The following is a 144,179-nucleotide window of genomic DNA, read 5'->3' as shown; positions in this document are numbered from 1 at the left end:
CCAATTCTTTAAATCAGATTAGGGTCAGTCCTAATTGTTTCCAGCTCAAAGATGCGTGGTGTTTATTTGCTGGGTGCCTTCTTCTCTGACTGATTAGCTTTCTGAAGATTAGCTGCCAGTCATTTCTTAATGGCTAATGGGAGGTAATTAGCTCACAGCGTGCTGCAGTTTGCACGGCCCAGAGAGCTTCCTTGGTTCAGCTGAGAGACGTGTTACAGAAGACATTACAAAGAAGCAGAAAATCAGCAGAGTTCCTCAAAACAAGTTCCTCCAAGAATTTAGATCTTTTCAAAATATACTTTACAAATAGAATACGAAGAAGATCGGTGTGGCCTGAACTGTGCCAGAAAATACTACAGAACATAGTACCAAGTGGCTGCAGAAGGGTTTCCTTAAAAATAGCGTGGCATCTCCCACAATTTTCATTCTCTGCAGTATTATCTTTAGTCTTTTTATTATATTAATAGAGAACAAACGGTGATGCAGCCAATAAGAAAACTGCACTTTTAAGGGTATCTTACAGTATTATTTATAAAAGTTTCTTCTGAAAGCAGCCTTGAGATAAAAGCAGCCTGGAGACAGCAATATGCGAACCAGATTCTAATCAGAAAGCCATAATAACAACAAGTGGAAGAAATCATCATTTCCCACAGAACTACACGCCTGATTCCCGGTTTCAGGAGATAAGCGGGAAGTGAACCGGAGCCCAGAGGAAGAAGCAGGACTTGTCATTTGAGGCTAACGGAAAGACCAGCTCCTCGAGGTAGGTCCAACTGCCCCTTAGACAACAGCAGCAATGAAAATCCCTTATACATTCTTCAAGGCGGGCGACTACTGGAGGAGCTAAAGCGCCTGAGCAGTCATCAGAAAAATCAGCCGTGCCTCCTCAAGCCAATAATGACATTTGCGAGGTTACAAGTGCTGTTAATAACATATTTCTCATTTTATTTCTCTATGTGTGTTCTATTACCTAAAGCAAAGGATTTTCAATAGCTCTCCCAAGTGAAGCTGGGGGTTGGGTTACCCTTAGAACGGGGGTGCTCATGGCCTTGCACATACCATGAAAACTCAAGGCACTCAAAACTTTTTAGGGTGCTCATTCCTTGGGAACGGTTGAGACAGGTATTTGTACCAAAGCAATATTTCCTATTAAAAAAGCTCCCCCATCATCCAGCAGGACAAGGAGCTGGGTGAAGACGAGAAGCGCACAAGAGGCTCTGCCACGCGCCCTGCACAATGCGCCCCAGCGTGTCAGAGAGCTGCCGCGGAAAGGCACAACCTCTGACTTGAACGGACTTACCAATTATTGAATTCAACCACAGGAGTTAAGCACCTACCATCTTCACCCAGCTCGTACTCTATTTGCTTTTTCCCTAGAGCTACCTATTGTTAGTGTTGGGTAAATATATACAAGAATAGCTTAGAGGAGCCCATTTAAACACAGCAAGTCAAATATACTCACCACCGTTGTGAGGAACCAAGTTTTAGCTGTGGTTCTCTTGTTCCAGCATGCCTCGGTCATCGTATTAAACTAGAGTGGAAGCCTGCTAATATGATTTGAGAGAAAACTTCTTCCATAAATTTAATCTCAATCCCTATTTTATTATGCACAAAACTTCTGGTACTTCTTACATAAAACCCATCACACAATACGTGTCAACATCCAGTGACTCAGTTAGTGGGTAGGTGGGAATATGTGACAGGTAAAATTTGTTAACGGAAAGCTTAATGAGAGTATCAAACAAAATACCTATTATCATTAGGAAGGACTGAAATATTTTTTAAATGATTACTAAAAAAACAAGCAACATATTCAAATGTGAGATGACGAGTGAAAAGGAGAGTATTAAAAGTTACTTCACCATAGAAACATATGATGTCATCGATACACAAGAATATTGTGGTTGCCTTAAGCTATACCCAGCTACAAGTCTTCGGGCTGCTATAAATAAGGTTTCTTAAAGTTCTTGGATTGGAAGATAAAATGAACAGAGTTTTTAATCTCAGGAGAAACCACGGTTAAACATTATAATTACTGAGACCAGCTATTTTAATATTGTGTTAATTTTAATGACCTTCTTCATCAAAAGACTTATGAAAAGGATGACTAAACCCTAAATGGGGAGAGTAAAATGTATTCTGCTTAAACAACAAAGGATTTCAGGGATTCATGGCTCATGTTTAAAACTCAACACGCAAAGTGATCTGACTCATAACTCTCTTCTCTGCAATGTTAGAAATCTAGGGAGATACTAAAAATTGTTAGGCAATGGTAGGGAGAGCAAAGGATTTAATTAAACCAGAGTGTAATCCTTTTAAGGAATTTCAAAACTAGATCAGCAGCACTATACAGAGTAATCTGATCAGCTTCCTTTACTACCTCTCTTCAAGTCGTAATATCACTACATTAAATATTAATCACCTTAAATATCCACATGCCAAATTCTTGTCGAGAATTTCATTATCTCATGTCTCGAATATTGCAATATCTTCTTTCTCTGGCCTCCTCCCACCCATTCAGATTAGTGCTGCAAAAACAGGTCGCTTACCAGTAATTAGACTACAAGCATCCATAATGGATGGGAAAAGGAAAAAAGGCAAAAAAAGGCATTTCTCGTTGTGAATATACCCTTCCTCTTGGAAGATGAGCTTGAGGATGTCACCCCATATCTGCCATTTGTCGTCGACCTGCTCGACAAAGCTGAGCAAGCAGTGCAAGGAGGCGTCCTGGACATCCGACCACAGACAGACGCACAGCAGGTGAAACACCCGCTTCAGAGCTTCCCGACAGGGCGACAGACGCACCAGGGAGTGTCCGACGGCTGAGTGATCACAGCGGTTCACGGCTGCACGGGAACTGTGATCTTCCCAAGCGGGTAAGACAAGTGGGGCTGCGCGTCACAGGGGTGAGTGTGTGTTAAAAAAGCATAACTTAAAATGTAGAGCGTTCAGTCACTTCTTCTCTTCTGCAACTACGAAAGGAGAGAAAGTGAAAGAACAAAATACTCTCAAGGAAAAGAAAAAAGTACTGAAAATACTGAAGAGACAAACTGAGCACCAGAAGCATCAGTGCCAACCTATAATACAGTGGAAAGAAATTAACACTGCTAAATTTTCGCCATCACTTCCATTAGTTTTCTTTTCTCTGTTCTGCAGTTTTTAGGGTCATTCACAGCCTCTTATCAGTATCAGTCTGTACTGACAGATCATCAACCACGATGCTCACCCTACAAACCTCACTAATTGTATTTTCAAACAAAGTACTCGTGTTTCTCTGAAATCATCTTCACATTTAGGATAATTCTCTTCATGAAGACCTACAGTCACGATACTCCGCTAAACTACTCAAAACTCTCCTTCCCATGGTACTACCAAAGAACTTGGATGTAGTTACGCTTCTTACAGCTGGAGGAACTCTTGCCTATCAAAATGAGTGTTACTGATGACATCTCCGTGGCGTTCTGAAGGCAGAGGTGCCCAACCTCTGCCCATGCTGTGCGATGAGCACAAGCCAGCCCCAGTCAGCTGCCAATGGCCACGTTACCAAGGGGCTGAGCATCTCCGCAGGACTATTTAGTCTGGGCTTACACCAACAGACGTGGCCATGGTTTGGAGCCGGCACGCAGGCGGCTGGGCTGGGCCTGGAGGAGACCACAGGCACACAACGCGCCTTCTTCCCGTGATCAAGCAGAAATAGTTACATTTAAAGTTACACTTGAAATATATGGGTAAGAACAAAAACGAAACTCTCCTGAGTTACATTTCCTCACTGAAATAGAAATACACAAAATCAATATTTTATAATATTGATGTATAAAATACTAACTCCTGTCATTCAAATGCTGAGCAAAAGATTCTATTCTGATCTATGCTAATATTTTAGGTTTCTTGTTTCCAATGCAGATGTTACAGGTCTGCACATGGTCTACAAGGAACATTCATGCTGGTATTAATGGTGTTTACACTTGTGGTCAAGAGAAGAATACAATTGGTAGAGAAGACCTTTTTCCTTTTAATCCTGGAGATGCTAAAAGCCACTGTTATTTTAAATACAGATACTACTACAGCTGCTCATAAAACAACCACAGAAATATTTCTTCACCTTCTCACAGTGCAGTAGGGTAGGTGAGTTTTAATTAGCTTTTCATGTTGATCTTCTCTGTGTTCTCTACAACTTAATTCCCTGTTGCAGCTTTAGAAGCTGCATCCACGCTGCCACATGCAGATCCGCGCTCGGCCGACACCAAGGGCTCCAGCTACCGGGTGGTGGCCGTGTCCCTGCAGCCCTGTCACAGCGCGAGACCCCAGCCAACGCAGATCCCGCACAGCCGTGACAAAGCCTGACAAAGGGACTTTCTGCCCCCAGAATCCAGGGCAAGTTTTATGACAATTAGTGGAAATGTGGAGGGAGAGAGATGAGAAAATAAACGGAGAGCTCTCGCTTTTCCTGTAATTGTTGCACTGGATCATGAAATTAAAGTCAGCAAGCAGGAAGGACCCTGTACGGATTTCCAGAGATACTGCTGTTGTGGCTAATTGTGTCAGCCTGGAGTAGCTGATTAGCATAATTAATCTAGGCTTCTGATTACCCAAAGGAAAGAGATGTTCCTGGATGCACAGGTGAAATATAATGATTGCGGCTTCAAGAAGCAAATATACAGCAGCTGGGAAGCCAGAGCAGTTCAGAGTCCTGCTGGCTCGTCTCTCGCTGTCTCTGAAAGCGCCTGAGGAGAGCAGGAGGGTCAAGCCCAGCTCTGCGCTGCCGGCTGCTGGAGTGGGACTTGTTAGTGACACAGGAGCCGTGCCAGTCACCGGTACCTCAGGACTGCCATGTTATTATGAACGGTCTGTAGTACAACACTTGGTGGTCTCAAATCAAAGGTGGGTCCCTGCAATGCCCAGAAATCACAGGAAAGTCCTAGCAGAGGCTTGAAGATGAAAAAGCCAGGAAATGAGAAAAGGGAGGTTAAAAACCTGAGCTTTTGCCACCATAGTCATCAGAGAACTGCAGCTGGACTCCAAAACACGTGTGACCCAAGAAGTCAGTCTTTTCTGTAGCTACACATCACAAGAGCCCCCGCGTTACATTTTGAAAAGAAAATGTCCCTAATTTCACTAACTGATTTATACTGTTATTCTCCATCTGGCCTCAGATCTAACCTAGTCCTATCCTAAGTGAAGGCAACTGAAGGCACAGACTATAAGTATCTGGAAAAGCAACTTCACTCTCCAATGAGACGATCCAGTAATGGTGATGATGCTCCAGTTGTATTCTGTCAAGTCACAGAAAGAATATTTTAAAAGCTCCAGATAAGCAGTTAAAGGATACATTTAGATTTTTTCATTGACTCTCATGTTTGTCCTCAACTAGAGATAAGGAAAGCTTCAGCAACTGCAACAGCTGAAAATTCAACTCAATCCTTTTACTATTTTCTATTATCTCAGGAAGCGATGGACAGTTACATAGGTCAGAATGACAATATAAAGCATTTTTTTATGATTACACATGAAAGATTTCTTAAGAAAACATCGTAACAAATTTTAATTGAATGAAAGCTGTGTTACTGGAACCCCGTTTGTTCTCAGTCTGGGCACCGATGATGAGACATTGCCTGTTCCCATCACTGCCCTTCATCTCTCACCAGCAGAGAATAAGTGTGATACTTTCACTCCAAACTCTCTGCTAGTTCAGTGCTTTGCTCTCTGTTGATAGTGCCAGCAAACAGGAGCCTCATCAACTGCACACGGGACTGGAATTGCACTTGTGTTGCTATATAAGCCACCATGCAGTCAAGGCCAAGGAACCCCAACACGTTATACTCCATTAGGAGTCCAGATCATGGAGGAAAAGCTGGATTTGAGCTATTTTCAAATACAGCAGGTACCTTTACAAGGGCCTCATGCCTTAGCTCCCGCAGTCCTTTTAAACACAGGCTTATCAGCCAAATAGAGTTGCATCTTTTTTGCCATCTTTAAAAGCCTTTTGAAAAGCTTATAAAATTCTGTCTTTGGGCATGAACTTTTAGATAACAGAAATGAGGTTTCATTCCACAGGAATGAACACAAAGGAAGAAGATAAATGAGACTGCAGGAGTGGATTTACCATCGAGCAGCAAGTTCTCTCACCTCCAGTACAAGGAGCTGCCGTAACACGCACTGCTCCAACACATAAAATAGTCTCATCACCCGAACGTTTGCTGACGGCTCGTCCTGTTCCGGTGCAGACCAGGGCATCGTCCCATCCTGAGGACAAGCTGCAAACACACGCCGTCAAACACTCAACTACAAGTATTTCATCAAACGTGCACAAGAGCTGCACAGGTGAGCAGAAGCCCCTGCGGCAGCACCGGCTGCAACACCACACGCTCGTCCCTCCAACCCGGCTGCTCCCAGCAGGGGAAGGTACCGGAGCACCAGCAAACACGTCACTCTGCGACAAAAACCGCCGACACATTTGAGAAGTTCATTAAGATGCAGAAATGTTTTCCTAAAACCTTTGTGACTTCTTCAGTGAATGAACTAACAGCTTGTTCTAAAATTTGGCAGAACAATAAAGCAACTTACAAATGTAATATACTTTACCGTCTAATGTCCAGGGGGTCAGCAGTCACAGATGGTTCATTAATACCAGATTCACTGCCAGCCCGCACTGTACCTGCTGCTACTCAGGATGCTACTGAAGTCTCTAAACCTTAACTCTACGGATAAATAAATGCATGCCTTACAACAGCCCTTTGCGGTACCCTTGACCAGAGAAGACGCTGTCCTTTCAGGCGCAAAGCTCCCTGCTCCGGAGAGGACAGCGCATTTTGATCCCCAGGAGCGCCATTTCCAGGAGGGGTCCTGCAATTGCTGCACAGCACACCGCGGTTCTGCAGCAATCGGATCAGAGCAAGGAATATAGTTTGAGAAACAAGTGAAATCAAGTGGCATGGGATTTCCAAAAGGGCTTCCCCTTTGCTCTGGGGAGACAAAGCATCCTGCTGCTCAGGACATGGCTTGCAAAGTGTTCTGAGATAGTTGTCTTGTCCTAAAGCAGGCAGGTTTGCATGCTTTCAGACACCTGCTTAATTAACTCCTTGCGCACAGTTTATTTAGTTATTCTGTGCTGGCCAGGATCTGCTTGACTTTCTGAGTATCGTGCCGAATGAAAGGGAGACGTGCAGGAAGGAGAAGAGGCTTGTGCTGGCATGTGCTGCCAGGGGTGGTTCAGCTTTGAAAGGCTCACAACACTGCACCATTTTCCATGTTAAATGGAGCTGCCTTATTTTAGACCCTCAGAAGAGCTTAAATCAGAAGAGGACATTTCTCTAGGCTAATGTACTAACCTTCAAAGTATTAGCTTTCTGAAGTCGAGCACGAGCTGCTGTCCTGCGGCTGGAAGGAGCGTGCCTTTGGGTTCACCCAGAGCTGGCTGTCCGATGAATTAGCTCCCGTCCGTCAAGCCCGCGCCACACGCAGCCCGTGGCTTCCCCAGGAAAGAAACTCTCCTGCAGCTCCAAGAGAACCCAGGAGGCCAAGCCCCGATCACACGAGGGTCTGCTCGCCACAGGGATGCCCGTGCTGGGCTCCCCGTGCCCCCAGCAGCGCCGCTCCCCTCACCCCTGCCCGGCCCTCGCTGAGCTCAGGGCCGGGAGGGAGGCAATCAGCACCATTTCCTAAACATACAACTACTTTTCTCAGGGCTTATTTTCAATGAAGGCAACTATTCATATGCTGATGGTTTAGCTGGTCCACAGAAAGATCTGGATGGACAACAGATCTGCTAAGATTAGGCAGCACAGCAGTAACAGAATAATTGTGCTGTTCATATGAATTTTAGTTAATTTTTCAGGGAACAGTTCACCTTTCTCTTTGCTGTGCTGATGAGACACCAGAGTATTATAGGAAATAGCACGTTCCACGCCAGAAAAGCAATTCCATTTTCAAAAGCTAGAACACTTGGGCTAATTAGAGTGGTTCAGATACTTTGATCAGAGATAAATTAAGGCTTTGTATGCGATCCTGCTCTTAGTTAACTTCTTTTACTAAATTCCCTCCCTAATGCTTTCTAATTTCACGTGGGGTGGAAGCGGGAGGGAAGATGAAAGGAAATTTTTTAATCAACTTGTTGTAAATTTCAGAATAGTTTGCTAAGTGTTTGTTTGGCTTTATAAGAATATATTATGATTTTGTTTTATTAACACCTTGCTCTATCATCGCATGGTATCTAGAGCAGTAGAACCACAATGCGTTGGGTATTTTCTGCCCCGTTCCACACGAGTTGTTATTCTTTCGCTGCAGCGGTGAGGCGGGGCCCACGGCTCTCTCGCAAGCATGACAAGTACCAGGCATCACTGTAACAGTCAATACTACATTTCACATGTGAGTAAGTCTATCATATTTAGTGGGACAATTTTGCACCTAAGGAAGCCTTCTAGCCGTATAAGTTTTTAGGCATCTTCAGTTTTCCCATGCCCTGCGTTTCAATGTGCTTGCTTGTTTTCCCAAGCCTTTTTCACTACTTGTACTGTCCAGATGTAAATCCAGGGCTTACATGAGAAACAATTTGAGAAGGACTGAGGAATTTCATGGCAGTGAGAGAAATAATTCCACCTTACTCCAAAACCGCCTTGGGTCATATTTATATAGTGGCATCTTTTGTGATAACGAAAAAAACACAGGAAGATACATGTGCTTGGTTATAAATCTAGCAAAAATTAACAACTGTAAGTTCAAACACTCCTTTTTCCCATCCGCATGCTTAGCCGGTTGTGAGTCTATCAGAGCACCTGGGCTCACATTTCTGCCATTCCCTTGTTCACACCAGTCAATTCTCACTGAACACCAAGGAAAACACTATCTTAACTAAAATGATATAGTACTGCTGTTTTCAAAATTAGAACTTGAGGTCTAGTAAAAGCTGCAAATATCCACAGAAACACATAAAGGCTCCAAGAGCTCCCCACAGCAAACCTGCTCCTCAGAGATCTCACATGTGGCTCTTCATGGACTCAGTCCCTGCTGGCAGAGGACAGAGCTCCAGTATTTCTGAACATCATGTTCCCTTTATAGTCAAGTGCCCCCTAACAGTCTGAATCCTTCAGCCATAGAATGAAATTGGGGCTGATGGGACACAAATCCCAGTTACTGCCAAAGGCAGAGCCCTCCAAGAAATCTGGGTGCACTCAGAACACATGCAACAGTCCCAATGACAAATTTCAGGCCCCTGAACAACCACAGTAAGAAAAATATAACATTAATAATGTTGTTGTTGATTTGTTTGCTTGTTTGTTTAATATACAAATGCCATTTGTAATTGTTCAGAAAAAGGAGCTTTTCCATCTGGAATTTTAGGCTCTGACACTTGTTGGACGTAATGGCAGAGGCAGCTCTACGGATCTGATGCTAATGCAGTGGGTACCAGCACAATAGATGCTTAGATACAGAAGACAGACAATATGTAAAGAAAAAATTTAGCTGTGTGTTTTCATACCCATAAGATTGTGGCTGAAGAGGCGCAGGCAGCGCACAAGCAGCGATCGCAGCAGGCGGCTGCAGAGAGGCCGGAGCAGGAGGAGCAGCAGGGACCAGCTCCCGTCTCAGCAGATGGTTCAGCTCTGCCGGGAATCCTGATCCACTTTCCGCACTGTGTCTAGCAGGCTGCAGTTACTCCCATGATGCAAAATCTGCTATTCCCATGCTGTAAAATCTGCAATGTGTTTTTCCTCACACTTCCTATTTCTTCACTTCCATGTCAGAGCCATGAGGTATCTCTTTTTTCCCCCCCTCCTTTCCTTCCAGCACTGGGATTCCTGTATTTTCTTGGCCCAGCACATTAAGGAAGGACCAGCTTTTTCCATTGGGGAGGAAGGTTTATTGCACCGTGACACATCGTACATATTACTGCACAGCTGAGCAGGGAGGCTACGCAGCAGGAGGCAACAATTCAGAAAAATTCACTGTGTTGTAAGTAAATCAGTCACCAACACGCCCGTCTATCATGTCACTGGATTTAATAAAGTAGCTTGCTATAATTTTCATTGTCATGCCTTTAGCACCGAGTAGTTTTCCTTGTCTAAACTGGGCACAAAGCTGTTCTCCGGGGTTAAGAACTACAGAACGACAGAATCACAGACTGGCTGAGCTTGGCAGGGACCTCTGGAAACTCATCTGGTCCCACTCAAGCAGGGCCACCTAGAGCCAGTTGCCCAGAACCATGTCCAGATGGCTTTTGAATATCTCCAAGGAGGACTCCACACCTGCCTGGGCAACCTGGGCCGGTCCTCAGTCACCCTCACAGGCAACAGGTGTTTCCTGATGTTGATCCACAAAGGTCCCTTCCAACCCCAAACACTTTATGATGTTCAGATAGAACGTGCTGCGTTCCAGTTTGTGCCCATCACCTCCGGCCCTGCCACTGGGCGCCACTAAGAAGAGCCTGGCTCCATCAAGACAAGTAAGTTAAACAGTATTCCCTGAAAATAAAACAAACAGTTTCAGAACAAATATGAGGCCTTGGTACTTATTTTAAAAATGTTCTTTAAGCTTCAATGATTGTTTGCTGCTACCCTTATCTACAGTCACGCTGACTAAAGCTATAGCTAAATGAAAAGTTAAATGTATTCACGAGGTGTTAACGTCTACATCTGCACCTTCCCTTCAGGTGCTTTGATACACCGCTAGATCCCTCTGAGCCTTTTCTTCAGCTGAGCAGCCCCAGCTGTCCCAGCCCCATCTCACGGGAGATGCTCCAGCCCATCAGCACCACCAGGGCCCTTTGCTGGACTGTCCCCAGCAGTTCCGTGTCTCTGGTGCTCCAGGTGTGGGCTGGGTCAGGAAGGCCATCTACAGGCATATGCAATTTCCCAGCAAATAACAATAGTAGCTCATGGCAGGGCTCCTAAAGAACTGTGGAAATACCGCCTGGCTGCTGGCTCCACCAGGGCACATCTGGGTTTGTGTTTGAGCTCCCCAGACGCAGAGCTGTCCAGGGGCAGCACTGCGATATCTAATTCACACAAACACTGTTTTCCACACCCTCAGACCTGCTTTCCCCAACTTTCGGCACGGTGACTCCTCACTGAGGACCACACTGTCTGTTAGCCCGCGTTCACAGACCTCGCAGACTCTGAGCAGCAGTGATTCAATTAAAATTCACCATGTTCAGTATGGCTTGTAGCACTAGAGATTTCAAGTCCTGAGCACTTGCTGTTCAGCTGTAGTTAAGCACACTTGACAGGCTGTAGCACGGCCGCGGTTTCTGGCAGCGCTCAGCAATGCAAAAAGCTGATGCAAAAGTCATTTTCCTCCATTCTGTCAGGCACACTAATCGTCTCCTTCCAGTTGTGCTGCCGTGCCACGGGCGGCTGCTTTTCAAAGCCCGCGCTGACACAACGGCAACGAGACACCTCGTCCCCAGGTCCCCGAGCCCCGCGACTCCCCGCTCCCCCGGCTGAGAAAAGCTGCACGACGGACCAAGTAGGACACTCTGTGTCAACTCAGATGATGCAGACTCCGGTCATGCCCAGAATACAGCAACGTTTATTCACCAAAATGACTTCTTCCCCAGTTATAAGGAAAACATAAGCATGAAGTGGTACTAAATCCTTCAGGTTATAAAGTTATTGCGCATATATCTAATATCCACATATTATAAAGCGCATGTGCACATAAAGAGGTATGTCTATTTAATGAACAACTTCAGGTTCAGTCGAGCACATTATACACAGTGTCTGTCACTGGCATTTGTTTGCAATCCATGACAGGTTACAGTCTAAACCCAGAGCCAGAACGAACGCTGTCATACGCATCACGCGAGTGGGAGCACCTCAGATTGTGCTGATCTCCCCGGGGATTGACACTGTGATCATCTGAGAAAACCTGGAGCTATACGACAGAACATTTCGAGCTTTAAGGACTCTCATGCATAAGATCCTTGCCATGTTAGGAGATGTGCGTTGCTATCATCCACAGCACGTTCGCAACCCCGTCCTTAGAGAGAACTGAAATTTGTAAAAAGACAAATGCACAAACCAGGAAGAAAACCCCTTTTACTGAGGTTTCTGAAACACATCTGTTGTTCTCTGTGCACTCACTGATGCCATACTAGGTCAGATGACCCAATACATTCTGTATATGGGAATAAAACCCACATGCAATATGCTGAAATAACAAAGAATTCTTCACCATACAATTATGTTACAACTGAGAGCAAATGTTTTTTGCTTTCTTTTTTTCCTTAGACAAGAAGGCATCCTTCAGCTTGCCCATAGCAACAATAAGCAAATGCCCAGCAATGTCATTAAGAAAAAGACGACAAGAAGAAGAAAGCTATATTTCAGTGAAAACCGACATTTTTTTGTTCCCAACACTCATTTCCCAAGCGCAAATGTGTTCACGTCCTTCCTGCTCCATCTGGAGTTAAAATGAACGCAGGAGTCGATTCTCAAGAACAAAAAAGAAACAGATATTAGTCTGCTTACACAGCCCATAATATTTTTGGCTTTCCCTGGAGATCACATTGGAAAACACCTCGTCTGTTAAGCGCAGAGCCCCTTTTTATCGCAGGCAGCGCTGCCACGCACTGTCCATCACCAGTTCATTGTGGGCAACTCTGGAATTGCCGTGATTGCGTCTCCCCTTTCCCCACCCGCCTTTCGCAGAGCAACGCGCCCATCACAGCCAGAAACGTCTCATCATTTCTACTTAGCATTTATTTATAACCAGTGCGTTACAATTTGCATTTGTGTTATCTTTTAGCTCAAATCCACCTTTTCACTCGCTGGTATTTAATTTCTTGGTATATTTAGAGACAGCAATGCATTACAGGCCATACTTTTACAGTTTTATGTTAGACTGGCTTTTCATTCACAGTTAACCCAGCAGATTTTTCTTGCAGCCACTGCCCAGGATGGTTTCAAGTACCCAAGATTCCATCCACAAGTGTCTTTTACAAAAGCATTAATTTCTGCTGTAAAACTCCAACAGCTCCTACATCGCATGCACATTTTTGCATTTTTATAGCACGCAGCAGCTAATAGTTTCCTTCTGATCAGCACGAAGCCTTCGCACAGTGGTGGGTTTCTGACTCTTGATTATAATTGCTGAGTCTCCAACTTGAGCGGATTTCTCTGTTCTCACGTGCTCTATTTCATCCTATTTCTATCATTACAACCCTCAATCCCATCCATCCCATCTTTCCTCTTTAATATTCTACTACTTCTCCAAATTGATGTCATCTTCAAGTCTGAGTTATAAGCAAATTAATTAGCACATTTGCACTTGTTATGCCAAGATCACAAGAAAAGTTTCCTGGGAATTCTAAATGCATCAGTTGGGTACTTTCTCCTTTGCTGCCACTGACCTTTGAATGTTTGCACACAGGCGTGCACAGACCCTCAGTTCTGCACTCGAATTCATCATTTTCTATTTGGCATTATGTTTCTGAAATCCAGACTGCTTAAACTCTTTCTCAGTTATCTTCTCAAAAATATACCTTAAGATCACCTGATTCATCACTGGTAAAGGAACAGCATCTCATATTCCACTTCACATTAACGTTGTTATTTATTTACCCTTTTTGCTAAAAAACATTCTTCAGACTTACATTTTGTGGCGAGTGGAGCGCGGAGCTCACCCCACCTGCCTCACTTTCCTCCTCCACTGATTTCTTCAGAGCTCCAGCTTTTGGAACACAAAATCTACCCTTCTTATATTTCAGTTTAAGGTAAGCAAATTTTAACTAGTAGTTTCCTGGTCTATCGTATCTTATACAAAAGCAATTCTATAATATCCTCATTAATAATAAAGAGCACAGCTAAAATAGAAAGTTTCTCAGAGATTCAGCGATTGCTTTGTGAAGAAATGTGTCACCTATCCCACTCCAGAATATCTAGACACGGCCAAATTTATTCTTCAATCTACGTTTAGGAAATCAGAGTTTTCCATAAAGGACACAAAACCCAGTAGTATAAGTCAATATTTGATTTGTCACCCCATCACATTACAATGCACTAAAAATACAATGGGATTAATGCTATTAAAACATTATGTCACTGAAGAGAAAACGATCAGAAATACAGAAGGAAATGTCCCAGAATCCTGTTCTAGGAACAATGAATTTTTAATCACGGCCTATTCTCACAAGGAGTGAGTGTTTCACCAGCTCTGTTAGGCTGTGTCATAGGCTGAGAGCTTGATACCAGCTCTATAAACCCTGCTACCATGAACACAGATTGCAGTTACGACCACAGGTGTTCATATGTGCATATGACAATAAAGACTGAATGCTGGTTTCAAATAAAACTGCCCCTAAAATCCACCTTTTCGTTTTCCTGGAGAATTTAAATGTTTTTAGATAAATAAACAGAAGAAGAATATACAAATAATGACAAGAATAGGTAAATAGGTTGAACATCATTGTTGGGAGTAGGTGGGATCCTATAAAACAGCCCCGTAATTCATGTTATTTCATCCAGCATCACTCATGGCATTCAGCTCTGTGTGACTGGGGAGGTTCTCAGCTGTCCAGAGCAGTTTCCTTCTCTTTGGGAAGCCACCCTAGTTCTGTTGAGGAAATCAAATCGTTCCAAGACCGAAGCTACTACAGATCCTCCACAATCCTCTCAGAAAGCTGCTAACACGCACTGCCCAGAGATTTTACCTTTGAACTGTGGTTTTCCTGAAAATCAAGGCTTTTTGCAAGCACAGAAACGCCACTTCAGAAACCTGAATTTCTGAGCAGCTGAGTCTCACTAAGGACTGGTCTAAGTACTCCTCTGTGATCCAGAATGGAAACAGAAACAGGATTGAGAGCTTAAGGCAAACAGCTATTCCCTATAGCTCAGGGGAATATAATGAAAAGCAGTAATCAGGAATTTTCCTTTAGGAGGAGTTTTCTTCAAAAGATTTTTTTACTTTTTTAGGAACCGCAAATTATTCAACATTTCTTTACAACTACAATGAGATACAAGTTTGCACGCTGGTTTTGTTCCTCTTTAGGTACGTACTATTGTTGAACTATCCGGAACTTTATCTCCTGAGTCCATCCAGTGCTAAATGAACTTCCCCAGCTGTGGCTCACTGGGAATACTGATATTAAAAGTTCACCATTTCAAATGTAAATATTGATGTCCCAAGATAGCCATCAAGATTTGCAAAAGTTGTAGAGACTAATAATTGGTGTGATTGCTGAATATACATCGTAAGTCATTAAAATCTACTCTTCTCCAGGTTTACTGGTAGGGATTTGGCTAAAGAAATTCTGATTTCCAAAAGGCTTTAACTGAACTGACCAGACTCTCTTCTTCAGCTCCTGCAAAGGAAACTACTGGAAGATTTATGGGGGAAAAAAAAACATGGGGCAAAGACTGGACAGGAATTAGGGCGCTATTTTGGAATAAGCTCAGCAGGATCCCAGCCAGGACCCTTGGGGCATCACCAGCCTGGTCCAGGGAATCCACCCAGGATTGCTGCTATTTTAAAAGCACTAAACACACCTTTTGAAAAAAACAATCCTAAATACTAGTGCTTAAGGACAGAGAACTGGGATTGAAGTCAAGCTTTAGCACTTCTCTGTACATTGTTCTTTAATGAACACGCTGAGCCGCTTCAGATTTGTGTGTTCGGATTCTTGTAGGTTTTTTTTCTTCTCTTAGTTAATCTCAAGGCACAGGGAAAAATTCTGGCCACACATGAGAAAGTGCCATGGATTTTTCTACTAAAGAGGTTATGAGCAATAACACAAGTGTAACGGGAAAACCCCAGCCGAAGGACTCACAGCACCGCTTGTCTCCTCTCCGGTGTCTTTCACACTCTGTTCTATGCCAGAAAGGCCATGGGGGAAACGAGGTCCTGAATAGGGCAAGAAGTTACAGAAGACGGACAATGAATCAAAGCAATCAAAAGAATTAATCACATTAGAGCACAAGCACAAAGGCTTTCTTGTTTTGAACCGGAGTTTCCTATGCTGTAAAGCAACTGCCTTCACCTAAGTGGAGTGTTTCTCTTTAAAGAAAATCTCTTCTTCTGCCTTTCAAAACTTGAAGTTTTGATCAAAGTACAAAGTACATGACCTGTAACATCAGATGAGAAAGCAAATTTGTCTTGTCCCGGGGGAATTCTGGAGAGCTGACTCTGTCTCTGAACCCCGACCACAACTCCGCACACCGTTGGCCCTCTGGAGAGATTAGAGATGTAAGCACACAAGACAAATGGAAATCACTGCTCAACGTGCTACCCCAAGGTGCTAAGATACTACGATAATGAAGACTTAGGAGACATGAATAGAATTTGCTCCTGCAAATTCCTGACCTGCTATCAAGTAGCACTTGAGAAACTGGAAAAGAGGGAAAGCAAAAAAAAAAAAAAAATATATATATATATATAGGGTAGTAAAATGTAGTTTTAAGGCTCCATCTATAAGGTTCCCACTAGGTTGTACTAAGAATGAGACCAAGTCTTCAGAATAAAACTGAAAAAGGCCAGGCAAACAGCATGTGGATGTCACAGTTTCTATCAGCCTCCAGCATTTAAACTCGTTTAGCATCATTCACAGGCTTTGTATATGTCCTGCTCTCAGCAGCACGACCCAACACACGCCCTTTCTGTTGCTATACTGCAAACCACAAAAATAAACGGAACAGAAAGGTACATTGACAGGAAGATTGGAATGTTTAACTGCTGGAGGGCAGGTATGTATCTTTTACAGTAATACCACTAAACACAGTCTACTCTGCCTTCTGAACGGTAATGAAAAAAAGGCATTTGTAGTTTCAGGTGCCCTTAAAAATATCGGCTTTATATGTCTCCTGCAATAACACTGCCAAAATATACCACAAAGCTTTCAAAAGTTTAACTTCTGGCATCAGAGAACTTCTTACGTAAGTCCTTTTGCATCCAGCACCACCAGCCCGTTTATACTCCACAACCTTCGGGGTTTGCTACACAAACTCTGAGCTGCTGTCATTACAACCAGCTTCGGCTCTGAAAAACACAACGAGTGTCAAATATCTCTTTATTTTCACTCTCAGACATCTCCTACAATGAGAACGGGAGTCAAGTTTTCTTTATATTGTAGGGATCATATTTCTGACATGGTGCACTTGAAGCAAGGAACTGTATTATGTTTTTCTGCATAAATCAAAGCATGTCGCTAGATCAGGAATATAGGAACTAATCAGCAAGATGCAACTCCTTTTATATCATCAGAAAGTCTAATTAACAACCGTAGAGTATGTACAGCACTTCAACCACGCATCGGGCAAGGGGAACGGAAGAAGGGAAGGAAGGGCGTAGAGCAGGGAAATATCTCTATTTCTTTATAGTGAAGAAGGACTCTTCAGGAGAGAAAAATAAGATAGTTTCCTGCCAAAATAGCTCTGTTCCAAAGCCTTGAAACCTTCCGAATGGAAACATGAAATCAGCGCTGCTGGGGAGCGGGTTCAGTCAGCACCACGCGTGCCCCGTGTCCTCGGGGGAGGCAGAGCGCAGGTGGGGCCGCGGGGCTGCGCTCCAGGGCTCCGCTCTGCGGGTGTCACGGAAACCGGGGCTGCCCTGCACCCCAGCACAGCCACAGCCCCAGATCCCAGCACCGCATGATCCCTCCATGGGATGTGTGAGCAGCTGCTTGGCCTGAGCTCTCTTTCCCGTATCCAGCTGTGGAACCAGACACCCCCTGCCCAGCAGGGTGGGCTCAGTCTCCAGCCTAAATTTGCTTCTCTGCAGCATCACGGCCAAGACAGAAGCCGAGATGCCGCCGGCCGTGCGGAGCAGGGGACCCTGCCCCCCGATTCCCGAGCCCCCCGCCTCGCTGGGTCTGTCCTCTGGATCCACAGGAGCTGAGTTGTCTCTTCCAGCCCAGGAGGAACGTTGAGGGTGGATGGACCATCACCCAGCTAACGACAGTGCGGAGAACATTCCTGAAAAAACCCTGTTCTCTGGGTGGGGTTTAGACCTGGAACCAGAGCTCCACCAGACCAGCTCCTGCGGTGCTGCTGTGATCGGCTGTGGGGAAACCCTGTTTGTACCATCCATTTAACCTCATTATCAAGCACACTGTCTTACAGAGACACCACTTATTCAACTTAGACTCAAAAGCTACCACTTTAAAAAGCTACAGGAAGCTCTTTAATAGTTATCAATTCTGGGTAGAACTTCATTCAAGTAACAATATCTTTTATTTCAGACTAATCTATTTTTTTTTTTTAATAACAACAAAAGTTACAAATAAATATTTGCAAGCTTTCATCTGAACTGAATTTTACACCCTCTACTTTGGGGTTTGCAATCCAGTTTATTCACTTGAAACAAAAGCTTTTGCAAGTGAAAATAACTAAACCTGAAAGGGCACATGGGGCAGTAGATAAAGCAGTGTTTGCACTTGAAGTATTTGAGAGGCTGTCTTAAAATCTCTCAAGCTTAACAAGGTTTATGCATCAGAAAATATACAGGATGATTTGGGAAATAAATCACACAACACTAATCGGGTGAAATTTATCCCTATTGCCTAAGACCATATGGAAACCACCAAAATAGAATGTGGATTTAACTAGTGCAGAGGGTTCTTCTGCCAAGGTCTAAGTCCAAGATTAATTATCACTAGTAAATTAAAAAGGTAGATATTAAGTGCAGGAGCAATGATCAATTCTTAGTCTAAAAAAGATCTTAACAATTTCTCAAGCACTCTTGAGCAAAATAATAAATTATTTAAATTAAAAATAAAGAAGCAGCAGCCGCCTGAAGCCCATTGAAGTATAACTTGGAGGCAGAAAAAAAGGCAGATTGGCATTGCCAAGAGCAGGGCTGGGAAGCATGGAGCCCCGGGCACTTCTGCTCCCGGAACCGCACTTTGCTCCGCCAGACCTGCCCTTCGCATTTCCCCTGCTCCGAAATCCAGCTGCCAATGGGAACATCCAGATCAAGGGGAGCGCTGGGGAGGATGAGCTCCCTGGAGAAGGGGGCGGCCTCTGCACCCCTCAGGTACCTGAGCATCCTTTTCCTGAGGAGAAGGGCTGTGATACAGCGAATCGCGCCGATGGGAACCGCAGGTTCCCGTAGCAGCAGCCACAGTTAGCCCAGTTAGCCAAGATCTCTTGTTCAAGATCGTTTTAACAAAAATCAGCCGTTTTCAACACCAACCCGTCATCAAAACAGACAATTTCCAAACTCCTGCTCCCTAGTTTCCTGCCTTCCTTGTTCCTCTCTCTCCGGCTGTTCAGTGGTTTTTTGGCCGGTTGGGGGTTTTTTGTTGTTTGTTTGGGTTTTGGTGGTTGTGTTTTGGTTTGTTTTTTTTAGGAGAGCGGGATATTATTCCTTGCTTTTATACATATGTAATATATGATATATGATATATTATATATGACTTTATATAATATATATTTGATATAATACAATATACAATACATAATATATTTTTATATATAATATATTATATATAACATTATAGATTACATATTAATTATATTATATTATATTATATTATATTATATTATATTATATTATATTAGGAATATATTGCATATTATATATTATATAAAGCATATAATATATAATATATTAAAATATATTAAAATAGATATTAAAATATATGAAATATATATTTTTATATATTTTTTAAAAAATCTTTTAAATTTTTAAAATAATCTTCAAGTCTGTGTAATGTTTGGAGGTCTAAAATGAAAAAGCACCACAACAAACAAACCCACCAACTACACCAAACCAGCCGAACCAAACCCAAACACTCCCCAGCTGTGTCCGTGTTCCCTCCTCGCAAACCTCCACCATAGAAAACCTGTCAAAGCACTGAAAAAAGTCAATTGCATTATATCGCGTTCACCTCAAAAATGGGAAGAAACACGAGAAAAATGGAAAAGTTCCTGTCAAAAATGTATATTCTAGTATTCCCGTATATTAATATTCATTCAAATATTCAAAATATTTCTTTTAAATTCCTATTAATATTTGGGGGGGACAAACAAACAAAACACAAAGCAGAAAAGCTTGTGAAGGAGAAGACCCGTGAGAACACGGGCCCAGCTCTGGATGGCACGTCAGTCCCACCATGGCCCTTCCTAAGGGCCTTCGCAGCAAACACACAGTGCGGCACGCCAGACTATTGAAACGGTGGAGCTAACGCAGCGCTGGTGTATTCACACAGTGCTACGTGTGGAGAGACTCCTTTGTGTCACCATCTCCAGGCTTGCTTTTATGTTCTTATAATCTTACGATAAATGCTGGTTTAGTTCTGGAAAGCTGGGTTTCTGGCCCACAATCCAGGACGGAGGTTCAGAACCACCAGATTCAGTGTAGGATCCTCAGGGGTCTCTGTGTTGCTCATTGGAGATGTTACACACATTTTTGATTTTAAATCTAGAGTTGCCTTCTCTACGAAAGCTCCTCAAAGGACGCTTGGCCCAGCTACACAAAGCACTGTAAAATACTGACTTGACTGACAGCTTTTAGAGGGAGTTCACAGGTTCAACAGAACTTGGAGAACAGTCTTGAGTTCTCCAGCTGAGCAAATACTCAATAATTCATACATTCTCTTGAATCCTTTACCTTGAAGATTCTCCTGAATCAATCCCATTTGAAAAGCTGCAGGTCTTTTTGTTTTTCTTGAGACGAACTAATTTCTTCATCTCCTTTTTCTGCCCTTTTTTTTTCCCACAAAACCCTACATTTCCCACAAACATTCTCTCTTTCATCTGTTTCCAGTGTGTTAGCAATGGCGCTTTCCCCAAAATATATATAAAGTTAAATTTGAGGGGGCAAACCTTCAAAAGCAATCTGAAATTACATAAAACCCCCATGAAATCTGCAGATCTAACTTCTCGATGAGTTTGCATTTTTGCCTTCTCAGAAGTGGTGAAGACCCCTCCACTTTTCTTGTAACACAGAATAACTGCACCATGTCATTACTGGAACTGCAATACGTATGTGCTGTCGATTCTTCAGAAAACACCTAATGACTAACCATAAACCCTACACCACGCTGAAGGAATGTTACGTATCCGGCCGTTTAGCAGCAGTAACAATCCATCTGTTGTGCATTATCACTTCCATGAATCATAAACTTAAGTTTAAATTAGGTGATTAAATAGTGCCAGAATTCACTTAGATGTTAAAGGGATAATATTTTGTTTGTGGCTTCAACTGTTCACCTGAAATTCCATGAGCTGAAGCTTGGGACACAACTCTGTGAAAGTCACTTCATGTCTGGAAATGAGCACCAGGTTTTGTGTTTAGAAGTCAGAAGAGTAACAGAGTTTTGGAGATACTAACCTTGAGGAAATGAGGGTAAGCTGACACCATCCCAAGTGATGTCTAAGCACACTTTTGAGTGGTAAAGTATAAAAAGATGATGATTGCTTTTCCCATTGTGTTTCTACTAGCAAAGCACACTGGTCTTTCCCTTGTACCCCAATATTGGTATGGGTGTCATAGGTCTGAGTGGTGGGATGGTAACACCACCTTACCAAAAAATGTTGAAACTGTTCAATTTCCAACATGTAGGGTTTTTCCAGATCCTACAAAATTCTCCCTTTCACCTTTTAGTAATTAAACCACAGATTTTCTATTGACTTAATGCAAGCAGAAACAAAAACACATGCTTTTTCAAATAAAAGCCGGAAACAGTGCTTATGAAGCACTCTGAGAGATTCAACCTTTTTCCACTGATTGCACTGCAGTGTCGCTGGCGGCGGCATGCCATGAAACAGGATGAACTCCAAACACCCGTTACCTGTTGGTTCCACTGATACCGTCTGCGTTTGTTCACCACAGCCCTGCTCTCAGCGACTTGCATTTGACAGCGCTGTGAGAGGAGGGGACTGTCCCTGCAAACCACAGCTCCTGCCACCCAGACTGGTCCGTATTTGAGCCCGGAGCATCGCTGCTCTCACTAATAAGGACACTGATGGCCTGCAGCCGGACCTGCACCCACCTGCCTGCCTGAAGTTCCCAGGACGTACAGAGCTCATTTGGGCTTTGAATTCCTGTCACCTGCAGTGTTATGGGATCTTCTGACAGCTCATCTACAGCACATCAAAAGCTTTGGGGCTTGATGGAATTTCTGATGAAAAAGTCCTGTAGGATGCAAGAGAAATGTAAACAAATATAGGTCATATGTTTTAAATGTCAACCAGCTTCATAGTGTAACAAGCCTTTTTAGTACTGCAGCAGTTGGACGTGACGTTTTTGTACCAGGCTCTAAACCTACAATAAACAAGCTCTGTCCTGCGGAAGGTGGGAGGAGCGCGGAGGAGAGGGGACCTGTGCTGGCTGCCCAGATCAGCGCGGACACAGAACACGGAGTGCTGAGCTCTCTTTACTTCTGGGTGCTGCAGTGGCAGGAGAAAATTCATGTTCTAGCTCAAAGTATTAAACAATAAACAATAATTAACTTAAACCTCTCTAAGGCTATCAGCAAGTGAAATCAATGTTTGTGTCACTTGTCTTAGCTCATCTAGTGCATGATGCTTCTTCCTAACTTTAAATATCAACACACATGTGCAGCCAAAGCCTAGTTCAAAAGCTAAGAAGTCAACAGGAGTCTTCTCATTGCCCTCAGCAGGCTTCAGGATACGTCAGCAACATGTAGCTGCACGAGAAGAGGGCAAGGATTCACCAGTACTTTGTTCCAAAACATGACTTAAAAATAAATACTAAGAAGAAGCTGAAGAATGGGAACACGTAACATTTGGCTAGATCAATTAATTGCAGATTGTAAATGGTGTCTACTCACAGTGCAGAAAACCTGCGCTTTCAGAAGAATGAGGAGGAAAGAAGAAGAATCAGGCGTAGAGTCTGCTCAACTGCAGAGAGTTGGAAGGGTGCCTGTTCCTTAGCACTTAGTACGATTCTGTGCCTGTTACATAATCTGCTGCTTAATAAATTTACCCTGACAAGGGAAGTATAATCTTCCCTGAGATAGATAGTGTGGTTATTATCTTCCCAGGATGATGAATCTGCTTTCTTCTCTGTGGGAGAGGCGGAACAGAAAGCAAGCCCCAGCTAACCAGCGGCTGGTGCCAGAGCTCCAGCCTTTTTGAAGTAAGCGTTACAGATTTTATTATAAGGACCTCACAATGTTGTCTTTGAGCTTCTCTTTACTACTCCCTGGATTTGCAAATTTTATTTGCTGCTAGAAAACAGCAGTTCTCATTGCGTTTGCTGTAGGCAATGTCAGAACGTCCCCGTCCAAATGGCTCATCAGCCTCGTGCCCATCGCTGTCGGTCGCACCACGGGCACATCACTAAGGCAAGACATCCCGGAACGCTCTTACAGCTGCGTAACTGCCCCAGAGTGACGTGCGGCTGCCTGCAGCACCCCATAAATTCACAGTCTACTCGCTGTCCAGTGTGCACTGTGCTGTAATAAAATGCTATTGGCAGGTGTAGATACAAGGGGTGAACAAGGCTCTGCCCTTTGAATTGCTTGTCTTTTAATAACTGTGCTGGGAACGCAGAAGTAACCGGTACTATAGAACTTTAATGAAATTTAGAGTGAAACGCCACTAATGTGCATAGATCCGGGCTCTGACAAGTCCTGTAGAATGGGCTATTCAGGCCAAGGCAATGACTGGACAGTATAGGTTTGGTACCTATGGATTACAGCTGCACTGAAGGAAACGCTGTCACATACCAGCACGGAGCAGGCGCCTGTGATTACTTTGCCAGACAACGCTTTGATTTGCATACATTGTAGTCTCATTAACTGCATATTTTAACTCTACGTGACTACAATAGTTTGCCATAAAAATAAGCTTTATGAAGCTGAAGTACACACCAGCACAAGGCAAAACGAGACAGGAAACCCAAAGCTGAGAGGCTCATTCATTCTTGAAATCTTTCCATCATAAAAGCAGAGGAGATTGTCAGTCTTGAGCTCAGTCCAATAGATAATAATTTAGAGAGAAGTGTAGCACCCTGAACTTCAAACCAGAAGATTGTACATGAGATGGACAGCAAGAAGAGCCTGCAAGCCCTAATGCCAGCAAAATCTATTTTCAAGGATGTGGCCTTAGCAATAGGGGACAGAGAAATACCGCGAAACTTATCAAAAGTGCAACACTTGTCTGTAGAATTGCCACTGTTATCTCATGAAATCTCAAAAAAGCCCCAGTTGTATAGAGCTGATTGAAGGCTGGGTATGCTTTTCAGAATTTGGTCAAATTAGCCCTTCTATCAGCTCATCTGAGCATTGCTGTACCATGTTGCTCAATAAAAAGGACATACCAGATCCAGCTCTGAATTCTCCGTTCACACAAATCTCCCTGTGCTTTCCTGACTGATATGGTGTCATTAGCAACTACCTCTAATGGCCAAAAAAATGTACTAAACCATAAAGAGAATATCTGTGCCAAAAATATTGTGGGTAATTTGATAGGAAAAATGATAAATGGGTATTTGAAGAATACTGTAAACTCCTCGTCAGAAGTCAGAGCAGGGAACCTTCTCTCCTGCGTGGGACTGTTCCAAGAACCAAGAGTGATAAGGAGGAGGCAGAAGACGGAATATATTTTAGATCTTGAGCTGTAACTGAACTGTATAAATAAATAATACCAAGCTACATTGCAAATAGATGCATCTTCTGTGCCCTAGATCCTGTGCGTATAATGCAGATGATTAGAACCAAATAGAGCAGGAACTGTCTCTTACCCAAAGGTCCATTCAAACGCGAGCGCCGATGCTCTGAGCAGCACAGCGGCCCAGCCGCTGCCATTGAGGAGGTGCAGACCCTTCAGTACCTGGTTCTGGCAGATGCACGACAGTTTTAGCAGAGATTCCTGAGAACCTGCCCAGCTTTCCTCTGCTGTTCTAACAAGATGCTACCAGCTGCACAACCTTTTTTATTTCTGATAACACACAGATAAATTTCTGCCAAGACAGAAAACACAGAGAACCAGGTGATTCACTGAAAAAAATGCAATAAAATGATGGCACAGACAATCCGCCTCTCAGTCTTGTCACAATCTGCCAGGTACGGAAGTCAAGACACACACCTCATTTCCCACCCCAGGTTCAAACTCTGGGCTCTAAATAGCTTTTTATTTCATTGTAGATTAAGGGCGAAGAGCCACTTCCAGTTTTGAAAATTAACGCCTTTCTCCTTTTAAAAAATTCAAAGTTTATTCTTGAGACAAAATGGAAACAATCAAGGAAAAACTCCTACAAGCGAGTTTCCTACTTACCCTTTGTGTTCTAAAGATAAGGAAAACACAGACATCTCCCTTTCCCATAGTTCTATCCCAAACAACTCTGCTCACAAAGCTCAGAGAGAAAAGTGCAGCTGTGTGTATTCTGCTCTTTCAGGGCAGCAAATCCGCAGGCCCCAGTTCTCACAGCTGATCTACATTTGCTTTTCCTCTGCAAACAGTCATTTGGAGACGAACTGGCAAAAGGTAATAGTCACTACAAATAATATCATCTTAAAATACTCTCATAGGAAAAATGAGTAGTTATTTTTACTCAAAACATTTTAATATAACACGAATTTTCAAGATAATAAAGACAAACTCGGACAAAGGTGATAAATCCCTACCTACAGCAACATTAATACAACAGATAAACAGGCACCTTACCAGAAAAAAATTAGATGTTATAGTTTAAGTTGACTTCGTGTACCTCAGCATTAGTACACATAGACAGAAATACAAACTGTTGTAAACATGACATCATCTGCAGTTTGTTTTCCTGGAAAAGTCTGAAGAAAACAATGAAAGCTTCTTGCTAATGCCATCTGTATCCTAAAAGAACTGGAGAATTTACACTATACCTATGTGTAAACTCCAGTGCTGGAGACTATAACATTCACACAAAGATATTGCACAAAGTTCTTTTTGAAATACTGTGTGCATCTGAGCCACAATCTGATTTTTGAAACCACAGTTTTGATTTTCCTTCCATTCTGTCTCTTCCTTTGTAAACCCAGGCACAGCTAGAAGCTGCACAAGCAGTAAAGCTGTCCTTGGCTCTGGCTGCTTTATTTTATTACATGATATCCCATTCCTCACTTACTAAAAGCCACTGAAACAGGACCATCTTTTGACAGAGCTGCCACCTGGTGAGCTTGCTTGCTGCTTTGTTTTCCTGCCCGTTCTGGAACCAAACGACCCTCATCATCAGTGCAGCATCGCAGGTTACATTGGTTATTTCATTTATTCAGGCCAGGTTGAGTACAATCTGCAAGGAAATGTTTTACCCTCACTCTTATCAACGAGGGCTGCTCCACATAAACCTGTCAGGTTCCCCAGGCTCAGGGAAATTCACTGCTCAGATCAAGGGTGGCGAAAATGAGGTCTGGACAGAAATCCCCAGCGTTTGCTGTGCAGAGCAGCTCGGTGAGGAGCTCCACAGAGTCTGCATGTCTCCGTTCCCACAGAACTGGCCTCGTCCCTCTGCCACCGCTGGTTTGCTGTGTCAGGGTGGACAGTGCTGCCTGGTGGCAAAGAGAAGGCAACAAGGCAGCATAACACAGCAGAGAACTTTAAAATGACAAATGGCATTAATTGATAGATGCCTTTAGCAGCTCCTGCACCTCTTAATGCCAATGACACCAAGTCTCCCAATGCAGGAAACAGAGACGAGGTGCTGTCGCTATGTAGTTATATCAATAGAGGACCTCCGCTGTAGATATTGAGCAGAGTGACTTTGTCAGTAGATTTAAGTTACTGTTTCAAGCATTATAAAGGAGTACAACTAAGAGTGTAGACTCCTCTCCTGTCCAGAGGCCCCGCGAGCTGTGCCCAGGCCACCACAGCCAAACACATCATGGGGATTAGACACCGAACAGGAGCAAACATTAATTTGCTCATACGAACACACAGAGCTGACTTGAACAGTAACACGAATTATGAACTTCCCAGACTCTGCTGTTAATATTGATGAATCTTCAGTAATGAACCATCCAGGACTTGCAGCCTCTTTGTGCAGTTTTGAGCTTCTCCCATCTCTTCAGCAGCACCGCACAATGGACACACAGAGCACGGTGTGACGGACACACACAGCACTGTCAGATGGACACACAGAGCACGGTGTGATGCACACACACAGAATCACAGAATCCCAGAGTGTCAGGGATGGGAAGGGACCTGGGAAGCTCATCCAGTGCAATCCCCCCCTGGAGCAGGAACACCCAGATGAGGTTACACAGGAAGGTGTCCAGGCGGGTTGCAATGTCTGCACAGAAGGAGACTCCACAACCCCCCTGGGCAGCCTGGGCCAGGCTCTGCCACCCTCACCGGGAACAAGTTTCTTCTCAAATTTAAGCAGAATCACCTGTGTTCCAGTTTGCACCCATTGCCCCTTGTCCTGTCACTGGTTGTCACCAGAAGAGCCTGGCTCCATCCTCCTGACACTCCCCCTTTCCATATTGATCCCCATGAATGAGTCCCCCCTCAGTCTCCTCTTGTCCAGCTCCAGAGCCCCAGCTCCCTCAGCCTTTCCTCACACGGGAGATGCTCCACTCCCTTCAGCATCTTGGTGGCTGCGCTGGACTCTCTCCAGCAGTTCCCTGTCCTGCTGGAACTGAGGGGCCACAACTGGACACAAGATTCCAGGTGTGGTCTCCCCAGGGCAGAGTAGAGGGGCAGGAGAACCTCTCTGACCTACTGACCACCCCCTTCTAATCCACCCCAGGTACCATTGGCTTCCTGGCCACAAGGGCCCAGTGCTGGCTCATGGTCACCCTGCTGTCCCCAGGGCCCCCAGGTCCCTTTCCCCTACGCTGCTCTATAAGAGGTCATTCCCCAACTTATACAGCACAATGTGATGGACACACACAGCACGGTGTGATGGACACACACAGCAGCACACACCCCAAAGGGCACTGCTGAGCTTCAGAATACCGAAATCCAGCACCAGACAGTGGTTCTACCAGACGAGGGTGTTCCTGGCCACCCTGTTACTGCCACTCGAATTCTCCATACACCAGCCTGTTAGGTCATGGGAAGTGCTATTTTATGTACCGTGATTCCAAAAATCATGGTTCTCATCCTCTTCATATTATGATTATCTCATCTCTGCACTTGGTCTTTCATCTCACTTCTCAACTCAGAGTTAGCTTTGGTATAATTAATGAAGACCTGGAAAGGAGTCTCAGTACTTCAGTTTGACTTTGAAATCCCTCAGAAGAACACCAGGTCATACCATGAGGAAAAACTATACTGCAACAATGGTGAAATATTTTTACCATGGAATACAGAACACTACTCATTTAAACAAGTAAATACATATGGGAGCATGAGTTAATGAGAAAAAAAAATCTCAGTAAAGAAAAGCAATGGAAGTGTGGTTTCCCTACACTTAAAGACATTCTGCTGCCCCCAAAGAAGGTGAGGTGCTGGTGCTGGTTTGGGATTTTTTACGTTTCTAGAGAGGTGCAGAAGGTATTTACAAACTTAATTTAAACCCGAGTTGGTATGAGTTGAAAATACACTGTGCTCAACTCACCATTCATGCCTAAGCCATTTCTGTGATAATGAAAAGCAAAGGTACCTACCACAGCAATATTAGCTGGTCTTGAGTTTCTTTATCATCAAATACTTGCCAACTCTTGCTGTCTTGAGCCTTCTGTATGTAAAGTACATCAGTACAGCTACTACGGCCCTGTGGTACCGATTATATGCATAGGCAATGTATCTTTATTCGCTCAGACTCAAAACACCAGCTGACGTGCTTCTGAGCTCTGAGAATACCACAGCACTTACTGCCTGCTTCTCAGCCCGCACAGGTTAATCGAATTGTTCTTCTGAGGAGACAGAACGACTTCACTTTGGACATGAAACAGTAAACAGCCTTTTCCAAAGTCATCCACATATCCAATTCTTTGAATCAATGATAATGATAAAAGCTATCACTTCTGAAAAGAGTTATGGCTCTTTCATAATGGGTGTTGTTACCAAAGAACTTGTTTGGCAAACCATCTGACACAATTTAAAGGAGAATAAATTTAGTTTTTAGGATAAATGCAGATTATTTCCCATTCTAATGTTGTTTGTTCATTTTGGCTTTCCATTTATACTGCATACTGCAGTATATATACTGCATCTCTTAAGAACATTCACTTTTCAGTCAAACACTGGCCTCTCTGTTTTTCATCTCTATTCTGGGGGCTCTACCTTGCCGCTTCTTATCATAATCTCAATTCAATAAATTTTTGATGCACTGTCACTGAAATCTTAAGCTCATGAGAAACAGAGACTCCCCATTACAAATAATCATCTTCCTGGAGGCAAACCTTGCACACTGATGTTTCAGAACACGTGTTTAACTGTATTTATATATTTTCAAATGTTACTGGGTTTAATTTCAACTAAATCATTCACTGTGATTGACAGATGTTAACCCCCAGTACCCCAGCAAATTGCCACGTAAAACAGCAAATCATGCGTTTCATCCTTCTAATTTCTACTACAGGCTTTAGGTCTTCACAAATTTGATGTATCAGCAATAGTTTCCTCATCTGATCACAGTAGCTCTGTCCTTCCTTGGGTATTTAAACTCCAGCAGAAAGGTAGAAAATGCCCACGTTGGATGGATGTTTCTGCCACACACAGTCCTGCAGCCCTGGACTCTCACACTGGGCCCAGCCCAGCTCCAGCCCAGCCCACTTCCAGCGCAGCCCCAGGCCCAGCTCAGCCCAGCTCCAGCCCCAGGCCCAGCCCAGCCCAGCTCCAGCCCAGCCCAGCCCCAGCCCAGCCCAGCTCCAGCCCCAGGCCCAGCCCCAGCCCAGCCAAGCTCCAGCTCCAGCTCCAGCCCCAGGCCCAGCTCCAGGCCCAGCCCAGCTCCAGCTCCAGGCCCAGCCCAGCTCCAGCTCCAGCCCCAGGCCCAGCCCAGCTCCAGCTCCAGGCCCAGCCCCAGCCCACTTCCAGCGCAGCCCCAGGCCCAGTCCAGCCCAGCTCCAGCTCCAGCTCCAGCTCCAGCTCCAGCCCCAGGCCCAGCCCAGCCCAGCCCAGCTCCAGGCCCAGCCCCAGCTCCAGCTCCAGCTCCAGCTCCAGCTCCAGCTCCAGCCCCAGGCCCAGCCCAGCCCAGCTCCAGGCCCAGCCCCAGCTCCAGCTCCAGCTCCAGCTCCAGCTCCAGCCCCAGGCCCAGCCCAGCCCAGCTCCAGGCCCAGCTCCAGCTCCAGCTCCAGCTCCAGCCCCAGGCCCAGCCCAGCCCCAGCTCCAGCTCCAGCTCCAGCTCCAGCTCCAGGCCCAGCCCCAGCTCCAGCTCCAGCCCCAGCTCCAGCTCCAGCTCCAGCTCCAGCCCCAGGCCCAGCCCAGCCCAGCTCCAGCTCCAGCTCCAGCTCCAGCTCCAGCTCCAGCTCCAGCCCCAGCTCCAGCTCCAGCCCCAGCTCCAGCTCCAGCTCCAGCTCCAGCTCCAGCTCCAGCCCCAGGCCCAGCCCAGCCCAGCTCCAGGCCCAGCTCCAGCTCCAGCTCCAGCTCCAGCTCCAGCCCCAGCTCCAGCTCCAGCCCCAGCTCCAGCCCCAGGCCCAGCCCTTCAGTGAGGGACCCAGCCCACAGCTGGCTCAGGCCTGGCCTGCGCTCTGGCACCTTCCATAAGAGATATTCTCCTTCCTGCTTCTCAATTTTCTACCACTGAGTGCTTCCACATTACCACGTGAATTCACGTGTGTTTAAAAACTGAAATGTTTGACTTCAGAAATGTTTTAGTTAACTAAACATAAGACGGCTAGTGCACATTCACCCTGAAAGAAAAGTACTGACCTAGGCACAAGGAGAAAATCAGGAATAACCAACCTTGGATGTGTCTAAAGGGTTCACAAGGCCTACAGCTAGATGTTACTTGAAGCTTTTTATTCCCTTCCACAGCAATTATAACCATTTAGGAGTCTGATTAGAATTTTCTTCTAGAGGCTCATTTTATAACTAGGCCCAATTTGATTCATGTCCTCCACCCGGAGACTAGAAATCAGCCATCATTATCATCTCACTTCCATTTAGAGACAAAGAAAAAGTCATCAATAATATTCCTTACAAATTGCCAAATCATGGCCTTCATTAGAGCCCACTTGCTGTTCCCATAAAGGCATTAGAACCCACACCAAAAAATGCCCTTGCTGTGCCTGGTATTCGAAACCTTCATCATCAGTGAGCTCTGGGGTTATTTTAACCCTTATTTCTCTGGTTGCCCCTCACATCTGCCAAGAGAAGTTTCAAGAAAATGTTTACAGAAGTAACTTTCTAAAATGTTCTATTCTATATATACATGAATAAGAAAAGCAAACCTAAAAATAAGGGTAGCATACTATGACTAGTTGGTTTTGTTCTGCTGTACTCAGAATTTAATATTCCTAGGCATAAACCCATGGTTTTGCATGATACCATATACGTATTTCAGGACAGGAGTGTTAACATTTGGGGAAGAAAAAACAGCAGGGGGGGTTGGAATTAGATCATCTTTAAGGTCCCTTCCAACCCAAACCATTCTATGATTCTATAATACGCAATCATCTGGGTTTCAGAATGAGGAACTTGGTAAAAGATAGAGGAATGAGAAATTTAGTTTTCAATTCATTTTCAAATCAGTAAAATCGTAGTATCATCAAGATCCTACAGATATTCAGCATCTTACAGGACATAAGTAAAGGCATGAAGTGGTCAGAAAAAGATGGATACCTAATCCACAGAATAAATATAACCAAGCACAACTGGCTTTCTGATGTAGACTGAATGGAAAGCAAAAGCTTATTTAAGGTTAAACCAGAGGTGTCATCCAGCGTTTACAGGCCTGTAAAGCTCACAGCCTCTCCCTCTCCCGGCTCATTTTCCTGGATCCTGCCTTCTTACAAAAAGCTCTCCAAGGATACATTTATTTCTCCCAATTCCCTTTACTTTTTCCCAGTCACTCTACTCTCCAAAACACAAGCTGAACCACTTGACACTTCCATTTCTAGCACTCTCTTACTCTTTCTGTATATATTCCTACTGACTTAAGTGACGTTAGGTGTTTTACTATAGCCGTGCTGTAGCTGCATCCAAGGGGCACATCCAGCCCAGCTCCGCGGGCTCCAAGGAAGCTCCCTGGAGCCCACGAAGCTGCGGCAGGACTGAAGGGCATCCCAGCACATCTGCGCTGCTGCGGCTGCCCAACTCGGGGTACCGCTGGAATGGAGGCCAAGGGCACCGGAGACCGCAGCGAGGACAGAGCTCTGTGTTCTCCAGGGTCCCACCGTTTGCCTCCCAGACCCTTCGGTGCTCTGCCATCTTTGGCATTTTGGCATTGAACTTGTACTCGTACAGGAGAAAACAAACAAACAAACAAAAACTATTACAAGCCTTCCATGAACTTAAAAAAAAAAAGGAGGATGCCTGACATGAGACCAACTGAACTGGATGCCCAAACAACTGAATTTTCAGAGAGAATTGTATATGTTCTACCTGTTTCAGCTCGCACCTTGCCACTTGGCTGGCGCCCGCCAGATCCCGGCCATCCCAGGGTCTGGTGCTGTCTCCTTGGAAAGGCATTTGGTTTGTGGCACAGCTTTCCAAACGGAGCTCTGGAGCAAGCCAAGCATCCTCAATGCCTGTGCTGCGCTTAGATGGAGGAATCTCTATCATTTTGGATTCAAACTCGTTCAAACTTTGCCATGGAGATGAAGATTTAGAATTACTTTTGCTCCAGAGAGCTCAGGTCAGTTTAGTAGCTGGTGCAAATTTGAAGCTGGAGTAATCGAACACGGAAGGGCCAAGACTATGCAAGGAAATCCTGCTCCCGAAGTCAAAGCTCTAACTGAGAGAACAAGTAGACAAGCATGTGAGAAAACACGTGTTTGCTTTGCAATTGTTATTCTTCCAGGTGGTTGTCGTGGAATGCAACCCCCCTCTTTCCCCTTCCCCCCCTTTCTCTTTGGAAGGAGTAGGCACATCTCCCTTTTTCTCCGCTACTTGAGGCTAACAGCTTCTTTTGTGTGGCCCAGAGCACACCACCCAGGGCCATTAGGAGAAGGGAGTGCCGAGGTGCCACTGAGCTGCTGGGTGCCTGTGGCCAGTGTGGGGGATGTTTTGGAGGCTTCAGGGGCATCCCACAAACAGTGTGGGGGTGCAGAGAAGCTTCTAGAGTGCCTACACGTCATAATCTGATCAGCCAGTATAAAAAATGGGACTCTCGTCGGCGACTCGGCCCATTGTGCGGGTCCCTCGGAGCACGAGCTTGGCCCCTGCCGCCGGGAGCCACGGGCCCCCCCCGCTCCCCGGGATGGAGACTGCGCTTGCCCTGCCACCACGTGTGTAAGTAAAACTTCTCGCAGGATTGCGAGTACATTTATACTTTTCGTGCACATTTGCACATATATTTTCCGTGCACATTTGCACATATATTTTCCGTGCACATTTGCACGGGTACTTTAAATTAATCCTCGCACAGTCGCGAGTGGCCGCTGAGAGCCCCTCGCACAACCGCGAGTGTATTTTCCTCCCGTGCTTTCACATAAGCACGTGTAGGATTCCGTGCACACTGGCACGGGTAAGTAAATTATTTCCTCGCACAATTGCGAGTGTATTATAAATTTACCCTCGCGGAATCGCGAGTGCACACTTCTCGTACTCACTACGAGTACGTGCATCTCTTTTGCACCGTGTTTGGCAAGTGTGTGCTTCTCCGGGACCCAAGGCTGGCTCCGGCATTGTTTTGGTGCAGCCACGTGTATGCACACTGTGGACCGCTGTTGTATTAGTTGCTGCCCCTTCAAATTATTTCCTCAACTGATATCCGAACCTGTACTTAAGTCACTTGTGGAGTGCAAGAACCCTGTTTCTCACTGCTTTAATAAAAGTTGTTGTGGACTCTGTTGTCCCTTAAATTAACCTCGGGGTGCCTCCGTGTAATATTTCGTGACAGTGGTTGCTGTCACCTCGCCTGTGCAGCCCCCAGCACGCAGGGCAAGGAGCCCCTTCTGCTCTCTGATGGCCGCACACTGCTGGGAGCTGGAAATGCCATTAAAAGGAATGTTTTCCCTTCTACGACTAAAAAAATGCCCTTCTCTCTTGTCTGCCTCAGTGTTTAAGCCACTCAAAGCAAAGAAAAATGGGCTTGAAATTGCCCATTTCAATCTATGATTATAAAGTAGTATATCTAAGGCTACGTCTACATGACATTATAACCAGTTTAACTGATTTCATGGAGAATTAGTCCATACTCCAGAGGATGTTGGAGAGGATTAGGCAAGAAAAAGAAAACCAACACGAACAGCCCTTTGGTCTTTACAGCATCTACTCTCAACCCGTCTGTTTTAATCGGTGATCTCTATTAATATTTGCAGGAATAAATAAATAAGAAGCAATGGTAGCTGGCAGTGATAGAGTTTTCTCCTTTGCCTCTCAAGACATCAGCAAGTTGCAGAGAGGAGCAGGAGCCCGGTGAGGCGCAGAGCTGGCTGTGGGCAGCACACTGACGCTGCTGTCCAGAGACCAAAACCTCACCACGCTCAGTACGTCCAGCTCGCAACAGCCGCCCGGTCCTGGCCCCGCGCTGAACCCCTCCTGCCAAGAGCAACGATTCTTTCCCATCTCTGCACCTGCGGGCAGCCTACACTGGAAACTGGAAGTGGATTGAATGCCTCCTAAGAACAAGTTATGATGAAATTCAATGTCTGGATAGAACAAGAAAATTACTCAAGGTTTGAGTGCCATTGAGTTCAGTTTGAGAATGTCTGAGGACTAACCTAACTCCATCTGTTGTAATGCACTACAAACCACGCAAATTTTATGCTACGTAAGTTTGACTTTGCTCTATCCCACTAATATCTATTCTAGCCCATTAATATCAACTCTAATAAGCATGATGACTGCAGAGAACTTCCAAAGACTTCAAGTTTGGAGTTACAAAGCATTTCCATTTGCTCAAAACAGACAGTACTTGCAAGTCTTTCTGGCCACAATGTAAATGATGAGTTTGACAGACATGGATAGAACTACACTCAAAAAGACATTTCTTGTCAAAACATGAACATTCCTTCAATGTCTTGATTTGCTGGTGGTAAATTATGTTCATTGATAATGCAATTGTATACTAGTTGTTAGTACTAGCATTGCTAATGGTTCACCATTACTTTGAAATTAATCACTGTTATCTTGTTGTCACAAGAACTTCCTGGCATTTTATTTTCCTTAGGCAAACCACTAAAAGCGGTTTATTCAAATGGAAGACAGTAACATACCATGAGATCCGTGCTCCTAATCAATCTGGCTGACAGTTTCGCATTTTGAATACTAGATGTTAGGAATGGAAGCAAGCTGGAATTACCCAGTAATTCTGTGGGTAGGAAGTAAAGCACATATACAACAGTCATACAAGAAGGTAGAGATGATGGCATCAATGACACGTTCTCTAAAATAGATATCACAGAAAGATATGTAGCGGATATGACACAAACATTCTGTGTTCCCTACAAACATACCATACTTGTCTCGATATTTTGCATCTTTTTATATAAAGCTTAGTGGTTTGGGTTTGCTTGTTTGTTGTTGGTTTTGTTTGTTTGTTTTTAAATCCAAGTTCAATACAAAAATCAGAGACGGTTGGGGTTGGAAGGGACCTCTGGAGATCATGCAGTCCAAGCCCTGCTAGCGCAGGGTCACCGGAGCAGATCACACAACACAGAACCATGGAATCATAGAATCATTTCAGTTGGAAGAGACCCTCAGGATCATCCAGTCCAACCATAACCTGACTCCAGCACTAACCCGTTTCCCCAAGATCCTCGTCTAAATGCCTTCTCAACCCCTCCAGGGCTGGTGACTCCAGCACTGCCCTGGGCAGCCTGTTCAATGCCCCACAGCCCTTTGGGGAAGAAATTGTTCCCCAGACCCAACCTCAACCTCCCCTGGTGCAACTTGAGGCCATTTTCTCTTGTCCTATCACTTATTACTTGGGAGAAGAAATCAGAGTGTTTTATCATGGAAGTATAGAAGTCATGTATTTTGATGTGAATTCTCAGTATTTTCTAAACCCAATGTTGACAATTTAATGTAGAATTCGATAAAAGTTATCTGCACTGAAAACTACTTTGCTTTAAAAGTTGCAGTCTGCTCATACTACCAAACTAAGGATTCTGATTTCCGTGGAATTTTGTGTATAATAATCTAAGGTTTGAATTTATTACTTCAGAACTCAGGTTCACTCTCGTGAGTACCCAAGAGCACGAAGGTGAAGCTGCTGCCGCGCTGCCCGGCAGCCGGAGCAGACCCAGCAGCTCCGGGAGCCCTGGAGTCAGTGCACGATCACCAGGGCGCTGTACGTGTACAGCAGCGCTTCCGGAGCCTTCCCTCTGTGTCAAAATACACCATTAACAACTGTTTTGCAGATTGATGCCAGGCTGTTGAAGTGTTTGCCGACTCCGTGCTCTGCGTTTCATATCTAAGTGTGTCTCAGAGACAACTCGTGCAGAGCATCCAACACAAACAGGTTGTAATGACAGATCAGTGCTCTTCCTTAAATTCTGATCTAAACCAGGATTATAGGCAGCTGTACGGACTAATCTCAGTGCAGCTTTTCTGGCTCGCTGTGTTACCTACTATTAAGGGATTTTTACATTAGTGCCTCATGACATTTTAATGGAAAATAATAACATCATGCAACGACCTGTGTACCTGTGATTCAGGAAGCACAAATATTTCTGCAAAGTTCATGCTCAAACATTTTGTGAATTCTAAAATTGCTGCAGAGAGAATCAGCCTGTAAAAAACCCCCATCTTTGTTCCTCTCGGTTGTTCTAAAGTAACAGGCTGACTCTCTTGTTGAACATATCTGTACTCCTACCATATATATTATTTCAGGAAGAGAAGCTGATAAATGATTAAATCATTGAAGAGAAAATAAAAGGGAAATTAAGCCAAACAACTTCTCATATCGTCTATAAAGGGTTGATCAAAAACCTGTAGCAATACCGGGCAGCAGGAATACACTGTATTCCCACAGAGACACTTTTCTTTGTGTGGTGGCTACTGAAGATGTTTATGGATTATTTTGGCGCAGAAAATTCAAAGAGAACTCAGATGTTTTTCACTAAATAAAACAAGTCTAGAGTAACACTATAATAAGAATGTGTGCTGAACTGACCTGCTGGTGACATTAGGATGGCAATGTAACCTGGTTCTACAAGAACATTCTGGAACTTGCAGCACAATAAGAACAGACTAAGGAAGCATTAAAAAAAAATGTTATCAGTGAAGTGAAATTTAAAAAAATGGAATCAATAGAAAATCTAGAGGAAAAACATGTTTCCTTGCTTTGATAGCAGTTAAAATTATAACAATGCTGCTCAGCTCAATCCATACAAACGTGAGGGCAGAGAAAGACGTAGATTTACACAACAAAGGAAAGGTCATTTATTGGGGTAAAACGAAAATACCCTGAAAAATATGGACTTGAGGAGACAGGCTTTAACAAAAACAAGTTTACCAAATATAACCTTTATCATCTAAGATGTAACGAACACTATAAAATCAATACACTGGTCTCAGGTATGAACCGACTGAAACAGGATGCTGGTCCACACGTTGCCTAAGGAAACAGTTACACTCAATGAGACAGTATTTTGACTTTTCTTTTTGCTAACCTTGTGCATATAACAGCACATGGCATATACTGCATGTTTTTCCCATGTAAGCTGTTCATTCTCACTGTTTATGTTAGATTTTTAATTTTTTTTTTCCCCAGCTGCTTATTTCTAACATACAGCAAGGTCCCTGTGCAAACGTCTTCATCACAGCTCCATGCAGAGCACTTTCCCTTTGGAAAGCTCTTCCTCTCAGCTCGACACGGAGCCCCAGAACCCAACAATGCCTTGGGCCATGCGACGTTCACCCCTGGGAACAGCCCAGCTCAGCTTTCCCGACCCTGGAGCGGCACCGGCCTCTGCTGCACAGTTCCCAATAGAGGCTGTAAGATCTGCCTGGGCTGCACTGGCCCTGCTGGTGGCTCTAGGGGTGGCTGGGGGCTCAGGGGACGCTGCGGCACAGAATCACAGGATCCCAGAATGTTGGGGGTTGGAAGGGCCCTGGAAAGCTCATCCAGTGCAATCCCCCCATGGAGCAGGAACACCCAGATGAGGTTACACAGGAAGGTGTCCAGGCGGGTTGCAATGTCTGCACAGAAGGAGACTCCACAACCTCCCTGGGCAGCCTGGGCCAGGCTCTGACACCCTCACCAGGAAGAACTTTCTCCTCATCTTTAAGTGGAACCTCCTGTGTTCCAGTTTGCACCCATTGCCCCTTGTCCTGTCACTGGTTGTCACCAGAAGAGCCTGGCTCCATCCTCCTGACACTCCCCCTTTCCATATTGATCCCCAGGAATGAGTCTCCCCTCAGTCTCCTCTTGTCCAGCTCCAGAGCCCCAGCTCCCTCAGCCTTTCCTCACACGGGAGATGCTCCACTCCCTGCAGCATCTTGGTGGCTGCGCTGGACTCTCTCCAGCAGTTCCCTGTCCTGCTGGAACTGAGGGGCCACAACTGGACACAAGATTCCAGGTGTGGTCTCCCCAGGGCAGAGCAGAGGGGCAGGAGAACCTCTCTGACCTACTGACCACCCCCTTCTAACCCACCCCAGGTACCATCGGCTTCCTGGCCACAAGGGCCCAGTGCTGGCTCATGGTCACCCTGCTGTCCCCAGGATCCCCAGCACGTGTCACCCGTCTGAGTGATGACAAACACTTCAGCCACAAGCTCCCATCCAAAAGGCTCGATAAATGCACCAAGGTCTCAGTCCATCTCCTGTAAGAGACACTGCACAAGAGGGAAACAGAGTATTTCCTCCCCGACTACAGGTGTTAGAATTACCTTGTGTACTGAACCCCAGCAGCCCCTGCAAGGCAAGTATTGGACAAGAAGCCCAGGATCCGAGCTCTTATTTGCCTGTAACTAGTTTTCATCATCCCCTTTGTGCACAGGAAGCACCAGCCTCTCATTAACCTCTCCCCGTTCCCGTCCAGCAGCGAGTCCTGGTCCCCAGGAGGGTGTCAGCAGAGCCGCTGTGTGCCCGTGCCTGCTGGCCTCAGCACAGGATGCAATCAGAGCACGGACTGCTGGCCTGTAATTCAATGAATGGATGTGCTCCTCCAGTAATTTCTTTAGTAATGACTTATCTAAAGTATGTTCTTCTGTAATTGAAATTCTACAGTGTACAGTCCAATATTAAAATATATAATTTATTATGGCATTTTCCATCTTCATTTCATTACTTTCCTTCAATACGATGTTTTCATAGTCACATTTTTGATTCGTTTTATTGGTCTCAAAGTTGCAGGGAAACTTATAAGCATTCAGACAGAAAAGTGTGCTATAAACAGAGAATAAACCAGAGCAGAGGACATAGCAGGGCAGTTACTAACAGAAACAGAAACATAACTTTTTACTTCTCCAGAGGTAAAAAATAGTCCAAAGTAGCAAAACAACAAAATAATCTCCACTATTCCTCTACTTTATGTAGTCAGTGAATTGTAAAGAACAAGTTAACAATCCTAATCAGCATTCTTGCCCTCCAACAAGTATTCCTGAGGGAACAGTGAAAAGAAGCACAATGTCTTAGGGAAAAACTGAAAAGGAAATCCTGAAGGATCCATTGGTTTATTTTTTTCCTCGCTAGAAAGCACTGCAGACATCATCTTCATTATCCACACAAACACTTTTCCTGAAAAAATAGTTTAGCTAGGTAGTAAAAATCTCATCATAAAGTTACTCCAAATGGGGCTGGAAAGGATAATATCCCAAAATAAAGAGTGCAGATGAGACTGCTAATCAGTCTCTCAGTGGAAAAACAAAGTTTTATAAATTAACTGTACTAAGGTATTAGCCTGAAATCACATGTAGAAATTTATGCAAGTTCTCAACAAGCAGAATATGATCAAACTTCAAAGCCCTGCGTGTGGTGCCGACTGGTGCAGCCTGGTGTCCTGCTGGTGTCCCACGGGGCAGAGGGGAAGGCGCCGCCTTTCCAAGGGCAAAGGCGCTGGTTGTGCGGGGCCCCGCGCCAGCGCCGCTGCCGCGCTGAGCTGAGCCGAGCTGAGCTGAGTGGAGCTGAGCTGAGCTGCGCTGAGCTGAGCTGAGCCGAGCTGAGCTGAGCTAAGCTGAGCTGAGTGGAGCTGAGCTGAGCTGAGCTGAGCTGAGCTGCGCTGAGCTGAGCTGAGCCGAGCTGAGCTGAGCTAAGCTGAGCTGAGTGGAGCTGAGCTGAGCTGAGCTGAGCTGAGCTGAGTGGAGCTGAGCTGAGCTGAGCTGAGCTGAGCTGAGCCGAGCCGAGCTGAGCTGCGCTGAGCTGAGCTGAGCTAAGCTGAGCTGCGCTGAGCTGAGCCGAGCTGAGCTGAGCTGAGCTGCGCTGAGCTGAGCTGAGCTGAGCGGAGCTGAGCTGCGCTGAGCTGAGCTGAGTGGAGCTGAGCTGAGCTGAGCTGAGCTGAGCCGAGCCGAGCCGAGCCGAGCCGAGCTGAGCTGAGCTGAGCTGAGTGGAGCTGAGCTGAGCTGAGCTGAGCTGAGCTGAGTGGAGCTGAGCTGAGCTGAGCTGAGCTGAGCTGAGCCGAGCCGGGCGGCAGCTGAGCCGCCACGCAGCCGCTCGCTCGCTTCTGCAGCGCAGGGAGAAGAGAATCTGGAGAGAAAAGGCAAGAAAAACTCTGGATCAGGACAAGGTTTAGAAAGGGAAGGAAAAAGACTGTCCTGGTTTTGTTAATAACAAGTTTAACTTTCAGTGAACTTGCCTGTCAGCTAAAGCCTTCATATGAGCTGCATTTTCCTGAAAAGCCAGACACATGTTTTGGTGAACACAGCAATGGAATGTGAGGTCACTGATAAGGATGGATGCACATCCTGCAAAAGGGCCAACGAGAAACAGGTGACCAAAAACTGACCAACTGTGTATAACATCCCATTCACCTGATACTTCATATAAAAGTGGGAGATCACGAGGATCTCGTCCCTTTTCCTTATGGCGACATTAGGAGAGGACCTTGCGAGTCGTCCCTGCGAACTGAGGCCAGTGACAGACTGAATCCAGCTCCGGTTGGCTGCAGAGTCCAGTCCAGGACTTCGGGTGCCGGCTCTGCAGTTGCTGAGACTTTCAAGATTGGTTTTGTATACTTTGTATTATTTTCTCAATTCTTATCAGTAGCATTAGTAAAACATTGTTAATTGTTCCAACTCTCTTCTCTCTGTCCTTCTTTCCCTCCCGATCGCCTGTGCTGAGTGGGAAGCGGGAAGAGGCACGGAGAGGGGGTTAACAATGCATCTGCCATAGTTTTATTGTCACCCTGCAATCAAACCTCGACAAAGACCAAAACCAAGCCAAGCAAAGGCAATTCCTCACCACGTCCCACCAGCAGCCCGACACCCGTGCAGAGTGAGGGCCCCCGTGGAAAGGCCAAACCCTCTTACGTGCATTGCCGAGCACAATGTTATGTGGCACTCAATATCCTCTGGTCAATTCAGGTCAGCCATCCCATGCGTTTCCCCTCCCAGCCTTTTCCCAGTGCGCAGTATGGTCACTGGGGGTACAGGACAAGCAGCAGAAAGGATCAGGCACCGTTCAGCAATAGCTAAACCACTGGAGCGAGACTGACACGCTGTGTGTCACAAATGCAAAGCCCAGCACCACACCGGCTACTGGGAAGAAAGGGAATTCCATCGCCAGCGGCCCCAGTTTAGTGGGACCCCGCACCGGTCCAGCCCCACAGCTCCCCAGCCCCACACCCGGCGAGAGCTTGAGCTTAGCGAGAGTCGACAGCTGAGTTTAGGAATGAGTAATGTTGTGCTTGTAGAAAGAAAAGAGCATCTTGAAGGTTATGCTTTCTGCTGTTTCAGCAGGTGTAGGTCAGCTGAAAAGATTGCTAAGAGCAGCTGAAACCAGATAGCGGTGTTAGGCTTTTGTGCAAAGTCCCTGTGACTAAGGGCTGTAACTTTGAGACATTAAGTATTTAATAGACTCCGTTTATCTTTCCTGCAAAATAGTTTGAGGACATCTTTTAAGTTCCACTTTATCACAAATATTCTTGACTTTTGAAAATAGAAGCATATATATTTGACAGACAGTCTTTTTATTTTCAGTTTTATATCTCTTTGTATCAAATCCTGGCAACTGTGGCAAAGGCTTAGCTAAAGAATATTATCTGCTACTCAGAAAGCAAACCTTTCCCCACTTTCAATTGTAAATGACTTTCATAATTGCAAGTGAGTCTCTCATTTTTCCTCTAACATGTCCTGCTCCGTGAAAATCAATATCTCATTATCCGAGCCATAAGGTGCAGCAATTCTGGATCAGAATGCACAGCAAGTCTGTCCTCCCCACTTGTCTGGAACGATATGAACACAGTGAACCTTGATTCAGTGGGAGTTTTGCCCATCGACTTAATGTAAAGTTATTTAATATTACTGCGTGTTTCATTCAGGGTAGGCATAAGTTTAAATAACCCAAACTATCTATAATGAAAGCATCCTATTCTGCTAGCTCATGCCAAAATTATGGGGACTTTTTGCTTCTTTCCAATAACTGCTGGAGTAAGTTATTGCACAGAGGATTTCAAAGCAAACATTGCCCTAAGCTACAACTTCTTCATCCAAAATAAGACGTTACTTGGAAGGTGTTTTAAGAACACAAACCAACGGCAGATGTACTGTGGCTTTTGCTCCTTTCCAAGACATTTCAAACCCGAGCCCATCTCCTCAGAGGCAAGCAGAAGGTTTGGCAATGGAAGCCGGCACTTCAGACTCGCTCTGCTTGACCTTCTAGCTTCAGAACACAGAGCGGAGGGAAATCAACAGAGCCCGGGGAACAGAGAGTGGTGTGCCCTTCCCTTCCCTTCCCTTCCCTTCCCTTCCCTTCCCTTCCCTTCCCTTCCCTTCCCTTCCCTTCCCTTCCCTTCCCTTCCCTTCCCTTCCCTTCCCTTCCCTTCCCTTCCCTTCCCTTCCCTTCCCTTCCCTTCCCTTCCCTTCCCTTCCCTTCCCTTCCCCTGCCCAGCCACAGCACGGCTGCAGTAGTGCGCAATTAATTCTGCTTAGAATGGACCTGCATTCCACAACGCTATGCCACTAACTTTAACAGGTAATTATTTCAACCGCTTGAACCCCTTTTTATTTTAGACGATTGGCATGAGCTTCTCCCATACACTTGGATACTTCAAGTCAGCTGCTCATCTTGATTCCTTTGGAAGTCCCTGAACAGGAACCTCGTGTTCACCTGAGTTGTTTTAGACACCGTCGTTAGGATGAGATGAAAGGCCCCCTATCCATTAATTACGGAGGAAATCAAGATGCCTAGCTTACGCGTAGATACCTACACCTAAAGATAGAAGAGTCTCACCCAAATCTCACTTTCCCTAAAGAAGGAGTGGAATCCGCAGGAAAGGGCTCATCCTGCGAGGCTGTCAGAGCCCCCACTCGCCCAGCACACTTTGGCATTGAAATTCTGCAGCTCGTGGTTGGGCCCCTGAGACAAACCCACACGTTCAGCTGCTCAGACTCCAAGCTCAACCAGCAAATCATTTAGATTTACTATAATAAATGTTTACTCTGGGCTTTTGTCAGATACATTTTCTTCAAAATATTTTTTTGAGCACCACCAGTTCACCGCCGGCACCTGAAGTGATGGCAAAAGCTCCTATGCTGAGATCATGTGTAAATAATCCATATAAATTAATTTCCTTCAGCAGAGGATATTATCCAAACATGTGATATGCACCTGATCACAGTTAAAACTTGATCCACTCAGATTTATCTATTTACCCCCTTGTCTGTACAGTCTTTATGAATGTTTTTAGAACAGCAAAAATGAGAAGCAGCATAAGCTCAGGCGTGACACCATGACTCCTGTTTGCTCAGGAAATACATTTCTCTTTACAATGGGATTTCCAAGAGCCTTATAGCAGACATTGGATCTTGACTCGGCACACAATCCAGAACCAAACACATAAACAATCAGCACATCTAAACAATCCTGCAGACCGTATTTTTCTAGCAAATGAGACACCCAGGAGGAGTTTGGCTTCTAAAGTGCTTCTGAATATCTCTTTATTTTTTTCCGAGAACCACATCAGTTTTCTGCTGTTCAGTAATTTTGCTGCTGAGGCACTGTGCACAAGGGCCAGTTTCACAATCTGCGGTTTGGTTAGTGTGGGCATGCAGAAAGAAAGGAGAACAAGAATAATATTCCTGCCCTGCTGAAGCCTGTGCTGCAAATATAGGGCACTAAAGACAGGAGCTAAATACAACAGACAGAATGGGCAACACAGAAAAACAGTGATGACAAAAAAAAAAAGACTCACAGAATGTGTTGGAAGGGACCTGGAAAGCTCATCCAGTGCAATCCCCCCATGGAGCAGGAACACCCAGATGAGGTTACACAGGAAGGTGTCCAGGCGGGTTGCAATGTCTGCACAGAAGGAGACTCCACAACCCCCCTGGGCAGCCTGGGCCAGGCTCTGACACCCTCACCATGAAGAACTTTCTTCTCATATTTAAGTGGAACCTCCTGTGTTCCAGTTTGCACCCATTGCCCCTTGTCCTATCACTGGTTGTCACCGAGAAGAGCCTGGCTCCATCCTCCTGACACTCCCCCTTTCCATATTGATCCCCAGGAATGAGTCCCCCCTCAGTCTCCTCTTGTCCAGCTCCAGAGCCCCAGCTCCCTCAGCCTTTCCTCACACGGGAGATGCTCCACTCCCTTCAGCATCTTGGTGGCTGCGCTGGACTCTCTCCAGCAGTTCCCTGTCCTGCTGGAACTGAGGGGCCACAACTGGACACAATATTCCAGGTGTGGTCTCCCCAGGGCAGAGCAGAGGGGCAGGAGAACCTCTCTGACCTACTGACCACCCCCTTCTAACCCACCCCAGGTACCATTGGCCCTTGGTACCACAAGGGCCCAGTGCTGGCTCATGGTCACCCTGCTGTCCCCAGGACCCCCAGGTCCCTTTCCCCTACGCTGCTCTCTAATAGGTCATTCCCCAACTTATACTGGAACCTGGGGTTGTTCCTGCCCAGATTCAAGACTCTACACTTGCCCTTGTTCTATTTCATTGAAAGTTTCCCTGCCCAGCTCTCCAGCCTGTCCAGGTCTCTGATGGCAGCACAGCTTCCAGTGTCACCACTCCTCCCAGCTTGGTGTCACCAGCAAACTTGCTGACAGTCACTCTATTCCCTCGTCCAAATCGTTGATGAATATATTGAATAACACCGGCCCCAGCACTGCCCCCTGAGGCACTGCACTGGATACAGGCCCCAACTGGACTCTGCCCCATTGACCACGACTCTCTGGCTTCTTCCCTTCAGCCAGTTCACAGTCCACCTCAATACCCGATCGTCCAGACCGCACTCCCTCAGTTTAGCCGTGAGGACGCTGTGGGAGACTGTGTGGGAATATTGTCTCCATTGAATAAGAAGAAAATAAAAGAAGTAGTCATGAATAAATTCACATTTCACAGAATGGGTAGGGTTGGAAGGATCCTCTGCACATCATCTAGTCCAACACACCTGCTAAAGCAAGACTTTCAAGACTTTCCTTATTGAGAATATGATAAAAAATGTCAAATACCCATCAAAACTCCATGAGGGCTTTGACCCATTATGACCATTTTCAGCAAGACAAAAGAATCATCACTAAGTGGGGAGAGAGAACAAACAACTCAGCATTGAGTCATTTACCATTAAAACCTCCACGCATCTTGGCTGTGTCCATGACACGTGTGCTCCTGATACTTTGGTAAAATGAACTTGAACTTGATAGCACTTCAACATTGGTCTTCACCTGTGCGTCAGCAAAATTAAAGTCTAGCACGTGCTCTCACTGCACCCGAAAGAGCTTGCTTATTTCTGGGTTGTCCAACTACCACCTTCCTAGAATTCAAAAGCATGTTCGCTCCATCTCGGGATTGACGATGGGCAAGCGGGACAGGAAACTGAGTTATCACAAGGTATGTGCTCTACATAGCTTTAGAGGATGAAAATAGTATCTAAAAAGAAAATGTCAAAAAAATGTTCTGCTTTGACAAAATCCATAACACAAAGTTTCTTCCAGTCAAAAGGTGTCATTAAAGGGCACTAAAGCACTAATGTGATTAATTAATGTGATTATTAATAGTTCACAGAGCAGTGACAGCATTTGTAAAGTCAGGTTCAACCGACCGCCACACAAACCAAAAGGAGGGGGTTTGATAGTTCTTTCTTTTATTCCTCAAAAGTTTACAACAGAAATAATAACTAGTATCTATGATTTCTTGGACATTTCTGAGGAAGCTGACCATATCTGAGTTTGGGGGTTCTGTTTTGGGGTTTGTTTGTTTTAAACTTTCTGGAGTTTGTTTTCCTAAACCTCAGATTTCCCAGAAACTGCACAAACACAAGGGAAATTTAATTAAAAGCACAGCAGCTTCAGGTCTCCTGAAAACCTTTCTAATTCTCTTTATATATAATGTTTTTCTGCTGCTAGATTACTTTCCCTGGATGGAGCAGGAAGAAAGCTTAGAGCAAGCAGATGGTTTGAGAGGTAATCTACAAACAACAGGTGGAATCTAATTTACAGGCTTGTTTGGAGTGCTTTCGTTAATTCGTTCTGCAGGAACACTTCTGGAAAAGAAGAGCAACTGGAACAGAAGGTCAGAGTAAATTCGCTAGTTGACCACAGAGAAAAGAAATGGAGTCCAAAGGCGATCGGTGGATTTCTTTAGAAAGGTAGAAAGGTGAGTATCCCACAATTTCCTCTTTCAGGCCCAGACTGAGGTGTTTGCACATTTAGACCCGGACCAGCTTCCTCCCACGTCCCTGTTTTCAAGTCTCCTGGCCCCGTTCCAGCCTGTGAGGAGGGAGGTGACACTGCAGGTGACACTGCAGGGACTGTGTCAGCGACCTTTCACCGTGTGACCCCAGCTCAGAGCCAGCCCTCTTCATTAATACTGATAATGGTCTTTATCATAAGGAAAATCATCTAAATGTTTCCAAATTTAAACTGCCTTCTGATTTCAGTGTAAAGCTCCTACTTCCAATATAAAGTTTCTTCCTGTACCAACTCTTTCAAAACCCAACACACTCAGCTACCTCCCTTTTCTCAATGCTTCCTGCATAGAACTAGGATTTAAAAAACCATAGATCCGAATGAACCAGAGACAGCGGTTGGTCAACAGGAATTTTAGAAGAGTAACTGATTTACAAAGTAACATGGACACAGACATAGCAATCCACAGTTCCTCTCAGGAATGTCAGGCGAGATGAACTCCTGAGAGCGTGGCTCTGGTTATTTTCCGGTGCTGAGCAATGCTTCCTCTGGCTGCATAACCAGATACCGGGTCCCAGGATGGGCACGCTTGGATTCCTCGCAGTGAGAACACACGTTACTGCTACCAGTGTAACCGGATCACCCAGCAGTGCTGGTACATGGAAAAAAAGGGTGAGCCTGTGGTTCTTCTATACCAAATATTTGCAAAAGGTTGAGATTGTTCTCCGATTTGTGATATCCCTCATGTAAAATATGTCTGGCTGAAATCACTGACTGTAAGGAAGTTATCTGTGTCTACATGCAATGACAGCATCCATACTATGAATTAAGACATAATCAATAATGTCATAACAAATATTTGTCTTTAAGAATCTCCCCACCCTGGTACAATAAAACTAACACGGAAGCACAGGGTGTTAAAGCAAGGCCGTGTCTCCAATAACCACAGTGCGAAGTGCCGGCCACCAGGAACATGGTAATCTCCAACTCCTCTCTGCAGAAAGACATGCACATTCTGTGTTGGAGCAGCGCGAGCGCAGCCGGGCCAGTGCCACGGCTTGCAAGGCCTTAGGAATAACAGCATTTCCATCATTTTGTTATTTTTATGTAGCAAGAGAAATGAACCAGTGCGGCACACTATAATTAAACCGAACACCCTAAACCTGGTAAGTTTGAGGCCCTCAACCAGCCCAGCCCACAGCTGGCCTAACTCTGGAGGAAGGGTCCACAGCGCCGGGAGATGGAGGGGACCCCAGCACTGACAGCTCCGCTCTGCTGCCGCCGCTGTTGAGGAGCTGCTGGGGCTGCAGAGGCCGAATTGGTGCCTGTCTGCACATCCACCACCCGTGATCAAAGGGGAAGGAGAAATAGGTCAGAACATTATTTTCTTTTTTAATTGAAAAATTCTTTTCAGGTAGACCTTGATGATATTAAAAATAAAATAAGGATAAAGTGCCTTAACAGGAAGATCTCTAGCTATAGCTTACACCACTTGTATTTGCAAGGCTTTAGGAAAGGATCTCATCCTCGCTAACAAGGAGGGGCTGGTCAAAGCAGTAAAGGTTGAGGGCTGCCTGGGTTGCAGTGACCACGAGATGGTGGAGTTCAGCATCTCGTGTGGCAGGAACAGAATAGCAAGTAGAATTGCAACCCTGGACTTCAGCAGGGCTAACTTTGGCCTTTTCAAGCAATTGCTGGGGGAAATCCCATGGGCAAGACTGCTTGAAGAAAAAGGGGCCCAAGACAGCTGGATTGCATTCAGAGATTGCTTCTTCCACGCTCAGGATCAGAGCATCCCCACACGTAGGAAGTCAAGGAAGGGAGGAGGAGGCCTGCGTGGTTGAATAGGGAGCTGTTGGGTATGCTCAAGCAGAAGAGGAGAGTTTACAGGTCATGGAAGCAGGGGCTGGCCACTTGGGAGGAATATAAGGCTGCTGTTAGAGGATGTAGGAAGGCAGCTGGGATAGCCAAGGCCTCCTTAGAATTACAGCTGGCGAGAGGGGTCAAGGACAGCAAAAAGAACTTTTTCAAATACATAGCAGATAAAACTAATACCAGAGGCAATGTAGGCCCACTGATGAATGGGGTGGGTGCCCTGGTGGCAGAAGATACAGAGAAGGCAGAATTACTGAATGCCTTCTTTGTCTCTGTCTACTCTGCCGGAGGCTGTCCTGGGGAGCCCTGTACCCCTGAGACCCCGGATGAAGCCAGGTCAATGCAGGAGTTTGCTTTAGTCGATGAGGACTGGGTTAGGGAGCAATTAAATAGTCTGGACATCCATAAATCCATGGGTCCAGATGGGATGCTGAGGGAGCGGGTGCTGAGGGAGCTGGCTGAGGTCATTGCTGGACCGCTCTCCATCGTCTTTGCCAAGTCTTGGGAAACGGGAGAGGTGCCCGAGGATTGGAGGAAAGCAAATGTCACTCCAGTCTTCAAAAAGGGCAAGAAGGAGGACCCGGGTAATTATAGACCGGTCAGCCTCACCTCTGTCCCTGGGAAAGTAATGGAACAGCTTGTCCTTGGTGCCATCTCAAGGCATATCAAGGATAAGAGGGTTATTAGGGGCAGTCAGCATGGCTTTACCAAGGGTAAGTCATGCTTGACCAACCTCATTGACTTTTATGAGAATGTAAGAAGGTGGATGGATGATGGCAGAGCGGTGGATGTGGTCTACCTTGACTCAGTAAAGCCTTTGACACAGTCTCCCACAGCATCCTCACAGCTAAGTTGAGGAGGTGTGGTCTGGACAATAGAGTAGTGAGGTGGGTTGCAAACTGGCTTAGGGAGAGAAGCCAGAGAGTGGTAGTCAATGGTGCGGAGTCTAGTTGGAGGCCAGTATCTAGTGCAGTGCCTCAGGGGTCAGTACTGGGGCCGATATTGTTCAATATATTCATTAACGATTTAGACGAGGGAATAGAGTGTACTATCAGCAAGTTTGCTGATGACACTAAGCTGGGAGGAGTGGCTGACACTGGAAGCTGTGCTGCCATCAGAGACCTGGACAGGCTGGAGAGTTGGGCGGGGAATAACCTGATGAAATTTAACAAGGGAAAGTGTAGAGTCCTGCATCTGGGCAGGAACAACCCCAGGTTCCAGTATAGGTTGGGAGATTACATATTAGAGAGCAGTGTAGGGGAAAGGGACCTGGGGGTCCTGGTGGACAACAGGATGACCATGAGCCAGCACTGGGCCCTTGTGGCCAGGAAGGCCAATGGCATCCTGGGGTGTATTAGAAGGGGGGTGGTCAGTAGGTCAGAGAGGTTCTCCTGCCCCTCTGCTCTGCCCTGGGGAGACCACACCTGGAATATTGTGTCCAGTTCTGGGCTCCTCAGTTCCAGCAGGACAGGGAACTGCTGGAGAGAGTCCAGCGCAGGGCAACAAAGATGCTGAAGGGAGTGGAGCATCTCCCGTGTGAGGAAAGGCTGAGGGAGCTGGGGCTCTTTAGTTTGGAGGAGACTGAGGGGTGACCTTATTAATGTTTATAAATATATAAAGGGTGAGTGCCACGAGGATGGAGCCAGGCTCTTCTCGGTGGCAAACAATGATAGCACAAGGGGTAATGGGATCAAGCTGGAACACAGGAGGTTCCACTTAAATTTGAGAAGAAACTTGTTCCTGGTGAGGGTGGCAGAGCCTGGCCCAGGCTGCCCAGGGGGTTGTGGAGTCTCCTTCTGTGCAGACATTGCAACCCGCCTGGACACCTTCCTGTGTAACCTCATCTGGGTGTTCCTGCTCCATGGGGGGATTGCACTGGATGAGCTTTTGAGGTCTCTTCCAATCCCAAACATACTGTGATACTGTGACTGTGATACTGTGTGAAAGAATGTAACTGTTGCCTAAGTATGTGGAGGCAGATTAGAACATCTATAACACGTCATGTTGAATATGAAATCCAGATTACTTTTCCAGAGATTACAGAATATTAATTACTACCTGGCACTACCTAATTAAAAAAAAAAGAAAACAGAGAGAAACTTTGTCAGTAATATGATAGGACTTGTTAGTACCAAGAATCACCACAAAACTGAAGCTAACACTCTTGTTAGTGCCCCCCTCTTTATTCTTGTGCAAGCTAAAAAGTAATTCCTGGTTTGAACACCTCTGAAGCAAGAGAGTTTCAGAGCTTCAATATGGGGGCTTCATTTTCTCTAATAAAGAATAGAAATCACAAAATTATATCGCTTTCTCCTGCACATTTTTAGTTGTCATCGAGATGGACGTTTGCTGTACACCACAATTTTTATCACCACCAGCATCTCTGTTTCCATTCGCCTAATCATTTATTGCTGATCAAATCCCAGCACTGCACACACTGTAAATCTGAAATACAACACGTCTACCAAACCTCCCACTTTTCTTGGCGCTGCTCTGAAAGATGTATGAGCAAAAAGGCCAGACGGAAACATTCACACAAGGCAAATTTCAGGCCATAACTCAGATTCATTCCAGCCACTAAACCTGACTCACTGAACAACAACTCAAAGTGAAACTACCTGGCAGGGAAAGTATGTCCTCCCAAAATGCGAGTTGTCACCACACACTATCCATTTGTACCTTATTTATTTATACCTTATCGCTCTCTATAACTGCCTGAAAGGAGGTTGGAGCGTGGAGGGTGTTGGTCTCTTCTCCCAAGCATCAAGTCATAGGACAAGACAAAATGGCCTCAAGTTGCGCCAGGGATGGTTCAGATTGGATATTAGGAATCATTACTTCACAGAAAGGGGTTTTGGGCATTGGAACAGGCTGTGATGGAGTCACCATCCCTGGAGGGCTGGACAGACGGAGATGAGGTTCTCAGGACATGGGGCAGGGACAGGGGTGGGTTGTGGTTGGACTCGATGATCTTGAGGGTCTCTTCCAACCCAAATGATTCTATGATTTCAGGTATTGAGCCCCTGGTTAGTAAATATTTCATGCATGTTGGAGCGCACAGTTTCAGAGAATCCACGGCATAACATATCTTCTTCACAAAAAAATAACAGTTTTGAAGTTGCAGTTGTGCTGGAAGTTGCCTGGGGAGCGGGAAGGGACAGGTAGCATGCTGCTGGTTGGGGGATACACAGTTCATTTGCCTTCACGTACTCACTGAGCCATAGACAAACGGGTTTGCTCTAAATGAGATGAAAAACTGTTTAATGCTAATAGTGAAGAAACCCACGTACTTTGTCCTATTCACCTGCACCCACAACACACCTGCTGGCAGGACATACTGTTTCTTTTACTTCAACAACTTTAAAATCAAATCTAAATCATTTCAATGCCAGAACTACTTCAGAAATACATTGCAAAACATTTCAAGCAGGATAGCTGTGTTAAGTGGAATTTTCCTCTATTTTTGCTTCATTGACACCTACCGTGCAAAGCCCCAAACAAGCGAGGAGCAGCGTATTCTCAGCTAACTTCAGCTCAATTAATGCCAATGCTTCCTTCGGTGGGCCATGGCCATGAATAAATTACCACTCTTCATAACTATGCAAATCTATTACAGTTCATTAGCTTCTTTTGAGAACACTATTAATAATAAAAAGTTGTATAAAAAAAAATTGCTAGAAATAATCTCTGTTATATACTGGTTAAAAATCTGGATACAGACCCAGCAGGATGTATTTTCTGCTTGGTATCTAAACTCCCTGCTAAGAGTATTTAATATTAATAGTTCTAAGCAAGTATGAAAAAGAAACCAGGTAAATTTTAATACATTTAAGGAAGTTTTAAAACTCTGGCAAATCAAAGTAGAAATTGGTAGCTGACCACTTTGCGCTGGTATTTCTTCCATGTTTAGAGTGCAATATTGCAACCCGATCTTTCCACGTGAGATTTCTGGTGAAAGAATCTTCTTTCTGTACAGCACAGGAGGTTAAAACCTGTCAAACCAAACTGAGCTGAGGACCGGGCAGTTAAATAAGAAACCTTACCCTTCTGTGGGTTTGGATTGCAAAGGTTGTCTCTAATCGTCTTAATGGGACTTTTTTGATTGGGCGTTTGAAAAGGTCACCGTATCCATCAGCTGACACCACTGCCCCAAGTAATAAGAAGGAAGTTTTATTATCAGTCAAATTAACTGGCATTTACGCACTAAACATACCTGCAGTGGCTTAGTAACGTATTCCAAGACCCCCTGTTCTCGGGAGGCTGTCTCGCAGCGCTTATGGAGTTAGCACACAAGTAGCTGCTGGACTTGTACTCGGAAAAACATCTAATGGGGCTTTTGTCATCTTTCTGTATTTGGCAGAAGAATGTAGGTGGATGTAGATGTCTAACCTGCAACAACACTGCCCGTATAAAATGTGACATCTGCTTTTCAAATATCTTTTTCTCTGTCTTTTTCACAATGTTTAGTTTCTAAACCAAAGGATTAGAATTTTGATACCAGCTCCAATATTTTACCCTTGACCTGACAGCCCTGGGAGCCGCCCTGACGATGAACCCACCGAGGGGCTGGGACCGTGTCCCCTCACAATCTTCAGAAAAGCAGCATCAGCTACACCAGGTACCTCTTCTATAGGCACATGAGTTGCGCTTCTGACGAGCTCAGTGATAAGAACTGTTTGGAGTGATGCAGAGACACATTTCTACTTATCAACCTATGTGCAACTGTTATTCCATCTGGGTGTTTCAGACAAAAATGACAAATGGGAAAACAGAACAGGAATATAACCATATTCTGCTGGAAATGGCAGTGCTTTGGCAGGGGTTTGGCTTCTTTTAAGATGTTCATTTTACCATGACAATATTATTGCAACTTCTATGATATCCCTTTCCTTCTGCTTAAGGAAGTGATTGTGTTTCCATCTAGCATACCACGCTGGTGAACCAGTGGAAAACACAGCTCACAAACACATCAGAGGGCAGTATTTTGGGGTCCAGTCCAACTCCTGCCCAGTTCCGCCAGCCGCCCGGCGCCTTTCCTGCACTCACAAGGCACAGGCTCCTCAGAAAGGACATGGGAGCTGAGCATAATCTATCTTTTGCAGCGTCCTGGTTTTGTTAAAACCCAGACCGTTTCTCTTTCAGTGATGTTTCTTTCAGCTCAGTTCTCTAGGTGCCTGTACTCCTCTGAGTTTTAGCTGCATATTTTTCCCAGGATGCTGCACTCGGTGCTGACAAGAGACCAACGGGATGCTGAAGAAGCTCGTGTTTAGATTTATTACTACGGTAGCCAAGAAAGACTGATAAGTTTTCCCCGTTCCGTTGTGAGAGGGGCGTGTTTGAGGAGGGGTGGATGAACAGGTGACTAGAGCTGACCAACGGCAGTATTCCATCCCATCATCGTCACACCCCTATATCAGAGGGTGATCACAGGGTCTGTCTCTCTTCGCCCACGGCCGCATCCAGAGAGGCCCCGTCTGTCTGTCTGTCTGTGACCCACAGCCCTCAGGCCCTGCATCCCGCACCAGGTTCCGTTTGCTGTGCAGTCCCGCCCGGGCCTGCCGGGGCCTGAGCTGCAGCTGCTGGAGCCGCCAGCCCCGCAGCCCCAGCTCTGCTGCTGAGCGACGCCAGCGCCACGTCCAGCACTGAGACTGGCTTTGTGTATTTTGTATATATTCTCTATTTATTAGTAGCATTAGTAAAACCCCTTAAAACTCTCCAATTTGAAGTCTAAGTCTCTCTTCCTTTCCCCTTATCTTTCTTATCATCTTTCCGATCTAAGGGAAGGGGTGGCGGGAGGTAAAGGGGATAACAGGGAGTGTCTGCCACGGTTTATTGCCGCCTTGCCTTAAACCTTGACAGCAAGAAAAATTCAAGTGAGTTACTTTCTGTTACACTAATGTCAAACAACCTCTCAAACATAAAACATTAGCCATTTCAAAATGAACAAGCACCTCCCAGCAAACGCAGGTTGGTGCGACAGCTGCCGGAACGGATCAGCGAGCTGGTTCCTGCAAAATGCCATGTGGAGTTTCAGGTAGTTTATATCCCAGGGGTGTGGGGGCTGCTGCACAGTGGGGTGTAGAACGGTTTGGAAAGAATTTCACCGGGGCTTGGGGGCTTTTGCTTTTGGGGATTTTTTGGGGCTTTTTTTTAGGTTTTCTCAGGATCTGTGTCACTTCTAGACCGCACTATCAGACAATTCAAAATACTAATTCTCATTCTCTACTGAGTTCTACAACAACTTTATCTCTTGTATTACTTTTCATTAAAAAGCAAAGTTAATATATTTTGGGCTGTTTTCATTTCAGTCTTCTTTCCAATGAATTCATTTTGTAACCACCACCACCAACAAAAAAGTATGTTTGCTTATTATAAAACATAGAAGACATGATTTTGATTTTTCATTGCAAAGACAGGGCTAAGAAAACTTTCGTGACCGCAAGTAGAATTTAGACTATTAGACCAACACGAAGCAGATGGTTTTATATTTGTTCTGCAGTCAACAACGTCACTTTGTCACAGTTACATTCATCATAGGCCCTAGATAAAAAATTATCTTGCCCAGCATATTTTTATCAAGTATTTATGATAAATAAGCTGTGTCAGTCAGAAAAGCTGGACAGATTATTATACTCAGATGGTCACTCAGGGGGTATTGTACTGAAAAACTAGTGCCAGTAAATTGTTCTACTTTCAGCTTCTTTTGTGACTGGTAGGGAATAACCATATAATTAAGTGGCAAGAGCGGCACGTTCCTCATTGAAAAGTGTTCCCTGCTAGACAGCGACAGTTTCACGTTTCCATCCAGGTCTGCAGGCCAAGGCCCAGGTTTATTCAGCTTCAGCTCCGCTCCTTCAAACATCACACTGCATGTGAACACAGTCAGATCTACACCCCGCTTATGGATATTCATCCTACGAAAACATTCCCATTCAGATCTTTTTGCATTGGTAAAATATATTATTCGCAAATCAAGAACGCTGTGGTGTTTAACTCAACCTACAAAATACCTGGAGACTCTTGGAGATAACATCATGCGGTGGTTTAAGGTCCTGGGCTTTCCTACCGCCCACAGCCACTATTTGGCTCCAGAGGTCCATAAGCACAACCGCACTCACACAGCTTGCACTTGGGCAACGGGTAAAGGACACTGGGGAAAGCCAGTGTAAAGAGGACTTCCAGTGAAATTCTACACAGAAATACCATAATATTCAGCTTATCCCCATTTACTCATTTTTTTCACTATGGCTCTAACATGTTGGATGATTTTTATTTTTTGCCAATGCTTTTAAAACATATACATGTTGTTGGTTCTGTATTGCACTCATAAAGCAATAAAATAGATGTTAATGCCAACTACCCATCCGGAGGCCCCTTTTTACTTTTGCTGTTTTCTCTAGAAGAAAATTTTGCGCTGAAGACTGAAAACTTTCTGGCTTCTTCCCAGCTCAGTTTCCACAGCCGTTCATTTAACGCTTTGATTTTCCCCAGTATTACTCCCTCTTCCATGCATGATTTTAAGGGACAAAGCATTCTTTGGAGCAGCTCAGAAATCAGTCATGTGGCTTGATTGAAGGAAATAGCAGAATTATGAAGATTTCTCATGTTGCTTTCCTATTGCAGATTGCCCATCATAGACTGAATCAGCAAGACTCGACAGCTCTCCGAATAACGTTTTCTCTGATGGAATTCCGCTCCAAAGCAGCCGGCAGCACTGAGACACAACGCCTGCCTGAGCTGGGGACCGGGCAGCCTGGTGCCCACATGGGTAACTCATTGTTAACTCCAGGCTGCAATGTTTCCAAACAGCGCATCACCCAACGCAGCGCGAGACGGACGCCGCCTTCAGCGGCCAGCACACGCTGCCCTGCGCTAACAAGTCACAGACACCTCAGGTTCTCCTTATGGAGATATTTCAAAATAAAAGTAACCTTATCAGCCTCATTTTGCCAGCATCATTTGGCATTTTGTGAAGTCACCAAGGCCACTGAAGCTGCTCTCATGCTCTTCATCTTCTGTTTCTCGCTCTTGGTCAAGAATACCATTGAGATGATGTCACAGAATCACAGAATCCCAGAGTGTCAGGGGTTGGAAGGGCCCTGGAAAGCTCATCCAGTGCAATCCCCCCATGGAGCAGGAACACCCAGATGAGGTTACACAGGAAGGTGTCCAGGCGGGTTGCAATGTCTGCACAGAAGGAGACTCCACAACCCCCCTGGGCAGCCTGGGCCAGGCTCTGCCACCCTCACCAGGAACAAGTTTCTTCTCATCTTTCAGTGGAACCTCCTGTGTTCCAGTTTGCACCCATTGCCCCTTGTCCTGTCACTGGTGGTCACCAGAAGAGCCTGGCTCCATCCTCCTGACACTCCCCCTTTCCATATTGATCCCCAGGAATGAGTCCCCCCTCAGTGTCCTCTTGTCCAGCTCCAGAGCCCCAGCTCCCTCAGCCTTTCCTCACACGGGAGATGCTCCACTCCCTTCAGCATCTTGGTGGCTGCGCTGGACTCTCTCCAGCAGTTCCCTGTCCTGCTGGAACTGAGGGGCCACAACTGGACACAATATTCCAGGTGTGGTCTCCCCAGGGCAGAGCAGAGGGGCAGGAGAACCTCTCTGACCTACTGACCACCCCCTTCTAACCCACCCCAGGTACCATTGGCTTCCTGGCCACAAGGGCCCAGTGCTGGCTCATGGTCACCCTGCTGTCCCCAGGACCCCCAGGTCCCTTTCCCCTACGCTGTCAAGCCAAGACATAGTATTAATTCAAAATTATCTGAATTTTCTGTCCTTATTATATCTTTTATTTTACATACTTACTCATTAGTACAAATACACAACTAAAAGTTTGTTTCACCTATTCAGCTCGCTCTTGTGGCTTTTCTTTCTACTCTCAGAGTTGCTAACATCTCACACACACATGCACCCATATGTCTTTAAAACGAGCGTTTAAAACACTCCACTTGGCTTTAGATGGTCCATTTATCTTCTGCAGCACCATACATCACTACAAAAGAGATCACCTCCACATGGTGGCCAAGCCTCTATCTCATCAGCACAGCCCAGCCAGAGGCACAGGGAGCGGTACCCGTGTCCCTCGGAACACCTGCCCCCTGTGGATCCGGGAAACCCGAGGAGCTGGGTTGCTTGGGAACAGCGCACGTGAAGCCAATTTACCCATCACAAAAGATTGCAGCAAAGCTGACAGGAAAGTCATGAACATCTCATACCGCAGACACGAGGCAGCGCAGAGATCAAGATGGGTAAGTGTCGTGTTTGTGAGACAAAGGAAAATGAGCTTGCCATGCAGAAGAAGGAAAAAATCATATTACTAAGAAGGTGGAAAGCACACTGTACATGAGCACCTACCATTTTACCAACTAAGACATCCTAATTAGATTTCTCACAAGAGAACAGCAGTAAACCTTTTATGTTGGCACACCTGTCTAAGTTTATTGTTGACATTTTAAACCCTACTGCATTTTTACAGATAAGCACAGGTGGCGCTGGGTGCCATTTGATAAACCTTCTCCCCGTGGCCCTGATCAGAACCATTTATGTTCCATTCAACCCACAGACACAGACTGAGGAAGGTTCAAGAGACGCGCAGGTCATGTCAGGGAGGAGACAACTACCTGCGAGTCAATGGGAGCCAGGAGTCAAAGTTACTACAACCAGATATGTATAAAACTTTAACCAAAACTCCCTATATACTCATAACCTGCTGAGCTCCCTAACCTAAGGTTTGAGGCTTCAAGACAAACTTTTTCTCAAAGATTTTCATGCTATTAATTTTCCAAAAAAGGACAGGCTAACAGTTTTCTGGTTCCTAACCGCTGCCTCCCAGTGCTTATCAAATTCTGCCCACCACAAAGTAATTCTGGGGTAAACTACAAGGAGTCAGAGCATCAGCTAAGCTGGGCTGTCACCCCTTTTCAGGTGCTAATGAGACTGTGATGATTTTCACAAGTTGCCTCAAACAGCAGAGCTTGTTTTGTGTTGCTGTCTCCAGATAGCTTGCTGGGTAACACGAGCGGGATCAACACAGGGAGTCTGCAAGAAGCTGTTCACTTTGCATCCTAGAGATCTAAATGGTTTTAAGCTTAGCTGCCTCCCCTGGAAAGGAATGCAACAGAGACAGAAACTCCCTGTCCAGCCTGTCTGGGTGGCAGTCGCTGAAGGCCGGCAGGGAAGACCAGCAACGCTACTGGTCAGCTTCATGGTACGGATTGGAGGGCAACCTCCCAAGAGACTTTTCCTGCCACCTGTGCTGGTGATGCAGCTCCAGCTGGTGCGGCCATCACTGACGTCCCCACACAGACTGGAACACCAATGGCACCGTCCTTCTCCACGGCACGGCTGCACCAGCGCTTGGGAACCGAACAGTACCTGTGAACGGCTCACACGTGTGCAGATCTGTTCTCTCCACACATCCTGGCCCCACCAGCCCCTCTGCTCCCCGCAGGCCCCAGCCGCGTGTTGAGAGAGGTTCTCCTGCCCCTCTACTCTGCCCTGGGGAGACCACACCTGGAATATTGTGTCCAGTTGTGGCCCCTCAGTTCCAGCAGGACAGGGAACTGCTGGAGAGAGTCCAGCGCAGCCACCAAGATGCTGCAGGGAGTGGAGCATCTCCCGTGTGAGGAAAGGCTGAGGGAGCTGGGGCTCTGGAGCTGGACAAGAGGACACTGAGGGGGGACTCATTCCTGGGGATCAATATGGAAAGGGGGAGTGTCAGGAGGATGGAGCCAGGCTCTTCTGGTGACAACCAGTGATAGGACAAGGGGCAATGGGTGCAAACTGGAACACAGGAGGTTCCACTTAAATTTGAGAAGAAACTTGTTCCCGGTGAGGGTGGCAGAGCCTGGCCCAGGCTGCCCAGGGAGGTTGTGGAGTCTCCTGTGCAGACATTGCAACCCGCCTGGACACCTTCCTGTGTAACCTCATCTGGGTGTTCCTGCTCCATGGGGGATTGCACTGGATGAGCTTTCCAGGGCCCTTCCAACCCCTGACATTCTGTGAGTCTGGTTTTTTTTTCAGCACTGGTTTTCTGTGTTGCCCATTCTGTCTGTTGTATTTAGCTCCTGTCTTTAGCACCCTATATTTGCAGCACAGGCTTCAGCAGGGCAGGAATATTATTCTTCTTCTCCTTTCTTTCTGCATGCCCACAATAATCCCTGACATTCTGGGATTCTGTGTGTGTACCGACCCACGGCAGAGCAGCCCCAAATCCCCGCTGCTTCCTCCGCTCCCCTCATATGTGCCAGTGCTGCTTTTCTTCACAATGATGTTTAGTGTTGCAAGAAATGTTACCAAAAAAGTAATTTCTTTCTAACTTAAACCAACTAAGATACTTTCATTATGGCATTATCTTGTATGGAACTTCGATTTCCAAAGAACGTCCGCTAAAGCATTCCAACTCACAGCAAAACAACCAGTTCCAGAGCCTGCAAGGGCCTCAGCCAGCAAACCCACATTCACACGTGCTGCTCGGGACGCTGGAATGTTTGCACACATACTTTTTAACATCTTAGATGAATACACCTCTACTTAAATAAGTGTGGGTTTATATTTTACACTGTTTTAATTGGTTCTAAGAGCCAAATGTATCACATCTCGTCTCTCAAAACTGCAAGTTCTCTTTGCATTTCTGAGAGCAGACGTGTGGTTACCCAGAAGCTTTAGATACTCAGGTTATTAAATATCCCTCCAACCAGCTTGGCAGCAGTAAAATGTAAACGTGCATCAAGAAACCCAAAGTCAGAAAGTTTTCAACTGTTTAAATTATGAATAAATATTATCTCTTTATTCACTGTTATCAAGACAAAACCAGAAGAAATCTTTTGAGAAGAAAGCTCTAGATATTCTAAAACAAATAAAACCCCAAAACCAACCAAACACAAATAAAACCAACCCAACAAACCAAAAAAGGTGTGAGAATGGAAGCTTGACAACTCTAATCAAGCATTATAATCTCACTTGCGTGTTTGCACAAGAGGACATGAATATGCAACTGCAAACGCTCCCGAAAATAAAACCTGCTAAATAATGAACTCCATCTATTTAACATGCTGACTGCCCTTCGCATGGCTTTATTTGTTAAGAAAGCATGCTCACTGTTTAGGCTCACAATAAATACCTCCAATATTATCCATTAAAATGTGATCACAGCAATAAACATCCTTCAAGAACACCTGGTTATGGTGCACGAATCTGTTGCTTGTGATTTAAAAAATATTTTAGGTACTTTAGATCCAACTTATTTTTTAAACAGTACTATCTTTTCCTTCCCTGTTCAACTATGAGATTGTGTGAGAAAGGCATAAAAGCAAAGCCAACTTTGTCCCTAAAGACTATGCCAGACATCTGGAGAAAACAGAAGCCGTGGAGTGTCAGGAGGAACAAGAGAGGCAACAGTTGGCAAGAACCTTCCTCCTTTCTCATGATCCCCCAGTCACTTTCCATGCAACATATGGGTTATGGCAGCACCATTGCTGAGCTTTACCTTACTACATGTCCATGGGTGGGTGGTGCATATCACTACGGCCATCTATGTCCTGCCTCCCTTTCCTTGAGGGGTATTTTGCCTCTGAATTCCAAGTTGCCTTTCCCTGGGTCATCAGATGTGCAGTCCTGTCCCGCGAGGCTCCCGCAGTCAATCCCGCAGCTGGGCAGGACAGCACTGCACACGTCCCAACCCCGGGACCACCAGAGCTCACTCCCAGCAGGTCTCTCTCCCAGGTATTTCAGAAGTGAGCAGTTGCTCAGATGAGATTTTAGGCAGAGGCACCTTATGGTGACCCCCATCTCTGTTTAAGCCCTTGGTCCTCAGCGGGTGCCTCCATCAGGCTCGGAGGAACTGAAAAATCTCCACCGGTTTGAGACTTTCCATCTCCACTGGGCAAGACCCCGAGCAACCGCGTCTCATTTTCAAGCTCGGCCCGCGTTGCTTCACGCAGGGGCTGGACTTGAACACCTCCAGAGATTCTCTCCAGCCCATTATTCTATAGAACAAACAATTTCTCTTTGGATAGTAGAGAGGCCAAGAAAGCACTGGCAAAGGCAAGGACGTGCTGCAGAGCCACAGGAACGTCCCGCGAGGTGCAGGGACCGTCCTGCCGCGGGGCCACAGGAGCCCAGCAGGTCCCAGCCCAGCTCCGATGGCTTCCAGGGACCTCCACACATAACGATAACACATGGGAAGCATAGTGATGTTCAGTGTTCTTTTTCTTTACAATTTACCGGCCAGCTGAGAAATCTCAAGAAAACTTTGAACACAAGCATCACTAGAGAAACCAACTAGCTTAAATATTTGACAGCTTTTCCTTTGAAAATAAATGTCTTCATGAATCCAGCCAGCCTTCCAGGCTGGTGAGGATAAGGTATTTGTGAGTTGTGGCTGCCAATGGTCCAAAAACCCCTCAGAAACCTTGTTTAAAGCCTCTGATCAATTCCTTTTCCTTAACAGCAATACAGAGACTCATCAGACTGCCTTCCCTGGCAAGAGACTTGGGCTCTTGGAAGAATAAGATTGAAGACAGTCAAAGTTCACTACCTCTCATTCCTCCACTGGCAATTAACAGCTAGTGGTTGTAACACTATTCAGTTTGGTGCCAATGTTTTCAGAGTTGAATGTTATCTAGCAACGGGAATGAGGTCAGGAAACTAGATCAGACACGTTACTTTCTAGTCTCTTTTCTCGATCCTTAAACTTACTGATGCCAATTAGCAAAGTACTAATGAACCTCTAACTATATTAGATGGCTGTGGCATTTCCTAAAACAAGCCATTTCCAACCCTAACTCTCTAAGAAAAAAAGTGAATTGGATCGTGATATGCATTCCAGTTAATGAGGAGTATTTAATGCATTTCTCTTTGCAGGGTGCCCAAGGGGGTCACAACCGGATAATTGCATTGACACTTGATTGTAGCCACTCTTCAAAGCACTGGTGGGCTGTTCATAACCCAGTGATTGTACACACAGCTCTGCTTCTCATTTCACACCATAGTTCTGCGTAGTGACGACTGACTCCTAGCAGCTTTCCGGGACTGAAGTCTCTTTATTTCGTACTACCGAACTCAAACATGAAACTGCACGGAAAATGTTCAGCTATGTTAGCGTTTGCATTCATGGAATCCTGGTAGCCTTCTGGCTGAAAGCTGCCACTGGGAATCACTGAGGCTGGGCCCCTGCTGAAGGCAAAGGTGCTGGTGAAGCCCCCTCTGGTTGCCCATGGCCTTGGCTGCTCCAGTTCTGCAGCCCGTGGCAGCTCCGCCACCGCCCGGGCTCGGTGCGGAACACCCGCATTCCCCACAAAGAGCCAGACAAGGTGCTCTGCTCGGGTTTGGCTTCTTTGTTTTTAAATGTTTTCTAGTACTTCTCCAGTATTTATTTCTTTTGCATCAAATGAAATGGAAGTCAGAATCGCACACCAATATTACTAAGCTCCCCAAAGTAATTTTCTGCCGCAGGGAAAGCCACACGCTCTCTGGTTCTGTGGAACCCGCTACCCAAACGTGCTTAGTAAACACCCCAAAATGCATACAACTGAGGCCAGTGAACAGGACCAGATTCATGTCTCCTTATATAATTAACAATTTCAGCTTACATAATATAAGAAAAAAGTGTTATGATCTACTCAAGCAAAATTGCATTGGCTCAAAACATGGGACACCATGGAACTACCTTCCATTTTTAAACTCTTCATTAAGAAAGCAAAGCCTTTATTCCCATTCAGAAAAGCTTTAGTCATAACTCCCACTAGGCTTTAAAGTGACTTTGCTGCTTTTCAGGATTACATTGAGAGAGACTCATCGCTTACCAAAGGAGAGATTTCCTACCCCTACCTTTGCTTATGAAGTGAGACCAACAATTTGCTAAGTTAGTGACATCTGAGCATCTTTAAACAGCCAGTGAGCGAGCAGGGATCCCCATCACCCCGGGTTTGGGTCTGTTCCCTCACCTGCCACAGGCCGTGGCTTCGGCAAGTCATAATGGTTTTAAAAGCTTAGATTCTGATAGGTAATAAAGGTATGGAATAATGCTTCTCCAAACATCTACTCGTTTTGAAGATGTTAGATAACATTTGCACTCAGATTTTAGAAATCTGGCTTTATATTAATAACAAAACTTTACAGAAGATAACATTGTAAACAGAAGACAGATCAGGAAAATCCAAATAATCAAGAGACATTCAATTTATGGATTTAGTCATCATATTTCTTTTACATTGCCCTAATTCTCTGAAACAAAAGCCAGTGTTTCCTTTTCATAACAAAGGGCTTTTCCCACACGATGTAAATGTACGTATCTGGCTGGTGCACACAGGGCTGGCCGTGGGAACAGCGAGGAGCTGGACTCCTGTTTCAATCTGACCACCATTCAGTTAGCACTACTGAAAATACATCACATTTGATGCAGAACTAAGAAGGCTGCACCTTGGCCAAAGTCACAAAATAGCGGACACTTTCCCTCCCGCCTTCTCTCCTCGATACATCAGATCATTAATTGCTGGAAGAAGCAAGAAGCTGTTACCACGAAACTCAACAGGTTTGGCAGGCACTGACTGGGAAATGCGTTAATGCATCGGACCCCTGTGGCTGCACGGGATCCACAACAACGTGCAGACGACGACACTTGTCCGTTCAGCCTGAAGCCTGGAGCAACTCTGATAACCAAATCCCTCACCCTCTGATAGAAAAGCAGATTTTGATTTATAAAGAACCAACAGACATCTCAAATGTCTGAACTGTGGACATCTTCAAATGTTTGCCAAAAACCTGTCACATCCCATTTCAGCATAGATTTGCTCAGGGTACAGACCTCAGTTCAAATAATAGTTTGAACTTTAGGCATACGATAAATTTTGGCTTTAATTTTCTGCTACTTACAACTGACATCTTGAGCTACGGACAAGAAAGATACTAATATCTTTTTATCATTACAATCAGTGTTCTCTACAGGACAGACAGCCAGGGAAGGGCCTTTTGTAAAAAAAATACAAATATGAATGTATCTTTTCACTTCGAAGCCCAAAAAACTGTTTTCCACAAGCGTAGTGACAGCAAACCTAAAATCTGTGTGTGAAAGCTCTGATGGAAGGATCAAGATCATTCTTCTCTTTCAAATTCTTTCTGCTTTTCACTGAAAAGAAATTCTGTAACGTAGTGATATAATGGCGAGAAATTGCAAGGGAAATATATAAACATTTATTTCTCTAACTGAAACTTCAAAAATTAGGAAGAAGCAAACTATGCTGAAAGGCCATGGCAAGCAATCGCCATCCTTTTCCTCTTGAGATTCACCTCAGTTATTCCTCCCATTGCAGTCACTGAGATATTAGTGACTAAAAATAAACTGTCACCACCCTAAATTATCTGTGGTAGGTTTATGGTAGTAGAGCTTAGATCAACAATGGCCTGTTCCTTCCTAACAGCCTGACCTTATTTGCACAGTCACCTTCTCTTCTGCCCTGTTAGGTGATGGAGAACACGGTCAGACAACAGACACTAGGACATGTAAGACTCTGCCCTGATCTTTTATCAGTTTGTTTTTGTGAAACCGTGATATACAACACATCTTGATCTAAATTTTCCTGAATCTAAGTTGTTTAGCTCTGAACAGCCCATGTTGGCCTCAAACTTCTCAGGCATTATTTTATAAAAGCCTATGCCAGATCCTGGTCAGCATCCAAGAACTTTGAGATCCAATACAGAACCATGGTGAGAACTTCTCAAAACCCCTCCAACAAACCACTACAAGAGCAATTAACTAGTGACGGAACACAAGATTATAACGAGACCAGATTTCAATGCAGTCTACATGTCCAGCTGTTTGGTAACTCACATTGGGACCTTTCATGCAACGATGCCAAATTACAGCACTGTCTGCTTACCTTGTTATTTCGATGCCAGGTGTGATGGGGCAACGGGAACCCCAGAAGGAAGGTGGTAACACATCCTGGGTGTGAATGGAGCTGAGCACTCACGGAGAGGCAATGCTGGAAACAACCGGGTTCCAACAAACAAAGAATAACTCAGTGCTCAGGCTTCACGGAATGGATGAAGATCAACATCAACAGGGAATTTCCAAAGATTGTATGTGTTAAACAGTTACAGAGAAGTTAAAATGCTATTTTATCTCAATGTCTTGCAGATGTTGTCACTAGAAAAATATATTAGAATTGTATGGATTTCTGCAGTCTCTTCCTTCCAATTTGATAAAATCTCTTAAAATACAGTTTTCACAGCCCAGTCCACTGACTTCAGTTGTCTGACTTACACTTGCTAAGAACTGGATGCTTCCAGGAAATCTACTATATCTTTACAGTCATCTCTATGCATTGCAACGTAGGTTTAAAAGGTTAATGAACCAAAGAATTCCTACATTTCCCAGTGGTGATTTCTGCTGGTTTCCTGTTTCTCATTTGATTGGCCTCAGCAACCACCAGGTTAAAACATTATTTCAAATTAAGAACACATTATCAGTCCCAGAATTGCAGCTAATCCAGAGCAACACAGAGTAATAACTTGCCTAGATAATGAAATCAATTGTCAAGGTCATTCTGTTGGATGAATAAGAGCGACAGTCCTAAAAAAGCACTTGGTGAAACACTCAGTGGTAGATGAGGCGTGGAAGAGCTTTTGTCGGCACGCCTCATCCAGCAAGACAAACACCAGACTGTTCTGTGCTGATCGGTTTGGACGTTGTTCAGCCGAACAACGAGGTGGTTACTCCAACAGCAAAATCCAACCCGCATGGCCGTGCCTCCCCACCACTCACCCCAGGTTAAAAACATGCTTTGACGGCAACTCTGTTCCCATCAAACTATACTGTGCTTTCTAGCCTCAGGTACCACATTTTCATGATACAGTCTATGTTTTTCTTATGTATTTACAGATACATCAAATATTTATTTCAACCAAGCACAGGTGTGTTTATTCATAATACCCGTTTGTGTTCAGAGTTCATTTCTATTATTATCTGAGACAGAATGGAACAAAGGAAGACCTGCTGACTGGGGAAAAGAGCCTCCCCGCCACCCTTGGGTAGTGTGACTGAGTCAGACAGCACAGACACACTGGGTAACTATTTACACCAGGCTTGGCTTGGTGGTTTTAGGGTGGGGGATTGTTGTTGTTGCTTCTTTGTTATTTGTTTGTTTAATGTATTTTTCATAAGGTGCTTCATCTTTTTACAAAATAAAGCCTCGTATAAACACACACGCATTTCCTATTTAAATTATGGTGGGTTTTTTTCCTAAAAATAGCTGTTTTCAAACAGGCAGCACGCGAGAGCTCCTCACTACAACAGGAAAGAACAAGGACGGCCTGATTCAGTCAAGAAGTTGCCCACAGAACTACCCCAAACTATCCAATATTTTTGGAAAAAAGCAACTGGAAGAGAAACTATCACGGGCCCAATACTGAAGAAAATAGAACATTTCCCATTCCACTATGAAAATCTGTACATCCAGCTGGTTATTCTGAGAACAACCACCCAAAGCTTCCTCCAGCACAACAACAGGCACTACCAGAATTTTTTACTATCTAATGAAAAACACACAAACCCATTCGGAAGCCAGTAAAGGAAGCACCTCTACAAAGCTGAAATAAAATGTGATGTTCTCTGGTTATTTTGCTAGCGTGAGTGTTGTCCTGTTGAATTCTGCACCTTCCAATCCAGCACAGGTTTCCTTGTACCTTTGTCACTCCAAAAAATCACCTCCCAGCACACAACCATTTCAGCTGCCCTACTGAAAACCCAGAGCACTGCCAAAGAAATACACTTTATAACCAGAAAGCATCGTGTACCTGACACACATATGTAAAAAGCAGTTAGAGGATTAGAATAATTGTATTAATAAAGAAAAGCCTTTTGTACTGTTGGCATGGTTATCCATAAAATAATTTGGGCTTGGAACAACATGAAATGTAGTGTAATTGCTCATCTTAAAGCTTTATCATACTTGAAGTACACCCATCAACAGTTATTAGGAAATTAAATAGACTTCTTATATTCAGGTTTTGTTGGCTGAAACTTCTGCTTTGGAAGAAAGGCATTTCATTGAGATTAAACACAGATCTATTGAGCATGACTCCATTTTTCACTCCCAAAGATCTGTTTTCCCCATGTGTCCCAGTGGAAGAGTTGAAGATGATGGATTACACTTCTTCAACTGACTACATACCGTATAACTGAAAAAAATGTATTTCAATATTGGCTGTTTTAAAGAAACAATTGAGATGTGCAGCTGCAGAATAGTGCACGCTCCCGTCGTGTCATTTGCTTAATTAATACAGAAAGTGCATTAAAATGTAAATGCCTAAATGTGATAATCTTGACTTTACGTAGACCATCAAAATCTGAATATAAGGAGTGTATATAATAATATAATATAAACATCGTAATAAAGAAAATATTCCAGAAGTAGTATTGTTTAAAAAATTAGACTTATCTTTAAAGGCGACTGTACTGGAGGAGCCAACAAATGAATGCCGTTCCTTGGGAAAATCTTGTCCAGTCGTTTTCGATATTCCTTGGCCAAGGGAGGATGGCTTTTCTCCTTGTCTTATGGTAGCACAGAACCTATAGCCCAAGAGGGAATATGTGAAGGATCTCATTATTAATGTTTCCAATCTTTTAAATATCTTTAGCATACATTTCTACAGAACATTTCTCCAGGCAGCACAATCCTCAGTCTAGAAAGCAGAGCTGAAGCTAAGAGTGAGAAGAAATTTTATCCAAGGCCATGGAAGACATCCCAGACCACCACTAAACTCCGCTATACTAAGTGCGTGAACATAAGGCCAAGTTCAGAGTCGGGCTGTGTCCAAGCTGCAGTTCCAAGCCTGAACTGCGGAAGAGCTGGACTGGGGGGACAGTGCAACAAAAACGCTGGACCTTACGAAAAATACATTAAACAAAGAAACCTGGCAGCCCCCAGAGGCAGGCGGTCACAGCCCCGCCGCACTGCGCCTCGCACCCACCCACCGCCTCCAACACACACACAAATACACGCGGAAAAACAGTTTCACGCCATAAACAGCCAGGGGGCTTTGGTTTTAGATATCGGGCTTCAAGGAACAGAACCAAAATAATTCATAGCTGGAAAAACAAGAGTTCCCTCACCTTCATTTCACCAATCAGCCCTATTAAAACCTGAGGCTTCTATTTGCTTCACTAGTTGTGGACTTAGGGAATGCAGAAGCACTGACCCTTTGCAGAACAGAGCTGCACATGGGCTGTTCCACCTGCTGAGGAGAACGCTGCAACCCCTGGCTCCATTTTACACGGATATTACAGAGGAAGGTTGTTTCCAGATGCTCTAATATGTGTGTTATGATAAATAGGTGTTTTCTGCACGTTCATCATTAGACTTCTTCCAATTAGGGGAATGAATTTTTAGTAATGTTGCTTCCTATTACAAGAAACTACATTGTGTTTCCTCTCATTAACTCTCGCCATGATACAAATATTAAAGATTCATTTCTTTTACTTTGCTTCTGCAAAACGCCACATTTATAAAGGCATCATAAATAATATATATGATAGAATAACTTATATTTACTGCGATTTCGCTTTTGAGAGAAGAATGTACTATCCACCCAGTTTCAATTCTGAATCTGGAGAGTACCAGCTAGTCACTGGTTTTTAATAACCGCTTTTTATTAAAAGAATTAAAAATTCATGCTGGGAAATGTGTGTAGGGATGGATAAGGCCTGAAGACGCGGGTGCTGTGCGGACAGCCCGCCAAGGCAGTGGGTGCACAGAGAGCCGCTCTGCCGCAGCGCCCGCACTCAGGGCTGGGCCAGCGCAGCCTTCCGAAGGGTGACAGCAGCTCCCTCTTGGCACCTGTGTGCTGGCAGCCTCGGCTGTGCAGCCGCAAGCCCAGCGCCTGTCAGCCATCTGGTCTTTGCCAGGTAGCAGGTGGATTCCTGTGCAGGAGGCTGACACATCAGACGGGCTCTTGGTCTCCTTACTGGCACTGACCTATTTGTCACAGAAGTTTGCTTTATATTGGAGATTGTGAGAGTAATTAGGTACAAACACAGCTAGAGACATTCTCGAATTCCATGTAAAACAAGACTTCGAACAGGCTCTGAACTCAAAGAACCACCAGAATGTGAAAAACAAAGAGCAACGAAGACACCCCATAAAGGAACAAGCAGCAGCGGCCACTGAAGGGCGGAAACCAGCGGAGGGTACAGAGCTCACACACACGGGGCAAGTGCCAAAAAACCCCACATCTTTACGTTTATAGAACGTTTTTCTGTGTTATTTCTAACACAGATAATGTCATTTCTCTGGGAGAACGGGAAGCTCCCCCAGCACTGCTGTTTGCCAGAGAAGAAAGTTTCCCTTTTCCCGAACCTGGAGCAAAGTTGTTGCTATCGCAGCATGTTGTTGAGGATTATAATTCTTGCAGTATTAAGGACTATTTTGTCTCTGTAACATTCCTTAACTGTGACACCATATGGAAAGAAATCACCTTATGTTTGTGGTAGAACATTATAGGTTAAAATTTCAGGTTTTTACCCATTTCATCTGTTAAGTACCACGAGACACAGTATCCTACTTAACCCTCAACTTTTTAGCGATGCAGCACAGCTTCTAGACCTCAGATCTCAATCTGTTTAATCAGTAGATGATTTGTAACAAGCTAGCATTCAAAAATAGTGTAAAAAAACAGCGAGTGTACAAAACCCGCAAAGGAATTTCAGCTTCACAGAATCACAGAATCACAAATCACAGAATCCCAGAATGTCAGGGGCTGAAGGGCCCTGGAAAGCTCATCCAGTGCAATCCCCCCATGGAGCAGGAACACCCAGATGAGGTTACACAGGAAGGTGTCCAGGCGGGTTGCAATGTCTGCACAGAAGGAGACTCCACAACCCCCCTGGGCAGCCTGGGCCAGGCTCTGCCACCCTCACCCCCAACAAGTTGCTTCTCATGTTTAAGCGGAACCTCCTGTGTTCCAGTTTGCACCCATTGCCCCTTGTCCTGTCACTGGTTGTCACCCAGAAGAGCCTGGCTCCATCCTCCTGACACTCACCCATAAATACATACAGATACATTTTTGTTTGCATTTTTTACCATGCTCTTACAAGACAGTAATGCTTGTGGTTCACGCAGACATACTTTATATGCCATATGAAATGGGCCTTTCACGGTGTAAGCAATGTGATTTTGACAGCCCAAAGCTTAGTTAAAAATGCAAAACCCATCCAAAAGAGGTGGGTGGATATGTGGCGGGGATAATATGTGTGATCTAACAGAGAAAGGTCTATCTGCTTCTTCAACTCTGTAATAATATCATTACACCAACACCTAAAGGCTTCCCTGACAAACAGCATAGACAAGAAGTGCCGGGAAGAGGTGCCAGCAGCTCCAGCAGAAGTTGGGAACACCAGAAGCAGCACATCCCTCCGCCAGAAAACTTACAGCAAATACATAGATAAGAAAGCAGAGACTCTGTATGCGGTTATTTTGTTTTGGTCTGGTTTGGTTTTCTAAGGGAAAAGAGAGATAGATTTTCTTAGCTATCAAGATGATGTCTGAGATAATCTGATTCGCCTTTAAGTTACTGCTGTTCAGACAGAAGGCACTCTTAAGAATCCTTCATTTTCTTAGTCTTCTCCCTGCATTTATTTTCCTTTCCATCTGTAACATTCAGTAAACACAGCAGCTGTCTGCACTCCATCTAATCTGAAACACAGACGTTTCGCTCTCAAACATTCTGTGCATGTGTTTTGAAAAATAAGTCGTGTAATATTCTACATTATTTAAAAGCTTTCATCATTCTTTGAAGGCTACTGTAAACAGTAGCTGCAGGGGACTTCATTTAAATATATTCACTTTGAACTGCAAATCACGTGTGGTAGAAAACAATGACACGTTCGATTGTGACCTTTTTTTCCCTGCTAACTGTTGTTTACAAATGTTACAAAATCTGTTTTAAAATTCAAGGGTATGTCAAGTTCCAGGCAGTTAATTATCGGTGTTAGAACAAGGACCGTGGGCTCAGAACACTTGATGGGCCCTGGGGGGGAATTCAGCAGCGTTGGGCTGAGGAAGGATTGCTCCAACCAACACACAGAGCTGGGGAGCAGCCACCAGGAGCAGGACGGGCGCCTGGCTGGGACAGACGGCAGAAGGCCAGGAACACTTCATTTCTTTCTAAACCATCAGGATTAGCTTCACAAAAAGGCAGAACGGCGGAGCCAGCTCTACTCACAAACTCAGTGTCATTTCATCCCGTGCTGTATGTGAGCGTTTTGGGATGTAGCCTGAGTTTAATACAAGAGTGTCCCGCACTCAGCGTCCCAGGGACTGCAGGACCTGGCAACACCAACGTGCACAGCACCTGTCCCAGGTGCCCCAAGCACCATCCGCGGGACCGTGCAGAACAAAGCAGGATTGTCTAACAAATTTCCTACTAATAATAAAGTCCAAAGGTGAAAGCAATGATTGTTACAGGTCTTACCAACTTTGAGAGCGCACACCATGTGAATCTAGGTCACTACGTCGAAAGCGCATTCCAAAATTATTAATTCCATTCGCTACTGGCAAAATCACTTTTCGATGTTTAATATGTACATTTCATTAACCATCACATAGCAATCGCACATTAAGTCAAACACCAGTCAACCCAGGTCTAAGATTAAACAACATACTTTCATGTATTGCTTTCATACGTCTACTCGGAGAAGCAGCACTGTCCCATAAAACAGTGCTATAAACCCACGTGGTTTCACAGCTAAGCCTTGTTTAAATTCAAATGTCTCTCTCACTTTATGAAGGACAGCACAAGGCTCAAGGTTCAGTGAGGACGACGGCCTCACCGTGCTGAGACTGAAAGAAAAGGAGAGGCAAGAAAGGCGGCTCCAGCTGCCCATGGTCGGGCCAGCCTGACCCCTCGCCTGAAGGACGCACAGAGGTGCTGCTGTAAATATAGATCAGTTTCAGTTTTGACACAGAAATCAAAGATGAAAATCTAAGTTCTAGTAATCAGAATTGGAAAGTAAAATGTTCTGGCTTGAACTTGTAGCCTGCGCTTCTTTGAGAAGCTCCTTAAAGAGCAACACCTGGAAATTCAACAGATTTATCATCGAATCACAGATGGTTTGTGTTGAAGGACCTTCCCAGCTCCCAGTGCCCCCCCTGCCATGACAGGGACATCTTCACCAGCTCAGGCTGCTCAGAGCCCCGTCCAGCCTGGCCTGGGATGTCTCCAGGGATGGTTCATCCACCACCTCTCTGCCCAACCTGGGCCAGGCTCTCACCACCCTCAGGGCCAACAGTTCCTTCCTCATGTCCGGCCTGAATCTCCCTCCTTTAGTTTAAACTATCACCCCTTGTCCTGTCACAACAGGCCCTGCTAAAAGGTCTGAGCACCTTCTTGCTCTTTCACACCTCCCCCTTTACCACAGAGATGTTTTTATTCTGAAATAAGAACTTATTTTTCCAACTTACCATTATCTGTCTCAAAACTTAGAATATTAGACTGCCTTAGTTCAGGTCAGAAGAATATGAATTCAGTAGATATTATTCCCTCCTATGTCTGCTGTTTGTTTTGTTCCCCTGCTCTCCCTTTCTCACATTCCAGTGCTGCTCTCGGGGCTGCAGACCAAGCTCCAGGCACGGAATCGCTACAAAACAAATCCTAAGGAAGATACGCATTAAAGAAAACCAAAAACTTTCTCACATAAAAAGCTGTCGAGGAAATCAGGCACCGTGCCAGCCCTTGGGCACAAACCCTGCGTGCTAATTTCATTAGATTGCCTTGAAAATCTCAGCTAAACAATCGGTGTGCACAGCAGCACAAGCTTTTGTGGGTTTGTCAGAGGTCCGTGTTGCACTGTGTTTAGTGAATGCACGTGTGCAGGGAAATACAGCACTGCAAATGGAAACGCTCCGCAGAATCGCATCAACACCCATTTTAACTAACATTTTGGCAACAACGACTTCAGAAGCGTCCTTGGATCAAACCTCTGCACAGATAGCTGCTTTGTGTGCATCAATGATTACACCACTGTGACACTTTTGAGGGGTTTTTTTGGCCAAATGGAAAGCCTTTCAACAATACTGCTTAGACAAACTAAAAACTATTAGTGGAATAAATGACTTTCACTCTAGATTCCAACTGCGGATCATCATGTTAATTTTTTTTGTATCTTTCTTTAATTTCTGCACAGACGAGCAGCATTAAGCCCACATGGAGGGTGTAAGGATTTCATGATTATGTGCTTGGCTGCACGTGCCGCCCGTTGCGCTGAGCAGAGCCCAGGCCCGGCTGCGGCACGCTCCACACCCTGTGCCGCGGCAGCACGCTCCGCACCCTGTGCCGCTGCGGCACGCTCCGCACCCTGTGCCGCTGCGGCATGCTCAGCACCCTGTGCCGCGGCAGCACACTCAGCGCCCTGTGCCGCTGCGGCATGCTCAGCACCCTGTGCCGCGGCAGCACGCTCTGCACCCTGTGCCGCTGCGGCACGCTCCGCACCCTGTGCCGCGGCAGCACGCTCCGCACCCTGTGCCCCTGCAGGACGCTCAGCACCCTGTGCCGCTGCAGCACGCTCCGCACCCTGTGCCGCTGCAGCATGCTCCGCACCCTGTGCCGCGGCAGCACGCTCAGCACCCTGTGCCGCGGGTGCCGCTGCAGCACGCTCAGCACCCTGTGCCACTGCGGCACGCTCAGCACCCTGTGCCGCTGCAGCACACTCAGCACCCTGTGCCACTGCGGCACGCTCAGCACCCTGTGCCGCTGCAGCACACTCAGCACCCTGTGCCGCGGCAGCACGCTCCGCACCCTGTGCCACTGCAGCACGCTCAGCACCCTGTGCCACTGCAGCACGCTCAGCACCCTGTGCCGTGGCAGCACGCTCAGCACCCTGTGCCGCGGGTGCCACTGCAGCATGCTCAGCACCCTGTGCCGCTGCGGCACGCTCAGCACCCTGTGCCGCTGCGGCACGCTCAGCACCCTGTGCCGCTGCAGCACACTCAGCACCCTGTGCCGCTGCGGCACGCTCAGCACCCTGTGCCGCTGCAGCACACTCAGCACCCTGTGCCACTGCGGCACGCTCAGCACCCTGTGCCCCTGCAGGACGCTCAGCACCCTGTGCCGCGGCGGCACGCTCCGCACCCTGTGCCGCTGCAGCACACTCAGCACCCTGTGCCACTGCGGCACGCTCAGCGCCCTGTGCCGCTGCAGCACACTCAGCACCCTGTGCCGTGGCAGCACGCTCAGCACCCTGTGCCGCTGCAGCACGCTCCGCACCCTGTGCCGCGGCGGCACGCTCAGCACCCTGTGCCGCTGCAGCACACTCAGCACCCTGTGCCACTGCGGCACGCTCAGCACCCTGTGCCGCTGCAGCACGCTCCGCACCCTGTGCCGCGGCGGCACGCTCAGCACCCTGTGCCGCGGGTGCCGCTGCAGCACGCTCAGCACCCTGTGCCACTGCGGCACGCTCAGCACCCTGTGCCGCTGCAGCACACTCAGCACCCTGTGCCGCGGCAGCACGCTCCGCACCCTGTGCCACTGCAGCACACTCAGCACCCTGTGCCACTGCGGCACGCTCCGCACCCTGTGCCGCTACAGGATGCTCAGCACCCTGTGCCACTGCAGCACGCTCTGCAACCTGTGCCGCTGCGGCACGCTCCGCACCCTGCGCCACGGCAGTACACTCAGCACCCTGTGCCGTGGCAGCACGCTCAGCACCCTGTGCCGCTGCGGCACGCTCAGCACCCTGTGCCGCGGTGGCACGCTCAGCACCCTGTGCCGCTGCAGCACGCTCAGCACCCTGTGCCGCTGCGGCACGCTCAGCACCCTGTGCCGCGGTGGCACGCTCAGCACCCTGTGCCGCTGCAGCACGCTCAGCACCCTGTGCCGCCGCGGCCCTCGCGCTCCCCACAGGAAAATGTGCGACATTTTCAGCTTCCGTCCCCTGCAGAAGTTGTGTCCTGCACCTCTATACTTCAGGCAACAGCCTATAGAATGTGTTAAGTGTTTAACAGGGCAGAATGCAATCAATGAATAATAGTCTGTTTTTTCCCCTCAAAAATACAGTATTTTTGCCAACAAATACACCTTTCATTTTGCATTAGCGGTTCGACTCTCATAACTGTGTAGAAAGCTTGTGAACGCCGCAAGAGGATCCCGGAGGCACAGAAAGTCATGGAAACTCAGGAGCTGTGAATGGACAACAAGAAAGGTACCTACCTAACCATAAAATCTGAATATTCTTCCACTCATCCACCAACAGCAGGGAGCTCATTTGCTTGGGTAAGAGCACTGGACAATGGGAGGCATATTAGCCCTTCATATCATCAGCGTGAGGATCAGCAGAGCATTTTAAATATAATAACCTAATGAAATTTAACAAGGGAAAGTGTAGAGTCCTGCATCTGGGCAGGAACAACCCCAGGTTCCAGTATAAGTTGGGAAATTACATATTAGAGAGCAGTGTAGGGGAAAGGGAGCTGGGGGTCCTGGGGACAGCAGGGTGACCATGAGCCAGCACTGGGCCCTTGTGGCCAGGAAGCCAATGGTACCTGGGGTGGGTTAGAAGGGGGTGGTCAGTAGGTCAGAGAGGTTCTCCTGCCCCTCTGCTCTGCCCTGGGGAGACCACACCTGGAATATTGTGTCCAGTTGTGGCCCCTCAGTTCCAGCAGGACAGGGAACTGCTGGAGAGAGTCCAGCGCAGGGCAACAAAGTTGATTAAGGGAGTGGAGCATCTCCCGTGTGAGGAAAGGCTGAGGGAGCTGGGGCTCTTTAGTTTGGAGGAGACTGAGGGGTGACCTTATTCATGTTTATAAATATATAAAGGGTGAGTGCCATGGGGATGGAGCCAGGCTCTTCTCAGTGGCAAACAATGATAGGACAAGGGGTAATGGGATCAAGCTGGAACACAAGAGGTTCCACTTAAATTTGATAAAAAACTTCTTCTCAGTGAGGGTGGCAGAGCCTGGCCCAGGCTGCCCAGGGGGGTTGTGGAGTCTCCTTCTCTGCAGACATTCCAACCCGCCTGGACACCTTCCTGTGTAACCTCATCTGGGTGTTCCTGCTCCATGGGGGATTGCACTGGATGAGCTTTTGAGGTCCCTTCCAATCCCAAACATACTGTGATACTGTGATACTGTGATATATACATACACTGCGCAGGTGCAGAGTTGAAGCAACTGCCTAGAGCTCCTTTCCCCACAGGATTGTCCAGCAAAGCCCCATCTGCACGACCTGTGCAATAGTGACCACACAGCAAGTGTGATAACAGCAGCAGAGCTCTGTACAAACAGCGAGCATCAGGAAACACCAGGCAGATCGGGGCAGATTCCCACCCAAAAGGCTGGTTTACTGAATACCAACAAACAAAGTCTTATGACTAAAACTTTTCCTAAGCTGAATAACTTCGGTGCAAAGCACTGATACTTTTTTCTATCTGTCATTTTATACAAAATTCCCTAGATTCAAAAGTATCTGTTCTTCTAGTCATTCATTCTACGCAAGTGCCATGATCTAGTGAATGGACTGGAGTTGGACCAAGGGTTGGACTTGATAATCTCTGAGGTCTTTTGCAACCCAGTCCATTCTGTGTTTTTAGAAATGTATCGCTTTTTTTTTTCCAGTTTATTCACCTGTTTTAACTGACTAAAATTATAATATGATAGCACAGGTTTAGAACAATTTCTTTTCTTGATATAAGTGAAATCCTGAGTGAACCTTTAGGTTACCCACAAGTCAAATCAGAGCTGAGAAATCTGTTCTGCCCCCTCAGGCCAAGCCTCTGACGGAAATGAAGATTCTGCTGCTAACAGTATATTCAATCCATGCAACCTTGCAGAGGTGAGCAAAGGATCCAGATTAAGAAGGTTTCATTTCTTCATTTTCATTAAATTGCTTGGGATCATTTAATATTTTTATGTCCCTAACACAACTCATTCATCCACAAACTGGCTGTAAACATCACTGTACACGACTCCCAGATCAGTTCAGATTTACACCCGTGCTTCACAGGGACAAGTATCTGCCTCATGTTCCAGCTCCACTGACATGTACAAATATGTTCCTAAGTCATTCTTTGCTTCTTGAACGGAGGACAACATCTATTCTAATTCAAGTCATGCTGCTGCATTGCACCAATGCTCTCAGTGCCCAGTCCATGTATCAGAAAGGCCAGAGGGATGCATGGGCCGTCCCCATTGCCAGCAGAGCCACGTGGCTCCATACAACAGCCCTTCATCTTGGAACCTTCTATTTGCAACCTTAACTTCTCTCTAAAGTGAGATTTTCTCTGTAATACATTCTCTTGCACAAATACAAATACAGTCAGAAGAGCATCCCAATATTTTTCCTACGTCTACCTGCTTCCTTTTGAAGTTAGCTGTCATTTGTTTGCCAACAGAAGAAACAAGCCCATTACCAAACGCTGTGCCCTGCTCTGCAGACCAGCAGCACTTGGCACTCGTGTTGCCCGCCCAGCCACCTCCGTTCCTCCCGGAACCTTCGTGTTCGCAGGAAAACCCCAAGAACCCGCCTCTCACGTACCTTACACAAAAGCTCTGAGACAGGTGCTTGCTTTAAAAGATGCTTATAACTTCTTCAGGTTTCCTTTCCAATAACTGGATTTTCAAGGGCCAAAACAATGGTTGGTGTTGCATCAAACACACTTTAATGACAGAAACAGCAAATTTAAGTTTGTTTGAACCAAACATGAACATACTATTTTTCCACTTGGTCACCAACCCTAAAAAGTTCGCTTATTTTGTATAAAGCATCGTACTTGCAACATGATTCTGTACTTGTAAACAACCTCACCCTGCAGCTCAGTGAGGCAGGATAAATGTGCCGCGGTCTGGGTACGTACCTGCACTATTGCCTTCCGTGTACCCCATGTTTATCATTTATTGCCTACCAATGTAAAAAAAAAATATGGGACTCTCTCTTTAGTTGGAGAAACTTATTTGGTACCAATACCCTTTAGAACGTTCCAAAGGAAGGGGTGATCCCAGCTGAGTCCCGGGCAGCAGGGAGTTCCGCTTCAGCCCCTCTGTGACTCTGCACTCTGAGGAGCTGCAGGGACTGTCCAAAAACACGCCGGTGTGGGTCGCAGCTTCAGCCTTCACACACCACCCACACTCATGTGTGTGCTGGAGTCCCTGCCTTCTGATTTCCAATAAATTAAACAAAAAACCACCTTAATTTCACATTCTCTTTAGAAAGATAAGACCCTGAAAACTAAATAAATCATTGGAAACAGCCATGTAAGTGTCTCACTATTTGCAACCAGGAATTGCTTTCTTTGGCAGAATCCTAAATGAAGCATTTCCCACCTGAAATATTTCACAAGAATTTTGTAAAATATCTTGCCTGAATAATACACATAGCATCTTAAATACAAGCATATTAAACATTTACAAGGATGTGCATCATTTACAGCCCAGATCAAGATGCAAAACACTCACAAACCCCCCCCACAGCCCGGCTGGTTCCAGGGCTGGCGGAACCGCCGCGGCGGCACAACCAGCCGCTCCAGTGTTGGATCAAAGCAAAAACCCTCGCATGTGTTTCCATACAGCTCCCGTGCCTAGAGAGGATCCAAATGGGTCTCTCTCAGGGCTTATTTTGCCTTATTAAGAGTTATTTCAGAAAACGAGAGATTTGTCACAACAATTTGTACTTCAAACTTTAGGAACAGGAACATCCAGAACTTGTTTCCTAATCTAATTTCTAAGAGAAATTGTATATCAGAGGCATTAAATTTAATATTAGAGAATCTGAGCATGCATCCCCTAGTTCTTTCCATTGCACAGCCAAATAATACAGAGTGCTAAGTATACACGCTATTAACTGTTTGACCACTGAAATTCAGAGTCACAGTGTTAACTGCAAAATAATTAAAAGAATGCAAATATTATATGGAAAGTCATGAACTTCCACCACCCCAGAAGTTCAGCAGATCCTCCTACACCAGCAGATGTATTAGAAATGTATTAGATGTGTTGGAAATAAGCCTGTGAGAAGTGATATAATACAGCCTGATTTCCAGTGCCTCATTTTAGGTCAAATAAAGCAGCTTTCCATTCTTGCTTCCAGTGGAGGCACTAACATGGTCTATCTCCCATCTCACAAAATAAAATACATTTAAAAAATGGGGGAAGGAGGGTGGAAATAATATTTCTTCTGAGATTTCTGCCCTTGGAAAACAGCTAAAATTGGCCAATAGCTTCAAAGGTAGGGGGTTGAAAAGGAAAAGGAAGCCAAGCAGGTACAGAGAGATAACCTTCATAAACCAGGGCTAAAATACTTATTTCAAAATACAAGCCTTTTCAAATCTATCTCATACATATGAGACGAAACTTGCTCGTTCAAGTAAGTTCTACAAAGTCCGTTGGCTGGATATCCAGCAGGTCGGGTGGGAGCTCTGTGTGTGTTCGGGTTGTCTGGCAGCCCTTCCCGTCCCCTTTGGACGTTCAGGTTCCACGGTGGCTCCCAGCGCAGACACCAGCTGAGCCTGGAGCCCCGTCTGCCTTGGCAGGTGTCGCTACAATGTTTGCCCCCTGCAGTTACTGAGATATCCTTCTGTCCTGGTTTTGTTAAAAACAAGCTTCTCTTTTAGTGAATTTGCCTGTCAGCTAAAGCTTCATATGAGCTGCATTTTCCTGGAGAACCAGATCCATGTTTTGGTGAACACAGCAATGGAATGTGAAGTTATTGATGAGCATGGATGGACATCTCGCCAGAGGGGCAACGAGAAACAGGTGACCAAAAACTGACCAACTGTGTATAACATCCCATTCACCTGATACCTCATATAAAAGTGAGAGATCATGAGGATCTCGTCCCTTTTCCTTATGGCGACATTAGGAGAGGACCTTGCAAGTCGTCCCTGCGAACTGAGGCCAGTGACAGACTGAATCCAGCTCCGGTTGGCTGCAGAGTCCAGTCCAGGACTTCGGGTGCCGGCTCTGCTGTTGCTGAGACTTTCAAGATTGGTTTTGTATATTTTGTATTATTTTCTCTATTTTATCAGTAGCATTAGTAAAACATTGTTAATTTTCCCAGCTCTCTTCTCTCTGTCCTTCTTTCCCTCCCGATCGATGGCCTGTCCTGAGTGGGAAGGGGGAGGGGGGGCCTGAAGGAGGAAGGAGGAGGGAAGAGGGGGTTAACAATACACCTGCCAGGGTTTGATTGTCCCCCTGCAATCAAACCTCAACACCTTGAAACCAGAACTAAGTGATGTGGGTATCGTGACAGCTGCCTTTCTTCATTGGACCTTCGATAACCCTGATAAATGCCACCTGCTGTATTCATATGAGCATACAAGATTTAGACAGCAATGCTTTAAATATCAATATTATTAATTATGTCCCCATGCATGAAAACATGAACAAAAATACTATGAGGAAGACCTGGAGAAAAGGGCAAGGCTATCGTGTTCTGCCCCTCAAAGGGTAAACCTGCAGAGGCGTTTGAGCAGCACCTGAAACAGCAGCTGAACTGAAGACTCACAGGACATGAACATACAAGAATATTCGCATTTCTGTAGCACAGAGTTACGGTGAAGGAGCCCGTGGTGGATGCCCGGCTTTGCTGCCTCCACCCTCCACGAACAGGAGACACGAGCTGGGGCGATTTGGGGCAGATGGAAACTTTTAACCAGACTTCAGGTTTGCTACAGACACTGAAGGCCTTGCAACACTATGGATAGGACTGTAGTTCTCCTTTTGGCTTATTTTTCCCTTGTTTGCCTAATATTCCACGATTAAATTTTTACTTATTTTCTTTTCTTTCCTCATAAAACTGAAAACCTTTGCTAGGAAAACAAAACAAGTGCACCAAACGATGAGCCAAAAATAGAAAAAATCTTTAAATCCCTCAAACAATTATTATTTACATTATAAAGCAATCTACATAAATTACACAATAGCAAATAGTGAACCTTAAATGTTTGTAAATGATGGGATTTCAATCTTCAGTTTTCCAACACAGTTTTCAGTTCTTATAAGTGTTGAATTTCAATCCCAAAAGTAACTGGAAGAAAGATTCCTACCCTGCAATGAGAATTTCTCTCTTCTACGTGATTCATCATTGTATGTGAATGATAAAAACACTGCTTTATCTGGTCTTACATGTATTACATTTTTTTAAAATATTGCTTTTGTACTACCCTGGTTTATTGCAAATATTGGCACAGTAAACATGATAAAGAATTACAAACAAATAATCAAAACTTAAAAGCAACTCAGATTAATGAGTTCTATAGGTGACTGTTCACCTCGTCCAGATAGTGTTCCTTTCCACAGAAAAATTAATTTCACAGGGCAAAAGTTATGTATTACTGCAGGAAATTCCATGCCTTAAGGACGAAGGCGTTAAGGGACATTCATGTCTGAACAACCACTAACAGTTGCTGGCACTGCTCCCTCACAATTTGTGTTTTCTTCGGAGAGGTTCCTCCCCACATGATTCAACATCACCACACAAAATAAAAATCTTTAACTAGCAAGGAAAGGTCTGGGGAAGCCACCACACAGGCAGGAACGGCCGTCACAGCCCCACGGGCACACGCGGTTTGGGGGGCAGCTCCACAAGCACCCGCAGCTCAGAACCCCAGGGATGCTCCACAGGCGCTGGGGCCGTGCGGAGCTCCCATCACAGGCCTCTGTGCTCTTGTCACTGAATCACACAGTGTCAGGGGCTGAAGGGCCCTGGAAAGCTCATCCAGTGCAATCCCCCCATGGAGCAGGAACACCCAGATGAGGTTACACAGGAAGGTGTCCAGGCGGGTTGCAATGTCTGCACAGGAGGAGACTCCACAACCCCCCTGGGCAGCCTGGGCCAGTGTTCTGTCACCCTCACTGAGAAGAAGTTTCTTCTCAAATTTAAGTGGAACCTCTTGTGTTCCAATTTGAACACATTGCCCCTTGTCCTGTCACTGGTTGTCACCCAGAAGAGCCTGGCTCCATCCTCCTGACACTCCCCCTTTCCATATTGATCCCCAGGAATGAGTCCCCCCTCAGTGTCCTCTTGTCCAGCTCCAGAGCCCCAGCTCCCTCAGCCTTTCCTCACACGGGAGATGCTCCACTCCCTTCAGCATCTTGGTGGCTGCGCTGGACTCTCTCCAGCAGTTCCCTGTCCTGCTGGAACTGAGGGGCCACAACTGGACACAAGATTCCAGGTGTGGTCTCCCCAGGGCAGAGCAGAGGGGCAGGAGAACCTCTCTGACCTACTGACCACCCCCTTCTAACCCACCCCAGGTACCATTGGCTTCCTGGCCACAAGGGCCCAGTGCTGGCTCATGGTCACCCTGCTGTCCCCAGGACCCCCAGGTCCCTTTCCCCTACGCTGCTCTCTAATAGGTCACTCCCCAGCTTATACTGGAACCTGGAGTTGTTCCTGCCCAGATTCAAGACTCTACACTTGCCCTTGTTCTATTTCATTGAAAGTTTCCCTGCCCAACTCTCCAGCCTGTCCAGGTCTCTGATGGCAGCACAGCTTCCAGTGTCAGCCACTCCTCCCAGCTTGGTGTCACCAGCAAACTTGCTGACAGTCACTCTATTCCCTCATCCAAGTCTTTCACCCACTCACATCTCTATATATCATAGTTTTCATTTCCCTATTCCATGATATTTTTTTCAGCTACATTTAGAGGAATTTTTCACCTTTCTACTCCTTTTTTCATACTCTCTGCCAGGGACAGGGTGAGAAGACTAGCACAGTAGATTTTAAACAAGGCAGAAATTAATTAGCCAGTCCCTAATAAACTACCCATTTACTTCTGCTTTTTCAACGGGCAGAGCATCAGCGATAGGAGTTTCTCCCTCTCCGTTCAGCATTAACTGTGCCACTGCAACAACAGACAAGCTCAGAACAAAACTACAGCCCCAAACTGGGAACACCCAATACTGTAGCCACAGACTAAGTGCAGCCACTTTATTTCCAAGAACAATTAAAAAATTAACATTTCCCTCTTCAGTAACCATGTGAAATACAGCCGTGTGCATCACAACCAGCTGTAATTCCCTTCCTGTGATGCGATTCCCAAAGCCACTGACACAACATATATGTTTTCACCAATCTCTTCACAATTGTTCCTACTGCAAAGAAATGGTGGAGAAAAGGTTCTTTACTCCCTGAACCCAATTACTTAAGCAGCAGGAAATTAAAGAAGTCTATTCAAGTTGAAACTGTAAAATGGCATTGTTATTAATCCATTTAAAGACACGTAGACCAGCTGAATGTGAAATTGCTGCGATGCCAGTCGCAAGTGAACACAGTCAAACAGGCCCAACAGCACAGAACAGCTGACATTTCACAGTTCCTGTTCCAGGAAATGAAGGGTAAACAAGCTTTCTCCTGTGTGTTTAGAATGGCTGATAATGTTTATTAAATTTGTGAAGAGCGACACTGCAAACAGGAGATCAAACCAGGGCTTTCAGATAAAGCTGCAGGAGCAATATGAACACTGGAGCACAGCCCCAGCGCTGGCAAAAGCAGCTCGGAACAGGAGCCGGGGCTGAAAAGCCTTTTGGAGAGCTCTCCTGCATTTGACAACGTGCTCTCTGCTCTTCTCAAACCTTAATGCTTTGACACCTCTGATCACTTGATTCCTTCTCAGCTGATTCCTTTTCAGCCATTCCCCCAGCTCCCGGCCTTTCACTGAGCTCTCCCTGGATCTTGCTGGCTCTCCCCAATACGGCTCTGGCTCTGCCCCGATGTGGCTCTGGCTCTCCCCGATACGGCTCTGGCTCTCCCCGATACGGCTCTGGCTCTGCCCCGATGTGGCTCTGGCTCTGCCCCGATGTGGCTCTGGCTCTGCCGCGCTATGGCTCTGGCTCTGCCCAGATGTGGCTCTGGCTCTGCCCCGATGTGGCTCTGGCTCTCCCCGATACGGCTCTGGCTCTGCCCCGATGTGGCTCTGGCTCTCCCCGATACGGCTCTGGCTCTGCCCCGATGTGGCTCTGGCTCTGCCCCGATGTGGCTCTGGCTCTGCCGCGCTGTGGCTCTGGCTCTCCCCAATACGGCTCTGGCTCTGCCCCGATATGGCTCTGGCTCTGCCGCGCTGTGGCTCTGGCTCTCCCCGATACGGCTCTGGCTCTGCCCCGATACGGCTCCGGCTCTCACCCGATGTGGCTCTGTTGTGTCTCTACCACCTCCTCTGCAGCAGTTTTTCAGCTGTTTCCTTTCCTGCCACCACCGCTCCCCCCAGTCCCCGTTCAGCTCCTGTCTCTTGCTCAGCTGCTGTCTCTTGGTTCCCTTGGCTGTTTTCATTCTCCTTTCAACTCCCACAAGCTTTCTGAATTACTTCCCCGTACCTGCTCTGTTATCCTGTTTTACTCACTGCTTTCCTCTTTGTTACACCTACTTCTTCCTGCAGCATTTCACTCCATCACAGCAAGAGCATTCCCTTTGGATTCTGCACACACAATATTGTAATTAGACAATTATTTCTCCTTCCTGTCTCCAATCTTCTTTTTACCACTCTCTACTGCTTAGCACTCTTCTCTTTTAACTATTTGCTGTGTGTATTTTGCTGAGACAAACAGATGTGATCAGAGAACAAATCACATAAGATGACAAAAAATAAAGTAAAATGAAAGAAGATGCTGGAGGAAGAAAAAACAAACCCTTAGTTTGAAAAAAAGGTAGTGTTTTGTGTATTTTTTCATAGCATCAGTGAACGAGAGGTCTGCAGCAGATGGCAAAAGACTATGTAATGCAAACTTTCCACTAAGGACTGAAGGATATAGATGTAATTTATGACAGATATTTATCAAACCTATTCTTAACAAGCAACAAAGGAAACTCTGTAACCTCTGTCGTTAGGCTGCTACGGTGCTTTCCTGCTCTTACTCTCTCCTAAAAATATACAATATGACATATTTGCCTGGATCCACAATGACTTCGACTCCATAAATCTTACAAAAAGTCCCACATGTGGCTTAAAAAAAAAATAGGGTATTTCAGAATGATCTTAAACACATTTTTAACCCACTGACGATAAACTACCTCGGATTACTTTACATCCGCATAGGATAGGAACATGTATACAGGCAATGGCGTTATTCACTACTCCCTGCCCCATCAATGCTTGTTGGCTTGTGCTGCTCTCATGAGACCAATTGTCCCTGCACATCCTTTCCAGCCCAGACCCAGCAGTTCCACGCTGGCTCCTCACAAGTTGTCCTTTGCTCCTTACGGCTTTGGGTTAACGTTGCAGTGGCTGCAGAGTGACATGAACCAGGGTGAAACTCCTCCTCTCGTTCTCCATGGGCACCGTGGCTGGTGTTTCCCAGGCAGAGCCGCCCCGGAGGCTCCGGCGATGCGGTACCTGGTGCGATGGCACCGGCGGCTGCTTCTCCCCGCCCCCCGGGCATGGAGCCACGAGCGACCCAAGAGCCGCCCGTCCTGTCGCCTCCTCTCTTCTGACCACATAAACCTGCTGCACCTCATCTTTCTTCACAGGTCTTCATTTCCAATTTGTTCTTCTTTGAAATCTGTCAGCGTATTTGACGTCTCCATGTCAGACATCATCAGCATGATGTCCAAATCTGAGCAGTATTTCTGCCTCATTAGCTCCAAATAGCACAGATTAATTACCTCCTGTTTCTCACATACAAACCTCTCGCCAGTGCATCCCGAAGCGAGCTGGGCCTTGTGGAACGAGCAGCCGGGACGCGGTGCAGCGGGTGCGCGGTCAGCCCGTGCCCCCTTTCCAGCCCGTGCCTGCCTTTGGGATCGGGACAGGGACGTGGTGCAGCGGGTGCGCGGTCAGCCCGTGCCCCCTTTCCAGCCCGTGCCTGCCTTTGGGATCGGGACAGCGTCCCCAGGTCCTGCAAGACTGATTTGAGTTGTGATCCTTCCACAAGAGCTCTCTCCCCAATCCACCCTTGAAGTCTTCTCTCCATTCCCAAATCACTAACAAGCACAAACCCAAGGACAAGCTATTCTTACAGATTCATGGAAATTCTGAGTGTCATTTCATAGTCTTTGTAGCCCTGAATTGGTTTGCCAAACAACTTTATACACCAGTGTATGAACCCCAATAAGTAAGAAAGGACATGATACTTAAATCAGCAGAAGCAATATGTTCAGTACACTGTTTTTTCAGTAAGTTGGATACAAATCTCCAAGCTTGGCCAGATGCAGACTGGAGCACAGGCAAAGCAAATGAACCAGCTAGCATTTGGATTCGAATTAACTAAGTTCACCATCCTCAATTTTCAGTTTCTAAAACTTTGTACTACGAAAAAGTCAGAAATATTCCCTTTGAAAGATACTCATTACAGTGTAAAGGTCAAAATATAACGTACACCATTAAACGCACCTCCAGAAATGCAAGTTTTGTTGCATATATAACCTTCTCAAGAGCTTACAGTAGCCTCCAAAGGGGTAAGTTTCACCAGCAATGCACTCTCGGCTCAGATCAAGAGCTGAACTCCATGCTGAGGTTTTATCAAGGAAAAGCTTCTTTTTGTCTGATAGACAGAAGCATTCAGAGAAATGATTAATTGCCATGTTGTACAGAAGTCATACCTGGGACTGGGATTAAATTAATCTGTGAACGAAGGAGAGGATCAAATCAGCTTATTTACAGATCTCACGTTGACTTACGCTATATCACATCCTATACTTTGGCATTAGTTTTGTAAAGTTCATAACAAACTTGTGCAGCTCATAATATTAATTCAGAAAACTCTTCTGAAAAAGACTCCTAAAACCAGCTTACAGCCTTGGCTACAAACCTGAAGCACTTGCAGCAACTCACTTCCAGATGGGAGCCTAAGAAATGGACATTTCATCTTCTGATCTCAATATTTCCCTCTATAAATCAGAAAAAAAAAAAAAATAATGGAGTAGCCAGTTCAACTAAAACATTTCATTTCAACTCACTGAGAAGTCTACAAACACGTACTGCTATTCTTTACTATTCACCTAGAGCTCCATAGTCTCCCACTACTAATAAGAAATGTTCTAGATACAATTATCCAAAACTGGCTTCACAGAAATAAGCCACCCGTATCTAAACAAACTGGCTATGGTGGCAGAACAGAGCCCCCGTCACACAGTTCTCATTTGCTTTGGAATGTCCAAAGACTGTTTAGGCAGATTGTAAATTCGTGGGGTGCCAGCACAGCATAAGAACCAAAACCTTTGCTTTTTCCTAATAATCCGGTGTCTATTTGAGTGTTTTTCTCTGTCTAGCAGGGGCACATTTGGGAAAGCTGGTATGAGTAGACTACAAAGGCTTTAACCTTTGAAATTAATCCCAGAATCCCAGAGTGTCAGGGGTGGAAGGGCCCTGGAAAGCTCATCCAGTGCAATCCCCCATGGAGCAGGAACAGCCAGCTGAGGTTACACAGGAAGGTGTCCAGGCGGGTTGCAATGTCTGCACAGAAGGAGACTCCACAACCCCCTGGGCAGCCTGGGCCAGGCTCTGCCACCCTCACCGGGAACAAGTTTCTTCTCATCTTTCAGTGGAACCTCCTGTGCTCCAGTTTGCACCCATTGCCCCTTGTCCTGTCACTGGTTGTCACCAGAAGAGCCTGGCTCCATCCTCCTGACACTCCCCCTTTCCATATTGATCCCCAGGAATGAGTCCCCCCTCAGTCTCCTCTTGTCCAGCTCCAGAGCCCCAGCTCCCTCAGCCTTTCCTCACACGGGAGATGCTCCACTCCCTCCAGCATCTTGGTGGCTGCGCTGGACTCTCTCCAGCAGTTCCCTGTCCTGCTGGAACTGAGGGGCCACAACTGGACACAAGATTCCAGGTGTGGTCTCCCCAGGGCAGAGTAGAGGGGAATGCTTTGATTTTCTTCTGCCATGGATTTCAAGCTTCACAATTAACATTACTGATGATCCATTACTAATACTAACAAAAAAACACCTTAAATTGTGACATTAATAATCAGTAACAGTTTCAAAGACTGGCTGATGCACTTTTCATCACCACTGTCCGAACTGGGTGCAGAGTTTGGAGCTGGGTAACCAGGGGACATTCAAACCACAGCAGTTCCGTGCCCCGTACATGCAGCACTGGGCGAGTCTGAGCCCTGAAATCCACCCTGCACCGCTACACAAAAAGCGGAGACGTGCAATTCAGCTATAGAGCAACTTAAACTGACAGAAACAACCGACAGACAGCACCTGGGCCCTCCCAGTGCAAGGGAAGCCCTGGCAAAACAGCCCTCCCAGCCCTGGCTGAGCTCCCAGCTATTATCTAAAATCATAAGGATAAGAAACTGAAACTTGGGTTTTGACTAGGAAAATATTTTATACTGATCCTGAGAAAGCCTTGCTTTAAAATTTAAAAATAGGGTTAGACGAGAGCATCGGTGCAGGATGTGAGTGTGTGGACAGAAGCGGCGTGGAGGACGCACACAGCAGCTCCAGCAGGAGGGGTCACTCCAGCTAGTGCAGTAAGACTGGAGTCTATACAAAGATATCAGTGTTTTGATCAACTATCATATTATCAGTTATCAACATTGCCTATGACCAAATGGGCATTCATCAAAATGTGAATAATACAGGCAAATTAAAAAATGCCAACTTCAGCAGTGATTTGTTTGAAGATTTAGTATGGTTATTACTTTGGCTTTTTGATACCCTATTATATGAAATGTGTTAGTGTTATTAATATGAACGTGATTACTTTTAGAATACTTTAATAATTATATTGAAAATGACGTATTTTGCAATATCTTTTCAAACTTTGTGACAAAAATGCCTCTTCAGAATTCTTCGTAACCTCCTTTTCAAGGACCATCTACATTCTTAATTTCTATTTAAGAATATATTTCAAGTTATTCAACTTTCTGAAACATCAACTCTACAGAAAAATACTGAATGCAAAGTTCATGGATACTTGGGATGTTTCTATCGTTCAGCTGTGGAAATGGCAAATTCTTGTTGCCAGGAAAAGAAAATACAATGAATAGATAAAATATTCTTGCAAATACTTCAAACGGAGATTAGCACAGATTCAGTAATAAAAAGGAAGTAGCAATGAAAGATTTAATTCATCCGATGAAATAAAAATAGCTGTGTTGAGACTTAAAAAAGAAGTGCTAAAAAAATCTGACTAGTTTTGACATACAAACTTAATTACACTCTGATTTTTTTATATCCGTCTAAATGCGGATCCAGGGGTCTATTTTTAAAGATCAGTTCTTTTTCAGAATCAGGCAGACCCTGCCGTGCTCCTGCGAGCCCGGAGCCGCCGCGCTGCCCGAGCCACGCGGCTCCCTCACCCTCCTCACGGCACAAAGAACCCACTGGACACCACGCTCCCCTTCCCTTCCCTCGGCACCCGACCCAAACGGGTACAACCGCCTTCGATCGGAGACAACGCAGCCCAGCTGCTTTAATGCTTTTCAACATAAGCTTCATATCGGCTATTTTCTTGGATAGTGACATCTAGAAGTGACAAATACATAGATAAATAAAACGTGTATGCTCACATAAGCAATGTGCAATGATGTCTTTTGATATTCCTTTGCAAGTGAAAGTATAAGTTAAGTTGTACTGGTCCATAGGTTTCCATGTCTGTCTTATTTTGTCCAAGATACTGCTCATGACATTCCTTGTTTGCACAAAAAATATGGTCTAATTACTCACTTAAAATCAGCTCTTTTAAGACATCTTTTCACTCTGAGGCTTAGATAGATACAGTCAATGGCAAACGTCAGAACGGGATGAGAAGCACAAACACAGCTTTTTAAGACCAACTGTCTCCAGAAATGACTTGCACACAAACACCTCAGAACAAGTTCCAAAGACAACAGATAATATTTCCCCTGAAAAGACAATTACGCTGTGTTTAAAGGGTTCCAGGAGAGTCTTCTGCAGGTTACTAACAACTCATCATGCCAGCCCGAGTTCTCCGTCCCTTGGGCAGAGGGGCCGGCGCTGAGGAACAGGCAGAGCCCCCAGCCCTGTGAGGGCAAGGACGACATGTCACCGCGCTCAGAGATGACGCAGGAGGCGGCCACAGCTGTCGTGACAATCCACACCAGAAACACCCAACCCTTTGTACAACAGTTGGTATTTCTGCTGGAAAGCTCAAAAAAGCAGCCAAGGTGAATTCCAGCGAACTAATTTCTGTGTTCACTTCTATTAACTCTACGGCAAGAGGGTCAGAGTCATTCATGACGTTTTTAAGTGTGTCCGTGGATGCTACTCAAGTGGTACATTTCTCTTTCTAAATTTCCATGGCTTGCAAGAGCATGGGAGGTTCATGTAAAAAAAACTTCACTAATGACTGTAACAACTAAGGTTGCCAGTGCAATTTCTCACACCCAATTTTCACTCAATACGCATTAAAAAGTCACTGTCACCTCTGAGCGACAGCGTAATGAATCATCACCAGGATTCAGAACAAACTTCACAATTCGGCAATCAAAAGACATTTGAATATTCTACTGAGCATTTCAGAGACTGCAAAAATGATGGTTTAGCATTCTCGGGCAAACATTTCAGCAGCAGTGGACAGGGCTGGATATGTTAGAGAGCGCAGCGCGTGCTAAGGAATGCACGCCTCAAAAAACAAAACCCACCCTGTTGCTGACACTTCTCATGTAAGACTCAAACCAGACTGTGTCTCAACAACAAGCACTGCAAGTTTAGTATAAGCACTACTGTAGATACAATCCAGCATTGAATTTACAGCTCAAAATGTATTTGGAATTATTCACTAAATATGAAAGGACTGGTTCCTTAATGTTTGGTCTGCTTGTTTGCCCGCGATGGCGTGGGAGGACGGAGGAGCTTGTAAGGCTGATTGTGTGCTGGTGCAGCCCTGAGCCCAGCGCCACGGGCAGGGGGACACCAGGGACACCAGCCATGGGGCTGGGGCAGCTGTGTGACCCCGGTGACACCCGCAGCGACCCCCGTCCCCCTGCAGAGCCCGTCTCAACCCAGCCCGGGGCAGCACAGGGACCAGCGCTGCCCGCGCTGAGGCACAACCGCAGCACCGGCTGCTGCAGGAAACCCAAGAGCAATCCACGGGGACAGGACAATGGTGACTGCCACAAGGGCTCTTCCCCAGGCTCTCCGTGTCCTTTTCACTGATACCAAATACATTTCTAACTCATCTTGTTTCATACAACAGTACATCAGAACAAGAAATGATTCATTTAACTGTAGGTAGTTTCCCAGGTGAAAACCCCAAATATAGTTTTAATTTCCATATATCTCTTTCTTCCATGTATAATTTTTTTGCAGTATTTTGGTACTCTGTCACTGGTTTATCACCGAGTCTCATGCCAAGCTTGCCAGCGAACGGGCCCTTTACTGCACAGATGCACCGATCCCATAGCCAGGTCCAGTCCTGACTGTTTACACAGCAGCACATGTAATTCTTATGATCAATAGAATAATCCCATTAATGTCCCAAGCGCAGTGAACAAATCCAGATCAGAAAATGGAGCTGCCTACTATGGATAGTCCCCAGAAAGCTGCTTATCTTTATTTTTTCAATCAACATCACCAAACAACTTCCAGGATATTGACACTTCCTTGCAATTTCCCACTTTTCCATGAATGCTTTTTAATTTTCTCTTTGTCATTACCGAAATAAGCTTGCTTAGAGCAAATTGAATTCATGGCAAAGCGGGCTCTTGCAGGAGTTTGAGTGCACACCACCTGTTTCCCACAGTGCCACGAGGCACAGCGGGTGTCCCAGCAGCACACAGCGGGTGTCCCAGCAGGACACAGCGGGTGTCCCAGCAGCACACAGCGGGTGTCCCCAGCAGCACACAGCGGGTGTCCCAGCAGGACACAATGGGTGTCCCAGCAGGACACAATGGGTGTCCCAGCAGCACACAGTGGGTGTCCCAGCAGGACACAGCGGGTGTTCCAGCAGGACACAATGGGTGTCCCAGCAGGACACAGCGGGTGTCCCAGCAGGACACAATGGGTGTCCCCAGCAGCACACAGTGGGTGTCCCAGCAGGACACAGCGGGTGTCCCAGCAGGACACAATGGGTGTCCCAGCAGGACACAGCGGGTGTCCCCAGCAGCACACAGCGGGTGTCCCAGCAGGACACAATGGGTGTCCCAGCAGGACACAGCGGGTGTCCCCAGCAGGACACAGCGGGTGTCCCAGCAGGACACAGCGGGTGTCCCCAGCAGCACACAGCGGGTGTCCCAGCAGCACACAGCGGGTGTCCCCTGCAGGACACAGCGGGTGTCCCAGCAGCACACAGCGGGTGTCCCAGCAGGACACAGCAGGATGAGCAGGGGCTGCCCCCGGCCCATTCGGGGTTTGCACGGACACCTCCCGACAGCCAAGCGCGCAGGGACACAGCACCCCATGCTGATATTACTCAGCACCTGGGCTCCATGCTCTACAAGCACTCCGGGCTCCTGGGTGTTTTCACCGTTCCAGATTCCTTCTCCTTCACAGGACACAACGGGAACCTGGCGGCTCAGGATCTCCCACTGAAGTCTTCGCACAGACAACACCACAAAAAGGAAAATCCTCTCTTCACCAGTACAGCAAGATGATGATAAATTCACAATTATTTTTAGATGAAGAAGATATATAAATATTTACAATTTGCTCGTAAAGAGGAGCATCAATGCAACCATTCAGGAATTGTTTTGCTGTGCTGGAACAGAGATTAATATTTCTGCCTGGAACCACAGCCACTATAGCTTTCACCATGACAAAAAGCATTACACAAGACATTTTTGGGAGATTTCCAAAGTCCGTTCATTCCCCAGACTTCATCGCTCCTTAATCCCCTCACCAAATGTATGCCTTTAGCTGCAGGAGACATCTGAACCGAGAGCTACATTGTATCTTTAGTCTAGACAATTAATTAAACCGCCAAAAGTAATGCACACACAGCAGGAAACATTTTTCAGTTCCTTAATAAAAAATACATTAATGTATTCAGAAATATTCAGTCAATTACAGCTACAACCAAGAGGGATATATTTAAAAGAAATTAGGTTTTCCATGTTAAAAAAATCATATGCCGCACACATGCTGCTGAGGGTGTTACCGGTTTGGCCTCCCCCTCTTTACAAACAAGGCAGATGCCAGCACTGAGAATATTTCCCGCTGATCAATGTGTGCAACGTCCCTTCATTTGAAGACTATGATGTTTTTTGGTGGAAGCATCATGCACATACCGGAGCAGAAAATCTGGCACTTGGCTTCACATTTTCACCCTGGTTTTGTAGATTCTGCGAGATACTGAGCATCTTCTGAATAACTTTTGCAAATATGCTGTTAAACACACAAAGATTTACCAGTTGCATATCAGGGACTTCAAAGCTTCTTTAAGTTTAATCCTGTATAAATGCAATAATTAAGTTGCAATGTCAGACACCAGATTTCAACACACCATGAGAATTCAGTAACCCAATTAGAAACAAAGGGAACAATTAACACAAGAAAGAAAAAGGAGGGCCTGGAAGAGGGAGAGAAGGAAGCAAAAGGCAAGAAGCTCCAGTCATTATGGGTGCCCCTCTAGACTGAATTTTTGTGTTAGGTTTTAATAAAGCCATACATACACAGCGTAGATCCATCATATGCTATATAACCACATAAACACATATGTGCCATGTATACAGCGTGAGTCCTGGTACTCTCTAAGGGCACTCCTGGTCAAAGGACAATCCCACCCGTGCAGGGCAGAACATCTCCCGCCTCATCGCTCCTCAGACGTCCCCGTCCTGCTGTGCGGCTGAAGAAGACGCTGCAGCACCTGGAGTCTGATCTGAGTCTCTGCCGGCTCGGACGAGCTCATCCGGAGCTGTTTGGAGAAGAGGAGACTGAGGGGTGACCTCATTAATGTTTACAGATATATAAAGGGGAGTGTCAGGAGGATGGAGCCAGGCTCTTCTGGTGACAACCAGTGACAGGACAAGGGGCAATGGGTGCAAACTGGAACACAGGAGGTTCCACTTAAATTTGAGAAGAAACTTGTTCCCGGTGAGGGTGGCAGAGCCTGGCCCAGGCTGCCCAGGGGATTGTGGAGTCTCCTTCTGTGCAGACATTGCAACCCGCCTGGACACCTTCCTGTGTAACCTCATCTGGGTGTTCCTGCTCCATGGGGATTGCACTGGATGAGCTTTCCAGGGCCCTTCCACCCCTGACACTCTGGGTTCTGTGAGCGGCACCACTGCCAGCCGGGGTGCTCGGTTAGTGCGAGTTCTGCGTTGCTTTACAAACAACGGCTGTCAGTAGTGCAGCTGTACAAAATTAAATTGATCCCATCTCTTAGTGAGCAGCACACATGATTTATGTTGCAACATAAAGATTAAGCCTCTTTCTTGTTTAATTAGGATTTGTCTTGTAAAGTGATGGATAAACTTGTCAACTTACTGCTGTTGATTATACACTTGAAGGACTGGTTGGATAACTTTAATGTAATGCAATTAATTATATTTTGAAGGATTTGCACTGAGTCAGCCTGAAGTCATCCTAGGGACTTTTAGCAAAGGGCTGGCCTTTTCCTGCCCCAAGAGCAGGGCGGGGGGAAGCCTGGGGGCTTTTCACTCTTGGAAATCAAATGTGAAAGAGCAAACAGCTACTTCAGAGCACTTCAGAATGTAATAGAGCCCCTTCTAAGTGAAATAACTTCTCTGGCATTTCTAGCAAGCCCCTACCTTATAGAAATGATTCATTACATTTAAGTGGCATGTTTTCTTATTTTGAGCATTCATTTCAAACCTTTAAAGATGCCTTGTCAGATCAGCCCTAGACACTACCTATTAAAATGTTACGTTACACTCGATGAAATATAATTATAGCACTTTTGACATCTTTATGTAGCACACATGTTTAAGTCATATTTTCCTGAATTTATTTTTCTTTAATATAAGAATAAGTTCAAATTATAAAGCTTTAAAGAAGCAATAATATGTCGAGCTAAAATATAATTTGAAAATTGCCTATACAAAGCCACACTCAAATCTGTTTTTGAGGATCTCAGCCTAACTAAATACACTTCGGAATGGCTTCTCACCCCCAAACTAATGACATTGCTTCAAAACAAAGCAGAAAATATCACTAGTCTGTCTGGCAACTGCTTATGCAAACTGTCCAGCTGTTGCAATTAATAACACAGAGTTGAGGCACATCATTCTAGGAGAATATTTCCAGATTGACTGACAGACAGATAAATAACCTACTGACCAGTTACTACTTCTAGAACCTGAAGAGTTTGCTGTAAGTTTAAACTACAGAACAAAGTGGCCGATCTCTCCGTCAGCATCAGTCACAGCAACACAAGCTCTGCTTGAAGACACAAATATTTATAGCTGTGTAAGTGGACTTTCCAATAACACTCCAGTAGGATATAGTCAAAGTTTACCAAAACAACAGGCATTGGTATTTTCTTTCGCATCTATGTGTTCTTGAGAAACGCTAGTAGTCACTGCATCACAACAATGATTGCTGAAACAGAATAAAATATTGTGTGTAAATGTACATGTGTGTTCACAAATATCCTGTCACAAAAACCACATTGAAGTTACATTACTCTTAACGTACCCATGCACTCAAGTATTGACGCCTTATTCCAGCACCTTCATCAACGCACGGCTCACCGTTGCCTCCATCCTGTCACAGATGGAACTTCCTAGATACATATTGCAGCTAATGCCCCTGTAAATCTAGGCCTTGAGATTTCAGCTTGGCAGGCTTAGAAAAACCACACGTGATCTTGTGAAGGGAACTGGCTCTTTGTGCTGGGAGACCCATGACAATCTGCGTCCTGCGTTCTGTCAGCTTCTGCTGGGAAAAAACACCTTTCTTCCAACAAGTACTTCCAAATCTTGATCACAGCAGCTACTGTACAGTCACACTAAATTAGAAGCTATACTTCTATGAACACTATAACACAGTTGTAGTTGTGTTTATTTGCCCTAAATGACGTTTGTTGCATTCTCTACACTTTTTTTGGACACCTGTATTTCATGAAAAAGAGTATTTTGATGACTTTGTTACTAAAAATAAAAAAGTAAGCACACAGACCTAGAGCAAGGAAAAGTACAAACACAGAACTTCTGTCTTCAAGTAAATTAGAAAAAAATGGGAAATGAAAAAGCAATGAAAAACGAAAGCAATGGGTGGGTAGGTGTCACTGCAGCTTGGGAATCACTAGAGATCTTGAATTTCCCACCCACCTGCACTAAGGCACAAGCCCTGCGGTCACCACAAGTGCTGAAAGCTGCTGCTTATGTTGCTGAAATACCTGATGGACACTATAACCAACTCCACCTGCAGCTCCCCCAGATAAATCAAGAGTGAGCAGAAAGTTCTACACAAGCAGTACCTATAATCTCTTCTCTCCTCTTGTTTTTTTAAAGAGAAACTTCAACGAAGATGTATATGTCATTATTCCACTCCACCTTCAGTCCCATGCATACCTTACATTTCTGCCCTCGGCATCCTGTCTAGGCGGGTTTCCAGTAACCGCTCCAATATCCAAGATTTGCTCTTCAAACAAGCAAATGAAAACCCAGTACCAACAAGCAGCCCAGCAGCTCAGCGCGTGCTTCAGAACAGAGCGCGGGAGGACACGGGTGCCAGCAGAGCGCAGAAATGTACAAGTCAAACCACAAAAATGCAATTAGGATTCAAGACTAGAAATGCGAAAAGTGAGTTGGTAGAAGTGGAGATCTCGGGGCAGAAGAAACTAAGGATCATGAGGCAGTGAAGAAAGGGTTTGACAGGAGGTTTAGTGCTAGGGAAAACTAGAAGAGAAGGGGATCGAGGGTCCTGGAAAAGAGAATTTGACGGGAGGCACTGAACAGGTTAACTGATGTATGGGGTGTGCTGTTGGGAACTGAAGATGATGTGTTTGAGGCTCAGGAATGGGTTGGAAAGGTCTAAGAACTCCCAAGGGGTCAGTAATGGGAACACGAGCAGACTACCTGCAAAATCCTCGAGGGTACTCGAGGCAGCAGGGACGGACAGACTGAGCACCCTCCCCACCCGGCACTCCCAGGCTGTCCTTCTCCCCCATGGAAACCCACTGCCATCGTGTTTATTCTCTCTAATTTAGCTGTTAAAGTTGGATGACAAGCGGGCAAAAAATCCATGGGCTGTAGAGTCAGGAAATCCCAACACACAAACGTGTCAGTGCCCCCGGGTTAACCGCAGCCCAGCTTCCTTACGTTACCCAATGCAGGCAAAGCAGCCGGACTGGTGAACACGGCAGCGTTACCCCGAGCAGCAGCTGCCACGGCTCCTGTGAAGCCGCCGTTCCCACCGGCAGTGCTCAGCTAACGATTCCCCAAAACACGCAGGGAATGTGGAAACCTCTTGGAAGTATTTATTATATCTACAAAGATCGCGACATGGCTTCCAGTCCAGGTGAACACACATACACCTGTTTTGTTATCGTCTGTGTTTCAGCTCCCAACACAGGGTATTTTTGTTCAAGCTGGCCAGGATTTCCAGTCTATAATACCAGCCTTGGCAATCTCATCAGCACCCCTGTGCACTTGGGGCCTACGCAAAACATTTAAGCTCTTTCCTAAGGTCTGAACAACCAATCTGCCTTGTACAGATTTATCTTCACCTTTAGTTAAGGGTGGCAACATAGGTCACTCCTCACATGAGCCCACAAGGTGTTTTCACTTCTATTTCCACAAACGTGAGCTCTACAAAGGCCAGCTGGGGACTTGGTTCAATATGCTTGTCTAAAATGTGCAACTACAAGCAACAGAATCTCTCCAAAGTCTGTGTTCAATTTACACAACGTGTACTCGTAACTGAAAAATCATCTTTGCTCTCAGAACGCTTACTGGACTCTTTTTGGCCGTAATGGGTGTTTTAGGATCTGTGCCTTTAACAGTGTTGTCACACAGACGGGACAATCTTCCTAAAGGCTTTACTGGGGGGTGGTGACTTGGCACACAACCCACCGCTCCAGTTGCAAATGCTGCTGCAAAAAACCTGTGACAACCAGAAAAAGCAAAAGAGAGGAAGCTCCTCGAAAACAGAGGAATCCAGCTGTAGGGCTGGTGTTCAGCTCTGTTTCCATGGCCATCTTTTTGCACCAGTAAATCTCAGAACATTACACCAGATTCCTGGAGACCGCCAGCCCAGCCAGCCTAAAGCCAGAAACAAAATCACTCCCTATCATGCTCAGGCCCAAGAGGCCAGGTAATAAAGAGGCGACACATCACCACTTTGCTGTCCCATTAACTTCTGTTTAACTGCGTCCTGAAGTAATTTCTGAACATAAATTTAAAACTTCCATATATAGTGTCTTTTTATTATCAACATAGAAAACGCACACCAAGGTAGACAATTTGAAATAACCTCCTCTTAACTGGATTCCTCATTAAAACATCAGTGTGAGGTTTGGGTTTAAAAAAACAAAACAAACCCCCAAAACCACACCACCACCGCCACATCGATTTTTTTTCCATTCCTGTAAAAGCATAACATGAGGCTAAAAAGAGGGAGGGTTTGATTATTGGTGTAGATCTCCTGCTTCATTCAATACAAATGAATAGAAAAGGAGAAGATTAACTCTGTGTGTTTGCGCATTGATAATCCTTACCAATTCAGGGAGCGAAAGAAGAATCCTTGGCAAATAAATGGGACCAGAGTAGCTTTTCTGGTGAAGTGTCAGTATGAGACAGATGTTTCATAGGTTCAGGTAAGATAATATCTCCTTTTCATTGCACGACAAACTGTCTGCAGCTGAGCTACTTTTGATTTACACCGAAGCGTAACAGGAGCATCTGGTGATTGCAGCTCATGTTCCAGTGTGTATGCTGCTTATTGCTGACAGTGGATAAGTATTTATCATTTGACCGCAGTCAAATCACCATGAAACAGCAGCTTGCATGTTTTTCTTCATACTCTCCTCCTCAGATACATCCCCTCCAACTTCTGCCTCTCCAGGCGTTTCTAGCATTATGTACAAAGAATGAGGCACTAAACAAATGTTCTCTATGAAACCTTCTATAGCTGTGGCCATTTAAACCAAAATTTGCAGAAGTACATCTGTGACAAAATTTTCAGAGTTCTAATTCTCAAAATGACAAGATGATAACATCACGAACTTACTCAGCGCCCTCCCTCCCAACTGATCTAAAAACATTACTAACTGATCCTGTGTTACCTGCTGTCACGGAGGCCCCCCGAGGTTAGTTTAAGGGACAACAGGGTCCAAAACAACTTGTATTAAACCGGTGAGAAACAGGGTTTAGCACTCCAAAAGTGACTTGAATACAGGTTCAGATATCGGTTGAGGAAAATTATTAAGGGGCAGCAACTAATACAACAGGAGGTGCACAGAGTGCACGCACGTGGCTTCACCAGAACAATGCCGGAGCCGCCCTGAGTCCGGGCAGAGTCCACACGGCATGAACACGGTGTGGGGTTATTGTAAAGGGACACACGTACTCGTATTGAGTACTTAAAGTGTACACTCGTGATTCTGTGAGGGGAAATTTATAATACACTCGCAATCCTGCGAGGAGAAATACATGTGCAAATGTGCACGGAATATTACACGTGCTTATGTGGAAGCACGGGAGGAAAATACACTCACGATTCTGTGAGGATTAACTTATACATGTGCTCATATTGAGCACGGAAAGTACGTGTGCAAATGTGCACGGAAAGTATAAATACACGTGCAAACGTGCACGGAAAGCAGATACACTCGCAATCCCGCGAGGGTTAATGTTACTCCCCCCGTGGCGCAAGGCAAGCGGAGTCTCCGTCCCGGGGGCCGTGGCTCCTGGCGGCAGCGGCTCAGCTCGTGCTCCAAGAGACCCGCGCAAGGGGCGGAGTCTCCACGGGAATCCCGTTTTTATAGCCTGATCAGATCTGACTGTGGGCATTCCAGAAGCTTCTCTGCACCCCCACCCTGGCTGTGGGTGCCCCTGGAGCCTCCAAACATCCCCCACACTGGCCGTGGGCGCCCAGCGGCTCCTGGCACCTCTGCGCTCCCTTCTCCTGACGGCCCTGGCCAGGGGCTCTGGGGCCAAACAAAAGCAGCTGTCAGGCTCCAGCAGCAGAGAGAGGGAGATGTGTCTGCTCCTTCCATAGCGAAGGAGGGAGGGGGACAGAGGGGGGGGTTGCATTCTGCCACACCTGCCAGCCCAGTCCAGCACCATTTCACACAGAGGGATTGATTTCTCTTGCCAAGAAACGGCTCAGTGCGTGGTTGGCCCTGGTTTGTTCCTATGGTGGGTACCCTGAGCAGTCACGCTACAATTGACAATTTTTACTGCAAAGTTTGTCACCCCTCTTTCCAAACTGACATCAACATTTTGTACAAAAACTGAAAAACCTCTTTTTTATTCCCCTCCACTAGTTCCTGTCAGCAATTTCAAGTAAATCAAACTCACCCATCACGATAGCTGCATTAGACTCGCTGATGAATACAAAAAAAAAGGTATTCTAAACTTTCCAGAGATGTTTGGTATATTGTTAGTAACAGGAATATTTTATTTCAAATAACTGGTTGCTTACACATAAGTGGGAATGCGAAGTGTGAAGATTAGGTCATTTCAAAACCAAGCTCAAAATAAAGAGAGAATTTGTTTATCTGGGTACCTTGATCTCATAGTTACTATTGGAAAACGCAAAGTTTTCCTCAGTATCTATTTGGTAAAGCAAAAAGGCCAAAGCAGCTGGGAGTTCTAAGCAAAGAGAATTGTCTGCAAAAGAAAAACTGAAGCACTGTTGTACAATTCACTCTATAAAAACACCCACATCACAAGCCACTTAAGTTCACAGGGGAGATGGATATTTATGGACCTTTTCTCATCTATAATTATAACAACTAGAGATTTGCATAATCTTTAATGGTAACCTGATTTCATTCTTAATTTGCCTATGATTTTGTCAATCTAGATGACCAGGTATTGTCCCTTACGCTGCATCCCAAAATGGTTCTGAACAACAACCTGAACCCAAAGGGTGAGAAAAGCAAAAGCAGTTTCTAAGGTTGTTTAGAGCAAGCCGGAGCGCGGGAACGCGCAGCACAGCTCGCTGTCCCGGGGCGGCCGCAGCACAGCCCCGCGCACCCGGCGCCGGGAAAGGGCCATGTCAGCCTCAGTCGGTCGGACAGAGGTGAGGACGGTGAGCCAGAGCGACACAACAAGAAACGCCTCGGTTTAATTGTAACCAACACTTTGCCCTTCCCGGTCGAAAATCTGTTTACTACTACCTGACAAATGCAAGTCCTCGCATGCTTCTGGAACCGAAACCTGAAGCTATTCACTATTAGGTAAGTATTTTGGACGTTACATACTCAGTCTAAGTCTTTGTAGGTGATTAGAGGGAAAAGTAGGTAGTAAATGAACATAAAACAAAGGCAGATGGACTGCTGCGAATTAACGATGAGTTGCTTAATGATGAGCTCATGCTGAGTTCTAGTCAGGACAGCGATTGATTCCTTTTAGGTTCTCCCCTGAAGGCTCTATCTATCAAACGGAGCCTCTCCAAACCACTTGACTAAACTGCTTGTGGCATAAAGATTTTCTTTCATGTTTATCACTGAGAAGCTAATTGATCACTTGACAAATACTGGTGGCTTTTATTCCATCCTCAAGTTTTTCATGAATCAAAAGCTGTCCGTGTTGACGGGTATGACCTTTACTTTGTGTGCACACGACCGGTGCCGAAACACGGGTTTCAAATGTCAGCACTTATTCCTGCCTAAAAACAAAGTGTTCAAATTACTTTAGAAATCATGAGTCTCCAAATGAGACACACGCTAACACCTGAGAAATGCAGGTTATTACTATCAAATGACAACTATATGACAGCTACTATGGATTACTCAACCTACTGAAAAAAAACAATACATATTGCAGTAGGAATACAATTTAATATTTTGTATGCAAACTTTCAAAACATTATCACTTCTTTCCTGCCAGCACACCTCTGCTTATTCCCTTTGCGAGGGAATCTTAATTATTAATAGTTGTTTTTCTATGTTTATCAGAAAAGTAAGCTATCTCTAAAAACTATTCCCCTAACTATAATGCAAGACTATTTTCTCTGCATGAAAACAGGCAATGCATCGAGCTTGGAATGACTCCCAAGTGCTATTAGCTTCAAGAACCACATTCAGGACAATCCCCAGAGCCAAGTCACCAGGCTGCACCCAGCACGTCCCGCAGCTCCGGGGCGGCTGATGGGAGCAAAGGGACACGTTTAGCAAAACCACTTAATCCTTATGATTAACGGGAGGAAAAGGTGGTTTTACCACGTTACATTTTTCCTCTAACTCATTTTTCTCTAGGCAAAGAAGAGTTGTTTTGAACAGCAAAATCTGGCAGACAGTTAACCTTTATTTCAGAGAGATAAATTTGTTTTTCATCACAGTTTATCAAATCAGCAATTCAGCTCCATAGATCAACACAGCGGGAAAATTTTATCAGGACAGAAGAGGATTTTGCTGAAACAGATGAGCTTAAAATAAGATATGCCTGCCTCGGCAAGGAGGAACAGCAGAGCTTCTCAGGGTGCTCCGACATGGAGAGCAGGAGCAGGCGAATGAGAAGAGGAAGAGGGGCCTGAACTGCCACAAAGCTTCTCCTGGCATCTCGAAACACGGGGCAAGAAGCCTGTCTGTTGGGGGTTAAGGAACACAAACCCTGTCTCATCACAGGCCTCTTTCACAGCGAAACCAAAACACAATAGTATTGTTGTGGTAATTATCAGGGAAGGACTTACAAAAGCATGTGTTAAGCACAAAAAGCTTGAAACAAAAATAAAAGTAAACTTTGCTGTGCTAAGAAGAGACAAGAGGCTGTAAAGCCTTAGAATTTGTGGGTACCAGGACACTAAGATTGGGATTTATCATTAGTTCAAATTGCCTACGCGTTCAGCAACAGTTAATACGAAGCAGATCCTCCGGTCTCAGAGTAGTTTGTGTAAATCTGCAGGGCCTGCTGCTCCGTCCTCGCCACCCCACCCTGCCCGAAAACAAACGCAGGCCTGGCCGAGCCCTTGCCCAAAGAAGATTTGCTTTTCAGGCTCTCCAGACACACGCTCAAACTACAGGAAGCAAAGCCACACAGTTAGAATGAGAACAATAAACATGTAAACCTATCCAAACAGCAGTAAACTTTCCTCTGGAGAAAGGATGAACCTTTTTCCTCCCACTTGCACATCCCTGCCTTCCAACACACAGCCTCTGAGCTACTCAAGCTTTCAAAAGCTACAGCCCATCTTTTACAAGCAGCTGGCCCCAGGTTTCTGAATCAACCTTCCCCTCTCCATTCATCTGCTCACAACGAGACATACCTGTAACTTCACACTTCAGCATCCCCTGAAGATGCACTTGAAAAGGGGCACCCATGTCATGCTGTAAGAACCTGGGCCCTGCTTTTCATCACAGCTACACCACATCTTGACAAATAAGTTCATCTGCCTATTTTTACAGATATTGAATTTTTTTTTCTAGGTGTTAATAGGTAAATTACAATTTTAGTATTATAGTACTGTCCTGGTGGACTACTCAGTATTAACATCTGAGCAGTGTGGCATTGGTCATCGCAATGGAAGTGCTGTGTTTACACTTTGCTGTATTGCTTCCTCCCAAGGGAGCCCATGGAAAAGATACCACGTTGTTGTCTGGGCTACAGAAACAGAAAATATGTAATCATCATGAACTAACTTTTACATATTTTATTAAACTTGAATTCTCAGTATTATTGAAGTTCATGCCTGAATATGGTTTCCTCCCTGTTAAAACCAAACTTCTGATGTTGTAGGAATGTAGGTTTTAAATTATTCCAGAGTAAGCTGTGCTTTACTATTTCCTGGTTTTCGGTGCAGTTGCTGCTCTTGAATAGCATCCTTAATACACCTTGAGGCAAAAGTTAAGTCAGCTGATTCCCCCGAGTTCTCAAGACAAACACCATTTGGGGAATGAGAATAAATAGCTCAGAGAATCTTGAATTATTGAAACAAAGTTACATCTGAAACATTTCTTCCCACTTTCTGTTTTTCCTCTTCAGAGTTTTCTGGTGATTGAAAAAGAAAAAAAAAAACAACTATTCTGACCCTTATTCCACATGAAAATGCCTTTTTCTTTACCCAGCTGAGCATGGGAGAAGCAGCTGCCGGGCAAAGCCCAGGAGGGAGCTGGACGCGGGTCCCGTCCTCCGGGCACGTCCCGCGGGGCTGGGACCGTCCGGGCAGGGACTCAACCCCCTCGGGCACGTGGGGCCCTATGGAACACGCTACAGGGCAGCAGGACTTACAAGTGGCTCACGACTACACACCTGCAAATCCTACTGTACAATTCAGGACATGTTGCAGCATGAAAGGAAAGATTTAGTTTATGAACAACACCGCGCTGAGGAAAAGGAGACTGCAAGAAGTTGGTTAAGGGTGTCATTGCTATCAACACAGGTGGACAGCGAGGGAAACTGCTTATGGTACTAAAAGCGTATTATTCTCTTTTCACGTAATTCTTCATACCATCAATTTTCTCTGTGCTGAAAGACTTTAGGCGAGGCCTCATCATCTAACAGCACTGTAGATAAGCACGAAGAGAAAACTGATTATAGGTCAGATGCTGAAGAAGATGATGAGAATAGGAACAAAGGAGCAATGACAGGCGGTTACCATGAACACCACAGATATTATTTCGCTCATTAATTGCTCATTACATCCCATTAAAGTAGCTGTTCCTTCAACTGCTCCTGCAGAAAGCAGCATAACGCAAAATTGTGATTCACTAAGTGTAACAACAAGAAATGTTTTAACAATGTAAGTAGTAGTGCTGTGTTAGGCTTGGCTGAGTCCTCGGTAGGAGGGCAGCTGTCAGAATTCTGAGGAGCTGGTCAAACTTCTCTCTCACCAAGCAGAACAGGATAATTCTTTCAAAGGAGAAGCAAAAAGCACTTTGCAAATACCAGTGATTTAGGCCTCGGAACACCTTTGGAAACGAAGCAGTATCATCTCTCTGACAAGAAGGCATGTTTTCTGAGTCATAAGTCATTTTAACACTCCTTTTGCTGCTCATCACAAAGGCGTTGTTCTTCAGCTGACAAACACAGGTTGCTCTCACCTCATCTCTCTGCTTTCCAAGCAAACCTGAGCAGTACGTGAAGCCTGTGACCTAACCAGAGAAACAGAGATGTGAGCACAGCAGCAAGGGGAGGGGGAGCACGTGGGGAATTATGCAGTGAAAATACGTAACCAGTCTCTCAGCAGACTGAGAAAATAAAGCTGCGAAAGACAATAAAGCCATGAAAGACAGACAATCAGTTCCAGCAGGACAGGGAACTGCTGGAGAGAGTCCAGCGCAGCCACCAAGATGCTGAAGGGAGTGGAGCATCTCCCGTGTGAGGAAAGGCTGAGGGAGCTGGGGCTCTGGAGCTGGACAAGAGGACACTGAGGGGGGACTCATTCCTGGGGATCAATATGGAAAGGGGGAGTGTCAGGAGGATGGAGCCAGGCTCTTCTGGGTGACAACCAGTGACAGGACAAGGGGCAATGGGTGCAAACTGGAACACAGGAGGTTCCACTTAAATTTGAGAAGAAACTTGTTCCCGGTGCGGGTGTCAGAGCCTGGCCCAGGCTGCCCAGGGGGTTGTGGAGTCTCCTTCTGTGCAGACATTTCAACCCACCTGGACACCTTCCTGTGTAACCTCATCTGGGTGTTCCTGCTCCATGGGGGATTGCACTGGATGAGCTTTCCAGGGCCCTTCAACCCCTGACACTCTGGGATTCTGTGATTCTGTGATAAGGCAACCAAAGAAGAAACTAATTGTAATTTATAACCCAGAATTGGCTTATTGCATTATTTTATTGTTTTCTTTAATGGTTTCCAGTAACACTAGCAAATATTTAAGAAAAACTTACTCATCTATTCCTGAATCTTGTCCAGTAGCAAAGTGATCCCAGAGCAATGCGATGCACGTGCAACCCTGCTTTCCTTTAGCAATAATAAATCAATATGGAGCTGATCTAGAAAGGTCTTTTCCAGAGCTCCCCCAGCCTCCCAGGTCTACCATGGCGCGGATTTTATTGCTGTAGGAAAGAGCGGCCCCACAGTGTTGACAGGACCTTTCAGAGGTTGCTGTTTGGCTTTTAAGCGTGTCTTCCCATCTCTGCTGGGGCAGCTCTGGCCAAGCCTGAGCACCAGTGGGTCCATCAGCCCTGGCCAGAACGTGTCTCCTCAGCAGTGACCGCCTGCAGATCACCTTTCATAGCACCCCTATTTAAACTGTACCTTCAATTACCTTTTTAATGTAGAAAATACACCTTCAAGCGGCATATCAATTAACTATAAGCAGTACTTGTAAATCATCACATTGTCTTACACTTTTCCTATTAAATCTAAAGAAATTCTGAGATGAACTACATAGTGCAGAGTTAGGGTCACATTCTGATCTGAATTTAGGTCATTGTCTTTCATAAGTGGCACTTATAATGGATTCATTTATAAAATTACATATATCCTAAACTGTGTGGTTTTTATTGTAAATCATAAACCTTGCTGCAAGAGTGGATGTATTTGTACGATCCATTACAATAATGGATTCATTTATAAAATGACATATATCCTAAACTGTGTGGGTTTTGGTGTAAATCATAAACCTTGCTGCAAGAGTGGATGTATTTGTAGGATCCATCACAGGAGCCGCCAGCTCCGAGCGGCAGGTGGTCCCCTCTCAACCTGGCATTATATATAGCATCCATTACTGACATGGGGAGAAGTACAAGTGAATCACCCATCACCAGAAAAATTTATAGCAGGAAAACACCTGCCTTCCCACCTGTTTCTTTGCGTTCCTTTGTGCAGTTAAAATGTGAGCTTTAAGTAGCTATATGTTAAAATCCAAAGGCTGAAAGTAAGGGTTTGTTAAATACGATAAGAATTAGGAAATAACTGAGAACAGCAGCAGCGCTTTGAATCAGTTCTGAGAAACCTTTGTCTTATCCAGAACCCCAGTTATCTTAATATTTGAGTTCCCTTCTGATGCGAGTTGCTCAGTGATCCGTGTGGCTGCTCTCGGTGCAGGAGGAGCTCTGGGTGACCTTACCCACGCTGCTCAAAAGCAAGCACTGCATTTAGTTTTCCGTGCAGTCATAACATTACACGGTCATTTGGGAAAAGTGCAAAAAATACACACGGTAGGTGTGGAATTGTTCTAAAAAAAAAGGTGAAAATTGTGCAATTTTACGATATAATCGTTAGCATATCAGGGCTTTGGTTCTGAGGCAAGGAAGCCAAAAGTAAAAAAAAAAAAGCAACAAACTCATAAAACATTAAAGAACTTGGTCTATACATAAAATACATCCAGCTATTTTAAAATAAGTGATTTGAAATTAGAGATTTTTTCTCTCTTCATCGACTTGTCATGTCAGTCGACGGGCCACAGCTGTTGCTAAGAGCACTCGGGAATTTGGGCAGGGTAATTCTAACAAGCACCTTTTCTTCTTCAAGAATGAAAAATGATGGGTGAATTTGCCGCCTGCTTCATATCCAACAGAAGGAGGCTGTACAGGCACAACAGAGTCACTGCTTTTGCTTCTAACTAATCTTGCAACTCTCTTGACTTTGGCCCTTATTTAAATCCTTATCTAACTATAAAAGCATCATCCTCTATATTTTTTATAACAGGGTACTCGAATATGAGGCAGCAGGCACAAGTTCTTCTTTAAAACATGGCTACAGAAACAGGAATCTCCATGTAATTTTCTATAAAACTTCAGGTAGACGCTACAAAATAGTTTAGGAATGACAGATTTGCAAAGTCGCAGCAAATGCCAATAATATTGCACGCGTTAAATAAATCTTTCTCAACATCAATGGCCACTATCTTGCCACAAACTTCAAAACGGCCTATTAGGCATGTATAATTCGTAGGAAGAGGGGAGATCTTTCAGCTTTTTCCAGAGATTTTTTTCAGTTATCAGATTCAGTGTCTCCCACGTGTGAGCAGCAGGGAAAGAAACATTTTAAAGAAAAAAAACGACACACCAAATAAGTGCTGCAGTTGGGCAGGAAAGAGATTGAAGTGCTGGAGCGGGTCCAGAGAAGAGCAACGAGACTGGGGAAGGGACTGGAACACAAGCCCTATGGGGAGAGGCTGAGGGAGCTGGGCTTGTTCAGTCTGGAGAAGAGGAGGCTCAGAGCTGAGCTCAGCACTCTCTAGAACTACCTGAAGGGCAGTTCTAGCCAGGTGGGGATTGGGCTCTTCTCCCAGGCATCAGCAATAGGACAAGGGGCCATGGGCTTCAACTCTGCCAGGGGAAATTGAGGCTGGATATTAGAAAGCAATTCTGTGCAGAGAGTGGTCAGGCATTGGAATGGCTGCCCAGGGAGCTGCTGGACTCACCGTCCCTGGAGGTTTTTAAACTGAGACTGGACATGGCACTTAGTGCCATGATCTAGTGAATGGGCTGGAGTTGGACCAAGGGTTGGATTGATGATCTCTGAGGGCTTTTCCAACCCAGTCCATTCTGTGATTCTGTGAAATTACGCTCTGCATCTGAGCTTCTGTAGCTGTGCAGCAGCGGCAGGAGCTGCCAGCGTTGCAGAGCTGCTGTAGAAGATCGCTGCTGTAGAAGATCGCTGCTGTAGAAGATCGCTGCTGGGCGGGGATCACTGCGCACAGCCCGGGCAGGACCCGGCTCCAGGGGCCTCATGCAGCACAGCGACCGCACACACCCAACACGCCTTTATTCCAGGAGGAAAACCACAAAAGCAAGTTTCAATTTCCTTCTCGTTGAAAACAGCGGAAGTAGAACAGAATGGCAAGGAGCTACTGGAGGCTTGATCAAGACCTTAATAGTTCCATTATTGCAGAAAAACCGACGCTTTCTGTAGGGTTTGCCTTTAGCCTTTTGGTTTTATGTGGAATTGCCCCCTACACTTGCAAGCAGCAGGGCTTTCCCACTGGCACTGTGCTAAGACATGCTTTGCTGACAAATCTAACAGAGAAATCCCGTCAGATAAGTGACCTCTGGTGCAATCCAGCTATTCCTGCTCTTGTGAATTAAGCCTGCTTAATTTTTTAAAAGCTACAGCAAAACTAGTGCAAGATCATATGGCTCCTTGCACCATATTGGTTTTAAATTCACTAGCAATGTGAAGAACATTAAATAAAAGATTACTATGAAAGTTTCCAAACAAAATCCTATAAAATAATGCAATTAACAGTATTATTTTAATCACAACAAGTTGATGAAATCTTTAAAGATCTCCCTTAAGAGACTTCTGCTGAGGACATTTATCCTAAAGCTCATTTCACCCACAGACAATGGTCTCAAATAAGTTATTTGTCCTTTACTATTGCCACATTTGTTTGAACAGAAACAATATTTAAGGTAGAACAGGAAACCTCCAGTTCCCCAACAATTCTATTTAAAGTCACCATAATACAGAGCAGACAACTGTCGTTGTGCACTCCCCCTAAGAGATGAATTATAACACTTGGAAGAAATGCTTTGGAAAAGACACTTTTCTTCACGCACAAAAGGAGCATTCACATGTGACTTTGTTCGAGTTGTATATCAGAAATCCGCACAGAATATGGATTCTAACTATTCTGAGCAACTGCTACTAATAATTTTCAGTATTACTGCAGCACCCCAGGCCAATAACAAGCCTCCGATGAGCATATACGTATATATAAGGTCACATAAGCCCTTTCCTTCAGCCTAGATCACCCCCTCTCTGTGAAATTGTCACTTCAATAATGTTTTAAGGCACCTAAAGTGCAGTTTCGCACCAGTTCAGCTATGCTCACTGCAGTGCTTGCTTTCATGCACTCTGCTGAGGGTTTTTTAAAATTTTGTCTGAACTATTACAGTAATATTTTGGAGCTCAGTCCTTGATTTCCACTCCCAGCAGTCAGCAACACCAAGAGACAAGTAACAAAGAAAGGAAGCTCAGCGTGGGCTGGTTTGTGTAGGGAAGCGGCTGGGACAGGCGCCGCTTCGCTGCTTCTGTCTCTTTCGTCTCCTCTTTTCCCAAACAGTCTTTCTTCAGCAATGAAACAGGGAGTCATTGCCAGCTGATCAGGAGGAGCCTGCAGCATTTCACCAGGCTCCACCAGACTAGTGACCACCTGGAAAGCAAAAGCTCCTTCTCCATAGGACAGGTACAAGCGAGGAGATTTTTCCTCTCATCGCGCTTAGGAAATGTATGTTTTAAAGAAAGCAGGGATGGAAGAACAGGCCAGTCCCATCAGGAGGGGAACTTCCCAAGGGGAACTTTGGATTCAGATTCTTGCCTGTTGTTTGACCCACCGTGGGAACAAAAGGGCACCAGGCTCTGCCGCAGATCAGGGCTCAGAAAGCAGCCGACGGCTCCTCCTCCGGACGGAGAACCCGCACGGGTCTGCAGCCTCTGCTGCCAGACGCAGGACGTCTTTTCAAATCTCTGCCACTTGTGACATGTTCTCAACTTGCATTATTTATCTTCTGTTTCACTAAGTTCTAGCCAAATATCAGAACAGCACAAGCTCTCAGAGGCCGTCGGGTCCCCAGCTCAACGTGCGCTTTCACGCTGAAACCCACGGCTCTTCCCATTTTGTCTACAGACTATTTGGCAACTGGGAAAAGCAGATCTTTAATGATAACAATAGCAAAGCAAACTATCTTTTTTTCTCCACATAGATAAGAGCAAAATCCAGCCAGAAAACACAAGTGTTTGCATGCGACCTAGATATCTAAAGCAAATGCACCAAGAGCGGGAGGTGACATGGAACCTCCCAACTAGAATGTGGCAGAGATTGTGCAGGACGCCAGGCACACTGCACAGCGACGGCGTGTGCGCTGTGTCCTTCCAGAAGCCTGAGCCAAGAGACCAGCACGTCTGACGCTACACATAATACCGCAAAGATTGTCGGGGGAAAGGAAAACGAAAAAAGGAGGGGGATGCTGAAACACAACATTTACTGATCTTGCTTCATCTTGAAGGGAAAGAGAAATCTAGCAGGCAAATCACAGCTGCCTCAGAGGCAACGAGTGGAAGTGTTTGCAAACACTCTCCTTCGCGTCCACCGCGATGGGCACTGAACAGGCAGTGAGCACCAACACTCCGGCTGTTAGTGCACCCTCATCGAACACACGGCCTGCAGGGCTGCCAAGGAGCTCAGCACTGGTGTTTTAAAACAGTTTGTGGTTATTTGAGCTCATTTTCTTCAAGAAGATCCTCAGGCAAAGTTGTAATCTGTAATTTTGTGGAGGGGAAGGGAAAATGAAAGTGAGTTGTCAGTTCAAAACTGCCCCTGTTTCTGGGCAGTCTTAAATATCCAAGATGTAAGGCTGGGGTGCAAACGTGCTATCCACAATTCCACATACCTAGCTCCATTACCTAAAAGCTTTGCTCTGTAGAGACAGTGTTTTTCCACCGCCCAACAGAAAGGCAGCATGTCTGAATATAAAAACCAAAAGAATCATTAAAAATAAAGACACTCTGAAAAGAAGCTCACCTTGCATCCTTTATAGCACGCTGGATGAAGCAGGGGCACTTTCAGAGACCAATTCTGTGTCAGCCACCTCAAAACGCATTTTCGCCTACATTATTTCACACGTTACGCACACACACGCTCCTTCAGAACAGTGTCACACGAGCCGCCGTGGCCGGCGGGTGAGCTGCACCAGGACAAACAGCTCCGCACCAGAAAACACTGAACCAGACTGATTACCAGCTGAAGGTTTCTAGACGGACACTTCTACACTATTCATCTTAAAGGCCGCTGTTCGCTTGGGAAATTACACTTGTGTGAGAAAAATGAGCGATGAGTGCAAATGAGTACAAAATCCTGCTGGCTCTGCTGGTTTTCAAACCTGGCATTTCTGTGACAGACACAGAAAAGTTCACAGATACATTTCTTTCCACATAAACCTGAAGTGTCCTACATTTTGCTCAGACCATGCAAGTACATCCATTTTTCAAAAGAAAACACCTTACCTATCTGGAATATCCTTCTCTGCCTGTTCAGCGCATTTCCACCCCCCGCCTCCCCAAGAAGCAAAAGTCAGCAAGGGAATTTTCCTTTGAGAACAGAGAATCACCAGTCAAGAAAAACTCAGATGCGAATCCACTTAAGTGTCGCTTTTAAAAGTTTGCAACATTTTGATTATACAAGATTAAGACAAAACACTATTATAATCCCAAACTGGCATATTCACTCAGGTACCACTGAATTGATGCAATAGGTAAGCAAATACTGCTTGAGAGAAACTAACTCAAAACATATTCAAGAATCCTTTGTTATGATGCTTTGGGATATCTGACCAGACCTGAAGGTTCGTTTATTCACTGCTAATGAGGTGAGATGACTCAGACGGAAAGCAGGCCACCAGGTATCACAGCTCAGATCCTACTGAGTATAGACAAATATTAATGAAATGTCTGAAAGGAAACAAGGGATACAGAGAAGCTTAAAATAAATGATCAGGCAAAGAACATCACAGCAAGTGTCCTAAGCGCTAAAACCCCCTCCCGCCCTATCATCTACCAAAAGACTGGGAAGCCTTTGCATGCGCGTCCTCTACCCCTGTTTCTCAGAAAAAAATCAGTTTTTCAAGGCTGCACCTTTTGCAGCCACAATAAAATAAGTGTTTTCCACATTGCTACTTACTTTGCTGAGACGTACCCTAAGCGCATAAAATACCTGCACGCCAGGTAGGAAAAACCTGCTATTGAAATTGCCCAAAAGAATAAAATCCACAGTGAAACAAAACTGTGATTTCCCATACTGCTATCCAGTCAAACGTATGGGAAAGCTTTAAGCCTAACATCTCCTGGTCAAATTACAGCAAGATGTGAAGCTCCAGGAGCAACGTAGATGATGTGCATGTTCTCCTGTGAAACAATTGGTAGTTTAAAATCAGTATTACTATGGGGAACTCGCTCTATTTGCCCTTATTCCCAGTTCTCCGGGCACTTTACTGTCTACATCCAGTACCATATATTGCCAAGTACCCCTATGCCAGAACAGCTCAGCACACGCTGAAGAGGAAAGAGAATGCTTGCCAGGTCATGTATTCAGTCCACTAAAACATCTAAGACTATCCACTAATATCAAAGCAGTTTGTGTTTCTAAAAAACCTAAAATATTGGAAAAGTTACACTAGCAAATAAGATATGCTGACGTGAAAAAACAAATCTGAATTACAGATAACGAATGTAGGCACAATGCTTACTAATGGGCAATGCACTGAAGCTCAGGAGATGACCTCTTATGGCAGCTTTTAGACTCTAATCAATGAGAAACAATTCACGGAATTCTGGTAAAGTTTTTACTCCTTACTGGCAAAGGTGTTTCAAGTCTCCAGATTTAAATTATAACACTTCAGCAATAAAAAAACATAAAGGTCAAAATGAGAAGGGTAGAAGGATCATGAGAAATATAGTAAATAAAATCTGACATTTAAAAATTCTCAGAATGATACTATTTTGTTCTTGCACATTGTAGTCTCCGATCTTTTAAATAATAAGCATTTCTCTTCTGCAAACAAACAATTTAGATCAAAGTTCTTTCACTGCTTTCAGATAAACTGTTGGTTCACTGCACCTACGGATACTTCAGCAAACGGTTTGATAAAACAGGACTTAAACAGGAGACCAGAGCAGCTGGTGCAGATGTCCATGTATCTACATTATGTGATGTTCTGCTCAGTCCCATCCCCGGGACTGAATGTTTCCATCATAAGCACAATTGGAAGCTGTTCAGACAACAAGGTGGTGGTTTGGACTCTTACGTCTCCATTAGGTGTTAAAGCAGAGCAGGATTTTTGGTCTGAATTCTATTGTCTGTGCTTAGCTTTGGAAAACAAACAACAAAAAGGAGTTACGGGCTTTCCCATGGTACTCCAGACAAACAGAATTGAAAAACAGCACTAGTTCTAAATAAGAAGAGCTCGTAAATCTCTACTTTTGGTCTGATGCTTTTATTTTCAAGATTGTAGGGAAGCACCAAGGTTCTCAAGCCCCACCAGGGAGTTTAACCCCATAACTACCACTGAAACTAAAGGTAATTGCCTGTCCTTGATATTCCCCTTTTCCCCTCCAAACTATCACCCCTAAACCTTGAGCTCAACCCCGATGCTTTGCTCAGCAAAACAGAACAATTGATCTCAGACGGCCCACACAACCGTTCACCACTCAGCTGTGTAACAAAGGTCATTTTTCCACCCCAGAGGCGTTACGTGAGCAGAGCAGCGGGTTGGGCTTCGCTCCGGGCTTGCAGAGCCGGGTTCACTCAGCCTGCCTGAAAACAACTGACCGGCAACGTGCAGCAGCGAGGGCGGCCAGGCCAGGCCTGCGAGAGGCTGCTGGACCAGGCTGGGGAATGACGGCCTCCAGACAAGGAGAGGCGACCAGTACAAGCCAACAGCTTCTGAACAGCCTGTGCTTAGCACAGGAGAAACCGTCTCACAGCGGAGCTGGTGGGGCGGCGCGGCGGGGGGAGCCGCCCCTGCGCACGGCAGGTAACGGTGCTTTCTGCCAGCGCTGCAATGGCGCGGAATGAGACAATGAAGTGTGGGCAGCACACAGTTCACACGGTAAGAAAAGGTAACACAATTCAAGTGCAGTGAGGCAGTTCCTCCACTGTTACTAGTGCCCCTGTGCTGACCGCACAAACCTTGTGTGGTCTGTAACACATACCAGTACTGACCCCGACACGGACTGGATAAGCCAGCGCCTCTTTTACCATTGTAGGTAAAGCTTCTTTAGCTGTAACAGAAAGATTAAAGATGCTGCTTTCAATGGGTGCTACTGCCAGATTTACCTTCAACTGCTCCCAGTGTCCTACTGAAGAAACATTTGGGGACAGCTGCTAATACATCTTCACGTTAATTTAAAGTTTGAGAAAAGTCAGCCAACTTTTTCCATAAATTCATGTGTTTCTTATGAGAACTCACGTATATTCATGATTGCTGTTAAAACTGGGCCTTTATTATGTAGCTGTGTCACTGGTATTTTTGTACATACCTTTGCAAAAATCAGGTAGGAACTCTCTGATTTGGGAAAAAAAATACTGCAAACGGATCCTCTGCCCCATTTCACATGAATAGTAATTTATATAGAGATAAAGAGGATACAATCAGAATCACCCACACTCTTAGGCCAATCTAACTGAAAGAGAATGCCATGCTGGGAAAGTGGGCGATATTCTCGAGTAGTTTGTAAGAGACGTGCGTATTCCAGCGCGTTGCCCTGGAGCAGCCTGGGTTCCAGCTGCCATCAGAATCCTCTGCTTTAGGAGTTGGGTTTTCCATTCATATGGGCTGTAAGAATGGGACAGATCACAGATAACAACTGAAAGAACCTCGCAAGAAGATGCATCATCATCAAGGAAAAGCCGATATTTGAGCTTGGGTTCTCAATGAATTCTCAACAAGCACTCAGTTGTGGAAGCTGCTCTTTTGTTCCTGCCAACCACTCGAACAAAAGCTCCCTGGGGAAGTTTTAACTAGTGCTCTCCACGCACACGCACGTTCTGCGAAGTACCCGTCCCCGTTTGTTGAACATACACAATGCTTTTTGCACAACAGCTGTAAGCACTGCGGCCTCCATGATCTTGCTGGAACCACTTCTGTTCTCTCCCAGGAAGGCGGCAGAGCTCAGTCTGGGAACATTCAGACCGTTAGCGTGCAATAAAGGAACCAAAGGGACTCTGAGCTCCTTCGTGACGATAGACTTGTTCAATGCCTACGTCCGCACTGAGTTCTGCTCCAACTTAAACCGAAATTAAAAATGGGACAGAGCAAGAATGAAACAACACCGTGTGGGAAATTAGGGCAGATCCCATAAGGATCTATATGCAATACAGCTACTGCACATCCACAGGAACTACAGCCAGGTGACAAGGCAATCGATCCCATATGCCGAGCTTAGATAGAGAACAAACTCCTAAACTACAGCACCTGCATTTTTAAAAGACAAGAGGAACTCAGCACCATGTGCTCTGTGCAAAGAAACATTTGTGAGACAAATGTGATCACAGCGGGGGAAGGACCAAGTCACATCCTCTTCCTTTCTAAGGGATATCAGCATCTATCAGTGAGCTAGCCACTGCCAGGTTGTGTCTTGGATAAAAAGGGAGGCCTCAAAACCCTGGAAAAAAAATGTTCTATTGGATATATTTATGAAAATGTAATTCCATTGACTTCATCGATGTGAAGATTCATACTTATACATATCAGTTTGCTTAACTTCTTTTACAATTAGAGTAGCAAAGATGCCAATAACTAAGCAGCCAAAACACACAATCTCCACACTCAAAGCACATCTCTGGTGCTGGTTCCCTCAGCTGCCAGTGGAACACAAGTCCAGCACTTTGCGAAAAAATCTGCTTATGTCAGCTATTCTGGACAGCTGTTCCTAGACACTGAGCTCACTGAGAGCTGCTGCTGTGCCCAGTCACTGCTCTGACTGCAGCCTGAGTCCCGCAGGGACACAAACAGTCCTGCTCTCCCGCAAAGAAACAGATCCACGGGCACAAAGCAGCGACCGGCCCGGCCACGTGTCCTTGGGAACCGCCAGCAAAGGCAGACGTGTCATTCACCTGCTCAGCCGGCTGGCAGACCGCAGCTTCTGGATGGCACCTCATCTCTTTACAAGGTGTATAATTAAGCATGCAAAAGACTGATTTGTTTCTTTATCTTTCCCTTCCCGGGAACAGCAGAAACATTTCCTAGGTTTTGCACCTATGGGAATGGTAAGCCAAGAAGTTTTGCAGAGAGAGAAGGCAATTTCCACTTCTTTTCTCAGAAAAGGATTCCATTTTCTACAATACTATTTTCTGCCTTTTTCTTATCACAGATTTTTATGCTGCCTCTACAAAACCAGAGTAAAAAAATATATCCCTTTCAGTTAGGTTCAAATTCAGTGTGTTGCTGTGTCACAAAAATATTCCCTCTGCAAGTCTGTTAGAAACACGAGTCTCAGTAGATCAAGATATATTAACCGGTAATATCTGCGAACGATGAAGTGAAGGAATCATATATAAACTCAGCAGATTTTCAGTCATCTCTCCCTCCCAAAAGCTTTTCGTGCCCCTTTTGGCATTTGGTCATGGTGGGGATGGAGAGCTTAAACAATTACGCCAGGATTAAATGCAATTTTTCTATCTGTTCATAGTGCTGGTGAGAAGACAGAAGAGTTACTGTTACCCACATAATAGTGCCTGTTACCGTATTATAACACGGATATAAAACCACTTAGTCTGGCCAACACTTATCTTAAATACAGAACTGTTTTCTCAGTCCCCAAAGAAATGAAAGGAAGAAAACAAACCATTCCATACCACAGAGAGCAGTACAGACATGAATGCCCACGTCTCCTTTAAGATGTATTTATTCTCCGCTTTGTCTTTGGCCAACTCACTCTCCACTCAGAGTATTAAGCACGCAGAAAGCTGGGTGCAGTTTTGCTAATAGAAGCAGAGGACATAACCAGACGTGCAGAGTTATAATCCAGGGACTGCGTGATACAAAGGACACACGGAATTCGTCTGACCTGACAATTTTCTGTTATTGTTTTGGGATTACAACAAACCTGCGGCTAAACTCATTGTGCCAGGATAGTTAAGGTTGTGTCAGCACTTTGCTTGTAAACCTCTTTTCCAGTGGATTTATTGCTAAATAAAAAGTTTTTCAGGGGCTGAAACCTGGCCTGAAAGACTGCATTTATCTCGAGAGACTGAAAAGATATGCACTTTATCTTAATGGAAGGGAAGAAGAAAAGCTTGCTAGCTTGGGATAGATAACTTTCCACTGCTAATATTACCAGCGCCATGCATATTCTCCAAGTTTTTAAAAATACAGGGAAAAATCCTTTGTTCACGTAGCTTCATTTCAATTTGGAAAAGAAAATTCCCATGCAAGCCATCTTTTCTTGTTACGGAGATTTTCAATTTCATACAGCAATGATTTTTCCCTGGATATCCAAATATAGTGGCGAGAGAAAGGCCCTGATTATACCCTCTGGTTACACAAAAGCCAAAAATAGTCTACAAATTACCCAACATGTGTTTATTTTTTAACAGTCCTCTTGTGGCATGCATTTATTTCTCAGTCGTACTAGTTCCCTCTACATTGGTGATATCAAATTTGGCTGTATTTGGGGTTTTATTCTTTAATATGGCCAGCCCTGCCAACTCCTACTGGATCAGACAGCCAAGCTGGCTTCACTCTCATCACCAACAGCAAAGGCCTGAGTCTCAACAAGCCACTTCTGCAAATTCACCCTAAGAAACACGTGTAAAATGAGGGTTTTCTCAATATTGTTCCTCGCGGACACCTGTGCCAGTCTAGAACTTCCCATGCAGTCCAGAGGTGCAATAGAAAGCTATTAAACCACTCAAAACGCTGGCACGAGCAAAGAAGTGCAGTTGGCTTGTGCAGCTGTATCACTTGTGTGTGCCAAGAGGAGTAAAACTTACAAAAAGCCAAAATCCTCTATTTAAGTCAGTAACTCAGCAGATAAAAGCGAAATATCTGAAATGTAGGAGTTCAATTCTAATAAAGATGTTTCTTTTAAAGAACAACTTAATGTCTAGATCACCAGTTTCAGCCTTGTGACCTATTGGAACACAGGCAGCAAGAGGCTGCAACCCTGGTTCAGCAAAGGCTTTGCACAGCCCTATCTCGTTCAATTAAATCCTTTCCTAAAAGCTTTTATCTTGTACAACTGTACAGCTTTGGTCTTTTCTTTCTAACTTTTTTCTCCTCTCCCTATTCCCTTGCTGTAAATACACATTTGAGACGAGAGAAGAAATATTAGAGAGGGCCGACTGAACAGTGAATACTGCTTAAAGTGAAAACGATTTGACAGTCGGGCAGTAAAGAACTGGAGCCACAGCACACCGGGGATGAACGCTCTTCATGAAGTGGAAAAAGACTCAGATGAGGCAATAGAAACCTGCATTATTTTTGCTTTGGGACGGCATGTCAGCACCCATAACCGCCTTCCAACTCAAAGGGCACTCAGCCTTCTCAGTTAGGACATCCGTGTGTGTGTGTCCAAGGCGTTGTTGCAATGAAACGTCTCTGGGGTCCCTGCTCAGCTGGGTACCCGCCTGCCGGGCCTCCTGCCCGTTCGCTGCCCTCTTGTTGAGCAGCATCCGCTCCCTGTGCTGCATTCAGTTTAAGGCAGTGAGTCTGCTCAGTCAAGCTTGGCTCAGCTCCTCAGAAACAGCTCTTCGAATTGGACCCTTGTGCATTTATTAAAGAAAAAAGTGCATGTCTGCACACACTTTTCATAGCTTAAAATTAAACCAAAAAAAATCTGCTGTTCATGTCAGGCACTGGCACACCACACAACAGCCTCCCTTTGCTGTCAGAAATTCTTTTCTTCATTTAACTGACATGCACTGCCAAATGAAGTTTGCAAAGGAAAAATAAACACACTGTTATTGGAGAGAATAAAATGACAAATGATTCTAATTTGGGATTTTTGTTTTAATCTTTCGCAACTATAGCGATTCAATCCCATATTAAACAAGCATTGCAACAAAGAATGCTATAATCAGGAGGTTGTTGTTCATCACAAACACAGATGAATTTTCAAATTGGCACAGCGTTGGGCCATCAACATCCAGAGACTTCTGGGGATGCTGGAATCCAGGATCTTAGTCTTCTACCTACAGAAATACTATTTAAGCCACCAGCATTAAGAACCCATCATACTGGTACTATGTAGAAATTCAGTAAGAATTCATGTGTCCTAAGAGCTGCTATTCAAACAGAAGGAAAAAACAGTTATATTCAAACCTGATGTTTGAAATACACATTATAAATACAACAAAGTATTGGGAGACCGACGTGGACTCAGGGCCCGACATCTACTAATTGAAAGCAGGTGTATTATGGAATCCACCTGAAGCTGGCAGCACCAAGTCACATCCACCAAAGGGTTGACTATTACTACATCTACTTCCCTAATTCTTAATGAGCTTGAGCTTCTGGCCAATGACAAATTCTGGGGCAATTTTAATGCCCTGAGAACATCATGGTGCCTGACAAGAGGCAGAGAGCCGTGAAGCCACGTGCCCTGGGGCTCTGGGGGTCATGAGAAAGCGCTTGGAGCTGCACAATTGAAGATGCTATCAGAATTTTTTGGACGGTCCTTTCTGCTCTCCCATGGTGCATCTAGGAGACACATTCATAGTGGAGAAGTATATCCATTATATACACACACATATCCCCTTGCATATATAGATTGCACAGCACCTGTTTTTCTTTTGCTGCTATAGCTTTAAATATATGACATCCAAATAACATTTGTCTTGATTTTGTATTAGTTAGCTAGGGGTGTAGCAAAACTTTCTGTTGGCACAGGACATCAATTCGATATCCTGAAACATGAGCCTGCCATGGTAAAGGTGTGAGGAATACAGAGGGCACTGACAAGCGTGTTTATCCCGCCACCAGTGCCTCAGTTAGAGATCAAACCACCATTCTTGGACTAGAGCGGATGCTTATTGCTGAGTTACAACCTTGGTATCCAACGTGTGAGGTTGTTACTGCTAAAGGATACTAAATGTGCTGTGGCTCAGTGAAGAACTGAAATCACAGTTACAATTATTGCTTTCCCCTCCGCGTATGCTGCAAAACAAATAATTAATCCAGATAGTTTAAGTGTGCGCAAGAGGATGCTGAGGTGGTATTTCACACGTTTTCAAGCAGCCAGATACAGATGTTGGCCCCTTGCGGCAGAATGTGCCAGCAGAGCGGGAGCGCGGTGCTGTGTGGTGCTGTGCTATGTGGTGCAGTGTGGTGCTGTGCAGTGCGGTGCTGTGCTATGCGGTGCTGTGCTGTGCGGTGCTGTGCTCTGCTGTGCAGTGTGGTGCTGCGCAGTGCGGTGCTGTGCAGTGCGGTGCTGCTCAGTGCAGTGCTGCTCAGTGCGGTGCTCTGCTGTGCAGTGTGGTGCTGTGCTATGCGGTGCTGTGCTACGCGGTGCTGTGCAGTGCGGTGCTGCTCAGTGCAGTGCTGCTCAGTGCGGTGCTCTGCTGTGCAGTGTGGTGCTGTGCTATGCAGTGCTGTGCTACGCGGTGCTGTGCAGTGCGGTGCTGCTCAGTGCAGTGCTGCTCAGTGCGGTGCTGCGCAGTGCGGTGCTGTGCGGTGCTCTGCTGTGCAGTGTGGTGCTGTGCTGTGCGGTGCTGTGCGGTGCCATGCTCTGCCTTCGCCACGCTGCTCTCAAGACAATACATCTTTCATTTTTTACGTGCCATGGCCCTGCACGTCACTTTACCCTGGAAGAATTAGTCCATTGCTCACTACATTAAAAAGTCACTAACTCAGTGTTATTAAGTGCTCATTTAAAGTAACATTTGTGATCTGCCAAACTACTTACGAGCATGCAGTAAGAAGTTCTGAGCCATTAACAAGCTCGCCGTTCTATATAATCAGGAGGATGGGTTTAAATAAAAATCACTTTCAAGTAGGGGAATGATTAATCATTGCTGTTCCCCCCTTCATTTGTATTCTTAGCAAAAGTTGTCAACCTTTGTCCCAGCATTAACAGAGAGTTTTATGTGACGGTACCTGGTATTCTTAAAATTGATTAATTAGCAAGGCCACATTTTATTTGAAAGCACAGAAGAGAGTCACATTTTCATTCAGTTCCCTAGGGAACTAATTATAAGGTCTGCTCAACATACATCACAACAATATCTCCTATATGGCACAAGTAATTATTTAGATACTGTAAATATCCTTCCAAATATTTAAAACAGAACCGCTTCAGCTATTTGGAAGTTTCAGTAGAGACTGGTGGGACGTTCCGAACATTCCCTGCTCGGGAAAGACAGCAGCTACTCAACATCACAAACACCCAAACCCCGCAATGGGAGTTTATTGCACTCACCTCTGAACCAGCACAAAGGAAAATGAAATTGAAGGAGAACATAGTAGTAAAGATTACACAACCCTTACAAAACAAAGCAAACCCCACCACACATAAATGTTTAACAACTCCATGATGTTTCTCTCCCCTAGCTACAGGGCAGCAGTCGATTGTTTCTTTTCTCCACCAGCAGTGCACTGGAACCTGGCAGTCTCACCGCACCAAAAATAAGAGCACAATATGCAAAAGCACATCTTTTAGAGAAGAAAAACCCTTCCTGCCCATCTGCCACCAGCCCTGGGGCAGGGAGAGGGGGCCCAGGGCGGGCAGTGTCTCTGACTCACTCACTGCTCATCACCCCCAGCGGCTTTGAGTCGAGTCCCATCATACGAGACATACAAAGACTTTAAAAGAAGTTCTGTGTAGCAGCACTTCCAGTCTAGAAAGGTTAGACAGCATGTGAGAGAAAGAAACCAGGCCCTGTACCTGGGCTAGCGACACACAGAAGATCCCCTCAGTGGTACCAGACTTCTCAAGTCTGTACCAGAAACTCAGCGATTTACCGCTCCCGATATACACACACACCCCAACATGATTTACCACTCCCGATATACACACACACCCCAACATGATTTACCGCTCCCGATATACACACACACCCCAACACGATTTACCGCTCCCAGTATACACACACACACCAACACGATTTACCGCTCCCGATATACACACACACACCAACACGATTTACCGCTCCCGATATACACACACACACCAACACGATTTACCGCTCCCAGTATACACACACACACCAACACGATTTACCGCTCCCGATATACACACACACACCAACACGATTTACCGCTCCCAGTATACACACACACCCCAACACGATTTACCGCTCCCAATACACACACACACACGAACACAGCCTGGAAAGCTGCACCGGCTGCAAAGGAGCGAATAGCTACACTCAAGTCAGATTGCTGCCTTCTTGGCTCCTGGAGTTCTCAGCTTGCTTGGGCTGTGCTCTGATTCACAGGGTTTGGCCCAAAGGCAATTTTTTTTTTTTTTTTGGGGGGGAAAGCTACTTGATTGGCTCCAAAACTCTTGTAAATTGGCTGATCCAGCGCACATGAAGAGAGAACAGCTTCCATAGCAACACACACTCTCTCTGCTCGGTTATTTCCAGGGCACCTGTCCCTGCCCGGCTACCCGAGCGCGCGGGCACTGCAGGTTGCCCAGCCGTGGAAGCTGCCGCCCCCGTCGCTCCAGAGTGCGTCTGCATGGTTGCCATGCAGCCTGCAAGGGCAGGCAGCACAAAACCGCTGCTCCAGGTGATTAGAATACAGATTTGTATTGCCCTGCACCTCCCAACCAGACTTCAATGCAGGCTACAAGCAGAGGAGAAAACACCCTGTGAGAGCCCAGTATCATACATTAAACTTTCTGAAGCCAGACAGATGAACTATACCAGACCATGCTGGCTAGAATTACACAGCAGATATTTCCACATGCAAGCAGAAGACAAGTCTTTCCACATCAGAAAACAGCCTTAAATGTTTCTAAAATCTTCCCCAATCCACTTTTTCTGAAGCTATATCAAATCCTTTTAAGTATTCATTTACCTCACCTTCACAACATAACCAACAGTATAGCTTGAAGTCTGACATACGTACCAAATCACAAAAGCTTGTGCCATTGCAATGTTTAGTTAAAATTACTGTATTTAGTCTTTTAAGATTGTCTTCCATTAGTCCACAAGTTACACAGTATCTGTAGCTCTCTTGAATTTCGTCACCTTGGAAACACCACTACATGCAGGAAAACAAATCCCAGGAAAATAAAGATGGATTTATTATCTGTTATACAATGAATTTTTAATTCTGAAGCTTCTATTTGACATTGCCAAGGAATGTTGCAATAACTGAGAAAAAAATTCTTATTTTCTTTTAGTTCTGTATCTGAGTACCAGCAATTGTAACAGTGATTTTGAGGATTATGGACACAGGTAAATGAGGTCTGATAAGCACGTACAACAACAAAAACACAGGACTTCTGGAAAAATATGAACTGCATTTGTGCGAAACGTAATTTTAATGTTAAATATTGCATCTAACAGGAAAAGTCGCTTATTATTTTAAATGTCTGAAAAGCACACACAGGAGAAAACACCAGTTCCTAGTGTTCTCAATAAGAGCTCTAGGACATGTCAGGACCTACTGAAATCAATAAGAATTAACACTATTTACTTCACAGGAGAAAAAACCAAACCAAAACACAAACTTCTGTGTTCTTGCCATTTAATATTTTGCTAAAACAGGCAGACCGAGAAGCTCTAAGTTGTTTGGTGTGGTTTTCAGTGAACACTGAGGAAGTCACCAAGCGTTCCCATCAAGCGCACAGTAGTAGTTTAAATGGTTTTGTCTTTGGGGTATTTTGTAGTCCCCTGCCATATCCACCAAACAATGAGTCACTGCTGAAGAAACAAAATGTTCTGCATCTCAGATAACAAATACATTAACTAAAAAAAAAAAGAAAAGAAAAAGAAAAGCAAGTAAGAAGACTTAATCTGAAAAAGAAGAAAACTCAATTTGTTATTAGCTACTCTTTGTCCAAAGCAGCCGGTGTGTGCTGACCTCCAGGGCATGCAGCACACTCCATTTAGTTGTAATGGGATTTGGGAAAAGCCAGAATTTGATGAAACTTGCAGACAGCAAAACTTCACAGGACTCTGCAATTTTTCCTATTGCAAGGAGTTTAATTGCTTTGCTCTCACTTACGCCAGGGTTGGTTATGGTCTTGGAAATGGCTTTCAGGGGTCAGCAAAAGGGCTAAAGAAAGTGGGGAGACGGGGTGTGAGGACCAAGGGGAAGCGGCGGGGAGAGACACTTTTAAAATAGGTCAGAAAATTCTCATTGTGGGTACATGCCAGGAGTCTTCAGAAAAGCACCGAGTGCCCGAGTTAACACTGTTCTGCTGCCAACAATGGCTAATGAAACCAGTGAAAAACCAAAACAAAACACACAGCTCATCTCGTTCTGATTCCTGCCAGCACAGGAAACCATCGCTTGCTGCTGCTTCGTTAGCTCCAGAAGCAAAGATCTCTGGCAATAATTCTGTCCTCACCGATGGGCTAAGTGAAAATAGCTACTTAACCAAATTTGAGTGGTTGGGGAACTTGTTTTTAAGTGTTTGAAAATATAAGCAAAGATATCTTAGGGAAAAAAAAGGTTACAAAAGCCATGCATCTGTACAGCTGTATGTCAGATGTATTACCCTTATGCATCATATAATAGTCTAAGGCATACGCTCAAGAATTTATTCCACAAGACCAAGCTCCGAATGGCACGCAAGGCAGGAGGCCACACTATCTGTGATAGCAACAGACACTGCGTAAGCATCACTCAGCCCAAGCACTGATGAAACTGAGGTAGAAACTGTCTCCGGGAGGTCACTTGAGTGTTTATGATGCATACCAGCAGCACTGCACAAGCTCAGCCCGGGGTGCTCCGGTGCCAAGCAGCCGTTCTGTGCCAAGGAGTGTGCATTGGGCACAGCCAGGAGGGGCTGCCGGACACAGAGCTGGAGCTGGCGAGGCCCAGCGTATCTGCACCACCACCCACTGGGAGTCCTGCGAAACCTGCCCTTCTCCTGAGCCCTTCCCTGGAATCACAGGGAACTGTTGCTATTGTCTGCCCTGGTTTGTATGTACACCAGGCAATCTCACACAGCCGGCTCCACGACCACGGCAATCGTCCGGAGTAAGCTAGAGAAGCTACCGCAGAGCTGTAACAAGTGGAAGAAAATCGTGCAAGTCATTCTTTCAACCATAACATATGTTCAGCTTGTTTGCTAAGCTTAAAAGCAAGCCAAATTAGATAGTACAGAGATAGGGCCAGCAACTCATAGCAGATATGAAAGGCTAAATGGGTTTGTATTAGCTGTTATAACTCACTAATTGTTATTAGGAAGAAAGGTTTTATTTCTCCTTTACCAGAAGTAAACTCTGTTGTTCCCTGCGCACAAAGTTTGCCGTTCCCGTGCCCCGCGGGGAGCCCGTTGGGAGCCGTCCCTCAGCAGAACCGCGGTCACCGCACTGGGTTTGCCGGCCGGCTCTTCCCCGGCACGCGCGGCCGGGGCAGCATGGCGGGCAGCCCGGGGACACGGGCGGGGACCGGAGGGACACACGTGTGACAGCAGCTGCGCTCGGACACCACACGGAGCCTTCTCCAAAAGCAGCAAGACAGCAGCGCTGAGCAGAGCAGAAGCATTCGGCCGCTTTGGGAAGAAAACACGCGGCTCTTCCAAATGCCCACGAGTGGCTTTAGTATTGAATGTTTTTCTTTGCAAATCCAGGATGTAATTCTTAAGATTATGTTAGAGAGAGAAACACTAAAAAACCCACATCAAGCCCTAATGGAAATGCTTAATGAAAAGAACATTTTCATCATCTGAAAGTCAACCTGTGCTCTTTCTAGCTTGGTCTAAAGAGACACACTGTAAATTCACTCATAATTCAATATAAAGATTCCAGACAAGGAAATTCTCCAAATATTCTTCATATGTGTCTTCTCAAATCTCACTCAAGCTCTAAAATCAACCTTTGTTGTTCATTGCTATCATGAAAGCCAGAACGGAACTCCTTCCTTTTATGCTTATGCTGGTTGCCAAAACTAAGAGAAAAAACACAGGAAAAAGACTACACAGTAGCTGAATCTCTAGTGGAAAGTAAAAGGCCATAAATCATTGTTAAATTATGAAAGCTAATTTAAATTTGGCCACATTTCTGGCAGACCAATGCTCTGTTTCTACAGCTGTGAGTGCTCTAAACTATATTGTGAATATCCATTTAAACTATTAAATCTGAATGAGGAAGGTGAATTCAATCCAACTGATTTTCATGTGGTGACAGTTCACTTTTATTCACTTGGGAAGCACACACAACAGTATATACTGCCACTGGGACACTATGCATTTGTCCTGGTTTTGTTAAAACAAGACGAGTTTCTCTCTGAGTGAATTTTCCTTTCAGCTGAGTTCTAAGTAACTGCGCTTTTCTGTATCTGGCTGCACGTTTTGGTAGCCATAGCAATGAGACGCAGGGTCGCTGGTGAGAATGCACCTCGCGTATTTGCAAGGAGGAGTGAACTGAACGGGTGACTAAAACTGACCAACTAACTATTCCATCCCATCCACATCATACATCATATAAAGTGGACACCACGAGGGTCTCGCTCTCTTCCTCCATCTGGGGAGGACCCTGCCAGTCGTCCCCGCAAATCTCAGGCCTAGTGACCTGAATCCAGATCCGGTTTTCTGTAAAGTCCAACCCAGGACTTTGGGGTTGCCCTGCAGCTGCCGGGGCAGCGCTGAGCTGTGCCGGGGAATTCCAGATTGGTTCTCTATATCTTGTATTATTTTCTCCATTTTATTAGTAGCATTAGTAAAACATTTTAAACTTTTTTTCCTCCTATCACCTTTCCTTACTGGGGAGAGGGGGGGCTGGAAGGGGTTAACAAAGCACCTGCCACGGTTTGTTGTCACCCTGCAACTAAATGGTGACAGGATGGCAAAGAATTGATCTGATCTTTGCATCAGTGTCACAAAACAACTGCAAGTAAACTGAGGACTTAGAGAAGCAGCCAGACCCGGATCTGCTGTAAAACATCACACATGTGAGCAGGCACGGTAAAGGACAAGAGGGGAAAAGGGAACTCTGAGAAAAGAAAATTGCAAGCATCTTCAGAAAATCCAGTGGCAAATTACATCATCTATTCACTGTCAATTAATAAGAAAGAACCAAGACATTTGAGACAAATTAGTTGAAATAACTCTCCGCTTTAAGTTTGAGAGTGTTTTCAATATCTCATTTTGATGCACTTGCAATGTGGTATTTTTGAGAGACCCAGGGAAGAAAACGGTGTTATGCTATGACTTTTTTTTACCATTATAAGAATAAACCAAATTATCCCATTGAACAATCACAGAATCATGTGACTATTGAAACCCTGATATTTCTGTCTGCAGTTCTCTGCAGGTGTAAGAATCAAAACGTATGCCAGCAGCACTACATTCAGAATTGGTGCTTCTCAGTTAAAACTGATGATTCAGTATTATTTAATTCATGCTACCAAGAACCCCTGTACATAGGGATGGTCTATACACATGAATTTAGTATGTACCTGGTAGTTAATGGGTGTTCTAACAGAGTTTTGTTGTAAATGTAAAAAACCAATAATACACTCCAAACAAATAATCTAATTACACTGACATTACTTAAAGCTACTTAATCCTCAGTTACTGCCATAATTTTTCAGATGTGTTAAACTATCAGAAATTCCCATTTCAGCAACCTGAGTGCATTCAGCTACCTTAAATACATCCAAAGCATTATATTTTTCAGTAAATATATGTTCTATTGCATACTTTCAGATGATGGCTAAACTCTCATGGATGATGGAGAGGTAAGGCCAGGCTTATATTCTCTAGCGAACTGCTGTACAGCAAGGAAGCCCACTCACGTTTAAGCACTTATTGAAGCTCACTCACCAGCATATTGGACATTGTCCTCAGGAGAGCAGAAAACATCATTTCAGCAAACATGATGCTTTCATATAAAGAAAAATATTTTAAATAAAATCATCCATAACACCTTTACCCAGTCCAAAGCCAAGATAAAGTGTCACTACAATAAATAAATACTTTAAATGTAACGTAAAACCCATAAATATTGTGAAAAGAATATGCCATCCTTTTATTTCTGTTTAAAATCAGAACCAGAACAACACACCTACCAAACTGCAGACTCGTGTCGTGGCACAAGCTCAGCCGACGGATACAAATCAGAGGCATTTTTAACCGCTACTCAATGATTTCTCAGTAGCATTTGTCCTACTCAACTGCAGAGATTAAAACCACCAAGGAACAAAAACAGCAAAGGAGAAGCAGTGGCCCCAATGATAAAACAACAATTCAAGCTGTTGCACTTGCGTGTCAGTAACTTGTAACGCACTTTGATTTGGAGACATCATACACATAGGGACAGAGTCAAACAAACGACAACATTTAGAGGACACGAAACTAAAGAAAGATCAAGTCAAATGAATTCGAGATTCAGGTCACCAGTACAAAATGGAAGCAGCAGCAAACGTCACCAATAGCCACAAAACTGTCAGGCAAACTCTGCAACTGAGAAAGGACAACCTGAAACAAACTGTCAGAGAAATTTCGTATTACCCAACTGTACAGATGAAAGCGTTCTTTTCCTCCAGTTAACTTGAACTGAAATGGATGAAGGAGAATGACTGGGGAAAAAAACAAAACAGCACAATAAAAGGGACAGAGAGTTCAGAGAAGGTTGTTCAAGCGGCCGCAGACTCAGCTGGATATCAGTATTGCCAGAACCAGAAACAGACATCCCAAAGGACAGGAAAATTAGATTGAGAAACAAGAGCACTGAAAGGAGCAGGATGAGAAAGAGCACAAGCAAGACAGACATCTTCGTGGTGCTTTCCCCAAGACTAGCTTCTTCAATTATTTTGAGAAATGAAAACATCAGTTAGATCCTTCTAGTAAAGCTGTCCAGAAATAATCCGTGTTTCTCAGTGATCAACTAGAAATATCTAAAAGGGCCCTGATATTCAAAACGTCTTCAATACCCTAAGTAAACACTTAGGTTTTATATTTTGTTGATAATCCAGCACTCTACAGCCTTCACCAATGATGTTTGTTTTTCCAGATCGAAAATCCAGCTGTAACGTAATTCTACATCTATCAATAAGCAACAAGAATAAATATAATTTTCCTGTGCTTTTTTGATGACAGGGTGAACTTAATGACCAGATACATCCTGCAACTTATAATATCCCCTTATGTTCAAAATAAAGTTGAAGTCCTGCGAAACACACATGTAATCGGGGCTAACGTATGCCAGCAGAGCCTCAGAGGCGACACCGTCCCTTCCCGCTGGCACTGCGGGTGTGATCAGCGCTGCCCGAAGAGCTGCAGAGCCACAACCCCGCCTGCTGTGCTGGAACCGCCTCGGGCTGCTGCGCTTTCCACACTGTTACAGCTGCAGTTCAACACGCTGGGGAACACTTCTGCATGTCATGAGAGCACACAGAACCTTCCAAAAATTAAAGCAACATTCATACGACACTTAAAAATCTTCAGATGATTGATATGTCTAAATCTTGTTTTACAAAGGAAATATTTAGAGAGTAAGGAAGAAATCAAAAAGGAATCTTACAGTGTGATCTCATATTGCAGGGCATTGGATGGCAATTCCTCTCCCTTTTGAACACCCCCCAGGAAAAGAACTCTTGAGACCAAGTGGAGAAGATTAAAAAGTGATCCCGAAAGGAGATTTCAGCACTGACCTCAAAGCAAAGAAAAAAATGCAGTTTCTTAACATGCTCTCTGGTTTAATATTTCACTTTTACAATGTTCTGCTTCGCTGCTACTGAATGATGGAAAGGAAACAACACAAAGACCCTTTGGCATCCATGTCCTGGGTTTTTTCTGTTTCTGTAAGACGAAATGTCAGAGCTGATCATTAAAAATGTTGTAATTCAGTCCTGCAGCCACCAGACGTGCAGCTGCAAACAGAAGTGGGATCAAGTGTGAAGATTCCATCGTGGGCTCAACGTGGAGGGTGAGGGAAGGAGGAAAAGAGACAGGACCCTCTTGTTTGAATAATCTAACTTCCAGTTTTGCCCTTTTCTGTGAACACATAATTGCAGGTTGTGATTAACTCATTGCAAAGAAAAGATTTTCTATTTCCCCACTCCTGATTAAAAAATACAAAAATAGTTGGAAATGCGTAGAATCGAAAGAACTGACCCTGGCTGGTGACACTCAGAAGCTTGACAGTCAGCACCAAGGAACCACGGGATGTACATCCCTTCTCCAAAGAAAACTGCGAGATGAGTGGAGACATCTACTATATAATCCTTTGGGATTTTGTTGGGTTTGTCACTCGGCAATAAAAGCAGGACCTGCCAGCTCGCTCCTCCTGTTGATTTTCTCTCTTCATGTTATGGTTATTGGTTATTGGTTTGGGGTAACTCTTTTGAGTTCTGGACCCTTAAAAACACACTCAGCTAAAAAGCCCTGATTTTGTTTTCTTTCAGCCTCAAAGCAGCTTATGTCAACTTTCTATACTCTCCTTTGGGCTGTTCTGCTGTATCTTTAATTCAAATTATAAACAATCCGTCCGCAATAAGAGCGACCTCTCCTATTACATGTATTCATCTGTAACAAATCACCACCTATGAGCCTGTCCTCAAAGTACCAGGACCGCAGGAATTCCACTGCTGTCTAACTGTGGTTGGCAACTGTGTTGTTTTCCCTATGTCAAAAACCGTCTTTTTTATTGTCAGGATGCTTCTCTTGTACTGATGGCGCTATTATGAGACTGTAAAGAAGAGCTGCTGCGCTCTGATGTGATGTCGACTGGCTGAAGGTGTGTGATCTTTGCCAGCTGGAAATTCCCTTCCAGTCACAACAGGGAACAAAGATCTTCAATAAACCCCTGTCAGGACTGCAAAACCTACACCTCCTGAGCTGTGCCAGAGTTTAACCATGAGCATTTGAAGTCTACCAAAACCATGACCGAGGAAAGAGGTAGAAACAGCTTGCACCGCCTGAAAGGACAGGAAGGTTTTAGAGTAAGAGTGGCTTCGGAATAGGGTATAAAGAAAAAGAAGCTGAGCAGCTTGCAGCGTGTGGTCTTCACAGTCAGAAGCAAAGCCACAAGGAAGACACTTGGAAAGGTTTTTCCACCTTAGTAACAGCGAGCCTTTCACAGCCATAGGCTTGAGAGAAGGTTTTTTGTGGGGAAATGAGGGCTTTTACCATCACAATTTAGAAACAAAAACCATGCTAAGGATGCAAAGTGAAACCCAAATCCTCAGTGATTCATTTCTGTAAATGTTTGGAATCGTGAATCAAGAAAGACATTAAAAAAACCCCAAACATTTAGATGTTTGAAACATTAACAAAATCTACATGGTCTAATCATCACTGTTTGCTGTAACATCCTCTCATATTGGGCAAATACTAAATCCCTTGGCAGTGTCTATTTGGGGATGCAATATAAAAGGCGTATCACAGATGAGCAGCACAGTGACCCGTACTGGGGCACTGAACTGCTGCTGGCCGGCCAGATCTCCCCAGCCCAGCCGCTGCCCCTGCCCGTCCCTCGGTCCGTCCCAGTGCGGGGACGCTCCACAGGGACCCAACAGCCGGGAGAGCACCTGCACGGGCTGGGCAGGAGAGAGGAGCCTCGCTCACACAGGCTGGACATTGGAACCTTTAAATAACAGCTGAATTGTAGAGCAGAGGGAGATACAAAGAGGCATTCACAGAATCACAGAATCACAGAGTGTCAGGGGCTGAAGGGCCCTGGAAAGCTCATCCAGTGCAATCCCCCCATGGAGCAGGAACACCCAGATGAGGTTACACAGGAAGGTGTCCAGGCGGGTTGCAATGTCTGCACAGAAGGAGACTCCACAACCCCCTGGGCAGCCTGGGCCAGGCTCTGCCACCCTCACCTCAGTTTGTACCCGTTACCCCTTGTCCTGTCACTGGTTGTCACCAGAAGAGCCTGGCTCCATCCTCCTGACACTCCCCCTTTCCATATTGATCCCCAGGAATGAGTCCCCCCTCAGTGTCCTCTTGTCCAGCTCCAGAGCCCCAGCTCCCTCAGCCTTTCCTCACACGGGAGATGCTCCACTCCCTGCAGCATCTTGGTGGCTGCGCTGGACTCTCTCCAGCAGTTCCCTGTCCTGCTGGAACTGAGGGGCCACAACTGGACACAATATTCCAGGTGTGGTCTCCCCAGGGCAGAGCAGAGGGGCAGGAGAACCTCCCTGACCTACTGACCACCCCCCTTCTAATTTCATTCAAGGATGGGGAACTGTCCTGGTTTTGTTAAAAACAAGACAAGTTTCTCTTTTAGTGAATTTTCCTTTCAGCTAAAGTCATCTTAGTAACTGCACTTTTCTAAAGTAGGATACATGTTTTGGTAGACATAGCAATGGAATGCAAGGTCGCTGATAAGGATGCATGTCCCATAAGTGAGAGGGGCATGGAACTGAACAGGTGACTAAAACTGACCAACTAAGTATTCCACCCTATTCACGTGATACTTCATATAAAAGTGGGAGACCACGAGGATCTCATCCCTTTTTCCATTCTTCGACTCTGGCCGGCACCTGGGGAGAACCCTGCAAGTCATCCCTGCGAACTGAGGCCCAGTGACTGCCTGAATCCAGTTCAGGTTTGCCGCAGAGTCCAACCCAGGACTTCTGGGTGTCTGCTCTGCTGCCGCCAGGACTTTCAAGATTGGTCTTGTATAGTTTGTGTTATTGTCTCTATTTTATTAGTAGCATTAGTAAAATGTTTTTAACTTTTTTCCAGCTCTCTCCCTGTCTTTCTTTGCCCTCCTATCGGCTGTACTTAGTGGGGAGGGCGGGCTATGGCGGGTCATGGGGGAGAAGGGCTTAACAAAGTATCTGCCACTGTTTATTGTCGCCCTGCAATCAAACCTTCACAGGAACTAGATGGTACCCATTTTTTCCAGTAGTAAAGTGTCACCAAGAAGATGTTATTCTGACTAAACAGACATCTTTCAAAGATAATACAAGAAATTGTAGGCAAACCAGGCTCAGTTTGCTCTTGGGTGTTTTTTCGTTGTTGTTTTGTTTCTGTTTTTTTAAAGGGTGCTAAAGAAAAGGCTCCAGTCCAGGAGTGACATTTTCCTTAGCACAGGCTCCATTTGTCACTGATGTTAGTCCGAACCCGCTGAAGAAGCGCCGGGGCTGCTGTGAAGCACGGTCAGAGAGCAGAGCCAGAGAGCAGCGCCCGACGGACGGGTGATCAGCCACCCCGGGAACCCAGCAGGAGCAGGGAGGATAACCAGCACGGAGCGCGGCTTTCAAGGGCATTTCACAGCAAACCTGCCTTTTTTGGCCTTTTTTGTATTTCTAAATTGGTGTTTTAGCGTACTTTTCTCTTGCCTGCTACCTCTTTTTACTTCTGTTATTTCAAATCCTTGCCTTACTGTTGCGAACCTGGACAAAGTGCTTATTTCTGAGCTACAAGAAAATGGAAAATCCCTTAGGTTTCTGGGCAAGGGTTCAAAATGATGTTAAATATTTGAATAATAGGCCCTAAAAATTGAACTCAAGCCCACGTTGCTGTCAGTCAAGACCTTGATTTGTCTGACCATCTGCTTATTTTCCTGACCTTACTGTCATACATATATCAAACAAAATATATGAACTTCTGAGACACTGTCTATCTGCAGCTCCTGCTAATTTCAGCTTAGATTTATGAAGATTCAATGTTTCAGACATCAGATTGAAATGTGTCCTAAATTTGATATTTTCTATACATATATCTTTGATAACACAAAGATTCACACATTTCACACACTTTCTGGCAATGGAGGGGCATGGGTTTAGGATCATTAAATTAAAAAAAAATAGATATAGAGATGGAGATGGAGATGAAGATGGAGATGGAGAGAGAGAGATAGAGATAGAGATAGAGATAGAGATAGAGATAGAGATAGAGATGGAGATGGAGATGGAGATGGAGATGGAGATGGAGATGGAGATGGAGATAGAGATAGATAGAGATAGAGATATAAACAATTGCGTAGAGTACAACTCATAATGAATCTCAACCTTTCCCAGCCAAGCAGAAAAATATTCAAAGCTGTAGAAGTTTCCCAAATACAGTCAGGTTCTTGAACGTTAATCAAAGCTTAGCCTGATTTTAAAAAATATTATAAACTTGCGCATAGGAGTATTTCATAGCAATACTTGCATCGCGCAGTTTTCCAGCAGACTGTTTGAAGACAACTTTGAGGTCACGCAACAGTCCATCGAAACACACACTGCCCTGGGAAGCAGGATGCTGGGATTCTTTTCCAGATAAGACCTCAGATAAATCATCAGTCTCTTTCCTTTCATGCTCATCATCTGGTTTGTCTACCACAATTGTAGTAATCACACGTTTCTGCAGTGACAACGGCCCTTCCAAACTGGCTAGAGTCTATATTCTCTGGTTTGAGGCTGATTGTAGCACTAAAACAGGAATCAAGCGCTGATGCAAAGGCCAAAATCTGTAGCCTGGCTACCAGAACGCAATCTGAGGGTACGCAACACATCTCATGGGCTCTCTTGCCAGATTTGGTGACATAACCCTTTCTCAGTGTGTGCGTATACACAATAATCTTATATCTCATGGCATTTACGTGTTCCACAATTCAAAAAGTTCCAGGTTGTCTATAGGATAACCTGGTTTTGATATGTCAGTTTTACTGTGCAAAAAAGATTTAAATTATAGTCTGATATAGAAAGGATGTCTACTGAAGAGATAAAATATGCTTTATTTAAAAAAAAATCAGACTTATATGAGATTTGTATATTACCTTCTAATTAGCTGTCAAAGCAACCACCAAAAGAAATATCTTGAGATAGAACTGAGATTGTGATGCTGAAATGGTGAGAAAGACAAGGGTTCACAAGCTGCAAGGACAGGCTCTGTCAGCATCTGGCTCTCCTGTTCCCAGATGTTGAGACAAAGGCGTGCAGAGATCCAGCAGGAAGGGAATGCCAGAACCACCGTCCAAGTATATGAAGGAAATTCCAATGTTAACAGATTATCTTATATGGCAGAAATTGTCTCAGCTGCTAAATCTTCACAGAAAAGGAACAGTGATCTTTGTATTAAAAAAAAAAGTCAATGCTTTTTAATTTGAGAAAGAACCTTCCAAATAACAGTCTAGATGGCAACACATAATATGTTGGCAGGTATTGTAAGGCTCTTTTCCTACTGCTTGTAAGATTTGCCATCCTTTTGTCTGGGAAGAACTGATCAGAACAAATCACAGAGCCTTTCAGGGAATTCTGGTGCTTACCACCAACTTTTCCAAGGTGCCTCAGACCCAAGTACTTGTTTTTCAGATAGCGGATGCTTAAATGTGCCCATTGTGGAGTGTATTTATGAGTAACTACCAGGTTACATGACAAATACGCACATATTTTGCATCAAGAGGGAAAGCAAACACAGCGATTCTGCGAGATATCAGCTTGCATGGTAACACGGAACAGACTTGACGTGGCCAAAACTGTTCAGGGCAAGAGCTGGATCCCACGGGTGTATCCACAGTGCAGTGGTAGCAAGGTAAAAATACCTGCAATCTCAAGTCATGCCTCGTGACAGAACTGAGTTTTCTCTGAAATTACATGCATGAAAGTGTTGGAAAGTAAAATATGGGAAAGCAAGATATGCGGTTCCAGCCACCTGGATGATAAAGGAAGATCAATACTAACACGACCATCTGGACAGTCAAAGACATAATACTAACATAATAATATATAAAGGGCCTTGGACAGATTCTTTTGAAGTACGTTTCTCATAATTGTAAAAAGTTCTAGCCCAGACTTGTGAGAATGGTACCTCGGGCCGGATAACCGCCCCCAAGTGCATGGGATGTGTGAATGTCCTTGGGCCTGGGCTGTGAATGAGTGGGAATGTAACTGAAACAAATATACCATGAGTGTGGTGTGTTTTTAATAACAATTATTGGAAAAACATCTTATGTAACATCTTAGTCCAGGCCCATACCTGTAAATCCTATAAATTGTCACTGGCTAATGAAGAGAGAGTCTCAGCCTGGCTCAGCTCTCTGCTCGGCCCGGCTCTGTGCTCCTTCCTGAACAAGATCTCTGACTGTACATGCATCTCTGTCTGCGTCCCAGTATGCGACACTTCTAATCACCTCATGAAAGGGTACGGCAATAAAAGGCAAAGGTGAATAAAGTTGTAAAGAGCAGGAGCTAGCTACAGCCTGCCTTTGGAACATGCATCCCTCCTACGACAAGCTGGCAAGCGAACGTCTCTCCCGGCATGAGGCACCATGTGCACGGCTTGCACTGCTGGGCACACAGTCAGGTGGGGGCATTGGCAAAGGAAGAGAGGAAAGAGGTCACATTCACGGGAATTCCAAACTATCTTGAATTCTCTTTAAAAACGCTGTCAGTCTATATTCCTGGAACCTGCCTTGATAACGAGAGAAGAAAAAGATAGCATACAAGCCACTTCTGATATTTTTAAACAACCCTTCTTTACCATGGCATAAAGCATCCCCCTTCCTCACAGCAGACAGCACAAGGATTTTGTCCTTTCACATGGTGGAACTAGGGAAACATAAATTTAAGGAGCTGATCTAGCCTCCTGACGCAAGATTTCCCCATTACTTAGTGAGATTACTGCTGAATCCTCGTTTCCTATTATATGCAGTTCAGATATTGTATAACATTTAATCACACATTACTTTGGTAATATATATTTGCAATAACTACCCATTTTCTTTTTTATGAAAATGTATTTTTTAGTGATAATGAAGATATATCATGACTAAAAAAATAAAGTAATTTAGATCTAAATATACAATAGTTAATAAACAGTGTTAGAGCTATCTGCAATTCACCCGTTATATCAACTCAACCTTTTGGTTTTCATACGATCATCATTTCTCAAAGGCAAGTGCAGAGGGAGAAGGTGGTTCCCTGGAGGGTCTCCTCATTTTCACAAGGAGCTAGTATCTTTCTTTGAGGATAGTATGAACAACACAAACAGTTCATTTTAAAGAAATTTTACTTTAAAACCATCACCTCTTCTCTTATCACAACAGGCCCTGCTCAAAAATTGTGTCCCCATCTTTCTTAAGGGCCCCTTTTAAGCACTGAAAGGTGCACTAAGGTCTCCCCGGAGCTTCTCTTCTGCAGCTGAACACCCCAACTCTCTCAGCCTGTCCCCAGCAGAGCTGTTCCAGCCTCCGGTCATTCCTGGGGCTCCTCTGGCCACCCCTGAAGACAAAAGGAATTTTCAAACCAAACCATGTTACCATTAATCCCAAAGTACAAACTCTTTCATGTCTGTTTCAGTTCTTGAGCAAATTCATCTTTTGTTCTAAACATATTTTTTGAATGCTGCTATGACACCAGAAGGCTCCACACAGAAAGATATTCTAATGCAGAAGGGTTGAAAATCCTGTTTATTACTTTACCTCTTCCATCAGCTTCTGTTTGGATAAACTGCAGAGACTAAAGTGAGAATTTCTTAATCACAGTAGGGAATAGATAAGTCTAGAAACAGCTGATTATGCATTTCCACAAAGAGAGGAACCTAAAACCAGGCAAGGTATTTAGCAGATGGACTTTCAAAACCAAAGGGAACCTGGATACGAAAGCAGGCAGCTTAACATTCACTCAGCTAAACGTGAGAGACTACAGCAAAAGTAACTCTGCCAATGGATCATTAGAACACAAAGAACACTGGAGCAAATTTAGGAGGCCTAGTGCAATAATAACTGGAATTAAATCTAGAACCTGTGTTTGAATGAGCTCCAGGGTTTGCATCATCAGCTGCTGTAAGTGGTTTCCATGTTATTCTTTGAAGCTATGTCTTACCATCAGTAATTAAAACACACAAATAACCAAAACCTGATTGTTGTTCTTCCCTGTTCTCTACACATCAAGCATCCGTTGCCATTGCCCAGGCACACGTACCATTGCCACAGCGGAAGCCAGTGCACACGACTCCAGCCCCAGTTCCCTTGCGGCAGCACTTCAGCCCTGCCACACAAAAGTATAAGGATGCACAAGTTAGAACATATCACACAAGAGATTTAGTTTTAGCATGCATGAATGCCTCTGATTTTCTCCTTCCCCATGTCCTAATTTCTTATCAAGGAGAAACATTAATAGTGATCATCATTGCAGTTTCACTCCACGTATCAAGAAAATGCTCTTTCCAGTACAAATATATAACATATTTTCAACTTATAAAACCTTACAATTCAAGGATCTCCTTCATGAAGTTTCATCATATTTAAAGAACTGAACTGATAACAGAACTCGTAAAGTCACAGCAACATGTTTGTGATGGAATCACAAATAGGATTTGTGATGTGCTGTAATAAGGCACATTGCCCATGCTGAGGTGGAGCTGCAAGCGTCTTTAGTGACTGTTTGTAAAGGAGACAAAAATAGAACTTCTAGAGCCATCACTGAAGGAAAATAAAAAGCTTTCCAACTTCAGAAAGGAAGAAACAATTAATTATTCCATTTTCTGAAATACCGAAAATATCAAACCAGTGTAGTCCCTGGTGACTGTAATTCTTCATGTCAGAATACAGAATCACATCACGCATTTGGTGTTTGTTGACTTTGAATAACTGAGGTTTCTTTCTTCTTCTGGAATCTGGGAAGCAGACTCTATTCATGTGCTTTGTTCCGATCCCCATTTTTGGCTGGCACAACTTAAATAGCGCATTTCTCACTGACAAGCTCCTTCATGCTGACGAGGAAGAAAGTTGCGGTTTTCCTTTCTATTTTTCAGGTCTCCTTATGCTTATTTAATGAAGCATAAATATGGATGGCACCTTCATCCTTGCATCAGTTGAAAACATACAAAAATACATTCAGCTGCAAAAGCACCTCTTTCTTAACCAGGCTTTAAATAGTTCCCTTGGTTTTCATCATTATAGAAATGTATTCTTCATGCATGTGAGCCACTCCATCTCCAAAAATCTGTACACATAAGTTTATCACACTGATTCCAGAAAAAGTACAAGGGAAAACATATGTAGCAGTCAGAACACAAAAACCCTTTCATGTAGCAAAGACACAGAGATTGATATTATTTTCTTCTGATTAGAAGAGTGCCCAATATGTATTTTCTATGTTGTTCTTTCCTCTTTAACCATAGTTAGCTCTGCCACCTGGGCCCCCATGGGATCTGCCACACCGAACAGATCCGGCCGCTGAAACCCTGCCTAGGCCTGCTGCCAGGGGACATGGAAAGCATTCCTTGTCATCCTCGCAGAAATATTATGCACAGTGTTTTACCAAAGAACATTCCTGTTCATCCGCTTAAGTATCGCTGGATGCTGCACGCTGACTTGTAACATTCCCCTGCTCCTGCTCCACCTCCTGCTTGGTGTGTAACTCTCCTTTCAGCTCACTCCTGCCCTTTGCCTTTTCTATTGCTTGCTTAGTGTTGTTTTTAAGTCCTTTTTTAGGCTCGTTTCCCCAGGCGTCCTGGAGGTGCAGAGCCAGTGGTGTAGAGCTGGAGAAGCAAGAACCGTGTGCAGGCAAACCCTGACGTGTGACTGCACACACACCTGGCTACACAACTTACCCAGATCAGCCTGGATAACACGACAAATTTCACTAATATTCACTAATATTCACTAATATTGACCAGGCAAACCTATGCCCATAATTTTGTAGAGCCCTAGTTGTTTGTGATATTTAAGAGCAGTATTCATCAGCTACTTACTACCTGCTTACTGGCGGCGAGGGGCTCCCATGGCCAGCAGGCTCCTGAGCTCCACCTGCCCTTTGGCTGCAGCCGCCCCGTGTCTGCCCGGCCCAGCTGGTGCTAAGTGCCCGTTTTATTAAATAGAGGAGGTGTGCATCATGCTCCCTAAACACGGTTTGCATTTGGACATATGGAACACCCAGTTGCATTTTAAAAACACCTCTTTGTAACACACTGTGATCTCTCTCTACTCTTTAAAAAAGGATCATAAATATAGTTATTAACAAAAATGACTGAACTATAGACATACAGACATTACAGGTTTTTAAAGAAAAATACACTGAAATTTAAAATTAAATTTACTGTTTGCAGGACCTCCTTATAGATCAGAGATGATACTTCATATCTTACCACCACAGACTATGAAGAGTTTGGTATCTAAGCTGGTAAAACTGACATCGTGATTCCTAAATGGAAAAAAAAAACCAAACCAGATTCTACAAGCTAGAACTGAATCATCTTAGAATTATTTGCCCTCAGCAGAAAACTTCGGTTTTCACAGCAGTGAGGCAGTAATCTCAAGAAACATCCATGCATACTTTTATATCTGCATTAATATGTATCTGTGTGCATACGTAACATTGCAGCTTGTTTGTGTGTGCACACATAGCGACACAGACCTCTGTCTGTCACAAAGCTAGGTGGTGGCAATTGTGGAAATCCATATGTGCATCTTATTCTACATGTTCTTAGAATACATCTTTTACAAGTTTATATACCACGACCATAGCAATATTCTGCATTAAGTCATGCAAAGCACACTACACTAATAATGCAATATAGAACTAGCTCCTTAGTATTAACTGTTTAGTTTTCAGTTCACACATTGATCCAACAAAGGGGCCCTATAAAAACTGTGTTATCAAATACTATTAAAGAAATCAGCATCTTTTGTCATGTCTGTCAGATTACAGCTGCAAAAACACACTGAAAATTGCATCTGTCTGATAAAACATCAGGAAGCACACAAGCACGTCCCCACCACTTAGAGGAGAAGAAGAAACCAAGGCACAGTTCCTGTTTGTAGGTGCGAGGACAGGAACACAGAGAAATCGAAAATCTTGATAGGTGTTGTATATACAAGCGTACAGATAGGAATGTTCGATTCCTGCCTTTCAGACTCATAGTTTTGGTTTTGCAACTTTTTTCCTTCGGAAGGATTAGAAAAGGGACATAAAGCAAACTACAAAACTTTAATTTTCATCTGTTCGATTCACACGGGTATAAAGGTGTGCATAAATACCTAACAAATACCACTCAACCTTTTTGATTCTTAATATAGGCTCTTTTGTACCTAGTTCTTGAAACCATTATATTTGTAGCACCACGTGCTTTTTCTAGAGTTTACAGAGTGCAAACTTCTCTGTGTGGCTGATTATGAAACTGCTGCTACAATTATACATTCTGATATCACCAAAAATTTAAATAAACGTTTGATAAGAGTCACACCATTTTCAGCAATACAGGCTGTACCGCAGCTCACACAAATAGGAAAGAAATTATTAACTGGAAAAGCAAGTTCTGTTCTAAATAAATAAAAAATACATTTCGAGTGAAGGGGGTTTCATAAAAAATACAAAGCTACATTCATCTCGTGTGACTCTCAAGCTGTAACCCACGTCTGGAGGCATATCCATATTTTAGCAAGCTTGTACTGTACTATGTAGAAGCATGAAGCTTCCAGTTTAATAGTGAAAGATTATATATTTAATAGTGAAATATATCCTGTGTTTCTGTTACAAAGTTCAGGAAGAGAAATGATTAGGAGATGGTGCTAAGCCACTGGCACACATCCCATCTGCCAAAGACGCCCTTTTGATGGGTTATTGCTATTTTTCAGCATCCTGCCTGTGTTGGTGCCCTTTGGAGGTTCAGCACATGCGAACAGGCAGGACCGCGCAGCGTTGAGTCCCAGCATGGGAACGAGCCCATTTGTTCTTTTTCAGTCTTGCCTCAAAGTTATTATTACTCCAAGTAAGTGGATATTACAATATAACTGACTGAGATGATTCAAAGCAGCTGCCCCAAATCTTTTCTATGGAGAGATGTAAAGTACAGATACTTCAGTCTCTTATAATATTTTCCCTCACTTCTGCATTTAAAATCCTCATGAAATCACATGTAAAAATTGAGTGCCTTGCAAACTTCTCCTAAACAAAAGGATCTCTGTCATTCCAGTAATATTTTTAGCAAGATACATGAAAACAATGAAATATTGGTATTGTGACTGCCCAGCATCGCTCCAATCAGTGATTTAGTATCTGTAGCTAAAACGAAGGGAAGAATTTTCACCAGGAAGACACCACTGACCTACTCCATGGGTATATTTACTACCCAGGAGATTCTCTAATTTGAGTGAAGAGATTTTAATCAATTTGATATATTTACTCATCTATTCAGAACTTACAAAAATGGGAAGGCTGCTTATCAAGGTGCCCCCTTTTTTTAACGGAGGATATTTTGATCTCCCAAATTACCAGTTAAGTTACTCTCTTGTTTTCTGTCTCCTCATACAAGCAGCTTCATCTATATGTGCAAACAGCTCGGATTCCATTTTTCGTCATACACTCATCAGTGAACAGGGCTCTCTCTGCTCTGCTTATTTTGTTCTCATTCCAGGGCTGGCACAAAGCAATCCCCGCAGCAGGGCTGGGAGCGGAGGAGGGCAGGGGCCGCTCCTCAAGCCGAGTGCGCCGCTGCCTTCTGCTCCCAGCTCGGCAGGCGCTCCCGAAGGACGGCGGGTTATGTCCTGGAAACAGCAACACTTGATTCGCCAAAAATGATGGGTTGGCACAATGCCAAACCAAAACCAAACCAAAACCACAAAAAAACCCCACAAAATGCCCCAAACAAACAAACCAACCCACCACACCACCAAACTATTTTATTCTTCCGCCCTCCTCTCCAACTCTTCCACACAACACCCCTCTCTTTTCAGTTATGAACTCTCTTTTGTAGCTGTTAACTTTAAAATACTTTCTTTTAAAACCCTGCACACAGAGTGCGCAGGTTTAACACCTTTCAGGATTAAAAACTACCATGTTGTACATGTTCTAGTCTGCACTTCTTTGTCCATTTTCCTTTTGTGGTTGTAGAATTTTCAGCCATCATTCACCATACCCCTGCAGCTGCCAAGGAACCACAATACTTTGCAGAAGCAGAGTTCTGCCTCTTTTTTCAGTTTCTTCCTGCAAAATTATTAACTATAAGAGTGTAGGTTTCTAAACAGTAACTCAAAATTATTTGCATGTTGTAGTTTTGCCTCCTGACCTGTGCTCCAATGCTTTCCAGAATAATTATTTACTTTTACTGCTGTGGAATACTACTGAAGCAAGTAAAGACGATTATTTAAATCACTTGGTGGTTAATATTCACGTGTTGTGTATGAGAGTACATTGCTCTTAAAATTAAAATTGATTAAAAAAAGAAAAAAGATGAACGCACTACTGAGGAGCAGCTGTATCTCCAGCGGGCTCCCAAAGTCGCAGACG

The sequence above is a fragment of the Streptopelia decaocto genome (assembly GCF_964273445.1).
Source record: "Streptopelia decaocto genome assembly, chromosome: 13".
Lineage (NCBI taxonomy): Eukaryota > Metazoa > Chordata > Aves > Columbiformes > Columbidae > Streptopelia > Streptopelia decaocto.
Note: the sequence above shows the minus strand (reverse complement) of the source record.